Genomic DNA, 143,785 nt, shown 5'->3' with positions numbered 1-143,785 from the left:
TGTTCAGTCTTTCTTAAATGACCTCAGCGCCACTACTTTGGCTCGTGGCCCTCTCCACCACGCGGCTCTGCCCTCTCTGCCGCGGGGCTTCGGGAGCCTTTGCGCCCTGGCTCTCTGACCGACTGCAGTCCTTCCTTCAGCAGCGCAGTGGGAGCGCTGAGCCAGCAAGACGTCCCCTCAGCCCTGAATTGAGGCACACGCCTGTCAGCTCTCATCAGGCCGAGGATGTCCAGCTCAGCGAGGACAGACGGCTGAGCGCCGAGCACCCCCTAAACACAAGCCAGTCGTGTTGACTCTGTCTGGAAGGGCTGCAGGGAGACAGGGCCACAACACCCAGCACCTGCCATCAGGGGGGCTGTGGGTCTGTAGGCATGCCACGCCTCACAGTGTGAACACGCAAACACACACACACACACACACACACCACACACACACACACACACACACACACACGTCTTCCATTCATACACACAGTACACAAGCAAGTATTCATTTTTATTTATTTATTCATGCAAAAACCCTGAAACTAACTGTGTTTAATTCATACATCCCAATGCATCCAGCCAAACACACAAACACCCTTAAATTCATATTTACACTTACTCATACAGTATTACACAAAACACAACAGGGTAATATACTCAATGTATATCCCTTTTAAGGCCACTACTGACACAGCTTTTGGTCATTTTTGTCAAATGTCATGACCCAACAGCAGGCCCTCAGCACAAATACTGCATGCCCCAAGCTTAGGAAGATCAGAACACAGAGTGCTATCACACCAGACACACAAAAACACAGTCACATGGAAAAAGCATTTCAGCATGTATCCCTCTGCAAAGAAGGCAAAAGTCTCGCAAACTACAGCAAAAAAAGAGTGGAAGAAATATTAGAGCAGCTGTGCCCCACAGGTGTGTTATCAGAAGATATATTTGGCTAAAGACAGATGAGAGGGGGTAAAGCCTCTCTCCAGAGCTCACAAAGGAGCTCCTCGCAGCCCTGTACCCCCACCCTTGAAACACCTAACTGGCTGGGGGAGAACAGAACTGCCAGCGGGCTGCTTACTCACTCAGAGGAGAGGTGCACACGTCATCACAGGGCTACAAAGGGTTTGTTGGAAACAGACAACAGGGCTCTTATCGACTGAAACTCTGCTCTCTGTAGTCTGCAAAACACAAGCGCTCAGTATCAATGCATTCTGTGCACGGAGGAAAAGAGAAACTAGTGTGGGGAAACTTGCGATTCTGAGTGCCTTTCCTGCACTCGACCTCACAGCTCATGCTTTTGGCTTCTGTGGCTCCTATCTTCTGCTAATCCGGGGATAAAATGAGTTCATTATTCCGCTCCGCAAGCTCTGCCGGCTGGCACGAAAAGTGGACACTGTTTCCAGCTACTGTGGATCTTTATCAGGTCACTTCAAAACGCCAGCCAATCTCTCCCCGTGCAATAATGACCAGTATGAATATTAAAGCAGCAAGCCTTTAAATACCAAGAGCTGTAATTGCACACAAGACCTTTACTGAGAGCACTGATAGGAAGGTGATTAATGATAAAGTGTTCATTTATTCTTGCATCTCGTCGGGTGATCTCTCCCCTAAACTGCAGCTGTTATATTACAGCCACAGCAGAGGCTCTGGAAACACTCTGAAGGCCACAACTGGAACACCTCTTAGAGGAGCTACCAGCCGAAATGCTTTAGTGCTAAAACCAGTTATTCATTATCAGAGTGTGCTGTTTGTCCTTGCCAGAGCTGCGGTGAAGGCAGAGCCTGTGCTTCTACAACACAGCTGGTATTATAGTGCACATTAAGCAGTTTACCATCCACCGCTGCTACTTCCCTGACATTACTGAGCCAACCACACACAAGAGAGGGAAAACACAAACTACACACTCAATTGACTCAATTTCAAGTTCCAACCTAACAGACATGTTAAACAATGATGGCAAAGTAAAGGACAGCTATTATTTTTTCAAGTGAGCAGCCAGAGAGTCCCCTCAACATCTCAAACAGTGGCATCTAAATGAGGCAACTATGGAGGATGCTGAAGCAGCCCAGTTAATTCCATGCAAGTCTGCTTTCAGAGAAGGAGTTTGGCTTTGAAGAACCGTGGCAGCTATGAGCAGATCCAGATGCATGTGGAGTCCGCACTGGGACAGAACGGACTGGACTGGACTGGATACTTAAGAACACAAACAGGAAGTAAGACTCGTCCCTCTGCTTGTGGACACTGCCACGGGACAGACTGTGCTGGACAATTAAGAAAACAAGTAGGAAGTGACAGACGCCTATCTCCCTCAGCCTGCTGGGCGCATTGCTCTGATTAATCGGTTCTGAGCACGGTTCCTGCATCCATCAATTGGCCTGACTATTGACATGAGGAGTAAATGAAGCGTGGGGGCCCAGAAATCACTTGCTCTGCTGGTCTGCAGAGGCGCACGGCGTTCATTAATCCAGTCTGTCAGGCCGCCGCAAATACAGCCATTTAAAAAGTCAGAGGGACAGGGGCTGTCCCAATGCGTTCCTTACGCTTGGCACCAGAGATAACCGACTGATTAGAATTACAGGCTCGCCATAAAGACCACATGAGGCTTAGTGTCATAAAATAAGTATTTTATGGATGTTGTCAGGGTAAAGAGCAGATGGGATGCTACATTTTATTTAGACAGTAAAGTTTTATGTGCTCTTGAAGCAAATTAAAGGACAGTTCACAGCTCCTCCTGGGCAGGGTAACTGAGAGCACATCTGACCCTGACAAACACAGAATGCAGTTTCCCTGCAGGCCTGGTGTGCACGCGAGGCACTGCCTCCTTAGCTGTGACACTGAAACCCTGACCTGGGGAACGTCAGCGTCAGACCGAATCGTAAATGCCTCAGGATGTCCATGCTCAGCCCCTTTCCCTGCCAGAGAGGGAGGAGAGGAGCTCATCGTAAGCCTCCTGCCATTCATGATGGACTGCTGAAGAACTCTCCGCTGTATTGAGCAATTGATTCGGTGACATTTCAGGGCAGGAAAAAACAAATCAAGTATTGAGAGGAGCTTGCGGTGAGTAGAGCTGTATGAAAAAACAGATCAATACAGGATCCAGGATCCTCTGTGTGTGAGTGTATGTGTGTGTGTGTGTGAATGTGTGTGTGTGTGTGTCTGTCTGTCTGTCTCATACCCCAAAAGGGGCAGAAGAATGCAGGAAAGGAGGTTCCAAAGGCTCCTCCATACAGGCCCTCTGTGACTTGTGCCACACACTCTGGGTGTAATTACTGCTCCCACTCCCTGCTGGGGCTGTCAATGCTGCTACTCCTACAACATTTTGCCTCGACCAAGCACATGCGCACTGACACAAACACATGCAAGCACACTTGTGGAAACACACATACACGTCCAAGTTTGAAAGCACAAACATGCACGTAGACACACGAACGCACATGCAGCGTTGCACACACACTCACACACACACCACTACCCCTCTTCCCATGCAATGCACTCCCTGCTCACAAATTAATCATGCAGAGAAAAAATGGAAATGTTGAGCCTCAAGGATTCTGAACTGAATGCATCTTCTTAGCCTTTCTCTTCTTTTTAAGTAGGATCTCAATAAATCAGCACGATTACGCTTTGCAGCTGTGTATGAATAAGTCATGAACCTGCAGTGAGATGTCAAGGCGAACTTTGAACTCCTAAAACCAACAGCAACTTCCACCCGCAGGCTTCAGATGAATTATGAATGGGACACAGGCTGTCTTTTCGCCTTACACAGATTACTTATTTAAGCCCAATTAAATATGATACTGTGCTGATTTAGGAAAATATGAAGCTATTAGCGATGGCTGATTGTTCAGCACTAACAAGAGGCACGGTTATGTTCCCTTGCTCTATTAAAAGACGCTATACAGTGTTTCAGGTTTACAAATTCATCAGTATTTGAAAATCAATGACAGACCCCCCAAAGTCTTGATCCAGCAGAGCCATTTTCTACCAATAATCCTGGCCTGATTAGGGAGCAATCAATGTCTGCCGGAGTTTTCAATTAAGCCTGGATGTACTGCTCAAAAGGAGACACTGCTATTAATAGAGTTCCTTTCAGGTTGTTCTGCTCTAATGTAATATATCCGGCCTTCAAATGCGGCTTGACGTCACCTTCTTTTTCCAAACAATAACTCAGAGCAAACCAGTTACAGCCTTGCTTTTGCGTACACTGTTCTTCTTTCCCTAATCACAGAATCTCACAATTGGTGAAACAACAGTCTGACTCCACATAATGAATCATCAAACTGCTCCTAATTCTCAAGTACTTATTTTCAATCAGTTTAATAAGGCAATCTTGAGGCATGAATGCTTCCGTTTTGTCACAGAGGTTCCAAGGAGGTTTAATGTTCCACACAGTGGGAAGCACACGGGCAATGCACCATTAATAGGTGTGGGTAACAGCATTTTCAATTCACACGTCACGATGCACTCACCGGATTAAACAATGTCAGTCGCAGCTTTAAAAGGAAAGCAGGTGGTCAGAGACAAGGTGCAGAGGAGGACAGAGGGCTTCAAAAGGCCAGAAGTGCTTGTCGGTCATCTCAGCACATATCAAAGGAGCAAAAATAGGGAATAATTAAGGGGAGTGGGGACACAGTAGTGGCCACCGTTTGTGAAGCTGTCTTGTGAAGCCAACACCTTCTGTCTGTGTGCACAGGGAAGGTCTATCTTCTGCTAGCTCAATATGTTGATGCAATGCATTATGAGAGCAGGGTGATGAAAACCTCCTACCCCCTTCATACCCCCAGTGCATATCATGTACTTGTAAATGAAGAGACCACACCACCCTCACCCACTGCACACTTTCAGACTCCACACCACCCTCACACACCAAAAAAAAACACCCATATTCCACACCACGCTGTTTATGATTTTTTTAGCAGTCTATTTCCCTGACTGAGGAAACACCATGAATTATGAATGATAATCCACAGCCGTGCAGAGGTCTGGACCGTGAGAATGTAGAGCAGGGCAGTGTGTGATGGGAGAAGCACTCTGCCGCAGCCCAGAGCGACTGACCTGACTTCTTCCTGGGCGAGGCGGCCAGAGGGTGAGGGTGGGGATGCGGAGGGAACAGATTCACAGTTTGATGAGAGGATGTCAGCCAGCGCCAGGCCCTGAGTTTACATCTGGAAGCCACGCTGTCATCAGCCCCTGGAAGCAAGCTGTGAGATCTCACTGACAAGCGGCGGCCGGAGAGGGGCAGGGTGGGGGGCAACCAGGGCCAGCACATCACAGATGTGTCACAGAGGCTGTCACGCCCCCTTCAGATCACAGAGCAGATAAGCAGGAGGTACGCTGCCCCATGCATCTAGAGAACCGGGTTAAAGAACACAGGCACTTTCTCTCACACATGTTAATGCCTGCCCGCCACCACTGCTGTCGCTTATGAAATCAGGGTCTGGAATAATTTATCTTTTAAGCGCCACGTTGACACTAAGACTCACATGATAAATCTTTTTTTTTTACAGAATTTACTGTCAAAAATTTCATGTTGAAGCATTCCATAGCCCCAAGCCTCTTAAACTGCAATTACTTGCAGAGAATATACTTAGAGCGGGTATGTTAATTCAATTGGTACTGATAAGAAAAAGAATCTTAATTCAGATTTTTCAGTCCAGTTGTTTTACTGAGATGTATTTTGAAAAAAGGCAACACTAATATGTTTTGAAGTCAAGACACAAAATGTATGAGAAAATACAACAGAAATACAAGCTAAAGGCTGCTGACTTTTTTAATTGTTCCAGGAACACATTTTACAGTTGAAGCGTGCAACGCTCTGACAACATGCAATTTGTCAGTCGACTTGTACTGCATGCTGAGGGAAAAACATCCGCAGAACATTAAGATGGCCCTTCCCTGGTCCTCCAGCATGGCCCTGGCATCCCAATTAGCCAGCTGTGACCGGGAACGCTCCTCCTTGCTCAGAGAGGAACAAAGGGGCACATTAACCTCTGTCTCACAGCCTCCAGCCCAGCAATCTGCATTGCCAAGCATGACCTTGTTCGCCTCACCTCACTAAATGCAGAAGCGTGGCCAATAAGGTTTGTTGAATTACGGTGCAACACGTTTTCCTGAATTACCATTACAACACTAATGTAATCCGTGTATGTGTGTGTGTGTGCGTGTGTTCGTGTGTGCATGAGTGTGTGTGTGTGTGTGTGTGTCTGTCTGTCTGTGCTCCCTCTCAGAGCTAAAACTAATGGAGTGGATGTGGAGCAGTGGCCAGTTTGCCTCTGGCCCTGTGAAAATGCTCATTTGGAGTGAGGCACTGCTGGTGTGGGATTTTATCTCCATCAGAATGTGACAGAGCCCCGCCTCTGTTTTCACACCAGCTGACACCCAGGGCAGCAGGGGTCAACGCACACAAATGGGCAGCCATGATTACACCTGTCAATTGTACAGCTTCAATTTTCTCTCCATGCCCTCTCTGCGCTGTAACTATATAAATCTCATGTCACAAAGCGGGACAATTGCGTTGTTAGTTTCGATTCAAGGCAGATATTTTGTCAAGGGAACTGTTAAGTGTTTTCCTTCCTAGAAAAGGAACAATGCCCCTTTTTTGGTGTATAAACTGCATGCCTTAATGTTGAGATGAAGAACATTTTCTGTATAGTGTATTAATAGCTGCAGCTGGCCTGGATCTGCTGCCAAACAGCACTGCAGCTAACACCAAACTCAAGGGGAAGGAGAGACTGAGATGGTCTTACCACTGCAGTATGCCAGCTACCTCGCATCTCTGGATGGTCATGGAGTCAGCAGAGGTGCATGACAACTCTTACCAGGAAGTAATGATTTAAAACACAAAATCCTAAATATGGGCAAGGCACTTACAAAGCCATTCTATTTTAAATGTGGCATAAACTGATCAAGGTGATCAGGACCTGTAGTTTAAATATCCAACGGTATCAGCACATCAACAGTGAGGGGATGTCCTGTCTGGTACTCCACCAGCGGATACGAAAAGACAAGCATAGGCTCAAAAAACTCACTGCAAAAAGACCTTGTGAGATCTATCAAGTATGTAGAACTGAGACATTTACTGAAAAAAAGAGGAATTGCAATGGAGTAAGTGCAGTGAGCACGATGAAATCGAATCCAGTAGGTGCTCCATCACACGTTAGCAATAATGGGTCTACCACCCTTGCAGAAGGTTTGTTTAGGTAACATTTTCACTGCAGGAACACAAATTGACAAACTCGTGGAGAATTCAAAGCTAAAATTCCACAATATAATTTACAGGAGGTAACCAATGCTGCCCTCCTTCTGGAGAGTTTAAGCAGTGCTCTCCACCGCCTTTACCACAGGAGATTTTACACTAAAGTACAACAGCGCTCTCTTGTGCCAGTCCAAGGCTATTACAGCAAACCACCAAACAGTGACAACAGAATATAAGCAGGGAGAGAGGTGTTTGAGAACTGTTGATAAAATTTTTTTCACTTTAAATTTTAGCACGGTAGAATAAAATTTCTCCTTACATTCATTCACTTCTCCTTCACTCATACTGCATTATGATTTTTTGCAAACGTATTGATCCTGGTGGTTGGTGGCTATAGAATAGAGGTAAATAAAACAATTTCACCTGTTCCAGTTGCTTTTCAAATGACTCAATTACAAAACAGATTACAAAACTGTCCATCAACAAACTGCAATTATGTAACTTTGTTCCATAGCTACTAAACACTCACATCACACTGCTACTAAACACTCACTGCACATTAACACAAAGTTCACTCACGCACATACACATCAAGGCTTCCTTCCACCCACACATATATACATATATACACACACTCACATGCACGTCAACAAAAAGCAGATGCTGACAATGTATGATGTTGTCAGAGCAGAAATTTGTCAGGCACCACATGAGATCCCCTGGGATCACACCCCCCATACATATACACACACACACAAACACACACCTTTGAGATATAAAATGTGTTTATGGCTGGTGATCAGGCTTGTCATCCTCTCACAGCAGATTACACACAGTTCTTCACTCATTGTGTCACTGCCACTGTCCTCATCTCACTGAGGACTATTACTGCACTCCAGAACAAAGGGGATGATTCTGGATGGATACAGAAGAGCAGAGCAAAGACACACCATTGGCCCATTCAGCAGCACTGAAGGCCAGACCTCAGTGAGGCTCATGCAGTCCTAAACAGGGAGATGGGCAAGGTTACTCTAACAGCTGCTTGCTTAGAAGATAACCCGGTTCACAATCGTAAGCAATCAAACCCATATTTTGTTTAGTCAATGTGTCCAAGATAAATAGGTTTATTTAAGTGTCTGTGTGTGTGTTTATGTAAATGTGTGTGTATGTGAGTGTGTGCGCATGTGTATGCATATATATGTGTGTTTGCGTGTGTGTGTGTGTGTGGAAGGCAGAGAGAGAGAGAGAGCATCTGTGCGTGTGTGAGCAGCTGAAGAGGAAACATGCTGCGCCTAAGGCAACAATCCCCCTTGGAAATCTGGAAGGAGTTCATTTTCTAATAACTAAAAATAGAGCCTTATTAGCAATAAAAGTGCCAGGACACGTCTGACTGTAAAGCCGAGTCCCACAACACACTGGAGATGGCCCGGCACCCCGGGGCTCCTCCAGCCCCAAGCACCACACAGGCAGAGTTTCTGTAGGTAGTGGGGGCTGCTGGAGGAGAACGCAGTCATGCAGCAGCACGCAGCACAGAACTTTCAGTCCCGAGTCTGACCTCAGCATGCGCTGTGTAGCGAGCACGCCCTCTCAGTCCGTGCTGCTCCACAGATGTCTATCAGCAGGAAGTTAAAGTTTTGTTGACATACATAAAGTGCTTTCCTTATCATTTCAAATAACAGACACAAATGCCAAAATGATGTGCAAACACCAGCAGCTGAACACTGTAACTGAGGCATGTCCCATAGCCATCCTGATGTCTTGTTATTGTCAAGCAACGAAACTGGTAAATATCTCTTTAGTTAACCTGAACAATATCCATCTTACATTGAAATACAGGATGTAAAAAGTCATTATGAACTCTTTTGTTATTGTAGAGTAATGACTATTAATTAAGAATTGACCTAAACTGTTTCATGACTTCTCTGTCTTTGTCTCCTTAAAACCTGATCCTATCTGTATAGACCTTTTTGTGTTTGTTTGTTGTTTTCTTAAACCAAAGCCCCAGACATTGGGGAAAAACCTGTTCCCCAATGGGTCTCAGAGCAACCACAACATGACTTCATCTCCCATGGATACACTCTATGGACCACACCTTTCCAGGAAATGAGCTTCTAAGCACACTAAGCAAACTTCAGTTGCCTCTTACAACAGCGTTGATGGTCAGCCCATGTTGCACAAACCCATCTCTTTACTGCCACAAATGCTCTCAGGCAAGCCAATACACACACAAGTTATGACAGAGGTTTGTTGATGCCATGGCAGCAATCCGCTGAGAGCCTTGTGTGGTTGTTTTGATGCGGCCGTAATTAAACACAATTAGTGCATTTACAAATCAATCGGAATTAATAACTGCGCTCCACGCTTGCTCTGATTAAGACAAGTGCGGCTGTCCCTGCCCTTTGTAAGCAAACTGTCTGTGTACAGGAGCCACAGTAAAGGCAACATCTGCCCCAGCTACATCTGGACTGTGTGAGTGAGGCCAAAGTTCACTGAGATGGACAACACCAGAGGAGGGAACCATCACAAACAAACAGGCAAAGTAAGTAATAAGAATGCAGAGTGTAATAGGGATGCCACAGCACAGGGACATTCAGTTCTCTTACCCTAGGAACACCTCCATTTTGGCTCCATCAGTTTCAGATGTGTCCTGCTCCTCTGGTCCGGGAGTGGACCAGGACCTGCCCGGTCGCTGAGTGAGCCTCCTCTTCACCACACAACCATCCTTGTACCTGCTGAGAGACAGATGCACAGCACTGTACTGACTGTGGCCCCAGGAAAGCACCAACGGTGCAGGGAGGAAGCGTGTCTCATTACCACTCCACTCAGAGTGCAGTCCCATGATGCCCCTCCCACACACACACACACACACACACACACACACACACATACACACACACACGCAGTGAGGCCTTTAGTGTCCAGGGAGGAGCTGGGTTGCGGGTGTCTGTGGCTCTCAAGCTGTGAATCCTCATCACAAGGCAAGGTTCCAGCAAAGGTTACATAAACAAAGGGCTCTTCCGATTTCTATCTGCCAGGGAGGGTCAGAGCCGGGGGGGGGGCAGACCCTTCCCGCACCCCTTTGGTTTTTTGGGGACTAGGGTTTCAAAGGTTTTCTCACCGTGTGATTAATGTGCTCTCCGTCTCACCTAACCACTCTCACCTAACCACTGCTGGGTTTCAACGACCTGCCCCCCACCTTCCTCCCTGGCCTTGAGTCAACAGTGCTGGGCTCTTTTGTCTCTCTCACCTCTCCAAACAAGCATTTTATTCAAATTAGCCTGAATGTCAACAGCTGATCATTACTCAGCAGAGAACTGTATTAGCCCTGACAGCAGCTTCCACGTCTAGTGCCATCCACCTCTTCACTGTAGCACCAGGGGGATGCATGGAGCCTGTTTATACCAGTCCACCATGACCATGAAAGGGTTATTAGCTGCCCACTCCACCCCGCTGCAGTAAAATGATCTCTGTTTTTACTGCCAAGGCTAGAATCGATCCCCCTCTGTACTTCAAAATGAGAACAGGATGATTGAAAAAACTCTGTTTATCATCGACAAACAAGGAATACAATACACTGATGTGAAAGGTGATTAAATAAAAGAGCAAGGGGGGGTGACTCTGGGAGTATTACTTCACATTTTAATCAGGAGCTGTTGGCTTAATAACCTTTTTTCGGTGAACACAGAGCACTCATCTTAGCATGCTACAGGGGTTACATCTGTGGTGCTTGACTGTTGGCCGTGAGAACCTCTCATCAAAACAAATACCGATACCAAGTTAATGAAAGAAGGAACAGGAAGCAAAGGAGTTTTAACAAACAAGAGCGTGCGTTTACAATTTCTGTTTGGCATTTGTGCCACTGAGCGGTTAAGCTGTTCTCAATAACACAGGTAGCTAGAGAAAGAAATGAGAAGGACTGATGCAGGAACCAGAGGAACAATGCAGGAACAAAAGCAGACATAAAACCTTACAGAGATATGGGCACCTAGAGAAACAGGGAAAAACAGCCTACTGCACTGGGAAATTACATCAAGTCTCTCAGCACACAAACAAGCTTGTATGCTATCCGGAGCAGCATTATGGGAACAAATGTCTAGTAAAAGAAGCAGCTTTTTGCTTTTCCATGTTCTTTTGAATGTGCCCAGGAACAATATTGTACATTGAGTTAGCGTCATGGCGGCGTTTTCCAGGCCAAGGCCGGCCTTCTCACAGCCTGCAACAGCTCTGTACTAATGATGCATTCAACTGGTTCTCTCTAGCTGATGGTTTCTCACTACATTGGGGGGGGGTGTCTGTACTTGATGAAGCGCCGCAGCTCAAGGACAGTACAGCATGCTCTAAAAGACACTAGTTTGCTACATATCGGGAGCTTTTGTAACCCAGACAGCATGTTTTGCTTTTTTTCCCTCTGAATCCCACAGAGGAGAGCGCTAGAGAATTTTCTCTTACTGCAGACCGCTTACAGTCTTTTCGGGGCAACAGTTTTACCTTAAAACTACCATGTACAGACACTCACCTTTCATACACTTTTACCCAACTCCGCGACCTCTGAATGAGAACATTCTCCGGTATGGAAAACATTCCAGGAATAATCATGTTTGACTTTAAATGAAGAAAGGATCTCATCCTGAAATGACCTGACTTGAAACAAATTCACACCCACAGCAGATCTACGATCACGTGAATAATATTTAATACTGACCAGAAAACTCAAGCCCCTGTGTGTTAAAAATAGAACCCACTCATCAAAGCCTTCCATATAAAACCTGAGTCTGTGGTAATTCAGCCTTCTACATGTGATAATTAAAACATGCATCATCACTCATCACTTTCCAAACCATTTTACAAATCTGCACGAAATGTATTAGCCCATTTAACAACATTGGGTTAGATCATAACAACAGTAATCAAACATTTACTCTTGTACATGCCTTGGCCCTGTTGCCTGAACGACAGCCTAGCAGTCCTTTAAATATCTGAACCATCCTTGGGAAAATAGCATGATCAGCTCCAAATTTACCCAAGGTTGTTCTATCTGTCATTTGGCATCTGGAGCAAGACATAAGCCTGATATTTAAAAAACTGAGCATTGAGCATTAAGCAATAATGAAGTATACTTCAGGATATTATTCTGCATGGCTGGAGTGATTATTCTAACTTTACAAGTACTTTGATTACAAATTCAGCAATAATATTTCAACTGTTTCAACTGTCAAAACAATTCCTACATGGAACATTGTGAACCCAAAACTCATTTCTTAAAGAGCATAAACCGCCCTCAGCCATTCGGAATTTTAAATGAACAAATACATTTCAGATGATGTTTTCTGCAAAAGCTAGAGCTATTCTGCCACGGGAGCAATACCAATATATTAGAACACCCAAAATGAAAACGCCCTCATGTGCTCAGCGACCAAGGCATGTCTACACAGATTTTCCCCCCATCACATTAATGCTGCTAGATTTTTACAGAATATTGCACTATGCAGCAAATCTGGCTGCGCCCCATACCTATCATCACTCTAAGAGTCATGCCAATATTCGTGCCTCACCATAGAATCTCCCATCTTCTTCTTCAGTATAATGCTGGCAATACTACAATAAAAGGTAGATTTCAGCATTAATAAGCTGAGCTTTGACGAGGTGTGCACACACACACCGTTGCTAGTCAGTTGATTTAGATTCACTGTTAGCCCCGCTGGCTAGAGTTATGATTAGAAACGCAGAGTGCTCCATTAGAGCTGTATAAACCCAACCAAACACTGTTTGAAACTCCACTTCTCTCCAAGTTAATAGTGACTCACTGTGGCCAGCTAGATGATTCAACTTAATTGTTTCTTGGAGTTAGTGAAAGTGATATTAAGCAGTTGTTAACATCCACAGTTGGAGTACCCACGGGTGAATCTATGCCGCACACCTGAGAAACATTTCAGAAACAATTCTGCTCTTTATGCATTTCCCTAAATGACACCGTATTCTTTTTCAAGTGTTTGTAGGAGCAGAAAAGGGCCTGGGCTGCATCCCACTGCTTCCGTTTGCTCTCCATCCCACCATTCCCCTCCTGACTACTGCAGACCACATCACTATCATTACCAACCCTGCGGAACACATGACACAGAGTGTAAAAACTCATTACAGTTTGCTGCCACTTTATTTAATGTGGTAAAGTGCAGTGATCCTCCATATTACACCAATTTAAATGAGGCTCTAAAACTGAGTGTAATGTTTTTAATATGGCACACGGTGATCGTATTAAATCATATTTTTTAAAAAGCCTGTTTTCACATTTGTTTTATGTTTTTTTTTAAATGGTTATCTTCACCAATTGGCTGACACAGGATGCAGTCTTACACAATCCAAAGAAGAAGAGGTCTGAGAGCCATGCAAATGGTGTGTTGAATGCAAATGTAAATAGGAAAATCACACACACAATTGGCCATCGTTGGCTGAAAAGCAACTTCAGCAATAAAGGTCAAGTGAAAGCATGCTACTTCAGCAGTGTGGAGAAGCTTGCATCATATCTTGATTCTGATCAAAGTCTCATAACACATCACAAAAGTTACTTGTTGTATGCAAAACCTTATCCATTTTTGCAAATCTTAACCCTTTCTGGCACCTGCATAAACAGCGTACACAAAAAAGAACTAAAACTGAATTAAAAGTGAACAGTATTAAAACAGCTGGCTATGGCAGTGAATAGACACCACAAGGGGAAACGCAATATGGCACAAAAGCTATATGAAGAAGAGGGTCAGACACCTCTTAGCTCGTAGAGAGCGTGATGTCACCCTGTAGCAAGGAAAGAGAGGAGATACTGACATGCTCCAGGAATCTGGGTGAAGATAAATGTCCGGTCATCTGTAGGACATAAGGATAAAGCAGCAGAGGAATGTGACAGGGACAGTCAGGGAAGTGTGCAGGTGTGCAGGTAGGTACTCTACTTTACTGGCCATCCACCCAACTCTCTGCAAATAAACACCGGTAGAAAGATGATGACCACCCTCAAAACCAAATCAATGAAAAACCTTCAAAAATGAACAAGGACTTAAAAAAAACAACCTTTTAGACTTCTACTTGCTTTGATTGTTTTTTTGTAAGAGTCACATTTAAGAAACCAAGGTAAAAGTCTGGACCACTCAGTGCCATGTCGCCTCCCTCAGCTGACTGAGGCTGGTGAAGGATACATGAAGAGGCCTGAGAGCTATGCACGCCTCAGGTTTCCCTCCTGCCCTTAATCATATTAATGGGGCATCTCTGAAAAGCCAAAAAAAAAAAAAACTAAATTCCCTTAAGGGATCCCTGGGTGTGTTTCAGCGCCTGTCAGTTTGCAGACTCTGACACAGGGAGAGGGCCATGATGGCCCCTTCCTCCCTGGCTCTGCCTCATGTGGTCTCACCCCAGCCCTTATGACAGAGCTCGTGGCAGCAGCTCCAAAGCCACCGCACCGCTTGTCAGGGGGCTGATTGCACCGCTGAGGCTAACCCCTACACGGGGCGAGGGTAACAGCAGGTTGCAGTCCAAACACCCCCACCATGTGACGCAAGTGGCAACAGCTTCCCACGTAAATGTGCTTTTTTGGGCCCCTTTTTAACCAAACAGCGTTACGTGTTCACCGCGTGAACGGCCGTGAGCGCCACATAAGTGCAAACGATTGCTCAGGCGAGGACGAGAGGGGTGTACATCTACACGCCTGGCACAGAACCTCACGAACGCAGCCGAGTCGTGGCTCACGTCTCTCTGTGAGAGCGCAGCCACACGTGCAGCGATGTTGCCGGATTCAACACACGCGACTCCCTGAACACAAGTCCTCTATCATCTCTCACACCACCAGAATGAGGGAGGGATTTTGAAGCAGAGGCAGAACAGCTTCAGGGACTGTTTTCTGCCAACAGTTAATATATTTTCATCTCACTGACTGTGTTCAGACAGAGCTCTTATTTCAGTACTCACTCACTCACTCACACAGAGTTGCTTGCCATTAATTCTGTTCACACTTCTGTCTCTATACGTCAACCCCATGAGTGACAAAATCCTGCTCTGTTGAGAACAGCTTCTAAAGAACATCTGGCATGAAATAGCAATGCACAACAATTTATATAAGACAGTGCATCTACCAAATGCTCACTGAATAAGCGTGTTGCTGTTTGGAAAACATTGTTCAATCTTACATCTTAAATAGCCACCACAGAGTAGCTTATCTGTTGCAGTTGTGGAAATAGCTGCGTTTTCAGTGATAGCTACATTTCTATCTAGCAAACACATTTGTTGACTCTTGCAATACAACCTACTTCATCCTGTCATAAATACAATTCATTTGCAACATGTTAATTTCAAACGCTGACCACAGTACGTAGCTCACCACTGCTATCATTTAAGAAGTCAAAAACAGTAGACAGACTCCAACAACCTTTCTTCACTTCCAAAAGAGAGAAACAAGACACGTTTTGTTTTCAAGCAACACTTTCATCTGCATCGGCAGCTGTTTCTGATTGACCCATATCAGCAACTGCATCACATATTCCCCCAAAAATAGATGAACGCAAAGCACAGCTTAAAGAGCACTTACAAGACACTCCTGCGAGACAGCATGGTGTGGGCTCGCCCGCACAGGACGATACCCCCTCCCCCCCAGGTGAGACTGACGGCAAGGGCTCCCCCCCCAAACCAGGTGACACGCGGCACGGCCCGTCAGAGCCAGGTAGCCTCCCGCTGCAGAGCCGCGCTGGACAGGGCTGGTGCTACTCTCAAACTGGTCGCTGAGCTGACAGCAGAGCAGAGGGACTGATGAATTATTCAGGCATTTAAAGGAAGCTCACCCACGCACCAAAAAAAAAAAGGAACACAATGATCGAGCCTGACCAGCTGACGCGAGCCTGAACACAATAGAGCCCGGGAGTGCGCGGCAGGTGAGCCAAGGCCAGAGAGCCTCCTTTCTGACTGTACTTTAATGCCAGCCTACACAGCTTTCGCTCATTTCGGGCCGTCGGGGGCTCCAGCGCACGGCATGGTTGAGGTCATCATTTCCTGCAGATGTCCTTGTGCTCTGCTTTTCTGTCTGCCTTGCCTCGCAACAAAAAATTTGTTGCCATGTCAAATCCGCCGTCAGAAATGAGACGGAGCTTTGACAGTGAAGTCAGCAAACCTAAATGAATGCGAGTGTGACCCAAGTGAGAGCACAATCGTGTTCGATTCCTACGACATTTTCCACGCATTAACAGGGATGGTGTCTGAACTAGCTCCTTGTCCCGGATGACAGCCTTATCCGATGCACTACATAACAGAGAAGGTTTACCTGCCATTCTCTCTCCCTCTTCCTGACTGTCTGCTTTGTTACTTAGTTATACAGAGCTGGATCTTGGACTGACTGGCTGCCATTTGTTCTGCTTCAAGATCTCTCTGCTCAGTTACTTCAATATTGATTTATGACACATCGAACACTCTGGATGACTCACACCAAACTAAAAAATACATGTCAGACAACAGAGGTGATACACACTCAACAGGCATGGATCTCACAGTCATTATTAGGAGTTATTACTAGCGGTTAAAATGAGCTCCTGAGTGGCTTAGTCGGTGAAGGCACTCACTCTGATTGCAGAAGTCCCACAGCTGACCTAGGTACCAGCCTGAGTTGTGTCATTCCCAGACCACAACTGGGAGACCATAGCAGCGGAACACTACTGGTCTCATTCTGCCAGGGGTGGGTGGGTTTTGGCTGGGGTTATTTCATCACACCAATCTCAGCACCCTGCAACTAATCAGGCACCTATGAGCTGCTCAGGTGATGTCAGGGAGATGCACCTATCCTCCAGCCGCTATTCATCTTGGTGCACAGTGGATTTTGTGGTGCAAAAAAGTATAACAGGATTGCACTTGCTGCACCCCAGCATGCCCGTGCAAATGCAAAGAATGTTTCAGTGCAACAAGTACAAAGTCTAAGTGGTTAATCCAAAATTAGGAGACAACTGGCCCATTCCAAAAGGGTGAAGAAAGGGGAAAAGCACAATCTCTAGCCATCCTATTCCATCACCCATCATCTCGCTCTGCAAAAATGTGGTTGCATTCAAAGTCTGTATCTAGTTTCCTACTCTCAATACGCTGGATAAATGTTCAGCAGCTATGGTTAACATTTCTCGATCTTCATCTGAAAAATCTGGCGCAGAGAGGATTATATAAATTCCAGTCACCCGGCTTTTCTCAGTTTGTCATAAATGGCAATGGATCAGCTGTAGCACGAAGAGGCTGCCACATATTTAACGGTCCTCTAAATCACTGGGAGAGGATATAGGTATAAAGCAATGGCAAAAAGGGAGTAGAGACATCACTTTTAATGCAGTGTAATGTAGCAGCAGAATTTCAATGAATCAGCAAGCAAGGTACACATTGGTCCCGCTCAGACACGCTGTAGGTTAGTGAGGTTTTAGTGGTTTATTGTACATTTATTGTAGAGTGGATGATTCTGGGAATGACTATGACCACCAAGAATGAGACACTACTACATTAATACATAATGCACAGATATCCTTCCCTTCTCAAACAAGAGAGGAATGCATTGATGACTGAGCTTGTTTAGGTTCAGCTAACTGAAATAGATGCTTCTGGTATAGACAGAACTAGAACAGTCTGTTGCTCGAATCCATTTCCCTCAATAAATCTGCAAAATACAGATAGTACATCTTGTAATACCCATCTTTCATATTGGATAAATGTGTTCACAATCAGAATTGCCAGTAATGAGTCATAAATAAACTGTTTTAGATTACTTGTACCCTTGGTGATAAAGAATCTTCCTGGTGCATCAACAGTGCTACCTTCCCAGTGACTGTCAGCCAGCACGTGCCATTGGTGGGAAGTAAGGGAGCTGCAGGATTAAGAGCAGCCTCTGTGTGTGTCTGTCAGCCTGCCGTTCGCACAATCCCCCCACAGAGAGCCTGCGCACGCCCAGTAGGCTAAAGGCAAGGGAACGGAAAGGAGCGCTACAGTACAGCCGCACAGCTCCTGACCTCAGTGCAGTCACACACCTCCTCACCTCAGTGCAGCAAAACACATCCTCACAGCACCGTCACTATGCTCCCTCTGTGCATCGCTTACTATACCGACTTGTATAAATTCATCACTCTGTGATGTGGTCCAGATTCACATCTATTTCTGCTCTGCTATTCAACATACGCTACATTAATTTCATTCTCTTTCACTCAATCTACAATTCTTTAGCCATCACAGTGATCGACTAGATCTGAATGTCACTACCTCCCTGTTAACATCAAGCATGCAGGACAAGGAAACTCTAGAATGATCACCTTAGTGACCTGAATTACAATGCAGCAAGATAAGACAGTACTTATGAACAGGTCCACCATTATCATTTTCGCACAGGGAAGAGGGAGACATGAGCAGTGGAAGGAGACGCTTACGTTAACAACAGGTTATGTGGGCCACCAGGTGAGTCACCACACATACATAACTATTGTCACTAACTCGCATCTCTGAGCTAAAATGCTTTGCCTAACAATAACATACCTCATGATAAGCATACTGTCAAAACAGCTAAGAAAATTGGTTCAAACCCTCAGGAACAGCCTGGCTAGCCAAAACAAGCCTCCCTACCTGGACTGGGTTTCTCCATACTCCAACACAAACACGCCAGTCACTGTCCCCACTGTCACGGTGCTGGAAAAACCTCTCGCACAGTAGAGAGGCAGTGTGTACAGGACGTGCATCACCCACCTGGCCTCTTCCTCCTTCCTGCAGCCCATCTCTTAGGCCAGGACCGCTCCACTCTGTGTCTGGTGCCGAGACTGCCCCGGTGCTCCTCCTCACCTAATAGCCCTGTCGCCGCCTCGCTGGCAAGAGTAGAGCGAATGCCACTCCCCCCCACCCTGTCTACCACTCTACACTCCCATAAAAACAATAAAAGTTAATTTTTTTTTTCTTTCTGATGTAAAACTAGCAGCTCTGCCAAAATTATAGACAGGATAAGAAAAATGTGTGAGTGTGCGGGTGTATGTGAGAGAGAGAGAGAGAGAGAGAGAGAGGTGGCAGCAGCAGCTGGGTGAGAGCCATTCAGCACTAGCACTTTCAGACTCCAGTGCCATTCACTGATGATGACGGTCTGACGCAGGTGAATAAGCACATAAACACACAGCTTCAAAGCGCCTAAGCAACACAGACACCACAGCCTGGCCTCTCCCTTTCCTCTGTCTGACTCCCTCTGTTTCAACGTTGTGTGTTGTGTGAGCTGCAGCGGGGAAGTGGAAGCCCCACTTGGCAGTGCTGAACAGCGGAAATGAGCACAAGAGGGAAGAAACGGCACCAGCCACTCACAGTTTGCAGGGAAGTCCAACAAGGTCCAGGCCAAGCCCCACACTTCCTTTCCACAGGCACTCCTGCCAGCATTTAAATAGAGTCTCATAACCACCGTGGGCTTAGTGTGCTGTTTCTGACCCTGTTATCAGCTTCTCAGCTCTCGTTAAAGCCAGCCACCTGTGATTTAACAGGCAAGCCCAGCCATTCAAGGACATTGCACTGGTGGAGTAGATGTGAGGACAGTGATCACTTATCTTCACAAATACAAAGTATCCCACACTGAAATTTGCTCTGATCATGCCAAACAACTCCATACCATAAAATTAATTAATAAAGTACTCAAATATTAATAATTACAGTTTTTTTACATTATAGTTTTGACAGTTCTATTGCATTCTGTCTGATTGCAGACAGAATGACCTGCTTCTTTTTCTTTTGCTCCAATGGGTCCTGCACCTCCGGCCAAGCGAGAGTGCGCTGTTCCTCTCACATCACACATGGCAGTATGGATACAGTGTCCAGGGAGAAGAACACACAGCAGAAAGGCCCACAGACGTAACAGAAGGTCCCTGATGAGTCCTGTGCCGAGCACACTTTAACTCTGCCTGCCTGTAGACAAGCTAGCAGCAGCACCTCCTGTCACTCTGTGATGGTCCCTTCATCTACACTTCCGAGCGTGGTCACAATGTTAGTTCCAGAATATGGGTTCTAAGGTTATACTGTTTTGGTAATTTAACTTGAAAGACTTCAACTTAAAAGAGGGCAAATACTTTTTGGTCTGTTACCACTTCCTCCTTGTCCCACATATTGTTCACATTTGCCTTCAGCTTTGGCATTACTTAGTTAACAATTGAACTTCATTTTGCATTTAAATGCTCACAATTACCCATGAGTGGTGCTGTACACATACATCCTCACATGCACAAACATACAGTATGTATACATCTAGTGGCACGGAATGGGCAGCTGTCACTGAGAGGTGGTATTTTAAGACGGCTCCAACCCCTCCAAGCTTTCAGCACCATCCCTCCTCAAGCACACCTGACAGTGATTTCTTCTCATCACGTGCACATAAAAGAAGCCTGTAGATCTGTGTGGGATGGGGAGTGAAGGACAATGTGTTAAACTCTGGCTTTGTGTTAGTTTCCAACTGCCTGCTAGTGAGGAATCTTTTTTTGGTGGTCTGAGTGTCAGGCTACCTGTTTGACTCTTTACCTGTGTGAATAGCCATGACTTTTGCTTAGTTTTGATTATTATCTCACCTCTTCCTGATCTGGTGCTGTCATTCAGCAGCTCAGCTGTCCAATTTGGCAGATAGGGGAAGTTTCTGTCTAGTTCAATGGTGAGCTGGTGTTTGTCACTTTCCTTCTGTCTGTTGTAAATGCCTTTCTAATTTTCACTTCTAGAATTTTCAATACTAAAAGACCCACTCACACATCTGCTTTCGTTTAATTCTGTGCAAGCTCCCCAAAGTGAACCTGTTGTTGGATCACAATATATACACAATATATACGCTACACACACACTGTCACATATATGTCGTATATTATATATATATATGTTGCAAGACACATCTGCTTTCGTTTAATTCTGTGTAAGTTCCCCAAAGAAAATCTATTGTTGGATCACTACGAGTACCCTACACACACGCTACATTATTAATATATATACGTTTCACACATATTATTACTATGGCACCTGCTATTGATAATAAATAGTGCATTATATACAAAATGTAATACACTTTATGGCAATCCTGTATAGTAATATGTGTGGGAAACGTCAGTTTCCTCTTTTCTAACCAGTGTTCCCACGGCATTCCAAATTCATATCAACTGCTGCCATTCCCTTGTTTTCAAATTTTCACTTTGGCCTTCCTTTCACTAAGTACCTTCATCAAGTTTTCAATCAATCAATCAATTTTGCAAATGCCACCTTGTAGGAGTCCCAAGTTTTAAGTACTTTTTAAATCATAGTAAAATAAGAAACACATAGCCCCTGAGTCAAAACAACATTGTTATGCAAAATTAATTTTACATGTAGCAAAAACATGTCATATACTGCCTTTCATTCTTTACACTTTTCCCCTAGTACTAGACACAGATCAGTAAACTACACACTGCAATATTTGCTTTAAGTCTAGCGGCAACAATTTAAAAAATCTTACAATGTAGACCTGACCTGACTGAACCATCTTAATAGTTAGAACAACCACTATAGTGCTAACTGACAGATTCATTCATGCGTTCATTACTGATGTACGTCATTTCAGGGTCAACTGTCAGCTTGTCAACATTGCTTACCCACAGAAAGCACCCATATAAATCTTTTGTTTGTTTTCACCCAATTGTGTGTAGTGTTCTGTGGCTGCACTGCTGCTCACTGTTATGGAGGGCAGCTAAAAAAAGACTAGGCATGATGCCACCAAGCCCTGAGCTGAATGGCAATGAACTTCGCCAGGGTGAGGCAGTTCACATGAAGGAGCTACCTGTCCCAACTCTCTGTAGTATGGCCGGCCAAATTGCAGCATTTGCCTCACAACTTCAGGACATTCGCAGATGTAACCATCAGGAGCATTTTGTCTGTGAAGCCACTGGTTCCCTAAATAGACTGTTCACTGGTACTTGCCCTTGCCTGAGTGACTTTAATTTTATTCAGCCACTGACAGCGAGAGGGAATTAAATAAGCATGTGTCACCAGACACAGCAGATTTCCATGGAAAAAATACACTAAACGAAATGAATCACAGTATGAATGGCACCATGCATTTTAACAACCCACATAGCACGTTTACAGGTTTGGAGCTCAAAGTCATGTTTACCAGTTTAATTTTCTGAATTCTCACACTGACTCCAAGAACACACAGGCAAACATCAACAGAAATTGTTGCTGAAAATACAAGAACAACAAAGGGGTGTATCCTGTTTCTTTACACTGAGCACCCTTTACGACCGCACTGATGCGGGGTACTGATTACATCATGCAATTAAAAAAAGAAAAAAAAAAAAAACATGTCAGCTCTCGCTCGCTCACATGAGTCTGCCGCCCTCGACCCCACTTCCGGCCCCGCCCAGTGCATTTCCTATCTGCTCCTGGGACAATCCTGCTGGCTCCTCCAGCTCTTTCCTGCTCCCATTGTGGGGGCTCTCTCTGCACCAGATGTGCGAGGGAGAAAAAAAGAGGGAAAAAAATAAAATGAAGGGAAATTCAGTCCGACCTGCAAGCAGCCCTTTCCTGACCGGCAGTCAAAATCAACACAGACACACGCTCCCCCACACTGATAGGAGATAGGATTTAACCCTCCCCTGCCTGCTCCTCTTCTCATTATCGTAGTCCTTTGCTGCCCCACTGTCCTGTGCTGCTGTCCTCTCCGCATCCCTGACAGCAGCCCCCTCCCACCAAGCGTTTCTGTCCATCCAGTGTGCTGGTGCGCCCCCACCCTCCTCCTCACCATCACCACTGCCACTGACATCACCTCCTGCACTGGTATCGTCATCAGGCCCCAGACTTTGCATGTGCACACCAAGCACCCCGAGATTCATTTGAAAGGGGAAAGAAAAATGATGGGTTTTGGTGAGCAAAAGCAGCAGCCTTTGTTCTTTCACCTCTCTGTGCCAAACATGCTGCTGTCTCAGTGGGCAGCATGAAAGTTCAAGGCGGTCTCAGGGATAAACAGGCTTTTCTTAGCAGCCCCGCTGGACCTGGGGCTGGCCTGAGACCAGTGCTGGAGCCGGGCCCGGCACTGATGTACAGCTTCCTAATCACGTTGGGCAAATGCGCTATCCTCTTTACTTCGGTCATGTATCACATTGAATTGAACAGGGAGGCAATTATTAAGATGCACCTCTCAATCACTCTTCACACATCTCTGGGATCCCGGACACTGTGAAATCTGAAAAAAATGTGCTGAGAATATATATTTTTTTTTAATTTACTTTTATGATTTAATGAGAAACATTTCTGAACTTCATGAACTTGTATTCTTAAAAATTTTGCTTTAATTTCACACACAAGTGTCGCGCTTCTTAATGCTGTCAAAGTTCATCTTTAGCTGCATCTAATTTACATATGTTGGTTTACCACAGCCCATCTCTGACCTTATGACAGGCAGGCAAATGCTTTATCATCCTTAAAACTGAGATATTTAACTATAAACACATTACTGCCACTCTACAAAACAGGAGTCATAAATAAAGGAATAACTAAATAAATATGTACACAAGCTGCCGTTCTATCTGCGCTGTAAATACACACTAAGTGGCCCCAGTAGATGTGGCAGTGAATATACTCACTACTCCAGACGTGCTCGTTGACTGCTGCACAGCATTTGCATTGAGCGCAGAACAAAAGGCTTGATTCATAGCCTGGCGGAGGGGAGGAAGTGGAGCATCCTCCTTTTGGCTCAGCCTTTTAAAGCTTGCCAGAAGCCCTTTCAGACAGCACTGCCCGGCCCTGGCTGTCCCACACACAGGCAGACAAGTTTCCACATTTCACACGCTGAAGCTAACGTCCATATGATGGCTGTTTCACCCTTAAGGAAGAAGTGGTCCCTGACCACTGTATGATAAAGACAGCGAGGGATGACCCTTCCAGAACAGATTATAGAAAATGCAAAGAAATAGGACTAACTCTCCATGTTGTTACAGTGAGCTGGCCATTCCCAGGCATACTTAAAATTTGCATTTCCAAATGAGCCCTCATTTTTATCACACTGATGGTCGAGTATGCCTGATTTAATGGCTGGAATAACCTTTAGACCCTGTCTAATGACATTTCCTCATCAGTTACCCTGAAAAGTGAAAAGGCCTTATGATGCCTTTGGCACATGTTTCTGCAAATCTCAGTAAGAATGAAATCAATCTGATGACATTTATATGCTGAAGGTATCCTTACAATTAAGGCCATTTTATTATGACCACTGATGCAGACTGCTCATGAATTGATCACCCCATGTGTCCTTCCCATAACTCTTTAACTGAACAGCTATTGATCATTCACAGATCAACAGCAATATCCACGTCTTCAGAACGCTTCATGTCTACCTGTGCAAATGGAATTAACCTGAAACACATGAAAACTCTTTAAGAGGAGAATAACAAAGTCCACAAGAAAAACTGAATGAAAGTGGTTTCAATTTACTGCATACAGATGCAATCAGTGACAATTTTGTAAATCCTTTCAAAACATAAAGTGTCATTGACCATCATTATTATATTTCTAAGAGAAATACTATAATGTTAGTAATGCCTGAAGAATGCATTCTGTTGGGAATGTGTGAGAGTGGGGTGGCACAGCAAGGATTGTTTTCAGCAATAATTCTATTAGCAGGCCTTCGAAATACCTCTGGTAAATTAATTCTGCCAACTACCACACTCATTTACATGTACATTTTTGTCATCAACACCTACACAGTATTTCAAAAGCCAGTTTAGTGATGAGGCAAATCTGAAATCTGTCACACAAACAACACTATAAATAACAACATTATAAACATTTCTAATGCGGAATATTAATACACAGTGACAAGGACCACAAATGTTTCCAAGGAATAAATGGATCCAATATCCTTGGGACATTTATGTAAACACCAACTAACAGCTGTACTTTTTAAACCATTAAACACTGGTTTACACTAGGGACTGAGATGATTTGTATTGAGCATTATTTTATTTGGCTGGTCACTGTTATCTTTGGACAAATAGTCTCTGATACTGTCTGATTGCCAAGTAGAGCTTAATAACTGCTGAATTACAATTTAAAAATTTAACTCATCTGCCCATACATAGTAGGAAAAAAGATTGTTTACATATTACATCTCAAATACCTCCATCAAAATAGACCACTCAACTCTCAGCAAGCAGCTTCAGTGTATATTCTGCAGAGAGCTGTGGTGGACCAGTTTGGCATCAACAAACAATGAATATGGAATGATGTTCCTGAAATCTAGCGCTGGCTTCTTTGATACATTTACTAAATGACATCCTCTTAACAACTGCAGTGTTTATTCTGAACAGCAAGCCTCGTCTCCCTCAAACCCCTAGTCCCTAATTTAAATTTTTCATGTCATGAAATTTTTATTTATTAAAGTACTCTAATTTTTTTTTGGTCTGTCGAAGTCAGTGCAATGTTAGATTAAAGTTACACTGAAGGTATAGTCACTTTAAGTCAGGGTTCTTCAACTACTTTTTCATGTGTGCTAGATTGTAATTGCACAAGAGAGCTAAACTATATATAATTCATATAATAATTCATATATATTCTTAAAATATGCATGATTATTACTATTCATCATGTTCCAAATAAAGCATGATCATTACATTCAATTTGTTTCTAAATGTGTGGCAAACTAAGGTAAGTGCTTATTGAAGATATAAACAATAATGAAAAAAATCAATGTTTCAGATCCAGATCCCCAATGAGTAACTATTAGGAAACCAAATCAATAGGAATAACAGTGAATGTTAACAGCAGAAAAACAAGTTCTTATACACTAATGCCACCTGTGTGTGTGTATATATTACACACACACACACACACACACACACACACACACAGGCTTCTAAGTGATTAGCCTTGTTACAAGCTGTACATGTATACATCGAAATGGGGTTATGTAGAAGTTATGGTTGGGAGGGGTTAAAGCAAGGTTATCCAAATTGAATATATTCATCCAGGCCATAAAATCTGTAGTTTCTTTTTTTTTTTTTGCTTAATTTTCATGTCTTGCAGCAAATAGTAACAACAGCAATGCTATGTGCTGCAGTAAATCCAAATTAAAACGTGGAACCTGTAAACTGTGTGATTGTGTCTACTATATATTGTGAGTTTCACGAAACTGTAACAAAATTCAATTTAAAACCTACATACAGGATGGTCATAAAGTCCCATTCTATTCTATTCAATTTCACATGTCCAACAATGAACTCAACAAACTTTTAGGTCCTCTTGCATTACACCTGAAATCCTACATTTTTAAAAACTAAATATTAGACTGGGGCATAGCAGCCACTCTGGTTCTACACCATCTATCAGTGGTGCGGTACCTTTCAATATGTGTAGCTAGGTATTTTATTTCTGATTAAAATACTAGATCAAAGAATCCAAGTTAACCAATTTCAGCAGTTCGCTTACAAACACCCCTGTTTTGGGCCAAAATTGTAAATTGAACCTGAACGTTTCTAATGTTTTCCTTTTTTTCATCATTAACATTTCTGATATGATGTCCTTCTCGAAAACATTTGCCATGTAAGAAACACATCTGACAAAAACAGTGATTTCAAATAGAAATATCTCTTTTGTACAGAAACTGTTTTATTACTCCGTAACAAAAGAGCCTCACTAGCTAATAAAAATGCAGCTTTGTCATGACAACAGAAAGTTCCCTGGCAACTGGATAATACGAAACAACCGTTTACAAACACTATTCACACCATTAAACTTTTTATGCTTAAAATTACTTGACGAAAAATATGTTTCCTTCCATTAATAAAATAGCAGGGTAAGAATCTTACAGCTAACTCGGCTCTTTAATCTAGGAAGAGCAGAGATTCACCTCGCAACTTGTGGTGTTACAAGTCTTTGGTGACCGCGAGGACAAGATGTATTTTCTTTCATCATACCTTCACAAAGAAGTCGTCCCAGTTACTAGACAAACGGTCCGTGCTGGAATGCGCCTGTTGAGCACACGAGTTTCACTGGTCCATATGCAGTTTAACAGGAGACATTTTCACTCCCACTTCCCTGTTTTCTCTTTGCGAGCCTTAACCACCGAAATGCATAACGTGAACGACTTGAAAGTTTCATGTGAGAATCCATACAGTGCAACATTTCTCTCCGCCCAGTCTGCTCATTCATTATTCCAGCCCGCGTTTCAGCCGTGCAAGAGAATCCTTACCGCCCCGCCTCACTCGACTAACTCCGCCTAGAAAAGTAATTTGGTTTCCAATCGAAGGTCAAGCATTGTCAAGGCTCAGATAGGTTGTTGGTAGTTTTGTTATTCATTGACTAATAATACCTTGTATAAATATAATATGCATAAAAGTATATCGTGTATTCAGAACAAAAATAGGTAAATTTCCACCAGCAAAAACTGATGTAGGGTCCAACTGTTATTTGACCACAGATCACGGAATTGCATGAAAGGGATGCATTTAATGTTAACATTATAACATTATGTGATGCACTGTTGTATGAAACAATCAACTAAGCCTTGCCAATGCACAAATAAACATAATTATGTACAAATAAACAGCAATATCAAAACAGTAAGAAAGAGAAATCATTAAAGAGTATAGCCCTCAACCCCCCTTCTACCTCATAACCCTGCAAAACATAATCCTTTGAGCCCTCTTTTGGTTCAAACAAACTGACTGACACGGGCATTAAAGAGATTATCCTGGGGCCACAGATTTATGCTGTTTTATTACACAGATAATTGAATGGCGATTAGCCTCTGCACTTTGTTTTGGTGTGTTTATTTTCCCATGGTTCTGAATCATTTGTGCTTAACCCATGAAAACCTCCTGAGAGTTTTTACAAAGTCACTCATTTTATCAAGGGATTTACTTTACTTTCAAAATGAACACTTTGGCAAATGCAGTGGTACTTATGAAGAAAACCATATTCAGTTACAAGGGGCACTTTTGATAAAAACTGTGTGTCTCTAGGTGGAATCACTGCCACAATAAGGATGGTACATCACAATTTCAGAAAACCACACTGTGAGACAGGGGTCCAGATGGAATATGACCATATGTTGTGACAGAGGCTCAAAGGTACATCTGAGTACTCTTGATTCATTGCAGATCTCAATGTCCAATCATCAGTCATTTAGTTCTTTCACAGGGGTTGATGCTGGAAATTCCTTAGTACAGCATAATGTAGCATCTCAGCTGTATAGAAATAATACTTTAACATACTAAAAGAGAATGAAAATCACTCCAGAATATAGTGAACTGGGAAAAGGCAATATAGTTGATTTCTGTATGAGATATTTTACAAAGAAAAGTGTGAAAGCAAAACACTTTCAGAACTGTAATACGTAACAGCAAAACCTTGTCAAAATGATTTGGAGTTATTATCCAAGATGATTGTAATATGGTTCATTAAAATTCTACTCTTTAAATTGCTGATTGCCAAATGCTGACTTTAACTCATCTATGCTTATTTCATTACAATAATTTTTGTAAACCAATCTGTTCTTTTCTTATTTTATACTTTTATATTTTATATTGACTTGAATTACACCAAGTCAGCAGGGACCACATCTTTGCTTGGCTTGTTAGGCAATACATGTTATAAAGTTAAATATATGCATGGATATCACCACCAGGAGCTATATTCATGGCTTGCCAGATAAAAGACATAAAAAAGTGTTATTTCACAATGTAAATTTAGAAAATGATACTTGGGAAATTGTGAAAGATGTAAACATTATTGTAAGACAATTTCCAATTTATTGCTGAAATGAAAAGAAGGCTTAAAATAAATCACTTCTGAATGACTTGTTTAATGTTATGCTGTGTGGTTGTGTATTGATGGCATAGGGCATTATTATTATTATTGTTGTTGTTGTTGTTGTTTTGTTGTTGTTGTTGTTACACGTACCATCATATAAACTTATTTATAATACTAGAATTATGTATAACACTTACAAGAAGAGGCATTGAAACTCACTGCTAACAATAAAACTCATTGGTAAAAATAAGTGGTCTTATTTTTGGACTTTTTGGACACAATTACCTGATTCAAATACTCAGGTTTTTTGTATGTAAACTATGGTGCTGACATCATATTATTCATCTAATCAGTTACCTTAGTGAATGAGATGCAGCTTTTGCATTCTTTAAACTGGAGATGTCACCAATAGAATGCACCACTATGCCTTCTAGAATCACCTAGATCTTCATATACAATCAGATCTCAGAACTGTACTCATTCTGATGTTTGCCATTCAGTGTGTATACTGAGAACACTTTTAAAAATGTGGAATTACATGATGAATGTACCTCATTACAAATGTAAGTAACTTCATAACTTTAAAAAAGAATTTGTGATATTGAATATGCGATGAACCAGATTATTTGAGGATGAGTATTTTTCAAATAACTACATATATTTTGTTGAACTAAATATTAAATACATCATCAGTCTGGTGACTAATCCTCAAAATAACCAGACTGAATATGGACTTTTTCTGTAGACGCACAGCAATTCAATGAATACATTCATACAAAATAACTGTGGATTGATTGGCATTTATTTAATCGAACATTAAGGAATCTGGCCTGAAAATATGTGTCCATTATGTACTTGACATCACTTAGTATAGCACAATGATGGCTACAGACTCATTAATATGTAAATGTACCACATTAACAGATGTATTTCCAGAGGCCTGCATATTAGTGTAGTATACAGTAGAATATTATAATTTGAATGCCCTCCCTTACTTTGAAAAAACACTAAATCAACTGAGGCCATAATATCAAATTGGTGCACCACCAATAACATCATCATGGTGTTGAGACTGGTCATGCTCATCCTTACTGAGAATACATTCATTCAAGTGAGCTTTGCATCTTGGTCTCTCCTGCTGTAGATCACCAACTCCAACCACATTACACTGCTGCTCCAGTGGGGTGTCTGTACCATCCGATGCTTTTTCGATGGCCAGAGAGGAGAAACGTGGCCCAGGCTCCTGCCCCAGTGCAGCCTGCTTTGGGCCAGGAGGACAGCATTTGTCCTCTGATATTGGCCATGCTGGTTTCTGGGATCCCTGTGATGCCCACGCCGGAAATGAGGATGGACAGGATTCTGACAGAAGCCAAACGCTTCAAGGAGATGAACCCAAACATGGACGCACTGTGGGAGGAGCACCTTGGTGACACGGGAAGGCCTCGTTAAGAGGGGGAGGATCCTCAGGAGTGAGAGTCCTTTTCGTGCCAGTTTCTGATCCGAGACCCACGTGTGACAAAATAACTAGAAGAGCAGCAGACAGAATTAGGCAGTGATGTGGTGAACGCAACCAAAAATAGCACCATTTTCACTCATGAAAGTCAGTCTGTGTGCTCTGGTCTCCTACTTTCATTTATGTTGTGTGTATGTGAGTCTAATCTAGCAAACTATTGTAAATAATGAAGTTCTATTTTTAACCTATTCTATTCTACTGTCTTTTTTGAACGAAGAAACACGACTTCTTTCTGAATCAATGTAAACTTGAAATAATTATTTAAACTGATATATTAAAATAGATTTGATTGTCAATGATTTAATTATTTGGGTGTAACTTTTCAAGCGCGTCATTTCTTTTAAAACTTTATTTAAGTATTTACTTAAAAAGGGAATTCAGTAGAAAACCACGCTCCAACTACCTGAATCTAATATAGATTTTAAGTGGCGTATATAATGTGAGCAATACAGTATACTTTTCAGACGCTAGATGGCAGTGCGTTTGCATCTAGACTTCTGATCTTACGTTGTAAATACGGCAGCATTGTTTTTTGAGAAAGAATACTAGTAAACCACTACTACCACAATAGGAAGAGGAATTAATCAGTCATCTACTATCGTTTCGAGTTTTTTTTTTTTTTTTTCAACCAACAATAATTGGTTTGTAGTTCCGCCTAAAATACAACATGTGTTTGCTGCTGAAAAAAATCAGCTGGCAAAACGACATCAGCCTGACATCCTGAAGAGATGTCATCAAAATACAACCTGACAAACTATGGAAGTTCACAAATCAAACAGAATAGTTGTAAAAATTTGAAAATGAATATGAGAACTACTAATACTGTAAATAGTACACTGTCATCATTAAAATCGCTCCACACATCGTGCCTTACAGTTCTATCTGCAATCTACACTGTTTCTGAAACCTGCAAACAGATTTCAGAGACAGTGTCATTTTACTCTACACAATTCATGGAATTGATCAGATTCGAGTGAAATGTGGTCATACCTTTAATATGCAAGAGGACATTTTGCAGATAGCAACTTTGATGGTTAATTCAAACGCATAATTAACAAATCTTGGATCACAGCCAAACAACCAAGGGGTATTTGAAGAAAAATCACACCTAATCATAATCACCATGTCATTTAAGAAAGAGTATGATCTTTGCATTCCTACCATGGTAGGAATTTCTCTTTCTTGCCAGGAAATTCTCTCACGTTTTAGATATCCCAATTGAAGCTTGCTATTTGGTGCAGATATCAGCGGTACAAAAGCACTGATCTCCAATTCCAGGCGCAGTTTTTCTTTATTTTTTCTGTTTTATGAAAATACAAATGTGTCACATTGCGGGCCCACATACTCCACATCCCCTACCAACCAGTAAAGACGCCCCAGCAACACTATTCAAGAGCATTAGGGCGATCAGAACATCCGACCACGGGAGGGCGCTTAAAGTCGATTCTCAAGTTTGTTCTGTTTTCATGACTTGAGGCAACAGCCCTCTGTAATTGCAAACAGGGATGCAAGTCTAATTGTACACATTCGTTTCATAAGATTGGTTGCTTTGATTTCAGTTTGTGACTACATTTTCTTTGTAATGTTTTTACTGTTTGATATTACTGTTTTTCACATTGATGTTTATTTGTTTCTGTATATGTAGATGTGTTAATATCATATACTGTAAGTTGTAGCATTTGCTCACTGAACATTAATGCATTTGTCGTCACAAAATGTCACAAACGTGACCGAAATGCACTCTGGCAACAATTTCCATTGGCTATCCATAAAGTGGAGAACTGGAACCTTTAGAGACTTGTGTCCTCACATTATTTGATGCAGAGTGGACCCTTGGAATCTGGGCAGGAGTGGTGTAGTGGTTAGGCGTTAGCAGTAGGTTGTTAGCAGTAGCTGGCAGGTTTAAGTCCCAGATGGGGCACAGTTGTAATACCATTAATCAAGGTACCTGACCTTTTTTAAATAAAATGTTCAGCATTAGAACATGCTTATAGCCGTGCAACCTGCATTGGAAAAAAGTGACTGCTAAACGTATTGTTAATAACCTAGAAACTTTTGTTTTTCATGCATTTCAATGACAACTTCATCATTCACCACATTCACTGATGTTCAGATCAAAGCTGATGCTTACTGCTGCTCCAATTTGATTTCCCGCCTTGCTTAGCTTGGTGTCAGTAAAGGTAAAGGACAAGCTGAAGAAATTGGCCAATAAGCTGAAATTTCATCTAAAGGTTGCTATGGGATTGAATTTTTACAGGTAACCAAGGATGTCAGCGGAAATGTGGCCTTAAAGGAAAAGTATGAGAACATAATATCGTCCTCAGCTGCTCCGTGCTTTTTATCTCCCCAGACCACATCCACCACAAGGTTATTATTATCAGTATGAAATTTTTCTCTAACTTGCCCCAGGCAGGAGAGGCTAGGACAAGTTGATCACACACCTCTTTGCTGCCTTGATACCTGGAACTATAAGTTCAGCTCAGACCACCTCTTCTGTCTTGGCCCTTTAGAATACAATCATGTTTATATAGCCACAAAGATTCCGGTTGCAATGCCCCTGGGTAGTACAAACTTTCAGATGGAATTTAACCTGTTCTTTAACCCCTTCTCCCACATTGACCCCTGTAACTTTGATCATATTTCCTTGTGAATAAACATCTTACCCACAATACTCCTGTGATGAGTCTACACAACCTGGCCTGTGCTTATGACCATCTCCCAAATGCACTTTCTCTATTTTCAGATCTCTGGTCTCCTATGTTCTTTCACAAGGAGCTGTGAGTTGTGGATCTGATGACCCCTGACCCGGTGTCACCTGATCACACGCTGTTCTGTGGCCTGATTGCAGACTGCACTCACACCAGTCTCTGACATCTTTGGTTAGAATGCATTACACTTTCAGACTGCCTCAGTACATGATATGTGGGATGTTGTGGTTCTTCTTTGTGATGAGTTGCATTTTATGTCTCATTTTGCATTGTGCAACATACCCATAGGTAATATTTCTTTTGACAAATACTGAACAGATACAGAACTGACACTAATTCATTTGGTAAGGGTAATTTTCTGGTGTTGTCTCTTTGCTTGAACACTTTTTTTCCACAGCAGGGAGTAGAATCCCATGTGAGGTGTAAACACACTGTGCGATAGGGGCACCACAAATGGGTTAAATGAGGACACATGGATTTGTTTAGCATGCTGACGCTTTTCCTCTCTGGTTGTCTTGTTGCCTCTAACTAGCTGCATCTGGCTATGTTGCCTGGAATGTGCAAAGAAAGTGAAACATTGTCCTGTGTGTGATCATCAGTTTTTCAATGATTATGTAGTCAGCAAAACAAAACACTGTTGCCAGGTAAAGCAGCAAGCTGGGCAGCTTGATATATCCAGTTACATGTTACTTGGTATGTCCAGTGAGTTTTGCATGTAGGTTATTGAGGTATATTCACTCAAGCTCGGGTTCCTCAGATTAAGTTCACATCATACATTTATGTATATAACATTGCACACAGCCCTGGCTTGGTGTATCTTTCTCCTGTGAGGGTAGGGAAACCTCCATGGAAAACCATAGGTGTGTGTTCTAGGGGAACAGACGATCAATGCAAAGCGGTGGTTGAGGTGATTTACGCTCCCTTTACTGTAAAGGACTTTGAAGTTCACAAAAGGTGCTTTATGAATTCAATTCTTTATCATTTGTGATTATTATCACAAGTTTCATGGAGTCATACTGCTCTTGTATGAGCCTGACTCTATTTGAAACACAGAGACTTGAAGTGGTGTGTTTATAAGTTCTTGAAATAGTTCAGTTACCACCACTTATCATAAATTCAAAAATTTAAATGAAAGTCAGCCTGAACTATGGGATACAGCTGTGACAAAGCTCTGTCTATCAAAGGGGCCACACAGTGCTGTTTGAGCAAACCTGAGCACAATTTTTTTTTAATTAGTGGCTACAGCGCTGAAGAGGATTAAGGTTTGCTTTGATAATAGGAACAGATGTGAAGAAGAATTCATTTTTTTCAGCACAAGTGGAAGTCCAACATTTAAACATTCTCAAGAAAACATTTCAATGCAGGAAGATTGAAGTGAATCTGTCCACACTGATAGGCCATTAGTAAACACAAAAAGGATATACAGACCATTAGTAGACATGTTGAGGGTCTACATGAGGAGACAGTGGTGAGATAAAGACTATGAATAGATAGTGGCGAGATAAAGATCACGAGGAGGTACAGCGAGAAGATATGGGAATTCATTCAGTGTTAGCAATGGGAATGACTCCATCTGGGGTTCCTCAAACACACAGATGATTGAGCATCTTCAGAGAAAAGGCCAGATCCTTTTAGCTGAAGATTTATTCACCTGTCTACAGATCTCGCTGTTATATGAATTCTTGACTGATGTGACTGTGCCCAGATTTTGAGGTTGACAAATGGCTACTCGATGGAAAATGGCAAAAACAGGCACAGATAGACATTCCCGCGTGTTTCTGAAATGGGGGTGAAGAGAAGACTTGGGAGATGTATTATCATGTTCTGATTTTCCAGAGCCATCCATTAAAAATATTTTTCAATGGGCCTTGGTATGAGCGATCACAGAGACAGTGCACGGTGTGAAGGATTGCTTTGGCAGACACAGAGAATCCTCTCTGAAACCTTTTTCAGCTTCCGCAGTAAGAAGAAGACTGTCCATGTTCATCTGGATGGCCATATTCAAGACATGTTACATAGCATTTTGCTTTCTGTAATAGTCATCACAAAAGGGAAGGACATGGAAAAGAGGGAAGAAAGTGGAGCATTTACCCCAGACTACAAAGGCAGCCATCAGAGGCGAGCGAAAGTGACTTCAAAGGTTTAACAATTACATCAAGCGAATGATCACATTATTTCATCATGCCATTATACGCTACAGTGCCTAAAGCAATGAATGCTGCCATTATTTTTTAAAGATATTTTAAGTGTAAGTATCGTTTGACAAGAGGTTCAGGGCAACCTCAGGGACATGGCTATGTATGAAAAACATTATATTTACTTACGTATATTATACAGTATAAATCTTCCAACAGATCTTGTTATATGCAGTTACCGTCCTCCACCTCTGTTATGTACCTTAACATTTACTGAATTTACTCCGGCACCACAAATCAACAGCTGCAAATAATGACTAAAGTGACTTCTGCAGAACCAACCGGACTGAAATGAACAGGGCACAGTGTCTGTTAAAGAAACACTGTGAGGATTCATGTAAAAATAATGCAATAGAGCAGCCAGGAAGCGGAAAGAATAACATAAAGCAGCCTGAGGCAAGAGAGAACACCGAATGCAGAGTGGACTGAGGGCTGCATCCAAGTCATTTGCCGTAATGAAATACTATGGCATATTTTTAGCAGTGCTCACAGGTTATGTGTGAGTACATTTAGAATTGACTGAAGGACTGAAAGGTAGATCTTGTGACGGCGTAAACTGTTACAAATAACCGTAGATTGATGGCAATCAAAGTTAGTATATACTGTACAAATTTTGAAGTAAATTTTCTGTTTATGCTTCCCAGCATTACCGGTGTTTATATAGCTGTTTCATTATTTTATTCTTGGGCAGATGAGTTGGTTTTTTTTTTTGGTAGGTGAAACAGTGGGATTTATGAGTTCAGTTTTTAATGCTCTGAAGGATTGCTATTGAGAATAAGAAGAATATTAGCCTATAAAATATTAGCCTCCATGTGGTAACACATACATAAATATTTTCAGAAATGTGAACATGCTTTGCCTGCATGTAGTTTGAGACATAATTTTCATGTGAGAATCCTTCTATGATTATTGCATTTTTCCTTTCAGAACAGTGCACACAGAGGGAAAATACAAACATTACTTACTAATTATTTATTTATGTGTACAGGACAGTTGAGATCAATTTAATTAGCTGTAAAACAAAATAGGAAACAGAAACTGTGTGAACTGTGACAGAAAACTGAATGTGAGATATGACCCATTATTTCTGAGTCAGAGGGAGGCATTATCTAATTCTTAAAATGATCAAGCTTTTGTTATTACTGGATCACATTTCTTCATTTAACATATACCAAAAAACTACAAAGTCTTTTCCTTTTCTGTTGGTGGAGAGGGGGAGTGAAATTAGATGTAGTTATCCAAGTACATTCATTGAGTATAGCCATTTTTGCCTTTTCTGCCTCTGTGTTTTTCCTCAAGTCCAATACCTCAGTTTTCCCTAACTCAGATAAAATTAAGAGTAAAAAAACTGGTCTGTATCACACAGCAATATCTTTTCCTGAAGTTGGAAACACGTTCTCTCCTCTGTCTACACACATCCAGTACAATATGGTTGAACCACCTCTCCCACCCTCAGAGATGTGTTGTGATGGGACTGGGCTGGAACTCCAGAAATCCAGCCAATAGGATCTTACTACCTCTCAGTCCACCTGCAAAGCTTTAGAGTTCACCTTGAGATTGGGCGAGCAGGCAGCTACCCAAATGTCCACCTGCCCGAGCACACTGCATGGCAGGTGGTACAAGTGTATTTTTCCCCTTCAACAGATTTCAGTCCTATATATAGCAGGTACATTGTTAAAGGGGGCACCAAAGTGGCTTCATTTGTCTTTACGAACAATTGTCTGTCTTTAATTAATTGTGCCACTAATTGCTTCAAGGCCCGCTTTATTCTGGCAAATTGCCAAAATGAAGAATGACTATTGAGAGCTAAAATGGCATTTGTGTGTGAACTGAGAACTGAGAATAGCATCTCAACATAATAATAAAATATTCAATAACCCAAATAATGACAGAATTAGTGACTGCATCTGGTGTGATGTATATTCTCAGTATATACCATGCTCTTACTCCATGCCTGGCTGTTTAACTCAAATGTGGGTGTACTGAATAGCTACTAACATTACAGTAATATTAGTAGTTTGTGTTACAGCAGTGGATAATATAGACTATTTCCTTTGCTATAGTTACTAATCTGCCTCCAGTCATTCCTTATCTCATCAAATTATTTTGTATTCTAGAATTACTTGTGACCATGTAAGATTTCTGAGAAAAGACACTTGCGCATGTATTAGTTACTAATCCTGTATGGCTACAGAGCTCAAGGGTACAACTGGTAGAAGTAACTTGTGCCTGGTATAAATTACTTAGACATGTGCTAGCATGGATTTTTCACTCCCTTTATCTGCCCTACATCATTTATGAGTTGCAGACAGGCTTGTGAAACGCAGCACTTTCTTCATTCCGGAGATGGTGTTTGGGCAAATCGAGTATGTTAGCTTACTAGGTCCCTTTTCAAGCCATGTTCCTATAATGGCTTCCAACTGCGAGCACAGGAACCACGCAGTGATGATAACACAGTGCCATCTAGCGCAGATACTCTACCTGGCTCTCACACGCCAGTAGGTGACACTATTTTGTTAAAAAGCAAGAGAGGCAAACAAAGAGAATAATGCCCCTGTTTATTCGGCAGCTGCATGTGAATGAAGTATTTAGCGTTTCATTGATTCTGTGCAATCGTATTTAGTTGTGATGCAACTGTATTTATGCCAAGGCAGTCTGCTCCTAGTTAACAACAAAGGTCAGTCTAACGATTATGTTAGTTATCTAGCGTGTAAAAAAAAGTTAGAAAATGCATGCATGCACACAAGTTCAATAATCATGACAACCAAGGCTTACTCAAGACACCTTTGTCACGGGCTCCAATACGGTGGTTAATTATTACATAGCTTCCTTGTCACGTTTTCATTCATGCACCCATACCACAAACTACAAACAACCCTGGGTTTGGCTAGGCACTAGCTACTTGTAGTTTGACACACATATAAGTATTTTACTTATAATACAAAGCATTTCAATAAAGTCAACTAAACTTAATCAAATCAGAATAACGTTAAAACGCATGTTTCCCCAGAAAACTCGATTTAACTATCATTAGTAGCTAGCTCCACACTACTTCATCCTTCTGAGCTGTCAACCACCTCCGGATTTCCGTGTTTTTTTATCGCTAAGCATAACGGGAACTGTAGTTCTCAATTCGTATTCTCGAACGCATTGTACGCATTCCATGGATAACTAATACACCTGTAGTAATGAATATTTTGGTATTGCGTCGAAAGCGTACGTTTCTTTCCCTTGCTCCTCTTAGTGATTCCCCTTCCTGGCGTGTTTGAGGTAGGAGCACAGTTCACCGTATTCAAAAACCGAGCTCGATGGGTCTGAAGGGAAAATAGGTCAGATAAACCGGTCAAGTAAACCTCTCGGCCACGGAGATGATGAGGAGGAAGCTAGGCAGCCAGCTGGCTGGTCAACTTACGAAGTGAACTTGAAGTTGAGTATATTCAGAAGAATACACATTTGGAAAGAGGGAAAAGTTAAGCCCTTCGACAACCAAAGAAAAGAGCTCACAGTTTCTTCTCACTTCATCTTTATTACAATACCAGCCTGAATTCCGGTAAGGGTAGTTTTCGTGCTTGTTAAAAAAAAATCTATGGCTTTTGACAGTGATAGTCCATAATTTAAATCTGATGCAAGGTAGGCTTTATTTACACTCCACAGCAGCACGCAGAATGTTGCATACAGAGATTGGTTAGCAACCCTTCTAACAACGTGAACTAGATAGACCCTTCTAACTGTGGAAAAGAAGGGTGCACAAATTTGATGGAGAAGACTGGGGCGACCCAAAAATTACATTCGTCTGCCGATAGTTTTACGCATTTTACTTACATCCGATCCCTTACTACAGGTAAAAGATATCAAAACACAATGAAAATTATCATGCATTGCCATATCTGGTCAAACGTATAATTTTTCTTGCCTCCTTTTTAAATGTATTCTGTGCTTCCTCTTCATCCCTGCTCCCTGTCATCTCCTATATACCATCAAGGGAAGATTCACTTGTTCAGTTTCTAGAAATTTGCGTCTTGCCCTTCCCCGCTTCCTCTGAGGTAAAATTAACTCTACATTAACATCTGAACTCTGGACCCTAGACTCAGCGATGCGTTTGAAAGTGCAGTTTGAAGATTGCCAGTGTTTCATGCAGTCCCTGTATTCTGTTCTGTCGTCTCTATTGTGTCTTCCTCATTGTAATTCTTTTGTGCCTCTGTAATGACCCACTCTATATTTGCCATCAGAATAACGCTGCATTATTACCTAATCCAGACTGTGCTTGCTCGTGACTTGACCAATATTGGATGTTGTATTTTTATAGATTTTCATTATTATTTCGGTGACTTGTTGAGTTGTTTACTGGACATAGTGAGTTGCATCTGATAGAAGCATCCTTGTAGCTGAATAATGGCAATACTATTAATTACTACAAGTACTGTTTTGTGTTGTTGTTTCTGAAATATAAAAAAAAAATAGTTACAGCAAAACAAAGTGAAATTCAAAAATGGAATATTACCTCTCATATTACTGCATCATTAGCTCTCTATTATTGAGATTTAGACTTAACCTTTGTAACGTTTTTGGCTGCTGTATTCCCATTTGAAATATACCATACCGTATTTTATCATGAGTAACTATTTACTTTCATGGAGCCTCCTATATTGGATATTTTTATGACTCCATTTGCCATACACATTTAAGAAATAGACAGAGGCAGCAGTTTCATGGAATAAAAGAGTCTTGCCTAATTCTGGGTAATGTAGGGGTAAAATACACTTTATCCTATAATCCATAATCAAACATTTTTGATGGTTGGAAATCATCAGCTTTTATCATACACTTTTCAAGTTTCTGTTCAAGTTTGAAATTAGTCAACAGAATTTTTACACACTGTAGTGACCTTTCTGGTCAGGTCATAAACCATGTGTAGAAAATTGTCAGCATTCAAGCATTATCCACCTGTACACGCAACAGAACTGTCAACACAAACATCATCCTCATGTCCATGATCAAACATAGTGTCAAGTGTGTTCAATAGCTCACTTTAGAAGTGTTTCATTTTAAGGGCAAGATGCCACAGTATGGATACTGTCAGAAATACAGTTGCTGATTTGCCCATGGTGCATTTCACTGCAGAATTTGGGAGATGCATGCAATTTTTGTCTTTCCTTGGTGTAACATTTTAAAAATGATTGGAAAATAGGTTAATTCAGGTCACAGAATTTGAGCCTCTGAGTGCGCCAGAAGGGCTGCTGTCATTTTCCACCCTCCTCCAGACGCGCTCTGAATTCTTCATACACATCACTGAGCAGCAGGTTTGGTTGAAAGTTGGCAGAGTTTTCTACTTATCATGCAAGCCAGAAACCCACTGCAATTCAGAAGAAATTCATCTGGCATAATAAAGTGGGAGAAGTCAGAAAGGACAGGTGTGAGACAAAGTCAGTGAGATTACCACTACATTGGATCTGAGGTTACTATGTTATAAAATTGGTAGTAGAATATTGCTGGGCATGGTTACTCTTGAGTACAGTGGTGGCCTTCTGTTGGAACAGATGGAAAGTCTGTGTTGCTTGCTATATATTTCTGGCCACGACAAATCCATAGAAGGAGAACAAGAGCTGTGAAAGTGGTTGTGGTAGGATTAAACGGCCATTCAGCGAAAGCTTATGAAAACTGAGAGCTGCTTGGCTACAGCTGTTGTCTGTCAAGATTCCTGGCCCAGCTGTTGGTTTTTGAGGCACACCCTGTCTCTTGAGGGACAGGTGGCCCACTCTAACAGGTGCTCTGCGTAAGAGATGTCCCAGTGCTGTGCTGAGTGTGTACAGTATGTGTGTGTGTGTATGTGTGTGTCTGTGAGAGTGTGAGTGTGTGAGTGTGTGCTTGTGGACGTGTATGTGAGTGCATTCTGTTGAATTGCAGCGTGCCATCTCTCAGGGTAATGTGAGGCAGTGAAAAGCCCACTGGACTGCTCACCTGCTGATGTCAGTCTCAGCAGCGGAGGGGAGTAAAGGCCAGTGGACAAGTTTCTGCCCTCAACGTGTGCTTTTCTGCATTATGCATATCATTGTATGTACTTTTATTCTAGTGCAAAGGTCATTCATGAGATCAGACATATTCTTTCGTATGTGGAACCACTAGGAAAATCATTTAGTACATTGGAATCATCCTTCTTTGCAAGGGGTATTGACATATGCTCATTGTTCAACGCATGAAGTGAACTAGTATTTACTTGCAGCCCCAGAGCCCACAGTCTGTGGCAGCATGTCTTGACGAGTTCCCCTCCAAAAACATTTTTCTGCTTTGTAAGAACATATTGAGCTGCTCTTACAACGGTACAGTGATGAAGCAGACTGGCTGCATGGGAAAAGCTTTGGACCGTGGCTCTGACTCAGACCACAGATCCGTGCAGCTCTGACTCAGAGAGGAAGCAGTTGAAATGTTGAAAGAGCGAGGCTGTATGTATGTGGTCATTCAGCAAAAGGAAGGAGAGAAATCTGTGACAGAAAATCTAGTTGGAGAACAAGTGACTACTAGGTTTTCCAACAAATGGGTACATGATTTTGTGTACATACTGTGCACTGTGAAAGAAACCTCCAACAGTAATTTTTTTTTTATTGACGTTCCTAACCTCAAGAGTACAATCTGCAGTCCATTTGAAATCATTCATGAACTTAAATTAAGTGATGCACTTCTCCGGCTGTATGTCTTCAGCTCATTATCGTAATAATCACCTTGCTATGGCACCCTGAAGGATGCCTGAAATATCGTGACGGCCTGTGAATGCAGAACTGAGGGCAGTTGTTTCATACCTGTGTCGTCTCCGAGTGAAGAATGCTGGGAAGAACCATGGCTGTGCTGCCTCCCGTGCATGTGGCCTCAGGGATGACGTGCAGGCAGTTTTAATGTATTATTTGATTTCACTGCAAATTTACTCTTAAAAAAAAAAAAAAGCGGGGCAGAGCTGTGACCGCACTTGGATTGCCATGGAGCAGGTTAGGGAGGGACAGTGTTGGGGTGCTGGGCAGAGCATTGATATTGATTTGGGCATAATAATAACCTGTGACATGGCAGCCAAAGAGGTTCAGTGAGATCTTTTATCCCCCTTCATGTGGTTTTCCTTTTCTTGTGCATCTCCTCGGCCCAGACCTGGCCTGGGATTCCCTCATTTAGAGGCTGTCATTCATCATGTTCTCTATGGGATGTGCTGTCTGGCTTGTTCTGCCCTTGGACGACCAGTATTGACCTGTGGCTTCAGATAATCCACGTTGAATCCATGTTACATTGCGTTGAACCGTAATGTGTTAAGGTGATTGATGACACATCCAAGGTAGCTGTCAGCTGTCCGTCTCATCTGCTATATCATTAGAAAAAATGGAAGTGAGGAGTTACTCTGGAAAGATATGGCTCCTGTTTTCAGATGAATCATGCTCCACTGTTGCTGCAAACCTTTGTGTGTACTCTGATAGTGGCCTGTTGGAACATAAAAACTTTATGATTACATGCATTCAGGAACTTCTCATCACACAAGTGTATAGCTAAATTTGACAGCAGGTTAGAAAAACAAATCTTCAATCCCCGCTCATGATTTTACAGTGTTAAAATCAGGGTGGCTCTTTGTGCTGAGTTGCACAATCTTCCTTCTCACTCTGACTCCTCTCAGCACTCAGGAGATGAGAGCACGTGTTCAGAAAATGGTGACCTCACTCAACCTGCTTAAAGTGTCCTGGTAATGAATACCATCTGGACTACCTTTTGCTGTTGCCTTTGGAACATTTACCAATAATGTGATAACTGGCATACAATGTGTCACATTTTGTTTCAAAGGTGCTTCGTGTACATTTGCAGTGACTAATCCATTATATTGTATGATTTTGCAGGACTGCACTACGTTGTCAAGCCTGCTGGAGACCCCCCCCCCAATTATTTTCTGTGAAACGCATCCATTTGAGAAACAGAATAGCTTAGTATGCTCAGTGCGCAACTGTTGATGCTGCAGTGTGGTTTCAGATGCCTTCTGATTCAAGCCCTGGGTCTTTGCTGCTTATTAAAAAGGCAGACTGGAATTACTGGGTGAGGTGGCAACTAACATAAGGTGTTGCTATGTAATTCAGTTGGGCTAATTCATGTAATTCATGTCGATCTTGGAAGAATGTTTTGGAAAACTTTTAATGTTTCATGCTGGCTATTTAGAACCTGTTCACATGCTGACTGGTCAGTTGGTGGTAAAATACCCACACCCACCACCCCCGGGTAAAGTGCTTTTAGATCCTGAACAGCACTATATATAAACACAAGTTACCATAAGCCCTACCCTCCCCCAGTGACTGTACTATGCCAAGCACTGGCCTACATGCAAATCAGCGCAAAACAGGAATACAGGGTGTGTGAGAAGTCAAAGTCGCAAGCTTTTTCTAAAGGCCAGAGCTGTCTGAAAGGCACTGTTACACATTGTGTTTGCTCTCTGACTGAAACCATTTTCACATGTTTGTTTGCTCGCTGAGACTTGGTGCAGTTGACCCAGGCAAAGGTTGCTGTGTAAACAAAAGCTCAGACCCATTGTGCGTCTGAGTAGGGTTTCAGAGAGGGACCCGCTCTGCCTGAGGTCTCAGACTAAATGACTGTGCTGTTTGTTAACTTGCAGGTTTTTCATAACCAGCTCAAAATGTGCCCTTTTGGCTTGGCAGTTCTGCAGAGAAAGACAGTTGGTTTAAAAGGGCATGAGGACTCAAAGGTATTGGTCAAATCAAACTCTCTTGTCTGTTTTCAACTGAAGACCAGGAAGTCCTGGGGGCAGTGGATCGAAAAGTATTGAGCTGTTTTAGAGTCATGCCAGATTTTGGAACTGAGCTAATTTAAACAGTTGCACTTTGTTAATCATAATAACAAACCAACCTACCACAAGTCAGATGGTCATCCAAGGAATCCAGCTTGAAAATCTGTTTTGAAGTTTAGAAAAGTAGCTTGTAGTTAAGGGCTACCTAAGTTTGCTAGTTTCACTGGCTTGTGTTGTCTGCCACAGCTTGGTATGCATTGTGTATTGCTATATTTATAGTAAACTGTATGTTGCTATGTTGGCTGGTACATTGCATTTGTGTAATTGATTGTAGATCTAACTACAGCCAAGTAACCTGCTGTGCCAGACTGAAAGGTATGCATTAGCTAGCAAGGACTACAAAAATGTGGAAAGACACTAACCTGAAAGCCAGCTTTGGAGAATAAGGAATGTCTTGTCTGAAATTATGCTCATGGATTTAAAATTACACCTTTTGATATAAATTTGGGACATCATATTTTTTGGTTCTGATTAAAACTTTCAGATTTGTTTTTATACTTATGAAGTGGATACCTTGTATTAAATGATGGTATACGACTGACTAATTTTCATAATTTTAAATATCATAATTTTCTCAATAAATTCACTTCATGGCTTGTCATGGCTTCACATTAGCAGCACAGGTATTTCTGTTTCCTTTTATTGTCATAACCTGTTCATGATCTTTTATGGGCGTTGAATGTCTATCTTACTGTTGGTGTGTGCGTGGTTTTGTGCTTATGCGGTTGCCTGAAAGGGACTATTAACTGATCCAAATGCATTATTTCACCACTTTTGTTTCCAAACTGTCTGGTAATATGACTGATTTTCCCCGACCCGAGAAAGGTAGGAGAATTGCCCGGGTGTGCTGAAAGGTGACATGCGATTTCCTGTCAGTAAGAACACTCTACCTCAAGGCCTGCTGCTCAGTCAGGCCTCCCTCCCCCCTCCCTCTCTGCTGTTTCGCTTTTCTTCCCAGGGACAGTGTGGCAGTTTCAGAGTAGAGGAGAGGAGAGGGGAGGGGCCTCAGCATGTCTCCAAAATGTGAGGGGACAGTTGAGCTGTAATGGCTTCTGATGTTGTGAGACGGCCGTCTTGGTTAGAGACTGGCCTGGTTAACCATATAGGTCATCTTTCTGCAGTGTGGCAGCTGAGGTAGCCCAAATTTTCAATAATATCTGTCTGCAGAGTGAGGAAAATGTACATGACTGGCTGTCAACTGGCGTTCTTTTTGTGTCTTACAACGAGGGCTTCTGGTTGTTGAATTCAGTTTGTTTTCTATTTATTATAAAAATAATCTATGTTTACCTTCTGTTCACTACACCTTAAACTGAAGAAGACATTATCAGTATTATTATCTTATTGTAGCTTTGTAATCTAAAACCGCACATACTAATCACAGAAATCAACGTAATTTCAATGTTCCAAAAAATGTCATTTTATGCCCTCAAATAAAGGGAATAAGTCAAAAGTATTAAAAAGTTCAAATAGTTTTAATACAACTTATCCATAAAGCATAGCAAGTGTAACATCTGTTTGCAGTAAATGAACTTTCCTATCAATAGCTGATATAGTGTGCCTTTTGAAGTGAGCAAAAGCTATCTGTACTGCACCACAGCTTCTTCCTGTTTTCTAAATGGTTAGCTTTGTTGAATGGATGGATGCTTCATCTGTAAAAACTCTCAGCATATTTCTATAATAATAATAATAATGATAATAATCACATAGATAGAAGTCTACCTATAACGTAGATACACTCTTTGCTTAAACGTCTGTAAACAAGAAAAGAAATTGTCCTGTAATTGAAACTAATCTTGCAAACTAAGGAGTTACATTAACATACTTGGGTAGGGTAAGTAACTTGCAGTTTCTAAAAACTTTTAGAAGTACAAAACCATGAAAACCAACTGTGGTGTTCACTTTTTAATGGTATTGGCAACAGATGCTGTAGTGGGATTGTAATTGAATGATAGCTTCAACAAAGAAAAACTAGGACTGATTATCGTTAGTGAATAACTTATCGGGGGGGGGGGGATTACAGCACTTGCATTTTAATTAAGCCCATTACACTGCAGTTCTTGCTGGAGGAATTCAGTTTGAGAAATTCCCTCAAGGTCACAGAATAGACCAGCCAAAGGTGGAAAAGTCCTCCAGAAAAAAAAACAAAACATCCCTAATCGTTCATAGCAAACTAACTCAATCGGTGGAAGGATAATGGACAAAATTCAGTTGAATGACATCTGTGACTTTGACTTTTAAGGTCATTTTCAAGGTCACACATATAAAAAATGGCCATAATGTGTATCTTGAATATTTCCATGGATCTGAGAAACCCATTCACAAGTTAGGTATTCATAGAAACTTTTTTATTATACTGTAGATAGAACCAACCTTGCTAATTAATGTAGTGGAATTTTATATTACACAGAAGTGTGTGGGATAATTAAATACGAAAGTATATTAGTTTTTTATGACATATTGAGGCTACAGTTTGGCTATGTAGCACTAAACAGTACCCAGGCATACAGGTTAACTTCCACCAGCTCCAGCAGAGGCCCTCAGCACTTTGTCCCATAAGAGAGACTGGAATTCTGACTTTTGACTTTTGACTGCATTCTTTGGCAGTAGCAGAGTCAGTGCCAGAACTGTCATTCACAGAATGAGGAAGAAGGTTAGGGAAAACGGCAATTCCAATTTTGATTTTGGGGCTGGTTCTAACACTCACAAAGGTCACGTGCATTTAGGAATGTTGCATGATTGTACCTCTATCGAGGTCTATCCATACAAAACTGTGTCGTAATATAAAGCAATTATAGCATTACCGTGTAGATGTACCCAGCCTCTGCTATGTAGTTTGACCTGCTATATTACAATTGAGGGCATTGTATTTTAAAATGTTTGGTTTGTTTAGTGTCACACCACAACCATAATGGTGTTTGTTTTGGCAAGACAGATATGGCTTAACCAGAACCGGATTATCATTCTTTAGTTGTCATTCTACCGAAAACATACAGTAGTTGTCTAACATAAGCAAGGAGAATCCTTTACATGTCATGGTGATTGTCTTTCTCTGCTCAGTTTGGTGCTGCTGCCAAATCACCTTTGAAATAACAAAGACTAAGTCAATGAGTTTTCTGTTCTGTGTCATCAGAGGCACTCTGTCAACCTCAGGCAGTTTACACACGCACTGGTAATGGCTGCATTCCATTGTAATTTCATGGAGTATCCACCCAGATGTTCAATTTGGTGAGCTTGTTTCTTTCTTTATTAGTAGTGAAAACAGCACTTATACATGAATTTATTCAAGATTTTTGAAAGCATGCAATACAAAGGGAGGGGTATCTTCTGGAAGTTGTAGATGTTACCCTGCCTGCTTTTCCTTCTCTCTCTCCCTCTCCCTCTCTGACATGTCATCTCAATGACATGTGACCTAAATGTTCTGAATGTAAGGCACCCAGTAGATATGATGTTGGATTTGTAGTTATGCTGTTGTCAGAATAATAACATCAATGAAACTGCAAAGTTTATGGGGCTGTTGGTGTACGGGATCTGAATTTTATTTTTATATCATGTTCCATATATTGTGAGATGCTGCTTTGCTGCTGATAAAATTAGCCATATTTAACAGAAATAGCTTTGCTGCAAGTCTAGCACTTCTGGCAACCAAAACACCTTCTACTTCCCCCTTCAACTCTCTTACTCTTTCTGGATATCTTTGTAGGGATAAGTTACTGCTTCTTAAAGGGCTCTACATCTGCCATTTCTAGGAATTCAAAAACCTTATCCCTGTTTGTAATCTCTGTGAGGTAATACAACACTGTGGGCACTGTCATATCTCTAATTGGTGTCTCTCCTTTTAGCTTGGAGGGGGTTTGTAGTGAGGAGCCAGCTATTATGCATCAGGTGAGGACAGATCATTCTCCTGTTACACAACAGTGAGTCATTTTAAACATGGTTACCAGCGACTCTCATGGAGAGGGTTCACCTGCTGTTTTGCATGATGTATTGTGCGGTTGCGCTATAATTAACTCCTCTAATTCACTGACAGATTGTACCTTGTGCATGTTGACTGTTTAAAACCAGGATGGTGCACACATTGTGTTTCACTTAGGTGGAGTGTCATACGTACAGTATTATGTTCATTCTTCAATAAAAATTTCAACAGCCAAACAGCAAACTGAATTGCTCCAATGGTCACAGCCTGTGGACAATGTTTAGTTTTTAATTGGTCTCTCAGCCTAGTCAGAGTTCCCTAGAACACCTTAGGTACCTGTAATTCAACTGACCAGCTTGCAAACATACAGCCATAAATATTTTATGAACCACTCCAAGGGTTTCTTTTGGCGTTAAGGGTTGCCTCCATAATAACTTGTAAATCCCTTTAATACAAAGCGTCTTACACGATCTTGGTATTTCACTGATTAGAATCTTAATGTCGGTTCATTTAAAATCGAAAAATAATGAATCTTGTCTAATGCGCACTGGGAGGTAGATTGGGTACACTGGCGCACAGAAATTTACTGTATACATTGGTAGCACTCCACCTCCCGACGCCCAACAGTATGTTGGAAAGTAAATTTCATGAATGGCAGCGATTTCGTTTTAACGGTGCTCTGGTTCGAGAGTGTCCTTGTAGCTTCATCTGTATTGCCATTTTTATAATATCCGGCGCCAGTGTAAAAAAAAAAAAAAAAAAAAAGCAACACTATATGCGTGACTGCCCTCCCTCTTCCCAGTCCATTTGCGGGTCTAAAAATCTCGGTCAGCGCATGCGTCCTGCTGACTCGCAGCAATCCGCTGGAAGGAACAGATTGCATCTATGCCTGCCGCTCATAACTGTGAGGGAGAAATAAAGCCATGGAAAAAAAAGAATTGTAGTGCAATGAAAACACTGCGACGCACAGGCATACATAGCACCCGTCATGGAGCAGCGCAGTGGGGAGCCTGGTGTTTCTGGAGCGGCGAGAGGGCCGAAGTGAAGATGTCTTTTTATCTTAGCTAGCAAGCTAATGTTCAGCATCCTGAACGGTGGAACTGTGAGAGGAAAGTCCGAAGCTGGAGCAGGCAGAAGAAAGCAAATTGGATTAACATTTCGAATACGGACAAATAAGATGTTCATATAAGACTTTGTTGGTTTTTCACGTTACCTTTTCTACAGCCTATTTTTGCGCGTGTATTTGGCAGCTCATGAGTTTCGTGGAAGTGTTAAACGGCAAAACGGAGTGAATGGTTTGCTCAGAATCCTACTCAAAATGTAACGTCGTCCCGGGAGTATCCCTACTTGTACGTGATTGACTGCAAGTGAGCTTCTAAGGTGTAAACATAATTTGTACAACAACGATCATTTTAAGTATTGCCGAAAACCCAACAAAAACGGATATAAACTTATTTTAATGATAAAATTGGCATGGCAGAGAAAACGATATACATGGCTGATGCATTGTAAATATGACTGTCGAACCTCTGGACATTCCTGCTGTCCAGCTAAAAGTCATAGTGTTGTAAATTAATATAACGTACAGGAATGATTTCATGGTGGAGAATTATTATACATACAGTTAACGCTGCCGATTCGTTGCAGCAGCCAGTGTTACAGTTCTGAGTTTTGTGTCTTGCGATGTGCTGTAGAGAGTTGACACACATAGCTATAGCCTATAGCCTACACACGTAAACAGACTGCGATCGGCCTCGTGAACTAAATCAGACTGAAATAAGCCTTGCTCTTAAAGATGGAGAACCGGGAAAACACACCTGCTGGCTGCAGTCCTGGCAAGACGACAAACAGCATGTACTTTTGAAAAGAATTCGCAATTCCCGCATCTACAGCGACCCGGTCTTTATTTGTGTCCTGGGACGACGTGTCTATTTTTATCAGGGCTGTGCGTGCCCTCTTTGTCGCTCGGTGCTGAAACATCCCAACCTCAGTCCGTTACAGTTACGTTAAACAGCTGTATGTCAGTGTTTCATTTCGTTGTTTACTTATATTGTCGCTGTAATTGTTATTACAGGGAATGGTCCTCCGCTGTTTCCCCATCATACAAGCCATCCTCTCGATATGGACTTTTTCAGAAACATTGCTTCGGTCTAAAAACTGAATTTACTCCTACTAAGAAATTATTCGGTCATTTGAACGAGATTGTCAGCTAATCCTCTGCGGCAGCTGTACAATAGTGCTAAAAGGTGAAAGATGAGCTTCAAAGTGCTCGTGTCATACCGAAATTGTAGCCGCAATCTTTGGCTACACAAGGACATTGTTATTGCAAATAGAAAACGCATGGATCGATAACGTGTATCGAGAATGAAATTTGATGTAGTCTGGCAACAGATACAACTTTACGTTTTGAGAAGCGTTTTATTTCTCTTCATAGCCGCTCTGTAAAAGAAATGACCTGTTTTACTTTTTATTGAAACCTTTCTTACTATGGCTCAACAAGACGACCATTAATCAGAGCAGCTCGGGTTTTCTTGTATTTCAGATTAAATTGTGTAAGACCATAAACCGTACTTATTTTCATTTTTGTACATTTTTTCACATCATCTTTCCACGATTTCATTTTTCCATATTCGGCACTGATAGCCTACATTTGTAGCTTGTACCCTTGTCCATTCCTGCTTGCAGTAATCAGAGTTGAGTGCGTTTTGGGTCCGAGCAGCATGTTCAGCTGCATGGGGACTGTGGGTCACTGCTGGCATCTCCTGCTTTGCCAGAGCTGGTGAGATATGGTGAGGTGAAGGCCAGCTAAAGAGGACAGTGTACTTCCTTCTAGACTGAAGTTGTCAGGAGAAGGAGGAGAAATTACACTCTCACTGAAGGCTTGTTAAAGTCCCCTCAGCGCCTCACCGGATCACAAGCTCCATGTTGGTTGTGCATTTGCAGAGAGGTGCTCATACAACATCTGTTGCAGTGGGGACACACAGCATTCTTGAACCAGCCTGGACTTCCTGACGGTGTATGAAGGAGATGGTTCAGAATTACAAGCAAGTCCAGTGATACGTGCTGGGAGTTGTCCAGAACTTTTTACAGTGCAGTGCTAGCCACGGAACAAGCAAACAGAGAAGGTTTATTTTTAATTCCTGGCTATTGTGGACTGTAAAGAGACTGACCCTGTGGACTAGGATTTAACAATAATTAATCCTACCCAGGCCCTATTGCCACAAGTCTGTCAGTCTAAAGTCCGGCACAACCAGCCTTTATTCGCTGTGTAACCTCTTGGTCTCTACGTGCCTGTTCTTGTACAGTGGGGATCAGAGAAGCATTAGCTGTAAGGATTGGAGATGAGGAAGGCTGCACTTGTAACCTGTCACAGTGCAGATTTGACACCATAGTTGGCCTCGTGGTGGGGAGCACCCCAGATTCAGAGAGATGGTTTGGCCACTCCATGTCCTGGGTGAAATGGATTGCAGTTTATCTCTCGGGTCCTTCGGAAGGCACAGCCACCAAAGCGATTGGACTGCCCTCTGACCTCAACTAATTTGGAGTTCCGTTACTGGCTTGACTTGCTTTGAATTAGAGAGTGTGAGAAGAAAGGTGGAAGATTGACACGAGCTGTTTTAAACAACAAAAACTCTGCAACATGAGACTTCCTTTGCTCGGAGAGAAATCCATTCTGATCCTAATATCCATTTTATCCGTGCTTAGACAATAACAGTTTTGAACATTTTGTTTTTGATTTATTTGTGATTGGAATTTTTGGTGGTGGCGTTCTCCAGGCATAAAAGGGAATGCTTTTGCAGCATTGTCACAGAAGTCTGTCCCTTTGGAAATGCAGCCTTTGTGGAGTCAGTTCTACCCAAGCATTAGCATGACTGAGAATCCATGAAGAGGGTTGCCTCTCTCTCACCTGGGAGCTCGAACTCTCAAGACCTGTATGTGTGAGACTGTCATTAGACGCACATTATTGGTGGTGTGTCCAGAGAGACTGAGGCTAAACACAGGCTATACCCCCAGCCGACTCTGAAACCCCGTGACTGAGGGGCAATGGGGAGTTCAGCATCTTCTCTTACTGCAGAGACAGAGTCGGATCACGGGTTCCGCAGCACCCCCTACCCATCGTCGCCTCCTATGGGCTGGCTAAGGAACAGCCACAGCAGCCCAGTATGGGGGACAACTTTCATCTCCCGGCAGCAGCAGCCGCCTGTCCCACATCGCGAGCGCAGGTAAGACCTCCCCCACCGACCAACCCCCCCACCCCCACAAAGGAACAGGGATTTTAGACAGTTCAGCTCTTCCCAGCCTCAGCCCCACCCTCCCTGTCAGGCTAGTCTGTTGGATCCCATCAGAGTTTTGGTTCAGGCCTGTCTCCCACACTCAGTGAAGGGTACCTCTGTCTATGATGTAGGGATTTAAGATGACGAAACTGGCAGAGCTTTCATGACACCAGTGTGCAATCGCCTGTATGAACATTTGGAAGAGAGTAAACCAGATGAAACCTGCCACACCTTAAAGAACTGTCAGGTTAGAGCCAACTCACTATCCAGGACTTTCTCCGCTGATGGTGGAATGAACTTCCACACTTCATCCGTTCTGCTGAGTCCCTCTCTGTCTTCAAGAAACATTGGAAGACACAGCTCTTCTGCTCTCATCTGAGCACCTGAAACACAACCCCCCTAAAGGAACTTCTTATGACTCAGACTGTCTCCTACTAAACCATAAAATAAAATTTGATAAAATGTAATCTAATGGCTTAACGCAATTTTTAGCTTTGCCTGCTAGTTTGTACCTTGCCTGGCCAACCTTTGAAACTTGGTCATGCAGTGCTTCTAATATTGTTGACTCCATATGGTTTTTCGCTGGTGTTGTATTGTACCTCACTTGTATGTTGCTTTGGATAAAAAGTGTCTGCCAAATGAATAAATGTAATGTTAATGTAACTTGGAGCCACACAGTGCTGAGTTTTAGGAGAAGACAAAATACTGGAGTGTAGCACCAGGAATAATGTTTCATTTTCAACACTGTAGCTGTGAGCACTGGCCAGGGTGATTGATAGGCGAAGCTGTGCCACTCTCTCTCCTCTTTCGGGTGCACAGTGACTGTTCTGACTGTTTACTGAACTGAACTGCTGACCTTAATTTCTTTCCTCCATTACTTTCAGAAGGCATCTCAAAGTGCTCTAGTAGAAAAAGAACCCTGGAGAGGTTGATCAGAACTGTTTGTGAACTATGAAAATACTTTGTAGCTGCACCAAATGAAATGGGTCTGTGATTTGCTTATTTTTTCCTTTCAAAACACGAAGGAAAAGGTTTTTTGACCTTTGCTGTAAAGCATACGCTCACAGATGGGCTGCCAACGTACAGATGGCGGGCATGGAAGAGCAAACAGTCTGTAATTAATGGAGTTGTAGTCCATTGGCCCATCACAGATTTTATTTGAATCAATGCGTGGTTGGCTTACTTGCTAAAGCTTGTTCTTTTCCAAACCAAGCTAATTCAGCCCAATCCACATCTGAACATCACCTGCATTTATTTAAACTCATCTTTGTTATTTCCACTTTTGAGGATTTTGGCTGTGTTTAAGCCCCTGTTTGGATAACCTGGATAATTTGCCTCTTGTGGGTGGTCACCTGCAGGACTTAGGGACATGGCATTTTAAAAGCTCACCCTGACTTCATTTTCACTCAGCTGGTCACCATCAAACTGGGTGACTAAACACCAGTGCACAGTAATGCTCTAGAGAAGCAACAGTCTATTATGAGCTTGATAAGAGAAATGTTTTTTTTTATGGAAAAGCGGTAAGGACTTCTTCTGCCTCAGTAGCAACTGTGTACCTGATCCTGGTGAGCTGATGTATCAGAGGAAGTTTGATATTGCACTGACTGCTCACAGTATGCATCCAGATTTGTTTGTTCGCTGTTGATGATGCATACATCACAACTATTATTTTTTTCATTCACACTGCCAGGAACTTCTCTTTATTATTATAGGCTGCTCTTGTGAAGATTTTATTTTGATCGCTCTTCTGTTGTCAGTTTGCTGTTTTTGATAAAGGTTGTCCCAGTTCAGAGCAAACAGGTTTGATGTCCTGGCTTTCTCCATTGTTTGGAGGAGCGATTCGGATCTGACGCGGTTTGAAGTTATATTCAGGGCCGGCTGCTTCGACCTGCTCCTCAAGAAATACTTGCCTGTATCAGTGATAAACAGTGCACAAAATGCATAGTGTTGGCTATTTTTAAATCCCGGAATGTGTATGGTTGACTGACAGGCTGAACGCTGAGGTGTAACATCAGAGTGGAAGCACTGTTTGGTTCTCTTCTTTGTGCTGGCGCAGCAACATTTCAGAAAGGAGAGAGTCTGGTGGTGGGACACCAGCAGGAAAAATACTGTATAGCTCTAAAAGAAAGCACAAAAGCTGCAAATATGTTGCCAGTTTTGTATGGATCTTTTGTGTTGTAAACGGAACTCCTCGAGCGTTTCAGAAAGCCTCTTCCGCTGTATGCATCCCCATAGCAACAAGCCTCTGTCTCTGTCACCAATCAAACGCCGGTCTCAGTTAGCCAACACACACACATGCGCATGCACACACACGCGCGCGCACACACTCTGCCTTTCACAGGGCTGCTGTTGCAAACAGTATTAAGCGGCACATACTTCTGCATGAGTCTAATGAGATTGGGCAAGTCCAGCCAAGCCGATAGAGCATGAAATATAGAAACAACAGAGTGTTGTGAAACCTACTTCAATTTAATGGATTCATTTAAGCCAAGTTAATTCCTGAACAAAGTGTGAGCATTACACTGGTCTCTTTTTCAGCCCCTGTTCTTGGTTTCCATGGACCTGAAGCCAGAAAAACAGAACTGTATTTGTTTAATTTTCAGCTTCTGTTTTTTTTTTTTCCCCTTCCTCTCAACAGTGACTAATTAGCCTTGTGTTGTGCCTTTTTTGTTTCCCAGGGCAAACGTGATGTTTTCTAGCTCTATTTTGAGCACTTAGACAAGTCAGCGCTGCACTTCCCGGCACCACGAGTACCCAGCACCACTCTTAAGACGACGTGTCAGTGAGAAGCATTGAAATGAGTTCAAAAGAGCAACTGTGATGCTCAGAAGCTTTCTGTTCCGGGGAATTGAGATGGGGTGTTAGCTCGGACTTCTTCAGGCCTCTCTGATACTTAGTAGCTTGTGGTGTGTCAAACCGATACAGTGAGGTCTTCAAATGAAGCAGTCACAGAGGACTTGCTCCATTTGAAAAACACCTGCAAGAAAGTGGTAGATGCTGAGCACTCAGTCTGAGTGTAAGAGGCTGAAATAAACAGAATGAACTACTTGGGTTTTTGAATGACATTCACTTATCCCCCTGTTCCGTACAGAAAGACAGGAAACATGGTGGTGAGTTGTTTGCAAAATGTAGTTTTAGACTGTTGAACTCTGGACAGATATCTGCTCTTCCCCCTTCTTTCTTGTGCCTTGTGAGCACCCTCCAGAGTGTACAAAATGTCATTTCGTACCCAGGCCTGCCGTTTGGTATGATCTGGGATGGTGGTGGCATACGTAAGGTTCGTGTGGGCGATTTCAGTGAAGACCAAGTGCTGTAGTTCACGGAGCCAGCAGAGGACAAAGTGCTTCCGGTGTGTGTGCTTTAATGGACGCAGAGCCCAGCTGACCTTTACAAGGTGGTTACTTGTGTTGATGAACCAGCTGCTCCCTGCGCCTCAACTCCTCTTCCCCTTGGAGAGAGGAGCATCAGCTGTGACCCTGCACCCAGGGAACCTGACTCTACATGAGCCGGAGTCTCCCGTCAGCCTCCTCAAATGTCTGGGTTAAAACGAGGTACGTTACCTTCGTGTGGCCCTGTTCCGCTGGCTTTTCCCTGATCGGATTATAACTGGGTCCACTGGATTTAGCAAACAGACTTTGGTAGCCTTTGTGTCCGGCTTGCGCCGTTGTACACTTCTTTGACACACTGGTTGCAAACTGTGATTGGAACCCATTAGACTAACATTAGCTGCCTGTGTTGAAATGAAGTTGGTTATTCATGCAGGTTAAAGTCCTTCCTTTATATTCTGCATTCTGAAAACCCTGTTATATAAACATATCTACATGTTGTTAGAAAATGTTCATCAAACTAGATATGCTAGTGTGTTTTCTTGAAATTATTGTATAATTCTAATGCACTTCATGGCCTAATTTCCCAGTGCAATTTTAATGACACATTAAAATTCACAAAGGGTTGTTCCCTGTGAAAATAAAAACCCACTGAATGTGTTTTGTTGGACTTACCAAGTGTTTATATTTAAGCATTGTAAAGACCATTTTCTCAGTGTGCTTAGTACGTCTAATTAAACAACTGCCCCATGATTCATTTTCCAATGCACACTGACATTTTACAGAAAAATTCTGGATTATTTCAGGCTCCATTTGCGTGCACATGTCAAACCGTAACTGTGAGTGGCGTAAGTGGCTAATTTTCGAGAAAACAACCCTACTGTACGTGTCCTGTAAAGGATGGACCCTTTAACGATCCTGCACAGGCTCAGGTCCAATGGTTTTAATCTCTTTACTTTTTTCTCCCTTTATGGAATTGCCAGTTGCACACAAGGGTTGTGTCATGGCAACAACCTCTGCAGTTGTGTAGAAGAGCACTGAAGCGATACGAACGCAACAGTCCGGTACACTCGTGCACAGCCGATGGGTGTTTTTCACACTGCAGGTTCCACAGTGCACCAGAGTGAAGTGGGCTCCAGCTGGAAGATGGATGTTGCCTCACTAATGTCAATGGAGTAACCCGCAGGCTCCTGACGAATAGGGTCTGAGGGTGCTTGAGAGAAGTGAGACAAGTTAACCCCGGCTGCTGTATGCTGATGACGTGGCTGTTGACATCAGACAAGGACCATAAGACTTCTAGAGGCGTACCTCGTAGGCTGAGCCGCTTGGGAATGTTTGCTTTTACTCTTAAGAGAAAATTGGTATGTGTTTTTTGGGTAGGAGAGCAGGAAGTCTATGCTGCCCACTCAGGGCTGTGACTCCTCTCTACAGGCCACTGTGGAACCCCTGGTGCAGGGTGCCAGAGAGACTGATAAACCATTCAGTGTAGGAGGAGAAAATACTTCGCACCACAAAACAAGGGAACCGAATTTCAGGTATTTGTTTAATATGGATTATGTCATGACACCTGGTACAGTCATTAGCATATCGTGTCTTTCTGCTGGGTGAGGAGCAGCATCGTATACCGAGGGGTATTGCACTGCCATTTGCACACACCCACCAGCAGTTGCATTGAGTTTCATCCAGCAGACTTTTAATTTTATCTGAATCCTGTTCTGAGGGTGAATGTTGTTATGCTGGTTGCAGTTTTCAAGTGTATGCTTTGGTCTCTTTATCAATGTCAGGGCAAAAGAAGGAGTTCACCAAGGCCTCATTGTCGACATGAATTTATTGATTCATTGACCCCCTTTTGCCTTAGTTTGTACCTCTCTCACACAGTCGTTAATAACATCTTGGACCAATTAGCAACCCTGCTCTTTGTGTATGAATGCTGATGTCTGATTTTCTCTATCCTGTTTTTAGTATTGAAGGCAAGGCTGGCAACCTGCTCTTTGCAGATCTGCTTTTGTGTTTTGTCATGATTACATGAGTGCTGTAAGTAGGAAGACGGCGTGGCAAAGTGCAAGCTATTACTGCGGAATAGCACAAAGAGCTGATGCGACTACTCCGCTGTGTTGCAATTTAAAGTTTGCGGCAAAGATTTATTTTCACGTCCCTCAGGTATTATATCTGTGCTATCAATGAGGGCATTATTCAGCAGGTGGAAAATGTCAGGCAAGCAGGGAACGGTAAAGTGCAGTACAACAATGTGGCGCGTTCCACATAAAGTTGTTACATGCGAAGCTTATAAATGCATCTGGGATGCTGTTGATGGAAAGGGTGAATTGTAGATCACGTCAGTGTACAGTAAGTGCTCATGGTTAGTGAGACTGAGGAAGTAGGACTGTATGACTTTGCCCAGACTGGCCAAATTACCACAATATAAGGTGCCCTGAATTAGTTATTGAGGTTTCTGGATTGTACTTGAAATTGAAATTGTACAAAGAATCACACAGAGGCGCACGGCGATGCACAACAGATAAGGAGTTAAGTAGTAAGTAAATCATTGATTTTTATTTTTCACAATAGAACTTCGTGAAAAAAGGGATCCTTTTGTAAAATTCTGTCAACAATGATAAGATATGATCAGATAATTATGGAGAAGAACCTACACGGGCTCTCGGTACCTTTAGTCTCTGAGTAGATCCTTTGGTCCATATGAGGAATTCTGAGATCCATTTTGTATACTGTACTAGCTCGTCATATAACATAGTGTAAATTACGGCAGTACATTGTTTTTTGAATGATATAAATGTAAATTTGTTTGCCGCAGGAGTGGGCTATAATTCAGTGGGCTCTGCGTTGTTCTTGCCCTGCACGCACTACTGCACACAAATTGATTATGTCAATCAGAAAACCAATATAGGTTTTTTTTTTTGAATATCACGTTCCCCTGAAAGGGTCATTGAGCAATGCAAGGCTTCAAAGAATAAGAGTAAAGTCAAAAACCCAGATGAAAAAAAAAGAAACTAGGCCAGCTATAATCCTCTATCAGAGCTTTTGCACTTTTCCTGCTTTTTTCTTGTTAAAGGACGTGAACAGGTTCATACTTGGTGCCTTGGTAGGCTGAGTGTGGTGTGTGCTGAAGTGAAGAGAAATGGGCTTTGCCTCTGGCTCTCTCTCTACCCGGTGGTGCCCCTGCAAGCTCCTCTGATCCTCTCTCTGTCTGCCTCTCCTGCTCTCTGTTTATCTCTTGATCTCTTTTTTTCCTCTCCTCTCTCTTTCTCATTCTGTTTCTTCTCCTCTACCTCTCCATCTTTATCCTCTGTCTTTTTCTTATTTTCCTTTCCTCCCTCCCTCCCTGTCTTTTTTTCTTCTCCCTCTGCCTCTCTCTCTTCTATCCTCTCCCTGTCTGTTTCTGTCTCCCTGCCCTTCTCCTTCTCTCTCGTTCTCTGTCCCTTCTCTAACTCTTTATCCTGTCTTTTCATCTTCCTTCCCTCCCTCCCTGTCTCTCTTTCTGTTCTCCCTCCTTCTCTGTCATTTCTCTTCCCCTCCTCTCTCTCTCTCTGTCTCTCTCTCCCTCTCTCTCTCTCTCTCTCTGGGGAATGATCCACCACCACTTCCTTTCCCCACAGGAAGCAGGCAGCCACCAGCTGATCTGCAGTGTTATTGGGATAAGCTGTTAGAGGGATATGGAAGGGCTCATTAAAATGTCCTGCAGGAACTAGGGCTGTGCTTCTGAGCACCATAGGACATGCAGAGCCCCTCAGCCCCCCAGCCACCTCCATACCAGACCTTGACTATGATAGAGCCCAGCTCTTATGTACTGGTCCCTGAGCAAGTGCCTCTGGGTTGCAACCAAGCCTTGTTGCGCGATGATGTGGTTTCCGTTATGGCGTATGGATGCACTTCAGAGACCCCAAAGGTGCAGTCTGAAAAACATATGAGATTGTTTTTGTTGTCCACACCAGCTTTTATTCTCACCAGATGCTCAACCAGTGCCCATGTGAAACAGTGACATCATGCCCATCAGTGAGTGTGTGGGCCAGTGTAACTGTCTTGAGCATCTAATCAAGCGTTCATTGCTCCCATACTGGCAGTTATGAATGCATGATCAAGTAGACCTCCATGAAATGCATAGTTTTGAGGTTGCATGCATCATAAATGACAGCAAAGTATTAGCCAAAAACAAAGTGTGCAAGAGCTAAATATTACTCTGTTGGCCTTTCACAAAACTCATCTGGAGCTCTGTTCACGAAGAGCATGAAAGGATGAGTAAGTATGCATTTAAACCACAAAGCTAAACCTAAAGCTTTAAACCTAAAGCTCATGAAAGCTCACTGTGAAAATGTGTGTCTTATATGGCCGAGTATGGGTGTACCCAGTGGTGGGATGGTCTGTCAGCCTGGCCCCCCTTTTTTTTGCCTCTCCCAATTGAAAAAGCGGTCTGGCAATTGTGTTGTGGTGAAGACAGTGTTACTGGTTACTCCTGATTACGTTAACATCATTCAAAATACAGAACTAAATCTTTTTTTACCTGATTGGTTTAAAGGAGTCCATTTGATCTAGATTGAGGGAAGAAAACCTGGAGGTAAGCATTGATTGATTAAAACTATTCCTCCTTTACGCTTCTCAAACCAGTGCCACATAGATGCTTCTGAACATTGCATTCTTGTTCAGAGCAGTGTGAGCTTTGTTGAATAGGAAAATACAGTATGAAGAAACAATGTTTGAACTGAAGACGTTTTATAGGATGGTGCAAAGGTTAATCCTGGAAAGCAGTTTATTAGTTGTCAACTGTCTATAAATTTGTGTTCATATTGATAGGACTGATAGATATTGGTAGTGATAGTATTGATAGATTGATAGCCTTCACTGCAGTTGACTGCAAAAATCTAGGCCATTTCCTAGTATCAGTATTAGCTGTTTGTGTTAAACCTTTGATTGTTGTCAAGGGATACTATATTTACTTTGTCAGGCTATGGGTATGTTTCCTTCACTTAAGGCATTATATCTATTATGGTGTCTACTCACACACACCTTTATTTCACAAGTTTAAGCTTAAATGTGTTAAAATGTATACTCATCCAGGTATATGTACTCTGCACTTGACTTTAAGTAAGCAGCACTTGTTCATTGAGCAGCAGGCTGGTAGGGGAAGGTCAGCAATCGTCTGCTAATTGGCAATCGACCATTTGCAATCAGACGGTCTGCATGCACAAATGCACCGTGATGCAGGCAGGCAGAGCCCACACTACAGGATCTGCAGCACAACAAACAAACAAAAAAAACCAACACACTGTGTTCCACACACACACAGTCCCCTCCATTAGCCCCACTTCATCTGCTTCTGAGGCATGGCAAAACCTAGAATAAGTGAAGCGGACTTGATGATAATTGTCTAAAGGAGGAGAGTACATTATAATGTTGGGAGGCACATCTCAGTGACTTTGTGCAAGTAAATTGTGGTTCCAGAAAGTTGTTCTAGCCACACAGCCCATGGTCTTTTCCGCTGTTTAATTTTTTTTAATGATCTTTAAGCTGCCACGTTCCAACAGGCTCTTGAAATAGCTCGCAGTGTTGATTATGCCTTCTTCTTTATTTTGTGTTTGTTTTGCTCTGCAAGGCTGGAACATAATTGCACAGGGAGTGCGCTCGTTGTCCCTGCATTTATTCTGAAGCGTGAGGTAGGCTTGTGCTGCTGCTTAGCATTACCATATTATGTTATGAGGCGTTCCACATATTTCTGCCCCGTGAACAATGTTTCGTTCGATAAAATATTCATAGGGCTTAATTAATATACATTTTTAAAAACCATAGTTTGTTGTCCGGCATGTAAATTGCAAAATGAAGATGGAGGACTTTTTTTCGACTTCCTCCACATAATTGAAAGGCAGCTAGCTCACTGCCGTGCCACAGAGGGAGTGAGACGCAGGGGTAGCAGGGAGACGTGCGGCGGAAGACTGGAGGAAGAGTTTGCTTTTGGCTTGCCGCACATGCCCAGTAGCCCAGCGGTGAAAAGCGGAGATGAGAGATGCCTTTTCATCTCTCTCGTTTGGAGTGTCGGAGAGGGAACGCGGTGGGAATCGGACGCCGTCGTCTATCACACTCCTCAGTGATGCGATAACGCGTTAGCCCAATGACACGAGGCCAGTGAGGAAGGTAGCGCGGTCGGAGCTCGGGGTGCCAAGCTGTCAGACTGGATTCACGATGTCGAAATCTCGGACGATTTCTCACAAGACCGACCGCTCCAGCTGTGTCTCACGAGCAGATGTGCTGCTACCCTCAGAGGTGCTGCAGCGAAATGGGAAGCTTGGGTGTCGCTTCAGTGTGGAGGCCCGGCCTGTCCCCCTTCCTCCTGTCTCATTTATGGATTTGCCCACCTGTCATCACAGCTCCGTGCAGAGCATGTTAGAATGTACGTTTAGAGGACAAAGGTCACTCTGGCTGGTGCTGGAGCCCCCCGGTGAAGGACAGACAGCAGCCCTGTCCAACAGGCCTCTGCTCATTAGGAATGTTGGAATCGGTGTGTCCTGTACCACCCCCTCCTGTCAGTTCGCAGCCGGAGCTTCCTGCGCCTCCGCTGTGCGCCTTATGCAGGGCGGACGGGTCTCTCTTTTTATACATTCAAACTTGGGCAGCTGTCTCCCCTCCTGGCAGGTGGGCCCATCAAACATGACCCCATAAAAGATTCAGCAGGTCGGACTCAAAAGACAGGGCTTCCTTTCTGGCGGTCTCGCCTGCGCTGATTGGCTGCAGGGCTCATGAACTAACGGCAGATCCTGAGGGAGGACTTTAGGCACTGTCCAGCAAGCGAAAAAGCCTCTGGAAACCTCTGCTCGTCTCTCTCTCTCTCTCTCTGCGCGCTTTGTTTGGTTTGTCCTTGATTGCCTCCACGCCGCAGCCGAGGTGGATAATTGCAGAGCGCTCGCTTATTGACGCTCATTTGCATTTAATTTTCTGTGCACCGCCAGCGAATGTATTTGCAGGTGGAGACACGGGAATCACTTAAATTAGCCGGCTAATGGGAGAGTTGATTTACAAGTTTGACATTGGACTGAAAGAGGTGGGGAAAACATTGAACAAACAACCGTAGAGAGAGAGAGAGAGAGAGAGAGAGAGAGAGGGAGGATTCGCATTCCTGGCCACCTCACAGTGATGACATTGTCTGTGAAGTGAATCAGACACAAGCTTTGCTTTCAGCGTGGGCTCCAGCGCAGGAGGCCTCCCCGGCGGTGGCTTTAATGCTGCCTCACATTTTCCTGTGAATCAACGCTGAGCACGCAGACACGTCCCGGCTCCGTCTGCCTCGCTCCTCCTCAGCACTCCTCTTTACAGGCTCCGATGGTTTCCCATGTCCTCAAAGTGGCCAAATGATCTGTACAAATACAATGAGAAGTAATTGTGATAAAAGCAAGCAGCTGTATCAGTTCATCGCGCCAATTAATTGTCGTGCTTTTATCTTGGGGAGGGCTGAATATGTGGATTGATGCTCCTCCCAGGATAAGTACCGTGTTCTGGAAGTCATTGGAAACTACTGCAAATTAGTTCACTTTGAATCAGTAGTAATGGTTCTGCGAAACTGCTGTCCTTTCAGTGCTTGAGTATCACTCGGCTATTCAGTCAGACAAGCACAAACGGCAATTAAGCAAAGTAGGAGATGCACGGCTGAGAAAAAGGTTCGTAGTGTTCAAGTGCAGGTGTTTCAATGTTCCACAAGACACAGTATTGACTGATTTGAGCATTCATACAAAAGGACAATTGCTGTTTGTTCCGAAGACAGAAATCGCAGCTGTCATCTTCTTGATGACTCAGAAATGTATGTGCTGGTATAAATGAAGCGGTTGTCTGAGGATATGAGGATAGGGTGCACCACTGTCATTTTTGTAAGCATGGTCAGGTTTCTTCCTTTCCCTCTGTCTGTGCTGAGGGTAGCAATGTGGAATAGCTGAGTGAGGGCAGCAGCATGGTGAAGGAGCCAAATACTGTATGTGATCCAGTGGGCACCACGCAAGTCACCTAAGTGAACATCCAGCAAAATACATGCACGATACAGTATGTAAAAACAGTAATTACAATTACGTTATTTCAGTCATTACATTACATTATTGTGATTTATCAGATGCTATTATCCAGAGCGACATACACAATGCATTTAATAAAGTGGTATAAAAAATTGCACAAACCGGACACCACTGACCATATATGAACAAGCGGCAGGGCCAAATATAGCGCTGAGATCACAAGCGTGTGTGTCAAGTTCGATACAAAAGTGCAGTGCAGTATTTGCAACATAGCAAATACACCATTCCAGTACCATACAATTCTAACACAAAGCCTGAAGCAAACCTCTACATATATAATTGCACTAATCCCTGAAGTACACTTCCGTGTATATAAAATTGCGGAGAAGAGGTGCGAAAGAAAATCAGTGTCTACTGAGCAGGTAACTAATGCCATGATGAAGGCGTGCTGCTTGTTTCGAAATGCTGCCTGTTAGATTGTGCTTAGGTCTGATATTATAAAGTAGTCATTTGATACAAGTAGTGGGGGATGAAAATGTAGTGTAGTCACAATAGACCTTAGCTAGACAGGCGTTGGGGGGGCTTTGACTGAAAAAGTTTTTGTAAATCTGTCATGGGAATATGATGCCTCAATGAATGAAGGAAAGTCAAAGAACAAAATGAGTATGCAAATTCCCATAGTTTACAGCTCCCAGTTCGTTCCCTGGTATTTTATAGGACTACAGGGCTGAGTGTTGTTTTCTACTCATTATTCTCATGAAAGACCAGCAGCTTGGCTCCTGATCCTCCCTGCACGACAAACACTTTAGTTGTGTTTCGGTGCAGCAGCGTCGACCATTACCAGACGCTGACTGCCATGGTTATGTGCAGATTAGGCAATTTGGTGTTTCCACAGTTGCAATTCCACAACTACGAAGAATCGCTCCGCAAAAAGGCTGCCGATTGCCATGGAACTGTGCTGTCGGCACTCTGGGTTTGTCTCCCGCTGCCATGCAGTCTTCCCCACCTCAGGAAACTGAAGTGTTTTACATCTCACCTTCTTCCGCCTATTGTCCCTTTGCAGGTCTTTGCACCAGTCACAGACTCTCACTTCGGGATTGAGCGCATGGCATCAGACAGTGGTTCTGATGGGATTGCGCCCTCCCCTCGCCCAGCTTGCCTAGCTCTCTTCTGTTGCCTCCAGTGTGCCTGGTCCCTACAGCTAATTAGCTTGCTGTCTTTCTCTCCCTCTCTTCTCTCACTTCTTTCTCTCTCCCCCTCTCCCTCCCTCAGCCCGGTTGCCATGGCGATCTCTTTTACATTGAGATGTAGGTCACACAGGGAGTAAACTGTTCCAAACTAGTCCGGATGCCCGGCCCCAGACACAGGGAGGCGCGGAGACTCCTGGGTACAGCTGGAGCTTGCGGAACTCCAGCGGGGCTGGTGTGGGGAGAGAGGCGTCCCGCTGGTCTCATCTGTACACAGCAGAGGGCCACAGTGTTTGCCTGTTTACTGTCACACGTCAATAGAAATGAAGAAAGAAACGTTAGAGTCCTGTGACGGGCAGGGCAGACTCCAGGAAGGCACCGTATTGATTTTTGGGTGAAACTGCGAGCTGTCTGTAGGCACAGAGATGACAGTGTGCGCGTTAACATTTTTCTTCTTGAATTTGTCCAGGGAAGCTGTGGGTTTAAAATTATTCACAAAAATGCAGCAAGCATCTTTTAAAAAATGCAGAGTAATGTGTATAAGGTGAGAGAAATGATCAGACGCTGTGTTTTTTTTTTTTTTCCTTCCAAGCGCAGAAGGAGAAACGCTCATACGCACACACGGACACACTTGAGATTTTCACTGGCGTGTTGTCAAGGACAACTGACCAGGCTGAAAAGACGAGCCTCATGACTCGTTTTACGGCTGACCTTGGATGATGGGAAGAAATATTAGAAAGAGAGAGGGAGAGAGGCTGTGGTGCTGACGGGAGAGGGTGCCAGGTTGTGTCTGCGTGACTGAATCAATGTTGCATTAAATGTCCCTCCATTAGGACCGCAGTAATGGGGCCAGGTAGGAGCGTGGCGGGGAGCTGAAAGGTCACAGCTCCGTCGGGAGCACTCCGCCAGGCCCTCATCTGGAAGCGCCGGCCAAAAGTGAGCCCTGTCACGAACACTGCCACCGCACCAGAGTCTCCTGCACCTGTGCAGAGCCTAGCTCGGTTCTTTGGCTGTGGTCTTCCTGTCATGTTTTTTTTTTTTTAAAAAACCTGTCACGTGAATCGAAGGTCAAGTTATCTGGCCTTCAGTTTGAATGTACATGTTCCTTTAATGCATTGTTATGCCATTTACTCCCTTTCTCTGAAGGGGAGGGGGGGGGGGGGGGGGGGGGCTCGTTTCTCTGTTGCAGGTCAGTCGATGGAGATAATGCCGCAGCTATCTCAGAACAGAGTCTTGGAGTACTTGTTAAGGGATTTAGCAAACCTTTGAAACAATTGTAGTAGGCGTGGGCAAAAGGGGGGAAGAAAAAGGCCAGTACATAGGAGATGGTTGTATACACGGGAGGTAATTTGACATGAAAGTCAGCCAGTCATTTTGTTTCGTCGCTGACGGTGCTGACAGGGCGAGCCGCGAGAATGCCAAACTCCCCTCCCTGAGTTTTGCTCCAGAGCCGTGCACGTGTCTCCCGCCATTGCGCCACGCCGGCGCTCATCAGAGCATCATCCGCTGCCCGCGCCGCTGGCCTGATGAGAGCGGTGCCCGGGGCAGGACCGAGTGGCCCTCTTTCAGCGTTACCGAGGCGAGGTGAGCCGCACTGAAGCGGTGAGTCATACGAGCGCCGGAATGCTCTACCTGCCCGAAGATGGAAGAGGCTCTTCAGACTAATCCCTGCGATCCGCCTGCCGACTCATCCCGCCTCGCCGACAGACAGCTGAGGAGCACACGGGCAGCACTCTCCGCTCGTGTTTTCATGCTCTCGTTGCTGTGCTGCGTCCGCTTCCGTCTCCCCTGTCCTCCCCTTGGCCTCGTCCTAGCCTTTGTAACCTCAGGCACACAAGTGCCTGGCGGAAAGGCAGCACTCTTCCATCGTCAGCGGCAGTGTAGCATAGTGGTTAAGGAGCAGGACTCGTAACCGAAAGGTTGCCGGTTCGATCCCCGCTGGGACACTGCTGCTGTACCCCTGGGCAAGGTACTTAACCCACAATTGCCTCAGTAAATATCCAGCTGTATAAATGGATAACATTGTAAAGAACTGTAACCTATGTAAGTCGCTTTTTGATAAAAGCATCTGCCAAATGAAGAAATGTAAATGTAAATGTCAGTAAATTCCACGCTAAGTGCATTTGGGGTTGCTTGGTTTTCTCTGAGCCGCAGTGTTCCGCGAGACCCATACGACGCTGTTTGGTAGAGATGACAAATGCAATGTAAATAGAAATTTGTGTTGTGTGATTACAAAGCGGCGCCTCTCCGATCGCTGCACCAGCGCGCGGCTCGCACAGAATGTTTGTATTCCCACCAATGCCTGTCGGACTACACAAGCCATCCTCTCTCCGTTTGGTACGCTCCGCTCATCTAATTACCGCGAGTGGCCTTGCTGGCGCTAAAAGAGGTGCTACTTTGTTTCTGCCGGCCTGGGGCTGTTCTCGTGAAACCCTGGCCGCTGCGCACAGTTTGAACCGACTTGTTCATCTAAATGAAATGAGGGAACAGGAGGCCTGTGTTCTGCATTCCTCCCACAGACTCACAAGACAATAATCAATAACTTGAAAACAGTGGCTTGTTATATTAACTGTTATACGGCTTGTCTTAATTCTTTACTTTGACCTCTGATATGTGTCTTTTTTAAAACAGACTACAATATTGCATCTTGATGGGTGTTTTGGACTCTGCTTGTATCTGCATGTATTTGAAGTAGTGTATGTATTTTGTGCTCAAATACATACAATCTATGTTACAGTGAGCATTGATATTCATAGGTGGTTCTTGGGGGGTAGGGAGGAGGTGAATTAAATTTTTCATTGTGAGGACAATCTGACCAAGAGGGAAATTCACAAGATTCACGTGAGGCAGGAGCATAGAGAGAAAGCAGAAGTCCTCACCGCAGGCCGAGGAGCAGTGAGGAGACTTCAGATTGTAGGTGTATCTGAGCGCCCGGAATTAATTAACAATGAGGAGAGTGAGGAGACTGTGAATTGTACATTCGTCTGCAGGAATAGTTCTGTTTTTACTGGAGGAAAACAGATACCAGATGACGATGTTGGCTCTTATCTTGCCTGTTGAATGTTGCCTGAAGAGTGCAAAGCTATATTTTCAGTCTTTCTCATTATGGTTTCCCTGGTGCTCACTGTTTTTTTTTTTCTGAAGAATCTCCTTTTCCTAACATGCTGTTGGTGCCTGGACCAGGGGCCGTGCACAGGGAAATGTGGCTGCTCTCCTGGAGCCATCCACAGTTGACCTCGGTTGACTGTGTTTGATGTCCCTCAGTGGTTCGCGGGGCGACCCGAGGGGTACTCAGTTTAAGGTCGATCAGATGTAAGGAGCCCGGCCTCTCCACGGGCTCCTTTCTCCTGGCCTGGAGTGGCGGCGCCTCGATAACCCGAACGTCAGTTCTGACAGCCCTTAATCCTGCCTATCAGCCGCCGTCCTCCGCCTCTCCGCCGCGCTGCCGGTGCCGCCTCACTAAGCCAGGTAATGCTCTCCCCGCAGACCGGCTAATTGCCTCCTGAAATGTCTGACTTATCTGGGCGCTACACTTCCCCGCGCCTGAGCCGCTCGCGAGGCGTGTCGCCCCTGCTGGGGGGGAGACGCGAGGAGACGCGGGGTTGCTGCCATTTCATTAAGCCAGCGGTCGGTCACAGTCGCTGCTGGCGTCCGGCTGAGCGTTTCTGTTTTTTTTTTTTTCCCTCGGTACTTTGAGGACGAATCGCTTTTGCCACGTCTCACCGGAGGGAGACGTCTTTTCAACACAGGAAACGAATCGGCCTCCCGGCCTCTCGGTGCAGACCTCGTACCTCGTAATGTGCCGAGTCGTACCTCGTAATGTGCCGAGGGTGCGTGACGACTGGCTCAGGCTGCGGTCACCTCCTCTGACGGGAGGCGCCTGTCTGCCTCGCGAAATGAAACAAACAAGGAAAAAAAGTGAGAATGGCCGGTGAGAGAGGGGAGTTTGGGTGACATACCAGGGTAGACAGCTGTTCCATGCTTCCATCTGGCAACCACCCCAGCCCCCCTCCTTCCATAGAAATTCATTTTCTCTGATATATGGCCGTTCAAGTAGAGTGATTCCACTAAACCAGTAATGTCTCCAGGTAGTTGCTGAATCTGGCTCACGTCTCACATGCCGTAGTGGTTTACATTATGTAAAAGGCAGTTGGCTGTCGTTGACACTCGGCTAGCAGAGATCTTGTTGGAGTATTCACCGTACAATAAGATTCCTGCTGTTTAAAATTTAGCACAGGTTTCTCTGTGGCCCTGGAAGGCTAATTTAAAAGCAGAGTTTGTTGTGTGCAAGTTGATATAGGGCCTATGGGTTTTTTTGATTTCACACTGCAATGCACAGAAGAAATCTACCGACAGTTCAGAATATATATTCTGCTACCATATTCCATTCCACTGTGGCTCCATTCCCTAAATATGGATGTGATGTGTAGATATGGTTTGGTTCGACTGCTGCAGCCTTCAAGCTATAGGAAGGTGGAGAGTTCCTGAAATCAATGTGCAGAGAGTGCAGCGGGCGTTCACGCGCTTTCAATTAACATGTGATCGACGTTTCCCTGTCAGCCCACACGTCCAGGCAGCTAATGAGGTCCGTGTCTCCACTTGGTTGGGCTGCCGTTCTGGGATCAGTGAGGCCGGAGCGACGGGCAAGGGTGGCCTGCCGGTCCGCGGTGTGAGAGGACGCCCACAGGCACAGAGACCTCTGGTCACGTGGCCCTCGCTGCTGCAACACCCCGAAAATAAACCAAACCCAGGCTTCGCGCTTCAGGGAGTGTGAGAGTCAGCGTCCTCTCCTCTGGGGGACGTCGAGGGGAACGAGGAGCACATCAGCCTCCCTTCCACTAACACACGGCGCAAGGCGGCAGAAATATGCGACAGGTTTATCTGCCCGTTACACAAACCCTGAAGAAAGTTTGAAAGAATTACTATTCCGGGGATATTATCCTCACTGTGTTTTCCTAGAGCGCTGTACTGTGCAGGCAATATTTCCATCAGATTTAATGGCAGGGATCCCAAAAGCTCTTAACATTAAATTCCACCTACTTCATCACCCCCCCCCCCCCCCCTTCTCTATTTTACGTGGCCTTGGTGCTTCTGTCAGGATGGTAATAACGTTTGTTGTGCCTCGCTCTCCAGTAAACAGCTGAGCTGGCGGCGTGCACTAGCGCTAGCGCTGCGGAGCGGCCTGGAGTAAGCCCCGCTGATGAAGGGAGAGAGTCTCGAGATGCACATTTAAAACGAGCGAAAGATTACGCTGCCTCTGACAGCGCACTCCGCTCTGTGAGGGGAGCTTTGCAGCGCGATATCCTGAGCCCTCGCTCGGCCGGCTGAAATTGCACGCTCCAGTTCTGCGGTTTCTGACAGCGCTGAACTCCATTTGACACACTTGTGCGACAGGGGTAACTCAAAACTCGGTGGCAGCGCTGAAAGGAGATGAAAACGGTCACCCGTGTGTGAGGAATGCTGATGTTTGTGCGTGTAGCGCTGTCTGTTGAGAATGCATGTGGAGATCAGCTTACATGTGCAACTTGGAATTAATTGGAAGTTTCCCGGAAAAATATCCATATGTTTTGAAAATGAGACCCCAGGGAAAGTGTTTGGTCAGCCGCTCCGAGCGCACGCGAATTGGCAGCTTATGAGGCAGATGCACAAGTGCTGCTGTAGGTAAATCCCACCAAACCCTTTTTGTGGGAATTTGTTTATCTCATAGAGCAGTCCTCAGAGGTTTTTTTTGAGTGGCAGAGTGGATATGCTGTTGGCCATGCCGCGTTGAGCACCGTCAGGGATGGACTGCCCTTATCTAATGTGCTGCAGCTCTGGACGGGCACGCAGTGTCTCTCTGCCCTGGCTGTTGGTCAGTGAGGGGCCTAGAGGCGTTGGACCGTCCGCCACCTGTCCCCGTCCTCCCCCCTGCGATGTCCCCCGCTGCTCAGTGCCACGTCGATTTCCTGCATTATTGATGAGGAGCCACCATGCGGTGCAGGGCCCGGGAGCGCTGCAGGAAGCCTTGGGCAAAGAGCTGGCACCTGCCTGTAACCTTAACAGAACTGCTTTAACAGAGCCGGAGTCAAAAAACAAGCAGCCTGATAAGTGTTCTAATGGTGAACATTCAGTGGGATTGAAAAGGAGGTGAGGTTAATGGTTGTCTATCTCGTTCAAGGAAATGTGCTTTCCCAGAGCAACAGGAGACTGTGAGCACACTGCGTTCTCATTGAAAGCTTTGCAAGATCCTCCCGCTGTGGGTTTACCTTTTGCCTCATACACTTTCACCCAATTTCGGCAGTCACTCGTGCTGCTCTTCTGCTAGTTAAGTATGCAGAGTACAAAACAATGTAATTGTCACAGACAGAGCGAGCGTGGTCAAGTGGCAGCCATATTTTAAATATGCATATTAAGTCAATTCTCACAAAGTCACACTCACTTTGGTATACAGGAGCTAGACCAGGCTTCCTCTGTGGTGGTCAGGTTGATGACGTGTGCACTGCCTCCGGTGGAGACTAAGGGGAACTGCAGTCCCTAGAGAGCTGGGCCGGTTGCCAGCCTTGGGAAGGCAGTGTTAATGACTGTTAAACAAAGCCCAAATGTCTCACGGGGACATGAGGGAAGCAGCATGTGGCCCAGACAGGGGATCTCGCATGGCGCTGGCGAATGTGGAGGCCAGCCAGCCTGGCCCGGCGCTCTGGCACGTTCCTTCGCTGTGCCCCGTGTCTCCCATCACCCCGCCCCCTCTAAAGGTGCGGCTCTCTCCCTCAGCACCCCTGCCACCCCCCTGCCCTGCATGGGTGCTTCAGCCTGCTGCAGCAGGCCAAATTAGCAGGAGTCAGGGAGTCGGGCCGCAGAGGAGCGAAAGTGTTGCTCAGGGGGAAAAAAAACGAGTAGTTTGAAGTCCTTACAGTGAAATAGACCCCCCAGCTCTTGGCCCGAAGCCCAGGTCTGCGAGGTTGTTGAGCTGAAGTGGGCAGTTTCCAAGCAGCTTCTGTAATGAAAGGGCAGAGAGATGCGGAGGTTGCTGTGGATTTCCTGAATGTGTGTGTGAGCTGTGCCGAGGGCTGGGCCGACGGTACACTTTATCTCTTTCATTCACTTTGCAGTAACTGTGGACGAGCCCTGTCTGCGGTCTGTAGCTGACCAGCAGCGGGTCCACTGTGATTGCAGTCCACTGCTGCGTGGTGAAATCGAGATGAACTGCCGATAGCTTGGATAACACGGACTGAAATCAGTGGACTGCCGATAGCTTGGATAACATGGACTGAAATCAGGATCACCTTGCAGAAATCCGTGAGCCCGTTGTTATAATAAATCATTGTTGGATCATCCAGTCAGTTGTTTCAACAGGCCATACCTGATGTTCCTCCCTGTGTAAGGCAGATTTCCACCCTGGGAGGTTTGAAAACATGCGGATACAGAATGTTCTTTTGTTAAAATCACACTCCCTCAGAGCTTGAGGAGTAGCCTGGGCATGGCAGCGTATTAGCATCGGAATAGGATGCTTTCAGCAGCGCAGGGCTATTTCAGGAAGCCGCTGTGAATACATACATATTATCGGGTAGATATGTCAGGAGGAAGGGGGATAACATCAAATCCCCGGTCTCTGTTAGCGTTGCCGTTTCAACATTCGGCCCCCTCCAGCCCCCCGTTCCTAATGGATGCTGACACAAAGCGCCGTGACTTTGTCTCCTCGGCACCGCCTTGGGCTGGGGCTGGATGTGCAGTGCTGTACAGCGAATAGCAAGCAGCATCTGCACTTATCTGTTGTCACTCAAGCCCCGTGTCGCTCCAGAAAGAGAGTCCTCTATTTATTCCTCTCCCATTCTTCTCTCCTCGGGGTGACGTCTTCCTCCTCAGCTCAGAGTGGAGTGGAGCGCTGAATGCAGAAGGCTCCGATTCAGAGGGACGCGTTGGTCTCTCCTGTGTAAGAGCCTGAAAAGGCTTAATGGAGCTGAACTAAGTGCAATTAGCTGTCCAGAACTCGCCCGCTGCACAGATGTAGGCCTACAGCTCAGACCACTGCAGATACCAGCCTTTTTATTTTTATTGTTTTTTTCCCCCTGCACCACAAAGGGTCAAATCCAACTGAAAGGGAAGCCAGGGCCGTATTGATCGTCCACTCTCCAAAATGGGTGCTTGGAAAGAGTCCTGCAGTATCCCCCAGCCTTTTTAATCAAGTCTACCGTCAATAATGTAACTTAATAATCAATGCTGTGGGTCTTTGGAGATCCTTCCCCCCTCACCAAAGCCCTGGCTCCCCTTGCCCATAGAATGACGCTGATCTGGGCCAGTGATGCTCTTTCTCCAGCCAGCTAGGGGCCAGCTGGCAGCCTCCTTTCTGGCCTGCCACAAGGCCCCCGTTCTGGAACTTAACGGGCTGCGTCACTCTCTACCTTTTGGATCGCCTTGCCAGTGCCGGCCCTGACGGACTCGAGAATGCTAATCGCAGCAAATGGATACGTGCCAGGCATCCGGCTACCTCCAGATAGCTAATGCAGACAACAGATGCTGTTCTGCCAGGGCGACAATGCAGTAGTGCATTTAGCCAGCGCCGTGAAATGATGGAGAGTCTCTCAGTCTCAGTCTGTCACGGAGGGAGCTTTTAGCACCTCTCCTTTTTGTGTGTGTGTGTGTGTGTGTGCGTGTGAGAGAGAGAGAGAGATAGAGAGAGAGTGTGAGAACGCGCGCGAGCGTGTGTTTTTGCGCGTTTGCGCATGAATGACTTAAGCGGATGTGACATTTGCGTGTTGGCTTTAAACAGCTGCTCATGCGTTCCCAGCGGATCCTCAGTCAGTGCATCAGTCTGTCACCGTGGAGATGTCCGTCCTGACCTGACCCTCTGATTCGAATGTTTTAAGATTCCTTGAGCCAACCAATCAGAGTAGTCAGTTATCAGTGAGGAACATGGTTTTCATTGAGTTTGTTTATGATAAACGGGTTGCTGTCAGTTGCAATGCAAGTAGTGTCCCTTTAAATGAATGTAGCCACCATGCTGACATTACATATTTTTGCCTAAGCACAAGGAGAACATGAAAAGCAAGACCTGTGTACAGTACGTCACTGTTGTGCAGGTCATCTTACACAGCGACACTCAGTATTGATCATGCCTATAACGGAACTTGCGTAACTCAATTTCTGAAGCGAGTCGTGATGATGCAGAGTCTGGTGGGTTATGGATCTGTATCCTTCATTGCATTATTCGATGCTCATGTTCACGTTTGGAGTGGTGTGTCTGCTTGTCCTCACTGCAGAAAGTCTGTATAGATTCCTGTGTCCTCAGTGCCCTGAGGTGGGAGATTGATGCCAGTGCAGTGATGCTAATCTCCATCCCTGTCTCTCTTTCTCTCTCTTCCTGTCTCGCTCCGGCTCTCTCTCTCTCCCTCCCTCTCTGTCTCCTGCAGTCACTCTCACTCCCCGGGCTCCATGGCGGCGGCGGTGCGGGGCAGCGAGTGGTCGTGCGGCCGCTGCACCTTTCTGAACGCCGGCGCCGCCCCGCGCTGCTCCATCTGCGAGGCGCCGCGGCAGAAGCCCGACCTCAACCAGATCCTGCGGCTGAGCAGCACGGAGGAGCAGCGCTGGGCCTGCCCCCGCTGCACCCTCAACAACCCGCAGGGCTCGGGCGCCTGCTCCGTCTGCGGCTTCGGCCCCTCCCCCGGCACCCCCACCGCCAACGGCCTCCTCCCGCCATCGCCACCGCCGCCGCCGCCGCCCGAGCCCCCCATCCCCAGCGTCCCCTCGGCCACCTCCCTCGCCGTCCTCCTGGAGCCTCGCGGGCAGCAGCCGCCCAAAGAAGAGCTCCGGAGGTCGGAGAGCAACGGGGAGGCCTGCCCCCTGGACCAGCAGTCGGGCTGGGCCTGCCCGCGCTGCACCCTCCACAACACGCCCGTGGCGCTCTCCTGTTCCGCCTGCGGGGGCCCCCGCAAGCTCTCCCTCCCCAAAATCCCTCCCGAGGCCTTAGTGGTGCCTGAGGTGCGCACGCCTGTTGTGGGATTCCCAGTCCACCCCGCTGGGGCCGCCCCGCTCTTAATTGACTTGACCGAGGACTCGCCCCCTGCCCCCTCAGAACCCCAGGAACCCCCCCGTGCCCCCACGCAGCCCCCATCCTCCCCTTTCAGCCCCCTGTCATCCCTCCAGAACAACCCCGTGCCGCGCAGTCGCCGGGAGGTACCGCCCCCGGGCAGGCCCCCCAACCCAGCCCCCAGCCCGACGTCGCCGCCCACGGCGGGCGGGCCCGCCCCCTGCCCGCTGCGCCCACCCAAGCCCAAGCACTCGCAGCCGCAGCCCCAGGAACCCTTCCCGAACAAGCGTCTCAGCATCCTGGAGGAAGAGGACGGCCTCCACCCCGCCCCCGTCACTCCGCCCCCCTCCTGGAAGTGCCCCGGCTGCTCCCTGCCCACCCTGGGCGGCTCCTCCAAATGTGAGTCGTGCCGCTCGTCCCGGGGCGACCTCATCGACCTGGTGGGCGAGTCGGTGCGCTTCACCCCGGCCAGCCCCTCCAGCCCGGACTTCAGCACCTGGGCGTGCTCCAAGTGCACCCTGCGCAACCCCACCGGCGCCCCCAAGTGCAGCGCCTGCGGCTCCTCCAAGCTGCACGGCTTCCAGGACCAGCCACCCCGCTGCCCGCACTGCAGCGCCCCCGGGTGCTGCGCCTGCGCCGCCGCCGGCTTCTCCGTCAAGGGGAGCGCCCGCAAGCAGGCCCGGGTCTTCCTGTCCCCCTCCGCCCCGTCCCTGGGCGGCCCCGAGAGAGCGGGCCAGTGGGCGTGCCCGGCCTGCACCCTGCTGAACGACGTCAAGGCCAAGCACTGCGCCGCCTGCCACACGCCGCAGCAATACTTCACCCTGCGCAAGGGCGCCAAGCCGCTCAAGAGGCGCGAGAGCATGCACGTGGAGGCCCGCCGCCGCACCGACGAGGGCGAGGCAAAGGAGCTGTGGGAGAACATCGTCAGCTTCTGCAGGGAGGTGAGCTCCCGCCTCGCTCTGACGCACGGCAGTATATCCGCCCTGACAGCTCACGTTAAACCGGGAAATGGCGGTGGAATGATTCTCTCCCCGCTCCCCTGAAAGCTGTAAATCTGCCTGCAGGAGAGAAGGGGAGAGGGTCACATTGTGAAAGTGGGTCTCATTTCATTGTCTGTTTATGCATTTATTTATTCTCCTTTTCGTTTCGTTTTGGTTTTTTCTCTTTCCCCTCAAGGTTTCTTACCCTGATTTTTTTAGTTGTTTGGGGGGGGGGGTAGCTGAATCAGTCTGCTTTCTGTCATAATTGGTAAAACATTGCCTTATTATTTGGCTTCTCTCAGGGTTACATGTGAGCAGCAGTATCAAACGTACTGAATTGTTAATTATGAGGGCTTTTTTGGAGGAGGTAATTTGTGTAAAGCGTGTCCCTCTAAGGAGGCTGATGATTAAGCAGGAGAACCCGGAACACAGGAGATGCAGATGATTTTTTTTTTGCAAGCTGTGCATGGTGTAACGCTGAGGGTACTCTGCGTTTGCGCCCATGTGGCTCTGCTGCCCGGCCTTACGTCCCGGCCCCAGATCAGCTTTGGCCTCTCAGGAAGGGGAAGTCAGAGGACCGAGAGAGGAGGCGTCTAAAGGGCGTCTGCATCCCCTTCGGTCTGAATGAGCAGGGATTAGACTCACGTGGGCCGGAGCAAACCAACTGTGATGAATTTAGAGTGAGGTTTCTGCCAGATGAATATCCAGCGATAATTGACAAAGGGGAACCCGCTCGACAGCGGTCCTGAGGACGCGAAGCAGTGACGAAAACAAGCGGCCGTGCCAGGGCGGCGGTGTCACAGCGGCGGGTTTTTAATAGCGCCGTCAACCACCATTTCGCCAGTTTGTGCTCAGTGCCCAGATCTCACGGTAATTGGCTGTGCTGCCAAGAGACACCGGTGTTTTTCTCGCATGATATTAATGATGTGATTTCTGAAAGTGGCAGCGGGTGACTGTTTGTTCTCGTGATGCCCCGCTGATTGGCGTTGCTGTTTATCCTAAAATAAGCGCTAATCAGAGCGCGGCATTTGGCTCGGCCTCTCCGCGGCAGCAGCAGGTGACGCTCGGCCCCGGGGGGTGCTCCCTCCTCCGTGTGCGACCCTGCGGTGCCCCACTTCTCTCTCGCGTGCTGGCTAAGAGATGCAGACAAACTGGCGCTCCTGTGGGCCTATCGGTTTATCTGGATCGATTGCTCCCCCCTGCACATGCGGGGTGTGACAGCCATAACTGCTGTCAGTCTGTAGCCCCCCTGACACACACAGTCAGAGGTGGGGGGGGCAGAGACGGGGTGAGTTATCAACTCCTCACAGGCAGAACAAGCAGGAGAGGCTGGAGGTCACCGCACCTCAGCAAGCACAGGCGTCACCTGTCTCCGCTATCATTTACAGCATCAGATGTAAATGGGGTGAAGGATAAGGCTAAGGGCCTCAGACTGTCCCCAGCTCCGGCTCTCGCTCTGTCTCTGCCAGGTTCACACAGGAGCAGGAGTAATCACATAATAACTAGATCAGAGACCCCACTACTCCTGGTTTTACTGTTCAAGCTCCTCCGAGCTCCTTGGAGACTCCTCCAACCACACAGTCCCACTTTAGTATGATTTCACAAGCGACGTCTTCTTATGTGCAAGGCCATCTGATGTGTACTGGCCTAGTGAAGGCAATGCCAGCCATCAAAGAGTTTTTATTTTCAGATACTGCATTCACAGATTTAGATCACAGAAACACTCAGAAGCCCGTTCATTAAGGGACCGCCTTATGAAGACAGCATATTCTTTTATTTACTCTTCAAAGGGAATATATTTTTTGAGGCTTTTTGATGATTTTCTCATGTTGAAATAGTTGATGGAGCCTTTGACTCGATTTCCATAATGACGGTGGTCCCCTTCAAGAAACAATGGATTTTCATTAACCGGCATTAATGTGAATATGGGAGAATTAATTAAACCCTGTTACCGAAGAAAAAATCCAATTACTGTTTCATAATTACTGCCTAATAGGCGAGTAGAGCCGTAATGTCGAAAGATATTCCTCTGCTTTAAGCACTTGTGCTCCGTCATGGGTGTCTGTGGCACCTCTGCCGTGGTTCTGCGCCGATGGCATTTCCAGGCTGTTTTTTGGAGGCTCTTGGCCTGTCGTGCGGTGCTGACAGAATGCCCCCTTTGGGTTAGAGGGGAGGGGAAAGGGGGGGTGGGGTAAATCTCCTGATACGAACAGGAAAGTCCCCTAACGACGGAGCGGCACAGGCGGCGCGCAGAGCTAAGGAGAGGTGCGATTCGCGCCGTTACCGAGCAGCCGGTGTGAGTCAGCGTGCGGGTTTCTCCCTCTGCCAGCTGCGGATGTGGGAGACGAGGCGGGACATGTCAGGACGCTCTGAATGAGGTAGAGAAAGGAAGCCGCATGAGCGTTTTTAGCAGCTTCGTTTTTATTAGCTGTTTTTTGTTCTTTCTTTTTTATCTCGCGTAAACGCTGGATTTTACGCCACGCGTCCCCACGAGAGCTCGCTGGAGAGCGCCGGCGTTTGTCCTGCTGAAGGGTGGGGTGCCGTTCTGAGGAGCAGGAAGTAAACCGATGCTGCATCTCCTCTGCGAAGTAACGCGATCCGGCCTGTCATTTCAGGCGAGCTCCCCAGTGCCTCCCTCTCAAAGGTGATGGGAATGGTGCGTTTCACAGAGCTATGGTAACGGCAGCTGCCCAGCGTTTCAGTGCAGGAGTGGCTGCATCTCTCACGGAGACGGTAATCAAGAGAGGCACCGAATGCGATTTTATTTGGTGCATTCGGGCCTCCTGATTTGTTTTTGCGATTTTTGTCATTAATTGCAGTGTTCATTACTGCCAGCTGCCTCTTGGCTATTTTCCAAAGGTGGGGGGGGTGGGGGGGTTCAACCTGCCTGCGTTGCAGCCTTGATCACAGGCGTTTCCCTTCCTCGGAGGTGCTGTTCCCCTCCCGGCAGTCTCTCTCTGATGCCAGGGAGATTTCTTCTTTTTATAGCCTGCTGCCAATTACAGCCAGACGGCTCGTGCAGTGGGATTTCCTCTGACGCTCCCGCAAATCCACACTCTGGACTCTTTGAAGATCTTGTTTTTGTTGTTGTTGTTGTTGATTGGATTTTTCGGAATTTACTGTAAGCAGCATCTTGCAGAGTTTGTAGCGTGTTTTTTTTTGCCAAGCGTAGTAGACACAGAAAACACAGTGACTCACTCATAACAGTGCAAATCAAACGGCCAATCAGAAAGAGCTGTCACTGTTATTTTTATCCGATCTTAGCAAAATTACCTTTAATAGATTTTCTTGGGAGGGTAAGGAGGTGTAGCTCCTAATAACGTGGCAGGCTATTTCCTGTTTCGCAGTGGTTAAGGCCTTCGTAAGGCCTTCAGTGGGCCTTCATAAGGCCTTCCTAAGGCCAAGACATCTCCCAGAGACCCAGAGAACCAGTGTCCTGGACACTGTCAGTCCGGATCAGGTCTTGCTGCAGTATCTCCTGCTCCCTGCCGAACGGAGGCTCAGAGGACGGGCGGTGAGTTAGTCCCACTCCAGGGAGCAGCAGACACAGAGCTGGAGGTTTACGACCCGTCATTAACTCGACCACAAAGTTTACAGTGCATACAAGGGCAGGATTGGCTTTACAGCGCAGCTCCAGAAATGCACTCTAATTCCCCTGTTCATCTCCAGGGCCATTTGGTGGTTAGTATTCTGAATGTATTGCCCGGTGCGCCTGTTTTTCTTCCCGTTTTTTTTGTACATAAAGCGTCAGTCTGACTTAGCTGGAGAAACTCTTGCCTGACCGTAGCCTGCTGAAATAAGCATTATGGATATTGAAGGAGTTTTCTTTTTTTCTTGTGTGATAATCATTCAATAATTGAGCCCAGTCAAATCAGTTAATTTTTCCTTGCCCCTGTCAGAAGATCAATAGTGTGATTATGGCTGGCATGATTCACTTCTGCTCGCGAAGTGGCAGCTCCCAGTAGCTCACTGTGTCAGGTGGCCAGCTGTAGTACAGTCTTATTTATTAGCAATGCAGCCTAGGCTCTAGCTAGGTAAGGAAGCACTCTGATGCTGGCAGCCTCCCAGCATTAGGAATTATTTAATGCAGTCCGTCCCACCAGACCTGCATGACTGTCAACTCATAAAAATGGAAATGTGTGGTTCTGTTGGCTGCTGCATTTTCTATTTGTGTGCAAGGATATGCAGTGAGCCCTGTGTTTGGCCCCTCCTCTGTTAAATTTTGTGAGTACCGTTATCCCCTCAGTTGGGAGGTGTTAATATCAGTGCAGTGCTCTTCAGTTAGTTGAAGACCGTGGTTCTCACAGGTCCCCCGAACAAGAGTCCACCTGTGACACTTTTCACTTTTTACACCAACCGTTGTGGTCGCGTTGATTCCTGACCAGAATCGCGTAGCACAGGAAGCAGTTCTGTTGCCGTTGTGAGGCTGGAAATCCAAGCCAAGTGGCGTGGCAGAAACCTCACCATCCTGAGCGGAGGGTCACACCGAGGGGGGAAAGTCATGTGACAGCTTCAGGGATGCTGCAGAAGAGACAAGGTGCTCTGCAGAAATGGGAACGTGTTCTTTTTAAAGCCCGAGAGAAACGCGCACACGACGCGGAAGGCGTGTTGTCTTTCCCGAGATGAGCGGCGCCGGCTTTGCGAGTTCCCTCGTGTGGTGCAGGGAAGCATTATTGGCCCTCGATTAAGACGCTGAAACGAATCAGGCCGGGTTGCTTTGATCCAGGGGGGGCCCGCGAGGTCTGCGGTCTCACGCCGCGCGGATTGAGACGCAGATGTCCCGGAGTGAGCCGGGCGCGGGAAGGGAAGCGGGATCGTGCCGAGGAGCTGCTGGCTCCCGAAGAGATGAACGCGAGCTGGGGGGGGTGTGACCGCCGGGGACGATGACGAATCAATCCTCCCTGACCCTGACGCTCTGTGTTTGCATCGTGCGCGTATCCATCGGCGACACTAAACGGGCCGCTGGCTCCCTTCTGCCTCTGTGTCCTGAGTCGCTCCCGATCGGCGTGACGCAAGTTCACTTTCCATGTGTCTGCGCGCGTCCTCTGCCCGGCGAAAAAAGCCGCTCGCGGTACCCGGGGCTTGTCGGTCTGTTAAGTGCACAGTCAGTGACTGAGCGCCGCTGTTTGCTCTGCTGCCTGTCTGCACCTTTTGTCGCATGAATAATTGGTAGGAGCAGGTCCTGGGACATCGCCACATCCTGCAGCTCTCGCGCTGGCCTGAAGGCCTCTGAATTAATGATGCCACGGGCTCATCCGCGCTCCGAAAGCAGGGAGGGTTGCAAATTAGAGGACAGAACTCGTAACTCTTAGTCGGGGTGTTTCTGTCGGATCACAGCGGGTGGACACACAGCGCTTCCTCGCGTTCTTTACTGGTGTCTGTTCTGTGAAAGGAGCACCCTCCACACAGGCTCCTCTTATGTAAGCGTCCTTCTGTTAACCTCACGCAGGCCCCTGCAAGGGTGTCTGACCCCGCGGTGATTGACGTGTCTCCTCTCTCAGAACGCGGTGAACTTTGTGGACGACAGCTTCCCGCCCGGCCCTCGATCAGTGGGCTTCCCGGAGGGCGACAGCGTGCAGCAGCGCGTCAAGAAGTGGCTCCGGCCCCACGAGATCAACTGCAACAACTTCAAGGACCGCGGAGTCAAGTGGTCCGTCTTCCGCACCCCGCGGCCCTCCGACATCCTGCAAGGCCTGCTGGGAAACTGCTGGTGAGACGGCTAACGCAGTCGGATGATGTGTGTGCGTGTGTGCGTGTGTGTGTGTGTGCGTGCGTGCGTGTGCCTGCATGTCTGTGAGTGCCAGTTTCTCTGCACGAGTGCACGTGCTTGCGAGTGCACATGCACACGTGTTTCCTTGTTTGTTTGTCTGCGTGACGCACAGAGAGCGCGTTTGTCTTTATGATGGTGCATAAAGGCCAGTGCACATTGGGTCTGGAAGGTGATTTATCATCCGCCTCTGAAAAGTCATCTGCCAAGGTGATTGTACTCAAGGGTGTTAAAGCCGCAGAAAAAACAACTGTTCCTTCCCCCTAATACTGGGATAATGATTTAGTGGAGCGCATATGAATTCTGAGCCCTAAAGTGCAGCAGAGGGAATGGAGGAGGCCCCCACCTGAAGAGACGCGCTCCTCAATTTTGGAGGCTCTAATACATATTCGCGTATTTACAAAAAAAAAAAAAAAAAGGCCGCTTACGGTTTCATCCTCTATCGTCCTTGCATCCGGTATCAGTGTCCTTGCGCCTGCTTTATCGGGCATTCCTTTCTGTGTAGCTTTTCGAAAATAAGCTTCTCCAGAGACGTGATACTCTCAAAAACAGGAAAGGCGGGAAACCACGTGCGTCCCCTGCTACTTACCCCAGGTCAATGTCATTTTTAAACAAACGTCAAATCCCATCGAATCAAATCCGTTCAGGCGCTGACAGAGAGGCATCACTGTCGTAGGCCATTAAGCTCACTGAGCCTTGGGCAATGGGAAGTGCATGTGCCTGTTTTTTATTTATTTACTTATCCCTTTTAGTCTCTCTCGTGGGCACAGAAGTATATAGCGTGATTAGATCTAGGGTGCAATGGCCCTAATAGCCTATTCCTAAACCTGTTACCATGTACAGAAGCTGTAGGCCCAAACTGCGCTGCTCGGTGCCTGTGCTTTTCAGTGAGGCCCGTGCTGTCGTGGCCTTCCTTCTGCCAGGCATGACGGATTGCGCGGGGCTCAGTGATCCCTGTCAGAGGCTGCTGCCGCATGCGTTCTTTAGCTTAAGTGGTGAAACGAATGTGTGGCCCGTCAGAGGTGTTATACAGGGGCATGTGTGCGCCTCCCACTCCCCCCCCCCCTCCCGCTCCTCACTCTCCCCCTCCCCCCGCAGGTTCCTCAGCGCCCTGGCGGTGCTGGCGGAGCGCCCCGAGCTGGTGGAGAGGGTGATGATCACGCGCACCATCTGCCAGGAGGGGGCGTACCAGGTGCGGCTCTGCAAGGATGGCACCTGGATCACCGTGCTGGTGGACGACATGCTGCCCTGCGACGAGTACGGGTACCTGCTCTTCTCCCAGGTGAGCACTTCCCCCCCCAACCCCCCACCCTGCAGCCAAATCTTGCCTCACCCTGCTGTACGCGGGACGTGCTGCTATCACCCCTTGCCCAAGAGGGAAGCAGGGAATCGAACCAGCAACCTTTTGGTTACTAGTCCTGCTCCTTTCCCACTCTGCTACACTGCACCACAATATAAAGAATGTCATCATTGATGGCAGTTAACACAGTTGGGGAGGGTGCAGAAAGTGTGGGCTGCTAGGGAGAGTGATGGGTAAGTGAAGTGCCCCGTGGGTTCGAGGTGGAGTTTCGCGAGGCGGAGAGGGGAGCGCGTTCGGCCCTGTCCCGCGGCCGCGTGGCTCTCCTGGCTTAAGTGCTCTTCTCCTGTTTCCCAGGTTCAACAGGTTTTGAATTTTTCATGGGCTCTGACTGCTTCACACATTGCCGCTTCCCCGTGGAGCCGGCTGAAAACACCTCTCATCTCGCTGGGAGAGTGTTAACACTCGCAAACACAGCCGTTTTTCCACCGCAGGCTCCTCCCCACCCCCTGCTCTCCGCCACTCCCAGCGAGCCGAGGTCACGCCGGGAGACGCCGCCGGCGCTCTGGCTGCAGGGCGCCCGTGCATTCTGGCCCCGTTCGGCAAATTTCTCCCGCTCACGTCATCACAGCCAGCCTGAGCCCTTCATCCGTCTGTCTTTGTGCGATGGATCGTTGTTATTGAGAAAGAGCTCTGCCTGCTCCTGCTATTGACAGCGCTGTTTCCATCAGGGAGAAGGGCTCCTCTCAATAGTTAATGAGCAGGCGGCCGTATGGAGGAGGAGGCAGGGTCTTCCGAGTGTCGCAGCGCCCCGCGCGCTTGCTCCCGCGGGCGTGTGTGTTTGCTGAACCTGCCAGGAGGTGACCGTCCCCCTGCTGATGTGGATTAATGGATGGAGCATCTGCACACTGCAGCCAACAAGTGTTAAATAGTTTGCAGGCGAGCGGCTTTAAAAAATAAATCTGAAATGTGCGGGGAGGCTTAAATTTCTATCGACTGTGTTTATACTCCCATCGGGGTTATCAATAGCTTAATTGAGCAGGATGTTTGGAAAAAATCCTGTTTGTTCCAGTTTTTTGGGGAGGATTTAATGACTTTATGAAAAGCCGCAAGGCCCGTGGGGGCTGCAGCTGGAACTGAGTGGAGCTCATGACATTTCCTTTATATGAATTCTATCGATTTCTGCATTAGATTGTAGTGATTTACTTATAGCCAATATTACTGGTTGATTAGCGGCTCACTGGCTGCCTTATTGCCAGAGAGGTAATACTGGAGAGGACTGCAGTGTTTTAGAGGAGGGGCCGCAGTGTTAATGGGGTGTTTGAACCAGGGAAATGAGAGGGCACTGCTTGGGGCAAAAGAGGGGGAAACTCTGACTCCCTCTCAGCCAATCTGGCTGCCCCAGGACCATGCATACAGATGGGCCTGCTTTATCTCCCACTGCTCAATATGCTTTTAATTAAAATGACCATTTGCCCTGCCACAGGTTTCCAGAATAGCCTAAAGAAGGAAGCTCTGCAAATTGTAGTCGTTTTCACGTTGTAGTTGCTCGTACAGAAGAAGAGGTTATTTTCGTGTTACTTTCTCACATGTGTTGTGAGACTCTTGAATAGTCTGAAGTAGGTCTCATTTCCAAAGCTGCAGAATGTCCTCAGATCCTGTGGTAGGGCAGAGAGAGTATCAAGAGGGTTATTCTGTCATTTTCTTGGAATACACTTGTTCTGTACAGGCATTCATAAAATTTTCTTTGATGGTCTGAATTGCTTGTTAATGTATTTTTCTGGTGAGTATGGAGCAGTTGCCGTAATGGATCGGAGCGCTTTATGAACAGGTTGTGAACGAGCTGTGTCCTCCTCCGTGTGGCCGTAGGCGCAGAGGAAGCAGCTGTGGGTGGCCTTAATTGAGAAGGCGCTGGCCAAGCTGCACGGCTCCTACTTCGCCCTGCAGGCAGGCCGCGCCATCGAGGGCCTAGCCACGCTCACCGGCGCCCCCTGCGACTCGCTCATGCTGCAGGTCAGCTCCACCAACCCCCGCGAGGAGCCCATCGACACCGACCTCATCTGGGCCAAGATGCTCAGCTCCAAGGAGGCCGGGTGAGTAATATACTCTGAAAGGGAGGGAAGGGGGTGGGGGGGGCGGTGTAGAGCCTGTGGAAATCAGGGGAGAGGAGGGAGGGCGCCAAGGGAGGGAGGACGTGTGCAGAGAGAGAGGGAGAGAGGAAGTGCGCAGAGGGAGGGAGAGAGGGAGGAAGTGTGCAGAGAGAGGGAGGGAGGGAGGAAGTGTGCAGAGAGAGGGAGGGAGGGAGGAAGTGTGCAGAGAGAGGGAGGGAGGGAGGAAGTGTGCAGAGAGAGGGAGGGAGGGAGGAAGTGTGCAGAGAGAGGGACGGAGGAAGTGTGCAGAGAGAGGGAGGGAGGGAGGAAGTGTGCAGAGAGAGGGAGAGAGGGAGGAAGTGTGCAGAGAGAGGGAGAGAGGGAGGAAGTGTGCAGGGAGAGGGAGGGAGGGAGGACGTGTGCAGAGAGAGGGAGGGAGGGAGGAAGTGTGCAGAGAGAGGGAGGGAGGGAGGAAGTGTGCAGAGAGAGAGAGGGAGAGAGGAAGTGCGCAGAGGGAGGGAGGGAGGGAGGAAGTGTGCAGGGAGAGGGAGAGAGGGAGGAAGTGTGCAGAGAGAGGGAGAGAGGGAGGAAGTGTGCAGAGGGAGGGACGGAGGAAGGAAGTATGTAGAAAGAGGGAGGGTATGGAGAATGTGTAGAGAAAGGTAAGTAGGAAGGGTGTTGAAGGAAGGAGGGTGTAGGGGCTGTAGAAGAGAAAGGGAGAATATGGGTCACAGCATTTTTTTAAACTAGCGGACAAGATTGAGTGGTACTGAAGATAAGGTATCTGATGGAGTTGAGTGTGAGAGCAAAGATTATCTGAACATGGATGAGATATGATGCGATTCGGATCCTTTGTACATCAGTAAAAGGCTAGATTGAAGATTACAGGATTTTGGGGGACGCGTAACCTCAGCAGTGCACTTGCGGCTTTGCAGACTGCAAATGATGCGGATCAGAACGCTGCTTCGGATATAACCGCCACTCTCCATGCAGCGCTACACGGCCTAATTTGAGAGCTGTCTGAGAGGCAGAGATAGACAGAGCCTCCACCCATCTCCCCGCCCCCCCAGTTCCTCCTCGTCCTCCACTGAGAAAAACCTTTCGTCAACGGGGCCCGGCACTGATAACCTGTGAAGCCACACTGCCTCCATCCAGTTATCATAGGGAGGAGCGTCTGCCAGTCTCGGAGCCATCTTCATTTGTCTCTCTCATAGTGCCCCCAGAGCGCAGTCGCACAAGTAAAGGCAAACTGTCTGCCCTGGGGCTTGGAGAGCGGGAGCTGGGCTCCGTTCCCTGGCCGGCTGTGCGCATTGGAACTCGGCGAGGTGATCTGTACCACCCTTCACCACAACACACACGTGCGTGCGCGCGCACACACACACACACACACACACACACAGAGAGAGAGAGAGAGAGAGAGAGAGAGAGAGAGAGAGAGAGAGAGAGAGAGAGAGAGAGAGACCCCGCTCATTCATGGTAGCCCGCTCCATGGCACAGATCGGCTGCATGGCTCCACTCTGCTTACTTCAGCCTCGTTTGAAAAGCTTTTGAGTGCCTCGGCTTGCTCCACAGTGCTCCCTTCATCAGCTTGATTAAATTATTTGTCATCATTAATTGAATCTTTTTGCAGCGAATGCCTCGCTTATTCTCAAGGTTCTTTTCAGTGGGCCAAAAATGGCTGTTTCCGTGGTGGCGGGGAAGAGGCTGTTTTCAGTGGAACTGAGAGACGATGGTCCAGAGCAGCTTTAGAAGAACTTCTCATAGGTTAGCGTGCATTTTTATGGGGATGGTGTTACACCCCTCACTGCCGACTTGCCACTTTCAGCAGTCGACGGGAATGTTTGCGGCTGGCGAGAGGAAAAAAATGAAAATCGAGATCGTTGAAGCATGAAGTGTAGCCATTTGTATTTCAAAACATGTTTTCCCCTCTCATTAAAAAAAAAAAGAATTAGATGGTCGCCGCTCAGAGCCGGCTTGTCGTTCCGCAGCCGCGCTGGGCCGCGCGTGCGCATGCCCTCGTTATTTCTCCAGCCTGCCTGCCGCCGGGTCGCGTTTCTTCCTGTGTGTTCCAATCAGCCGGGGACCCTGGGGCGCACGCCGGCGCGAAACACACAAGCGCAGGAACAATGACAGGAGAGTGCGGGGGCGAGGAGTCGCGGCGGCGGCGGCGGCGTGGGCTCCGTATGCTGCCGGTCCGCTCCCTGCTGCTAATTCATCCTCAGAACCTCTGCACAAATGTGACACGATCCCCCCGCCCACTGTAGGGAGTTCCACAGTCTCCCACATCAACTTCGCGCCTTTGAGAAGTGTTTGTCAGCGGACGTCAATTGGATCGTCTGTCCCTGGCTTTTGATTGCCCTGCGTGAGGCTATCAGAAGTCTTGTCTTCAAACAATCAAACTGCTGTACATGAATTATGTTTGCTCATTCGGGATGTAGTTTGTGATTACAATCAAATATGACTGGAGATCAAAAAACATATGTCTCCCTGATTTCACCCCCAAAGCCTGAGGCAACTCTCTGCTGTTCTGAGTCTAATTTACAGCTAGTGCGTTAGAGCCGGTAGATAAATATGTCAGATTCATAGAAGTGTGCGTTTTGGTGGTTCTTGCAAGTTGTCTTTGTTTACATCGCAATAAGAGAGCTTCTTCTTTCCGCCTGTCTCTCTGTCTCTGTCTGCGGGTCAGATTCTTGATGGGAGCTTCCTGTGGAGGGGGCAACATGAAGGTGGATGACATGGCGTACGAGGCCCTGGGTCTGCGCCCCCGCCACGCCTACTCCATCCTGGATGTACGGGACGTGCAGGGCTACAGGTGAGGAGGGGGCATGACCGGGCTGAGCATTTTTGGTTGGACCGAACAATGAACTTAAATGCAAATCACATCTACCCCACTTCAGCTTGATGGTTTTATGGCATTGTTGTTCATGGATTTGGGTTTAGCTTTTCTTACCTTAGCTTACCTTAACTGCGCGGCTTGGATTTTGGGATATATTCTCACTTGGCGACACTGAGAAAAAATGTACACAAATATTCATTTACATGCTCTTGCCTAAAGCCCTCAACAGCTTTACACTCATTTTAATAATGCTGATTGTTCATCAAATCTGAAGCCACCAATTCAGGGGCCAGCACATGTATCTGCATTAAAATGTTAATATACAGCTCAAAGTAATAATCAATTGTACAGTTGTGTTTAGCTTAATGGGAATTCTGTGGCATTATGGGTTCTAAGATAAATACAAAAGGTTGGGGACATCATTCTCTATAAAATTATTGCTCTGTTGTAGATTTATTGAAGCAGCATTGCCTTGTGTTATGGCAAAAATGGAGGAAACTGCTAAAATATTGCTTGATGTAAACCTTGAATGTATTGAATGTTCAGGAGAGCACGGGTAAATAGTTTTTTGTTGTAGATTTGATGGGGAAACGTTCTCATTAATGCTGATCAAGTGATCATCCTTGGAATTGAGCTTACCTTGAGAAACGCATTGGGAAGCTGCGACAAGGCTGTGAAGCAATAGTGAAAAATGATCCATTTGGACATTGTGTTCCCCGGTTTTCAGCACAGCAGCAATTTGCGTGAAACCTCATTTTGATTTGTTAGCAGCCCATATGTGTTTTCTTTTCTTTTGTGGAATAGATTATTTGTGAATACTTTTCACAAGCAAATACTGTGTAATGAAATGTCAGGCCTGGGAGTGTGATGCAGCGGTACATTTATGAAATAACCCAGTGTAATGTAATAAAGAAGAACTGTGATTCTCTCAGTTACTTAATTATTGGGCCTCTCTTGAAAAGTAATTGTAAGTCCAAGTTTGTATATTTTTCTTCCTGTGATTGCCAGTAGGGCAGTGACTGGAATTTCAACCTTCCCAAACGTGTGCTCTGCATAGTTATTTTAGTGCATACTTCCTGGAAAATTGAGCAGTGTCTTTTTTTGAACTGAGCACCGGCCACAGTGTTCATCTCTGAATGCGTGTTTGAACTCTGAGCTAAAGGTGAAGGGCTACACGCCAGCTCTCAGGTGCTCACAGGGTGTCTCAGAGCGCAGGGTCATACTGATGAGTTTAATTGTGGAATATGAAAATGGGGAATTGGGTGTGTGATATAGATCGATGCTGGACGTTGTCTGGCCTATCCTGTCTCCCCCCCCCGTCCCACGCCAGACTGCTGCGGCTGCGGAACCCCTGGGGGCGCTTCTCCTGGAACGGCAGCTGGTCGGACGAGTGGCCCGACTGGCCCCAGCACCTGCGGCACGAGCTGATGGCCCACGGCAGCAGCGAGGGCGTCTTCTGGATGGAGTACGGGGACTTCATCAAGTGAGTGGCAGGCAGCAGGGCGGTGGGGAATAGGCCAGCTACAAGGTTGTGGGGTAGAGGCCAGCTACGAGGTGGTGGGGTAGAGGCCAGCTATGAGGTGGTGGGGTAGAGGCCAGCTACGAGGTGGTGGGGTAGAGGCCAGCTATGAGGTGGAGGGGTATAGGCCAGTTTTGGGGTTTATTCCAGCAACCATATTAGACCATTTTGGAAAATTTAAGGGTACAAAGTACATGAAAGCATGCAAAGATTAACCAGCTAGGTTGGATTTAGCGAGAGGAGCATTAGCATATTTATGTGGCACGTGGGAGCTTTGTTCTTCGAGCAGGAGTGCAGGTTCTGCTCAGAAAGCCTGCATGGTTGGTTATTTTCTACAGCAGTCTACCTCCTCTGAACTTTTTTGTATAATTATTAACCAAAAAACAGAGCTATGCCATTCCCCCCCTCACCCTTCAACAATAACCTTTGAGTATCAGATCACATTGCCCCCTAGTGGTTAATGTTTGCTTATGCAACTCGTTTCATTGGGTACGTGATTACCGCCCCCCCATGTAATGACAATTGGAGACAGTTGAAAGTAAATGTGAAGACTCACGCACTCACAGGAACAATTATTCCCCGGAGTGTCTTTTTGAAGTGGCGCTGATTATTAGCAAGGCAAATACAAATCTCCAGCCAGGCTGAGAACAGGACTGACAGGGGGAAAAACTTCAGCGCCAGGAAACTGTGAAACATGAAAAGGGCAAAGGCAGATAAATGGAATGGAACGGAACGGCGGCCCTTTGATCTGCGCAAACAAAGCCATTTATTTTCTTAGTCTATTTTGCAACATGAGATAAAAATCATCCTTACATTTGATGGCCTGGAAACAAATGTCAGACCGGGGGCCCGCAGGAGCGTATCGGCTGTGTCATCTCAAAGTCATGTGCAAATGCGGAGATCACAGGAACGCTTATGGAGCCGAGAGCAGCGGCAGGCGCGGTGCGGTGTCCGCGTTAGCGGCAGGCGCGGTGCGGTGTCCGCGTTAGCGGCAGGCGCGGTGCGGTGTCCGCGCAGCGCCGTGTGTTTTATTCTCTGGCAGAGGGCAGTAAATGTTGACACTGGTTTGTGTTTGCACTTGCACCCGTGTGTGTGTGTGTGTGTGTGTGTGACAGAGATAGTGCCGGGGGGGGGCAGGTTTGCTGGAGTGGAGGATCCAGCGGCCATGATTCATCAGAGCCATGATGACATCAATAACGGCCAAAGAAAGGGACCCGACTCGGTCCAGAACAAACTACCTCTCCCCATCCATCACGGCAACGCACAATATTAAACGCGGTGACTGGCTCATTTAGGCAGCTGATTTGCTGGTGCCGACTGCAGGACTTTGTAGAATATTAAGACAAAACACCGCAAGGGCATATTGACTTTGGTTGTCCTCAGAGCCACAGAGGCAGAAGCGGGGTGGGGGGGGCTTGACAGATGCTCTGTCCTCTCGGTGCTTTCAGAAGCGCGGCGGACGGTTGTCGAAGTTCTGAGCAATGGGTAGACTTTTAAAAGCAAATCTATCTCTTTTGTTTTCTGCCTGGCTTTTTCTGTTTTTTAGACAGAAGACATCTGTTCTCAAGCAGTGCTGCGGCGGGACGTTTGCTGCGACTGGCTCTGAGTTATGCTGATGAGCAGGAATGTTTGGCCTCATTAGATTCAAGATGTTAGTGTGCTGTTTAACTGCACGAGCCGGGCCCCCGGTGAATGGGAGTTTCGCTGGCGAAGCCGACCCGCTCCGTGCGGCTCTTCGCAGCTGTGGTTGCGTTACATCACAAATGAGGTCCCTAATTGGGCGTTGGTCATCTACCCGTGCCTCAGACTGGTGGTTCTGGTAAGCTCAGCAGTACCCAGAGGGCCCAGGCGCGGCTGTTGTTATTGATGTTGGTAATGAGCCAAGAAGAAGTTTGTTTTTTTGACAAAGTCATGCATTAAACAAATGCTTTGAAGTTGTTTTGACAGACAAGGGATTTGCTCATGGTAATGGCAAGTATTAACTTGAAGGTTTATGTATGTGCACGTGTGCATTTATGTGTTTGCATCTATGTGGAGCGCCTATGAGTGTGTGGGTGAGTATGTGAGTAAGCTTGTGGATGAGTGTCTTCCTTGTAAGGTGTGTGAGTGTGCGTGTAACCAGTATTACCAGCAGTTTGCCTGATTGTTAATGGTGAGTTGGTCAGTCCCCTGTGATGTTGCTGGTGGGCTCAGAGGTGCGTGCGTTGTACACCGCAGGTACTTTGATTCTGTGGACATCTGCAAGATCCACTCGGACTGGCAAGAGGTGCGTCTGCAGGGCTCCTTCCCGAGCCGGGCCAGCGGCCCCGTGACGGTGACGGCACTGACGGTGCTGGAGAGGACGGCGCTAGAGTTCGCCCTCTTCCAGGAGGGCAGCAGGTACAGGTTCGGCCCCCCCGCTCCGCCTCCCCCGCTGCAGTGCAGCCTGTACCCTCTGTGGCTGGGAAACCCATCTCTATGTGGCGTTTCTCTGTATCCCAGGCGCTCCGACACGGCTGATAGCCACCTTCTGGATCTGTGCATCATGGTGTTCCGGGCGTCCTTCGGCAGCGGGAACAAGCTGACGCTGGGCCGGCTGCTGTCCCACAGCAAGCGTGCCGTCAAGAAGTTTGTGGGCTGCGACGTGATGCTGGAGCCGGGGGAGTACGCCGTGGTGTGCTGCGCCTTCAACCACTGGCAGATGAACGTGTCTGGAGGACCCCTCACCCCTGGTAAGGCGCATACACACACACGCACTCACAAACACACACACACACACACACACACACACACACACTCAAACAGCATTCACTTTAAATAACATACTACCCATTTCCATAGATATTATGTCATATCCTATACTGTATGTCATGTTAATAATGAATAGTTAGAGTGGGTGGGTTTTGAGCAGATTCATTATGGATGTTACCATGTCAGTTTTAAAGAATTCCTTTAACTCTTCAAATGTAATGTAAGTAGTAAAATGTAAGCCTGGGGAGAGTCTTTGGATCAGAAGTACAGTTGTTGCAGTATGGATGAAGTCTTTACCATCTCCCCCTCCACTTGCAGTGTCCAGTCCCACCAGCAGTGGGCGCCCCAGCCAGGACTTCCCCGGGTACATCCTGGCAATCTACAGCTCCCGGCAGGTGATGGTGGAGCAGGTGGAGGCCACGGCAACCACCTTGGCTGACGCCATCATCCTGCTGACAGAGAACAAGGGCGAGCGACACGAGGTGAGGGCCTGGGAAAAGGGGTTATATTTACACGTTGAGAGACGACCACAGGCCTCCGGCTGACCTGATACTCTTCATCTCCCCCTGCAGGGCCGCGAGGGAATGACGTGTTACTACCTGACGCACGGGTGGGCGGGGCTCATCGTAGTGGTGGAGAACCGCCACCCCAAGTACTACCTCCACGTGTCGTGCGACTGCACGGACAGCTTCAACGTGGTGTCCACGCGGGGCAGCCTGAAGACCATCGACAGTGTCCCACCCTTGCACAGGTGCTGTACGCAGGGGTCAGGGGTCAGGGGGCATTTAGTTTATTTTGCAGTTTCAGAATTGCAAACGGTTACCTTCTCTTTCTGAAGTACAACAGTGGGTGTAGATTCAAGGTGGTGTGAAGTGGTAAATTTTAGCCTCTCCTCAAGAGCAGTCTCTGTACAGTACCAGTGAAAAGTTTGGATACACCTGCTCACAGAAGGGTTTTTCTATATTTTTCTATGTTATACATTTTGGAATAATAGTAAAGACATTTCGACAAGTCGAACAAATCAATCTTATATTTTAGATTCTTAAATTCTTATATTTTAGCCTAAAAATTTGAAAATAGATTTGTACATAGGTATCAACTTCACTATTGATATTTGTCTAACGAATATCAAGGATTTAAGCATGTCTTTAGATCAGAATGTCTTTGAATGCAGGTTTGCCGTTATCTTAATCAGATGTGTCCAAACTTTAGACTGGTACTGTATAATATACTTGAGGTACAGCTCTTAAAACTTTTACAGTTCCCCCTGAGCTATGATTTTTGTCTCACTTGGGTGGAGGGGCTATTTGTGTACCACGCCTTTTCTTGCCATTGAGGCTGCAGCAGTGCTCGTTGCTCCTGTAAGACCCCGGCTGACCCGGGCCTCGTGCTCTCTCCCCCCGCAGGCAGGTGCTGGTGGTGCTGTCCCAGCTGGAGGGCAATGCCGGCTTCTCCATCACCCACCGGCTGGCGCACCGCAAGGCAGCGCAGGCCTCGCTGGGGGACTGGACGCCCACCAAGGCCACCCACAGCCCCTCGCTCACGCCCGACACCGACGGGCTGCACCGGCCACGGCCTCTATGACGACGGCCTTCCCCCCGCGGGAGGAGGAGGAGGAGCGCGGACGCGCCCGCTCGGCCCTCCCCCCCGTGGTGCTGCGGGAGGGCCCTGTGCCTGAGAGACTACGTGGAGAAGAGGGGAGGAAACGGCGGCACTGCTGGAACTCCTCTTTAGGTTTTTAAATAAATTTGCCCTGCCAAATATTTTTGGTTCCTGTTGCACTTGTGCTGTTTCTGACCTGCTGAGAGCTGCGTTCTGGTCGGAGGCCTACGCCTCTGGGCAGAGGCAGGTTAAAAGATTGATGAAGCGGATTGGGCCTCTCGGGCCGGCACCCTGATGGAAACCGGGGGCTAGGGGTACGGTATCTGACCCTCCCGGCTGTGGGAGAGTCCCATCCCATCACAGCCTGCCATGCTGGAAGCAGAAGGAGCCCCCGCTGACCGTGCTGAACCTACTGAGCCAATCCTCCCCTAGTGCTGCAGCTGTGGCCCCGGACAGACACACCCACGCGGCCCTGCGAGAGGGAGGGGGCGGGACTCGCCACCAGCCTCTGCCAGCCTACTGCACCTCCGGAGCTGCATGTCGCCAGGCGGGAGTTTCCGCCTGCGGGGATGGGGGTCCACCATAGGTCTGTCCCTCACGGTACTTGGAGCCAAACCAGCGTGATCACGGACTTGTGACTGTCGTTGTGTTTTTTGGTCGGACATGTTGTCATTGTCGTTTTTTTACAACCACTTTTGCTGTTCATGTGTTTGCGTTTCTGTTGAAATCATGAGGTACTCCTCTCCCAGGGTCCTTTTCCTCAGGTTCACCAGCTTCCCTGCATTGCACATCCCTGCTGTAAGCCCCCCAACCCACTCGTATTTTGTCCCTTATATGTGCCAGTGACACGTGACCTGCACTGCAGACATAGTGGTGACCCTGCCGAATTTGTACGCACAAGTGTTTCTGGAGCCGATTGTGGGATTTTGCACTTGGTGTTGCGGTACACACAGTACAATGGTACGACACAGAGGTATGCCTCTCCGGCCTGCGTAGACGCTGTTCGCTGCTCCTCTGTTCGCTGAAGTTTTCCTGGTTTGTCTCCTCGCTTCTCTTTCTGCAGCGTAATCACCGAGTGACAGTTAATGTCCTGAGAAGCCACTCACCTGCTGCTTGCATCAGATGTCGCTGAGTGAGTCTGTGACAGCTGCTGTCGTCTCTGCTGCAGGGGCCCTTCCTGCCGAGCCGTTTCTCAATTGCTACGAGATGATTGCAAGTCAGGCTTTCGAATTTAGGCTGTCAGATAAGTGCAGAAAGCTAAATAGAAGGAGAGAAAAGATAAATTTTGAAAATCCTGACACGTCCGCCAGGAGCAGGTGAAATCTCCCAGCTCGAGTCTTTTCATTTTAATCTGCTCTTACAGTAAGAGGGCCTCATTTCTGAAGGTTCTTTTGAAGTGAATGTATTACCATGACACAAAAGCCCCTCCCCTCCCCTCCCCCAGCATTTTTCCTTCACAAACCAAGCCATGGAGTCGATTTGTGTGTTACGGTGTCTTCTGGCAGCTCCCGTAAATGAATCCCATGCCGGTGAGAGAACAATGAGAGTACTTGAAGTGTTGACAAGTCTTTGTCTTGTGTGTGTTTTTCGCTGCTCTTTTACTTTACCCCAAGGGCCGTAAGCAGTTGTTACTGCAAGGAATCGGATTCCATCAGTCAGCCCTCCTTCCCCCCTGAGACTCTGAGGGTACTCCTACCACCCCCCCCCCCCAGTCAGCAGGAGGAACAGGAAGGCAAGCCGCCGAGCCGTCAGCCTGGAAACCACCGCTCTTATCATGGTTATCGATGTCTCCAAGGCTCCCTCGCGCCATCGCACAGATCCTCAGACATGAAGGAACAGCAGGCGTTTTCACGAGGATCCGGCGCCGGGGGTTTGCTTGTTTCTGAGGTGTGAGGATTGCGCTGCCGTAGAGCTGTCACACAGGACCCTGAGGGGCACCTGATGGGCCCTGAGGGGCACCTGTTCGGCCCTGCACTCACTCCAGCCGCCATTGGCTTGCTGGACCTCATCACCCATCAGGATTCTGATCCTGGTCACGGTCTGCACTCCGATTCCAACAGTGACAGATGATGTGCCCGGCCTTTCTGAGCTTTAAGAGGGCACGAATGCACAGAGGAATCGAGGGGTTGTGCGATTACGCAGGCGAGAAAATGAGATTCAGGTTGAGACTGAATGAGACTGCAGGTTTTTGCAGTCAAAGGACATGGAGAGGGTGTGATGCCCGCTCACAGCGCAGCTCACGGGACGAGAGGCCGTGTTTTCACAGCTGTGCAGGGCGGCTCCCTCCCCCCTCCCCCTCACCCCCCTCAGCCCGCAGGTGCCTGCTGCCCACATGCAGCAAAGCAAGGGCAATAGAAGAGCCACCCTGCCTAGGCGTCTCAGCAGCCTTTTCATTCAAGCGCCAATGCGTTTCGCTCGGGGCAGACAACTGCAAACTGCAGTGGCCAGAGCTTTCTCGGCTCTGACGCAAATAGCACGTGCAATCCCTTGGAGACAGATTGATGTTTGGAATTGTCAGCACTCCCCAAGCAGTATGTAACGCTGTCTAGATTGGGTGAGAGCAGTGGAGCACTCTGGAGCCTGGTTTTCCGTTCAGTTGGTAATAAGAGGAATACACTGGCAGGAATTGGTAGGAGAACATAAGCTAATACTCTTTATCATGAATAATATGTGCTCATGCTGAGAGCACAATGTATCGGTAAGACAGTTGTTGGGAAGGTGATGGTTATGGTCATGAAGGCGGGGTGAATCTCTGTATCATGTTGCTAGTGGCGCTTTCACATGCTGGATTAGCGAATCTGAAAAGTGTGGAATTGTGGGTGTTCAGTCTCTTAGAAAACTAGACCCACTCCACATGCTCCGGTTAGGACAGCGGGCATTCATTCAGTTGGTACAAAAAACTCGAAAGCTGGATGTAAAGTGCAAAGTATGTGGGAGGCACAAAACCACGATTCCCTTTTTCAAGTCCTGTTCAATTTATTTTCATATAGACTTGACCTTGAGTGCAGGTCTGTTGGAAGGCAGTTGGCCACAAAAAATGATTCAATTGATTTTTTTTAAAAGTTGTTCCAAGCTGAAATTCCTGAGGCTCTACTTAAACTTGAATGAATGACCTTGGTCATTGTGCTGTTTCTGTCTCTGCTTTCAAGCAAATTATGGTTCAGTCCCTGTGGAATGTGCTGCTTTGTGACTCCCGTTGTCTGTTATTTATTTAAACTGTATAGTCTGAATACAAGAGAAGAGCACAAAAGTTTGCTGTTTTAAGCTTTTTGTAGGTTAAAGGCTGTATAAAGAGGTGATTCGGAGTGTGTGGGATGTCTGCGTTAGCAAAACTAATACGTTTGACTAGGAGGGAATCTGCACTGGGAGACCTGGGGAATCAAGTCTTGACAAGATAACAACACAGTCTGTGTTGAGCACTGTGATTGTACTTTTCTTTCTGAAACCTGTTGTCTTTATTTCCCTTCTTGTGTCACTTTTTTTTGTCCTTGTCTTGTGAATCATCTCTTAAGTAAAGAAGCCTGAGAACTGTCCCTGTGTCGGAAGGAGTGGTGCCCTCTGATGTTCAGGAGAGGGTCTGGCTGGAGGTGTGGTGACTGTGCCTCACTGTATGACCGCTGATATCAGCCTCCTTTCCTCTACTTGTAAATTGTACAGATACCCACGCTTAACCTTTGCCAAGCTGTGAATAGTTTTATCCTGTAAAAAAAAGAGAAAAAAAACCCAAGCATACAATGTAACAAAATAAAATGCAAAAATAGAACACTATTGGGCAGGAATGTGATATAAGGAATATTTTATCAATTTTAGAAGAAAAAATATGTATGAAATATGTATGTATGGTTAGTTTGCAATCTCAGGTTCTGATGGACCAAATAAAGTTTTGTTTTTTTTAATATATGCAAGCTTTGGTTTCTTTTAATGGGTGCATAACTAAATCCACTCCTTAAATTTGGACATGTTGTTACAGCTGTTGTCCACAAGAGGGTTCTTTTAACCACTGATCCTACTAGAGAGCAGTGCCATACTGACTGCATCAGGGATGGGGAGGGGGGAAACCCTGATGACCAGCAGTGAAAAGTTCATATGTCAAACCCCTCATTGCTTCACCCAAAATCTGTCCCACCCCAAGCTTCTGGAATCCTCAGGAGGGGTGGTGCCTGTGTATGTACAGCCCTCAAATGGGGATTGGAGCAGGATAGTCCTCAGCTGCATCTGGGGTATTGCAACACTGACCTGAGTAGCTGTCAATCACCCACTCATCTAATCCTGCCACACAGAGGGGTAGGGATATGCTCAGAACTGAGGCTCCTGGCCTGGGTCATTCCTATCAACGAAATCTGAAAGGTAGGAATCTTGCCTTTTCTAATAACTTCTCAAACAAGTGCCGTTATGTTACTTAAGTGCATATTTCTGTTGTGGCACTCTTTAACTAACTTTGTAATATGCAGAGAAAATGGACTACTTCATTCCATTATATGGGCAATTTGGCTCACAATTTTGTTGCTGCCTTGCTCTCTGCAGCAATTCCCAGTTAAGTAGACAGTAATTTTATACTAAAGGATCAGGGCTGTGTCTTGGGACTTCTCTGCTCAAGGCAGTCTACCCGGCTGAGGGCACTTACAAAGTGAACAGAACTGCTTTATATCTGTAAGAATCAGTAATGTTTCCTGCACAGTAGTAGTATCTGTTCAAAACATAAGTAATTTGGCAAAAAATTGTTTACATGACTGAATTTATGTTCTGTTAGAACTAGTCTGATACGACTTTTTACTTTATGGTTCATTCATAAGCTTTTAAAAAAATAATATATTTCAAGGGCTTGTGGGATTGGGAAGTACAGGTAGAGAATTGGAAAAAAATGTTTGGTGAAATCTTTATTGAAGTGTGCTTACTTTAAAATTTTCTTTTATGAAATTCAAAGGCATTGATTACCTTTTTTAGCTGTATACCTGACACATCTAGTTTTTTTGTGAGATTTCTTGGACAGTTCTCTACCAGGGAGGTATATCCATGCTCATGCTTGCATTTGGTTCTTTTCCATGACACAACTTGAGCTCACTAGCACATCTTGATTTCTCCTTCTTGTGGCTTGTGTACAAACCCTGAGGTCAGAAGATTTATTTGCTCAGGTTTATGTTTCCACATGGTTAAGTAATGTACCACACTGCGCAGTTTATGTGGTGGTCTTTAGGTTGAATTGATGCTGACTTATGTACTTCTGTATGTGATTTTGTGTTTGCAACTTTTTGAGTTTGAGGTACTTGAGCCTAGATCATTGACAGGGGTACAATACTCAGACATGTGGGAACTACTGTTTTTTGGCATATTTTTGATTCTATATTATCTTGACAGCCATTTTAGTCATGCATTAAAAAAACGTCCTGAATGAAACACACTTTAATACAAGTCTCAACAGGAGATTAACTTAGGTTGTTCAGCGGTTTACATCCAGGACAAGGATTTATGACCTTGCATGTTCAGGTCCTCTAGGGGTTTCCTAATGGAGAGTGTATTTCCATTTTAATTCCTGTTGAGTATCTGTTTCATCGAAGCAATGAGTCCTGGCAGGGGAATCTGGAGTGCTCCGTGTCAGTGTGTCTGCTGTCCCTCTGATTTGCTCACAACATTTCTCATTCTCTCTCTGTCTCTTGCTCTATCTATCTATCTATCTATATATCTATCTACCTATCTCTCTGTCTATCTATCTATCTATCTATCTATCTATCTATCTATCTATCTATCTGTCTGCATCCCTGGCTCTCTCTGTGTCTTACTCTCTCTATCTGTCTCTATCTCTATCCCTTGTTTTGTTGCTCTGTCTTTTTGTCTCACACACTTTGCTCCATGGTAGACAGAGGTGGGGGGGGGGGGGTGCCTGCCTGAATGCATTTCTTTTTCTATTCTCTGTCATTGGAAACTAGCAGTCTGAGCTCTTGTGCTTCATACTGTTGTTTCATCCTCTCCCATCCAAAAAGCTGCAATGTTCGCTATTATCTCTGTCGGTCAAGGAGAGGAAGCATCCCTCTGAGCTTAGAGCGTGCCATGCACATCTGACAGAGTCGCTGGAAAGAGACTGCATCAACATTCATCAATTCACTTTGTATAGGGAAAGAGGGCAGAAAACTTTCCAAAGGCAAGAAAGTTCTGTGGCGTATGTTTTAAGAAAAGGGGTTTGACATAATAGCTAACTACCGCATGTCAAGTGGCAAGCTATACAAAGTTTTCAAAAGAGAATGCTGCAGCTTTCAGAACCCTCAGAGTATTGACTCTCCCCTACAGTGTCAAAATCCAGCTGCTTCAAATGGCTGCCCCCTGCCCAGCACTCCCAGAGTCCTTCACCCCTGGGCCAGATGGTGTTTATACAGATCGTGTGGGTTTCTACTCCTTGGACTCCAATGTCCCTGGTCTGTCCAAGGTTATCCTCAACAAGCTTAAAATGAACGACTACTCCGACTACAGGTGGGCCAACTCCCTACTCCCGTAATGGGGGAGTCTCTCTTTTCTGTGTCCAGTATAGTTTTCAATGCTATAAGCTCCTCTAGAGTTCTCTGCCACTGTAAAAATAAGATGTCTTCTCCACCGGGCAATGCATGTATGTTTGTGGTAGACCATACAGTCACGCCAACACCTCACTCTCCCACCAGAGCTGCACTGGAGGGGAAGAGGAAGGGCATCGCCTTCCGCTCCCACAAGGAGATGTTCAAGAACATGGAGGACACCTTCAAGTTCTGCACAGGCTGCAGGAAGCTGCCCAACCACCTCTCAGAGGGCCAAACATTAAAGCGCTGCGTTAAGTAAGTCGTTGGGCAGGAGAGCACAAAGTGCTGTACGATGCCAGTCTTACTGGGTGAAAGTGGGGCAAAATCACAGCTGTAGTAGAAGAAGGTCTACAGTGCTTTTTGGCTTAGTATCTGAAAATGTTATACCCAATAGCATGTCAGCATTTTACTTCCAGAAGAGAAATCAGTTTTCTCTCTGACTTACGAGTTATATAACGGTAGATTTTAAACAATGATCAGTTTACTGTTGAAATTGCTCCTTTTGTTCTAGAATTCCAGCAGCCAACATGCCTAACTTTCCTGCTCATATTACTGGGACTTTGGAAGATTTCCCTTCAGGACATAACCTTTGGACAAAAAAATCACTTGCTGAAGGATAATGCACTATATAAAAATAGTGCATGACTGCATTTCATCCTCTAGATCCCTAAAAACGGAGGCTTAGTTTTAACACTTGTGCATCAAGCCTTTGATCCACGCGCATCCCTAATGTGTTTGGCATGCATTTTTAAATGAAAATGTGTGGCATGTTCATAAGAACAGCGGCTCAGATAAATGTGAACCACATGGCTTCTGTAACGTGATGAAAATGCTGTCATGTGCTGACAGGAGCCAGACTGAACGCCCAAGGGCAGCAGTGCTGTGCATGCCTTCACTCACCTGTGAGAGCATAACGCTGACATAGCTCTCATGCAATGGCAGAGGAATCCAAATTCAACCTCAAAAGAATTAAATAGACTGGCAAAGGCAATATTTGTTCAGTAAGAAAAAAAAAGATCTTTAGTCAGCTACAACATAAAACAAAGCTTATTTATGTTAAATGGTCTTATAATGAGAAAGGATGGACATTTTTGACATAGTATGATATTGGGAAATCCAAAAATTACATGAGGTAATTTCACAGAAGGCAATTTTTTTAAAAGTGTTTATTTGGCTTCAGGGGTTGAGATCTTTCCAGCTCAGATTACTCCCAAAACAGACAGCAGTTAAGCCTAGTCATTGGGTGAGAATGGCATCTCCATAGTCGCAGCATTCAGCCACATTAAATCTCTCAGCCCATCTTGGCAGGGGAGCAGAATTAAGGGGAGATTGTCTGCTGTTTGTCATCTCTGAAAGATGGTTGTATTTTTAGCTATATAATCTGTGTTGGAAATATATACCCAGTGGGAGCTCCCATCTGTTTTGGCTTGACATCTACAGTTTGTGCTCTATTGCCTGTTCAATATGAGTCAATTGCTTATTTTATCCAAATATTAATATAAATACCATATAGTGATTTTGTGTTTTAACTGATGAACGAGGTTGCTGACACGATTTCACATTAATCAACTGGGCAGTTATGATTGTTTTTACTTGAATATCAGGTATGGACCGAGATCCTGCTTAGTGCCCTGCATAGGGATGCCCTCCCATTCTAATGTAGCAGTGAAGGATAGCGTCTAAAAACTCTGCATTTAAAGTAAGTTCAGTCATGGTAGTTTCCACACAGGACTTGCTTATTCTTGCTGTTTCCACTAAAGCCAATTTAATTGGTCCCATTCTTCACTGTCGGAATATTTGTGAAGTTGAGACAAACCAGGCATGACTGGCCTCTGTGTCTGGCACTGAGGGGTACAGTTAGCTCTGAGGGGAGGTGGCAATGGCCCTTTGGTGGCATCGTGACCTCTTTCAGCCTCCTCTCCTCCTGTTTGTTCATCTTATCTAAGTAAACCCTCTCTGCCTCCCTCTCATACTCTCCCCTCCTTGTCCATCTTCCTCTGCTCCAGACCTCACAGCTGCCTCTGTCACTCCATACAAGGAGGCTACAGCAGGGCCCTAATCTGTGAGAGCGTGGACAGACTGGTGACACTTCACACCACAGCACTGTAAACTATCCCACTGAGGTGCTGTGCTGCTGGTATCCATTGCTAATATGCTGCCATGCAGCTGTTCATTAGCCCCCCTCCTTTAAAAGCGTTAAGCTAAATTTTTGTTTTTGTTATGTCAGACAAAACATTAATTTCCTAAAAGTTTTTATTTTTTTCTTAGAAGTTCACGGTGCTCTGAGCTGGGGTGGGGTGGGGGGGGGGGGGTGCTGTGGTCTCCCATATCAAGTGCCCCCCAGGTTCCACTGCTTGTCATGTCTTCCTCATGAGATCATGCAGTGTGACTCAGATGGTCTCACAGGAGCCAGAAATGCCAAAGGAAGGGCACATTTTACAACCCTGGGGGGATAAGCTGCAGTTCTGCCTCCAACACACTGCTAGACACTGTAGCCATGCAAAAGAATTCATGCCATGTTGTTATAAACCATAAAGACCTCCCACATACTTGCTATGGTTGTATATATTTATGATGTATGGGCCGATAAAGCAGCTATGCTATCTGTTGTCCTTGCTCATATAAATGGTCACAGAAAGTAAAGTGTAGTTTGACCCTGAGAAGCACTTTCTCGGCCACCACGTGGTCACATTTAATGAATAGCTGTGGTACCACATGCTTACCACTGAGTCTCAGGTCACTATTGTTTTTATTGACTTTCTCTCTCCCAGGTGTCTGAATGTGTATTACTGCAGTAAGGAGTGCCAGAAGGAGGACTGGCCACAGCATAAGAGGTTCTGTAAGAAGCTGCGCCTGGTGGCCATTGACAGACTTGTGGAGTGGCTGGTGTTTACAGGTGAGAGCCAGGAGAGGGAGGGAGAGAGCAATTGCCTAATAATAGACATATGGAGATAATAAAGGTCCCATCACTTTTGCATCAAAAAGGAGTACTTCCAGCTGGTGCAACCCACCGCTGGTCCTCAAGCTTATGCCATAAGATTATAAAAATACCAAGAGGAAAGGACCTCATAGTTCTGTAGATTCAAAAGTAATCTTTGCAATGTTTAAAGCGAGTTAATTTTGTGAATAGAGCAAAGTGATTTTGCTTCAAGCCAAAGCCAAGTTAACACATTTGTGGTAACGGTACTAGAACATCATACATGAGATCATTTTAAAGTCTCCCTCTCATTTTCCACACTTCTCCAATAGGAGACCTCCCCTTCCCCACAGAGCAGTGGTCTCGCCCTGCAGCTGAAGTGAAGGGCTGGGAAGACTGGCTCTCCATGCAGGGAGATCTAAGCCCACGTCTGGATACTATCTTGTCTGGGCGAAACATGGGAGACCTGTGGGCCAATGCTTGCAGGCCCCGCCCAGAAGATGCTGACCTTCGGGAGTCAGTATGGAGGGTAGCAAGCGAGTTTCTGTCCAGGCCCCTCACCCTGGGCCTGGGGCTGCGTATTTTTGGCTTGGACCCCTACTCCCGGCCCCTCACCATCCACCTGGCCGGAGCATCCCACAGTGAGACCATGGGGGCCCGACTCACAGACATGGACGAGCTGACCCGCATGTTCCCTGGCCACCAGGGCCTGGAGGTGGTGATGATTGGGCCAGAGGTGGTGGAGGGACCCATTTTGAGGCCCCCTCTGAGGGCCTTTGGGCCCCGTGGGAGAGTCTTCATCAGTGCCTACAAGGGCCTCTACCACCAATTTTGGGAGGAGCTTGTGGAGACAAAGGAAGCGGCCAGGCCTGACCTCGTTGTGGGATTCCATCCAGGTAGTAAATCTAAGCTTCCTTAGATATCGTATTCTATTAATGTGGTTCCTTGACTCCTTAGAATATGTTGTATATGAGTTTCCCACTTGTCCTTTGCTATTGACTCACATGACCGTTAAAATGTAGCAACGCAGACATGGTCATTTCAATAATATGTACAGAGTGAAAGAGGGTAGGCTTCAGTGATATCTGTTACCCAGCCAGGGACATTTTTTGTTTGTTGGCTGGTTTATTATTTTAGATTGGCACATGTTATGCACAGCTTTAGGGTCCACATGTCAGCACTTTAACCGAAGACTCAGTTTAACTGAGCACTCACACAAACTAAAGACCCGCTGATACTTGCTTCATATCCATAAGCTGCAGTCAGTAACTGTCTTTAAAAGGCAATGTGTTGGCTTTAAAAGCGTTTCTGTGCTCCCCCCTCATGACCCCACCAACCAACAAACCAACCCTCTCAGGTTGTAATTCACTGCAGCAGGAATCCGTGTGTGTGCCAGACTTTTATTGGCTATCTATGTGATTCATGGCAGCAGCTGGAGCCTCCTGGCGCTGAACCTTGAGCTCAGCATGCCTCGCTCCAGCTCCCCTTGGTCGGTGGATCCCAGTCTCCTGGGCACCCATTGTATTAGTGCATCTGTGCCCTCTGGCCCAGCACAACCTCCTCTCCACAGGCGCTAATGAAGGGTGGAAGCTGTTAAGAGGGTGAAAATATTGCATGTGTGTTATCACGTCAGTGGCGCGGTGAGCTGTGCCGTGGCAGCAGTTACAGTGGCCAGCCCTCACCTATTGGAAGCTCCTCTGTAAGGTTTAACACTTTCCCCTTTTTAGTTCATATATGATCTCTGTACTCGTCTGCTATGGAGTTGTGCCCTGCACCACTGATCGGGTTCTCTCCCTATCCACTCTGGTTGCCCTAGTCTTGAATTTGTCATCTGATTACTATAAGGCCATCGTTTCAAGCCAGAGATTGATCCAGAAATCACACATCATCAAATCAGGACCTGCTGTTTCAGCTGGCCATACACTCTCTAGTACATCGACCCCTTCTTTGGAAGGGCTTCCAACGTGGTTTTTATCATTGGATCTGCTACAGCTGGCGTCTGTATATGGGCACTCACACTGGCACTCCCTTTGCCAGTAACTTCTGCATTTTATCACACTTCCCGCCAGAGCTGTGGAGCACAGCCTTTCATCTGCTCAATTTCCATTGCTTTGGTTACCATTGTGTGCCAAGCTAAATATACAGGTGATACCTCATCCTCAGTGTGCCAAATGACCAACTCCAAGCCTGGCACCTGGCTTTATTTCAGCAGCATATTGGTGGGCACGGATTAGCCAAGGGAGACAGTTTGACTCTATGACCTGAGACTCAGTGATGTCTGGGACAGCAGATGGAAATGTATATAAAGCCTCACTTAACCCTGTGATTCTCGAGGGAAGGCACACACACGCGGCACACATTTTTTCTCTAACACCCTGGACCCATTAATTAACATCTATGAGGTCAGATTTGGCACTCCAACTCTTTTTCCCAGCCATTGAAAGTAGTCTTTCTGATATTAGCTTTGATTATGTCCTGTGCTGTAAAATCCTACCCTGTTTACTGAGTGCAAATTAACATTGATATGACCTGTCTATTTAAGTCCCTTGGTATATTTACCCATAATGAGACTTCTCATCATGCAATATCTGCACAATTGCACCTGAATGGCAATGATCATGAAACTTTTCAAAGTGAGTTAAAATTGGCTCCTGTAAGAGAAGTATTTCTGGTTGAGTCATTCACAGTCATTTGTAATTTGACTCTTGGTATTTCTCTATGAATTGCACAACTTCACTGTCCCTGACCCCAGGTCTGTGTTCTCTATACACCAAAGATGGATAAAGGGAGAATGCCCTCATGTGGATCCACTGTAGTACCCCATGGGTGATTCTCCGAATTGTTGCTTTTATTGCTAACAATGCTAAGGCCACTTTCAGGTGGCTTCAGAAAATGTAGGAAGCAGGGCTATCACAGCTAGCATCTTTCAGTTCCACAGAGAGAGACAGGGACAGGTGGGGGCTGGGGAGCAGGGTGTTTCACATGGCCTATAGTCCCAGGCCTTATCTGCAGTATGTTTGACTGGACCTTTGCAGTGGTGGAACTGCATAGGGAGACCTCCCTGAGCCCCACCACAGTATGAGCTTTTATTAGTGTTATATTGTGTTCGTTACTATTATTGCTATTGCTTCAAGATGTTGTAATTTCTATGGATTAAATGCGTCTTGTTTTTGGATAGTGCGGCCTTTGACCTCTCAAATCAAAACCCAAGACAGCTAAGCATGGTGACAGGTCAGCCTAAATTTTATGAACAACTAGAGATTATGGATTCCCATAAACATAAAAAATTCACCTTCCAAGTCAAAATCTTTCTTTACCAAAATGCCTTATTAAAATGAGCAGCAAGCAGTGTATGCCAAAGTAAAATATGACAGCTGTTATGACAATAATGTTATTTTAGTATTGTTATTATCTTATATTAATCTTGTGGCCATTTTGAGCCTGCACAGGTATCCTCAGGCAATCATAAACAACATTTGCTCCAGGAGAAACTTTCTTTACACCTAAATGTATTAACTGTATTTAATTGTAATTAATGATTCATTTTTTGTCAACATCACCCAAAATCTCCCCATTCTCTTTATGTCATCATTTATGTCATAATTACATCATCATCATCATGGCTTGATTTTAATTATCAGTCTAATTTATCATATAACCATCTTCTTTTTAAATAATTATCTTCATTCCTCACTCTCTTTGTCTTAACACCATCAGCATCAGTCTTCCACATCTCCTTTATTATCAAATCCATTGTCTTTCTGATATTTTTCTTTGTCATGATCCGTCACCTCACTACTGACTATCATTACCACTGTCTTCTTTGCCTACAAAGGCTTCATTGAAAAATTTTGTTTTCATTCAGATTTTTTAAAAAAACCTTGGTGCAACCCTTAATAATCACCTCTATTCCCTTCCTATTTGATCAATACAAATTTGTTTTCCAATCCAATATATTAATGGCATCTGATCATCTTCTATGCATGCTGAAAGCAAATGTCGATATAAATATTGTGCTATTGTACTTACACATTTATATGAACAATATTCAGGATTAAGTTCAGCTTTGAACTAATCATATGAGCATATTTAATTTTTCAAAAATCATTAAAATTGTGCTTATGATAGCCAGACCATAAGGAGTTTGATTGCATTTAATGGTTAGGACTGGTGTATTTATTGAAAAATTCTGTTCTGACTTTTGCTATGTGCTGTTTTGTGAGGAATTTTACTCATATCAGTAAAATGCACCTTCAGAAAATTTAATATGATTAAACACAATTGGTTTACAATTGGAAGGTACAATTAATACATATCTGTTCAAAAGCATCACAGTGTCCTTTGAAAGTTCTGGCTTGGAGTATTTCTGTTTTGGCCCCAGGGAATAGCCATCTTATCATGTGACTCATGCTGTGTTGCAGGGTTTCATGCCACCCAGGGTCTGGGAGAAGGCTGGCTCCCCACCCTGCTGCTCCTGCGAGATTACGACATCCCCTCATTCTTCACTATGTTCAAGTAAGTGGTTTCAACCAAGCAGTGGCTCATATAAAGTTTGAAAGACTGCATCTTTTTTTTTGATAAACTACAGATGATCCTTAGGGCAGCAGTGTAGCGTAGTGGTAAGGAGGAGGATTCATAACTGAAAGGTTGCTGGTTCGATTCCCCACTGGAGCACTGCTCCTGTACCCTTAACCAAGGTACTTAACCCAGAATTGCCTCAGTAAACGTCCAGCTGTATAAATGGATAACATGAAAAAATGTAACCTATGTAAGTTGCTCTGGATATGAGTGTTTACTAAATGACATTACTACAATGATCTTTAAAGAGGCAGATGTATGCTGTAGCCATCCCAGACTCTGCATGAAATCATTATGTCTCATGGTGTCTTAATGCTTCAAGAGTATTTTGAGGTCAGGAGTCATGTCTAGGTTTCAGCTTTTGCACCCTATACTACCTTTGTGACATGTACATGGATCCAGCACACACAGGGAATGTAAAGAATAAATGTGCTCAATTATAGTTTTATGTCTTGATACATTTCATTCATATAAACGCAATCATTGGGCATAACTTATGTTACCAGTTTTGACAAGCTGCAGTTTCAACCCCCTTTTCCCTAGAATTGTCAGGGAACCTTGTATCCTTTCGTATCACTGGTTTGCTCTTTGCAAACATTACTGATTGTTGACACATAATTATACCTCCACAAAAAATACTCAGATGTCCCATTTAATAGCACTAATATATGTGTGGGTCTGCGTCTGTGTGTGTCTGCGGTTGTCTGTGTGTGTGCACCTCCACAGTGAGCAGGAGCTGAACTACTCCCTGCAGATTCTTACAGAGCTGGAAATGCATATCAGAGGAACTGGACCTAACCCCTTTGCATCACTGAAACCAGAACAGGTCCAGTCCTGTCCAAACAAAACTCCAGTCTGCTGCAACTCCCACTACCTCTGCTTCAAGGGGCTACTGGAGCGGGTGGAGGAGCTGCAGGAAGAGTAAGAGTAGGGCTTAAAGCTCCCATTAAAGCTTTTATTGAAGATGTGGCCAAAGCAGTCATGGTACTTTCCTTTACTGGATTGAAAACATCTAACAATGTCTACAAAAAGTCTACATCTAGAACTATATAGATAAATTTCTGTCCAGATTATACTGAATTCACTGGTCAATATAGCTAATATCTAATTTATGATAATTAATCTGCAAAATGAATGTTCATGTCAGCTATCACATTCCTGCCACACCTTTTTTCACCAATTTACATTTTTAATGTACTTCCTGGGTACTACTCATATTTGTCAATGATGACATTTCAGAGGGACTGAAATAATGTTTCTGTGCTTTACATGGATGCTTGTGATTTCTTCATTTCCTATATGACTAAATTCTTCACCTACTAGCCAGAAAAATAGCTGTAAAAATCTGTTCTCACATATACATAAAAAGCACACCTAATGAGGCTTATCAAACATTTCATTGCAAGGTGATAGACCTTTAATATGGTTTTTGTTACCACTGAGTATTAATAACTCTGGCACTTATGATGATGTGTGAACAGAACAGAACAAAAATCGCAGCGCCACCTGAGGAGACTTTACCGAGTAAAACACATTGCATTTGTCAGTTTAGGTGTTGCAGCCATTTTATTCTGCTCTTTTTGCTTTGAAGTATACACGTAATGTCTCAGAATCCAGCATTACATTGTGTCCCAAGGTGATGGTGGATAATATGGATGGACTATCACATTTGGTGCCACTTTTAATAGCCTCATAGAGCTCCTTGTGCTTTAATTGTATATTGGTAATTAGTTTCAAGACTAACATAAAGGATATCTATGGCTTTAAACGTACATTAAAAAAATAATAATTTTACTGTATGACTTGCTAAATCCAAAAATGCACCCTCTCTCCATGTTGTTCAAGCAGCAGTCTGTCAAAGCTACCTAATACCCTCTGCTGGACAAGGTCTGTAACTGTTCTTGAATTCAAGAAATTGTATAGTCCTATGTAGTTTTACATTTTTGAACTAGCTAAAGATATCAAAAGTTTTAGGTACCATAAAAGTAAAATATTTTATTTTAGTCGTCTTACATTTTCACTGCTGCTATCAAAAAATGTGAATGGACTTAATGTTCTCCTTGCATTGATTTGGAGTTGGAACATTGGGGTTCAAGATAATGTGTCTATGAACATTTGATAAATGTTAAGGTTAGATATGCTGTGTAATTCGTATAACTGTACAAAAGCAAACAATAAATATTTTTCACACTATAATTCACGACTTTTGTCTTTATTTAATATGGTAGTTATGTGTAGACCTACACCTTGTCATGACATGTGGAGAAAGCATGTTCAGTGTGTGGCCATTATGTTTTTGACCAACCTCCTTAGATGGAAAAGCATGCCATGCATCCTTCGAAATTGTTTTTTTTTTTTTTACAACCACTCATTAAAGTACGTGAAAGTGCAACCTGACGCCTAAAGTTTACCTGTCCGAAAGAAAGCGTGCTGGCCGTTGTTAATCGTTCATATTATAGCATGTGCTGGTCTCATGGTCTTCCTTCGAACTTGAACTTTTATTGATGTGGTAACTTTGCTGCAGATGAGTCTAGAATGAATTAAAGTCGGATTTATGATCGGCATATTAACCGGAAGAAGTGACCTACGAGTTAGGAGTCTATGGGTGATCAAGCAGAGGCACGCTGTTGGTATCGATGGGTAGGATCGAGAGACAGAGAGGAGAGACAGTATTTGGCACGGGTCACGCAGTTATGGTTTACCACCTTGCTGAATGAATGAATGAATGAATCCGAGGTGTGACAGTGATGTAAACCAATGAGCCACTGGGTGTTGAGCGGAGCATGGGGGCATGTAATGGCATATTTGTGTTTTTCGCGAATGACTGAGCGTTAACTCAAAAATACTATAACACTTCAAATCTACCTAATAACATAACATAATTATAACTTGTGCATATTACAGTGTTAAATAGTAATTTCGTGAATTTCTTGGAGCAATCTGTTCTTTATGCTTTTTGCTAAAATCTGTGATTATCGAACAGGATCTGAAAAGTGAGCATTGAGCAAAACTCCTCTGCAATGTCCTGTTGGCCCTGACAACGGGTTCCAACCACATTACTAACTTTTTCAGTAACAGGCCTACTTAATTACGAAAAATGCAAGGACGAACCTCGTAAACAATTCCAGGGATAAATAAAGATGACAAACAGGACAAAACAGTGGTAGAACGTTCATAATGACCGAACGTGATGACAACGATTTAGTTTGTCATCAGTTTAATATTTAATATTATGAGTGACTCAAAGATTCTAAAGAAGCTTTTTAAACCTCACTTCACCCCCCGTACATATTCCTTCTCCAGCGAGAAGTTTCGAGCATTGTCTGGTAATGGAGTTTTGACAGGTGTTGGGGGCTGCATGTGTATAAATAGCGCTGAGAGCTCTCTCCAAGAGAGAACGCAGTATCTGAAGAGGTTGCTGTCAATCACTATCCGTCCGAGCTTGCTGCACCAGAAATCATCCACAAAAGACTGACTCTGACTCGCAACATTTCTAATGACTGATCAGGAAAGGTAGGGGAATTAAACCTTATAACACGCAATGACTTTATGTTAGACAGTTTGAGCCACATATATGCTTCCTTCGATTGGACCGTTTGTGCCCTGGGCTGCCTACCAGAATTCGTCGAGTCGACGACACGTGGGGTCTACAAATAACTCGGTGCATAACCGATGTAAACAGGAACCATTTGAAAGTGTTTTCGGAGTAAACTAGCTCGTGCAGTGTCCTTTAAAGTAATATAAACGCCTGTAAAAGGGTTACTTACTGTCCCGTTGAGTTGAAATCATTTATAGGACATTTTAAAGTGTCTGAAACATTCTTCTTCGTTTGTTTTAACGGTCACTGGAAATGTTTTTCGTTCTCTATGCCACTTTGAACATATTTAACGTAACACTTCGTTTTCGTTCTCTATGACACTTTATACATATTTAAAGTAATACTTCGTTTGTAATACCATTACAAGCTCCATGATAAGTTTAGGGTTAAAAATACAATTCCTATACTCTGTGCAGCCATTCTTTTTTAATCTGTCCTGCACACACTGCCCTAAATGGCAGGCAGAGGGAGTAGCTGCCAGCTCTGCTGTATCACTGTCAACTGACAAGTTTATATTCCCTTACATTCTCATAGCAAAATTATCCATAACTTGAGAGCCTTTGCAGTTTTGGTAGCCCCTACTTCTGCACTGCCATCGATATGGAAGAGATGCCTCATTATCCACGAGACTGACAGTTGGTCCATAATAAACCATACAGTCATGTCGCCTCCTCTCTCCCTTTCACCAGGGCCGAACCGGAGCGGAAGGCGAAGAGCCTCACCTTCCGCTCCCATAAGGAGATGTTCGAGAAGATGGAAGAGACGTTCAAGTTCTGCGCAGGCTGCAGGAAGCTGCCCAGCCACCTCTCAGAGGGCCAGACGTTAAAGCGCTGCGTTAAGTAAGTGAGGAGCGGAGTGAGAGAGGGAGAGGGTAGGAGGGGCTAGGTGGGTCACAGTTTGAGAGGCATGAGGGGAGCGAGGTCACAGAAGGAAGCAGACAAACTGGAACACCCTCAGTTTCATTCCAGCCTCTTTTCTTCACGATGACATGAAACCAGAACCGTGGAGATTTATTGGCTGGGTGGCTGCGTACCATCAAAATACTTCGCTGTGACTACATCTTGAACTGTGCATGCTACTAACCACAAGCGCATTGGTCAGAATGACGCATGCTGCATCACTCTGAGGTCTCAGCAGGTGGCGCTTTCAAATTCTGGCACAAAATTAGAGAAAACTAATAGTAATTCACAATTTAGTTAATATCTAGGACAATATATCATAAGAAATAAAAAATGATCATTGCTTCATCATAGCCACTACAACATGCTGTAAAAATTCCTGTGCAAACATTTTCGGTAGATTGCAACACTCAGACTCTCTCTGTCAGATTAAAAGGTGGTCAGGAACAGGTAGTGATTTCTTAATATTTTTAAGTTTAAGTCAAAATTTGTGAAAGGTTATACTCTGACAACTCTCATCACTTCTGTTCTGTACTCTATACTCTTTGTATAACTCTCATTTTGCCACTGAGAGTGTTTATTCTACATCTGTCTTTATTCCTTGTTTTGCTTGCACAGTCAGTTTAGGAGTCAAATCGAGTGCTCTATTTTGTGCAGCATTCACAGCATACAGTAGAGCATGCAAATTCCTCACCTCCATCACGATCGTTTGAAGACAGTGGTGAACTTATGCCCTTGATCTCTCCTTTCTCCTTGCTTTTCTGCTTCCGTGATGGACAGGACTCTGTGTTTTTGGAGTGGTGGCGATTTATAGATATGACATAGCACTGTTTTATTTTTCACCAGTTCAGCCCTGATACATTAATACCCCCTCCATCTCCTTTCAAATATACTTACTCAAATAGCTTATTTTTTTCTTATCTGAGGCTTTGGCAGACAAAGCATTTACATGCTACAAGATCAGATTTTGTGTTCTTAGACCTGAGCGCTGAGCTTCATGGAGGGCTCTAAGTAGGACCAAGGCAGGTGCTGTGGTCTCCCACATGGAGCTCCCCAGGTCTTCCCACTGCCTGTCATGTCCTCTTGATGAGATTGTTCACTGTGGCTTAAAGAGGCTGCCAAAGGAAGAGCACATTTTGCAGTCAAGGTACATCTGCTTGCACTATACACATGACAAACACTATGGCTGTGCACAGATTAGCATGTGATGGTGTACTCAGCTTTTTAAAGGTTACACAAATATCAAATACTTCAATTGTGTGTATGTACCACTATGTAATGGTAAAGTTATGAATAAGGGATCTCATAGCATGTAGGCTAGGACAAAATATGATGGAAGCATACAGGCTAACGTGCTTTCCTAACATACTCCCCACTTGGAACTTTGTATGTGATCACACTGTATTTGCAAATCTAGCTGTTGCTTCACATGACACTAATTCTGGAACTGATGCCTCTACAATGAGCTAAAAAACAGAAGTCTTTTGTCCACTGACGCATGCATAACTGCAGTCTCTCTCTTTCCCAGGTGTCTGAATGTGTATTACTGCAGTAAGGAGTGCCAGAAGGAGGACTGGCCACAGCATAAGAAGTTCTGCACACAGCTGCGGCTGGTGGGCATCGACAGACTGGTTGAGTGGCTGGTGTTTATAGGTGAGAGCCAGGAGAGGGAGTTCTCCAAGATCTGTGTGGTCTAATTTGCCGGGATCATCTGTGCTGTGTTAGGCAGACCTGGAGCACCAAGCCCTTCATCGCACAGAGTAATGAGACTGAATGGGAGGCACTGGTCCCCCGGCGCCTATCCATCAATCATAACTCCTCTGTTTCCTTAATCTGATTCCAACATGAGCTAACTCTTCAGAGTTAGTAAGAGTGGATTTTTTTCCCTCATGTTTATTGAAATGTGCCAGCCAAAGAAATTGTTAAGGACAATTGGTTTTATCTCAGGTACCTCTGACGTGTAATATAGAAAAGACCCTTTACTCCACTGACTCCATCCCAAAAGTCTGAAAAATGTTTTGGCTATGCGGATTCAGCCAACTTTGATCCTCATGAAAGTGATCTATACCACAATTCTGAAATGTCAATGGATGTGTGTTCCTCAAGGTTCATCAGTATGTGAGAAAGCATACATGAAACACATAACAAGTAAACAAACAAGGGTTCTGCTGCTCTGTGTCAAATGATTTCAAAGGCCTCTATTTCAAAAGGATGAGGTAGTTGTTTTTTGGACTAGGTGGTCCCTCAGTTCTTATCCTTGCTTGATTTACAGAATACCTCTTCCCAGGGTCCTTATTCGTACTGTATTTGAATATTCAATTTCAGTGTGTGTGTGTCTTTTAGGGATTTACATTCCAAAGGGTCTTCACCCTGATATAAATAATGGAATTAACCTGATTTCTGCAGAGTGGTCAATTGTTCTTCTCTTGTTTTCTCTAATCCTAATCCTTAAATATTGGCCTTTGGTCCTGTGGGAATATGTCATCAGATCGTTTGAAATGTAACAATTTGCTTTGAAGACATTTATAACAACTGTTTATATATAAGCATTTTTATATATAAAAACTATTTTAATAACCAAAACAAACTACTGGCACTAACTCACAGTTCCACCAATGTGCATGAAAGTAATAGGTTTATGTGAGAAAATAGATGGAACATACCAATAGTTTACTCACACACCTTAACGTCTCCATCTCTTTTTCCCCACCCCCCAATAGGAGACCTCCCCTTCCCCACAGAGCAGTGGTCTCGCCCTGCAGCTGAAGTGAAGGGCTGGGAAGACTGGCTCTCCATGCAGGGAGATCTAAGACCACGTCTGGATGCTATCTTGTCTGGGCAAAACATGGGAGACCTGTGGGCCAATGCTTGCAGGCCCCGCCCAGAAGATGCTGACCTTCGGGAGTCAGTATGGAGGGTAGCAAGCGAGTTTCTGTCCAGGCCCCTCACCCTGGGCCTGGGGCTGCGTATTTTTGGCTTGGACCCCTACTCCCGGCCCCTCACCATCCACCTGGCCGGAGCATCCCACAGTGAGACCATGGGGGCCCGACTCACAGACATGGACGAGCTGACCCGCATGTTCCCTGGCCACCAGGGCCTGGAGGTGGTGATGATTGGGCCAGAGGTGGTGGAGGGACCCATTTTGAGGCCCCCTCTGAGGGCCTTTGGGCCCCGTGGGAGAGTCTACATCAGTGCCTACAAGGGCCTCTACCACCAATTTTGGGAGGAGCTTGTGGAGACAAAGGAAGCGGCCAGGCCTGACCTCGTTGTGGGATTCCATCCAGGTAGTAATCTAAGCTTCTGTATTCCGTTAACACAGTTTCTTGAATCCTCAGAATGTGGCAGTGACTATTGTATCAGTTTGGTACTGTTGCTTCACAAGCTTTTCATAATATAGCAATATATCTTCCACAGTGGTGGCATTGTGATACACACAACATGGAAAAGGTATATTTCATTGCAGTTCACTGAGGAATATCTCTCTGAACCAATCTTATTTTCAGGTAAACTCCATGAGAGGCTTCTCTTAATTTATTGCTTTACAATTTTCACTGAGAAAACCGAAGGACACAGCAGGGCCTTTTGGAGTTTAAAAAGGTTTTGCAGTGTCTTTGCAAGCACCCACTGCAGCAGAAATATGTGTAAGCGCCAGACTTTTATTGGCTATCTGGGTGATTCATGAGAACAACTGGAGCCGTTTAGTGCTGGTCTGTGCACTCAGCGCTCTCACTGCCAGCTTCTGTTTGCCACCGAATCCTGGACCATGGACAGCATTAGGGAATAGCTTGTGTAAATAGCAAAGTGAGCCACATTCGTCAATAGTTTTGAACAAGTTTGCAGTAGCTGTGCATTTTCTGCATTTTCAGTAGCATGTAAAATACTAAATTATCTGTTTTTTTTCCATCAAAATGTTGCTTCTTTTTTTTTTTTTTTTTGCTAGCTTTGCTTTGTAGATAGGTGTATTTCCAAGCAAGATAACCAGCTCAACAAGTTCTCTCTCGTCATCTTGTGACTGCTAATCTTAATTCTTGTTTTATGGTCACACTAGCCAAATCTAAGAGCTGAAATAGGCAGGTTGAAAAAAGGGGCAAAATGTAAGACTAATAGAAGTAAAAAATAGCCATTATTTACAAAATATTGCATTATTCACAGTTGTACAGTTCACAATATATTTTAATAAGCAAATTGTCCTGGAACAGAATTGCACTATAAAAAAATCTTAGCACATTCACAGAGGTCACTGGTGAATTGGATTTGGATCATAGAATAGGCCACTAATACCAACTACAGTGAAGTATTAAACAGTGAGTTAAATTAATTTTTATCATCAAAGTTGAATAACCATTTCTGCCTTGTTCATGCTGGTTTAAGAGTAATAAATGATTTATGTTCATTTCTTATTTATGTAATATTTTTCTGATATGCAAATGGGGTAAAGTTTTGCAAGAGGAAGGGTCATTCCATTTGCTGACATCTCCCTGTATCCTGCTATTTTGAGGTAGATTTGGCCCCTTACTCATACACATGAACAGCAGCAGCCAAAAGGGTCATGCTTCCACCACTTTGAATGGCTACGTTCATCACAGCTGGCCTCATTCCCATGATCTGTTCAGTTTATTTTAGTCCCAGGAGAGGTGCTCAGTACTACCAGGTCCACTGTCTGGACACAGCACCAGTGACACAACATGTGACACAGCTCTGGTGGAGTCAAGGAGAGGGCCCCTGCCTTGTCTCACATATATTCATCCATTTAGTCTTGTTTGTACGATCACCTTGTGCTCTGCATGCTGCACCTTAAAAGTATTTCACACCCTTAGCTGTTGTCATCTTATCATTTCGAAAAAAAAAAAAAAACGATATAACTGTCATCGGCTTGAATAACTTCTGTAACAGTGGTTTTGAAATATTAAGTTTGAAATTACATATAGAACCTGTTATAATCAAAACCCTCCTCTCCAAAGAGGAAGAGCTTTAAAAATATTCAAGAGCTTTGATGTTCCTTTACACATTCATAGACTAGGTTTACATGCAAACCAGCATACCTGAATATTTAAGTATTCTGACTATGACATGAGTCTCACAAACAACTTATTTTGATACCCATAACTAGAATAAGCAAGTGTTCTGGTCAATAGAAATCTGAATAATACACATCTGATATTCCTCTGTAAAACAAAATATTGGGTCATCATGTAAAGACCTTATTTAGGGTATTCCTTGTATAGGCTTATGTCTGAGCATGTGCAATATGCAATTTGAAAATCTAATTACATAACTGTTGTCATAGTCAAAATACTTTAATATCCAATAAATAACATTGGAATATTAATACGCATGTAAAGACAGTCAGTGCTTGTAAAATTGATATTCCAGTCTTGGATTTGTTTTTGAAAAAAATGTGAAGTGCAAGCTTCCAGAGAAAAAGCCTTCTGTTCCATGGAAAACAGTTAGAGTTAAGCCTTTTTGTTCTCTAGATTTTCCAGCAGTACCTTTTTGCATATCAGTTACTGAGGGAGCTTAGGCTATACACTTCCTTTTTCTTTGAAAGAAATCTGTTTTGCATACTGTGACTGTTTGTTCACACAAGCAGATTGTTATTGAATATTTAACATTTTTTTATCTGTGGGCAAAAAGTTTCATTGTTCTTTAGAGGGACGTCCACAGTGAGTCCCAGAGGTGCACTCAGATAGAAAATTTGCCTGAGGAGGGTTCCCTCACTAAAAATAATAACAGCAATAAAAGGGCTCATGAAAAAAGGTGACCACACATGAAAACAATCATGAAGGCAAAAATCTCTGAAAAGTGAAACATGTCTGTGTAGACCCTTCAGCTGTTGGCTATTAGGTCATTTATTGTTATGTGAATTTTGGCATGTAATTTCACAATATGGATGAATTATCTAGATACTCTTTGCACAAAGTCAGTCTAGTGCCAGGCCCGTCCAGTACCCTGCCCCTATGCTACTGGAATTCATACTAGTTATTAAAGGTTTTCTTTATGTTTTTCCCTCGATATGCAACCCTATCCTCCACGCAGTTAATGGCTGTTTTCTGCACTACAAGTCACTCAGCACATTACACTGGAGTGGACACTCATTAGAGGCTAGGTGCTTCTCTACTGTCATCATCTCAGCAACCCGTAGTTGCTTGAGAAATCACACAGTGCCTGACAGCAGTGAGATGAGCAACCCCTGCTGACACACCCACCCTATCTCCCGCGGAACAGGCGTTCCACTGCCTTGAGCTTCCGTCATCATCAGCTGATGACACAGCTGGGATGGAGCCAGGGTTGTAAAACCTGGCGTGCACACAAAGCGACTGGCTTTGCCGTTGAGTTTTTTGGAAGCTTCACTATAGATTTTTTATTTTTTATTTAATGCAAATGTGCACTGTGAAGTTTTCAAGAGATAAAACATCACCTAACCAAGTTTAATCGATGTTGACGTCAATGATCCTGTCTTGCAGGGTTTGATGCCAGCCAGGGCCTGGATGAAGGCTGGCTCCCCACCCTGCTGCTCCTCCGAGACTATAATATCCCAACACTCTTCACCATGTTCAAGTAGGTCCTTTCATACCTTATTTTTTGTGCCATGGTTAGGCGCATTTTAGGTCACCAAGGGCAAATCTTAGAAAAATTATCTATTTGAAACATGACATTAAGTTACTTAGATTTAGATTTAAGTTTACTTAGATTACTTAGAAGACTATAGGTATTTAGAAATCAAACCCAGGGAATATGTTTAGTTGGATGTACCAAACACATAGAAAATAGTCTTTATGTATGTACTGTGTAGAAATCTTGTGTGATAACGTGTCTGTATGTATGTATGTGTATGTCTCCACAGTGAGCAGGAGCTGAACTACACCCTGCAGATTCTTACAGAGCTGGAAATGCATATCACAGGAACTGGACCTAACCCCTTTGCATCACTGAAACCAGAACAGGTCCAGTCCTGTCCAAACAAAACTCCAGTCTACTACAGCGCCCACTACCTCTGCTTCAAGGGGCTACTGGAGCAGGTGGAGGAGCTGGAGGAAGAGGAAGATTAAAGCTGTGGACAAAGCAGCCGTTTTACTTTCTTGTACCACACACCAATAACCAGCTGTGAAACACTGAGGCAGACTGCCCTAGTCTCCTGATAAGAGGAGAGACATATTTTCTCACCATTTGCACCAGCTGCCATTTTACTGTCCCCTTATGTCCCCCTGTATGTTTCTGTTGTGTATTAGTGCAGCTAATTCACAGTGCCAGAACCTGAGCATGTCCTTTCAGGTGAGCTACTACAGAGCTCTGTAGCTCACACTGACCAAATTGCTGAAAGGATGTTAACAGTAAATGTGCTTTTAAAATATTTGGCACTGCCAATTACAGCCAATGTCCTCATCTCAGCACAGGATTTTTTGAAAGTATTAAAGAGGTTTAATGCTCCATTTTTTGGAATGTCAGTATTACATTCTTCATTTCATTGATTTGTTTGGAAAAAGTGAAATGTGTCCACTTCCTGACCTTGAAAATTTAAAACCTTTTTAAACCTTCAGCCATTTTTGTACACACACTTTTTATTCTTGTCTGCACCGGCGAGTGGTACCTTTTTGCATGCCACTTATCTGTGAAGTTGAACCTGCACACACTCACTTTGTTTAAATGAACAACGGCCTCTTTTGCATTCAGTGATAAGCTCAGTGTCTCTGTGGAAGCATATTGTTAATGAATACTAACGTTTTATTCTTTTATCTGTGAGCAAGAAAAGAATTTTTGAGGAGTCCAAAATGATGCCTACTGATACAAGCTTGAAATCAAATTGACCTTTTTGCATACAGGTCCCTCACTGTAATAAATTAAATGCTGAAGGGGCTTATGAAAAAGATCTTTTTTTGGGGTATACGTTTATAAAAAGTGTGAATTGTTTGTACAGGGATAGACTTTAGTGTGTTTCTGGTACAATATCAAACATTTACCTTGGAACAGTTGTGTGTGGTTGCGCAAGAAAAAGTGTTACTATGTGATATGAGCACTGACTTTACTATACATAGTTAAGAATAAGAATACAGGATTCCAGAAGAAGTGGGTGGTATGCTAAAGATTGGCCTGAACAACAAATGATTTTTTTTTATGGAAATGGTTTGTTTTCAGGGTGTTAATATGAATACAAACTGTATTGAAACTTCCCCTATTGCCCAATTGGTTTCAGGGGTAAGAATGGAAAAATATTCAAACTTTTTTGCAGGTATAGCAAAAAAAAAATTGCAGTTATACCACAGAAGATAAAGGTTTTGTTTTTTTGCACACCTGGCTTGCAAATTTGAACAAATGGTCAAAAGAACGACTGTTTTTTTTTTTTAAATAAAGACAAGGTGAGGGGTAGTTTTTTAAGTCAACTAACTTTAATTTTTTTGTGCATAATGCTCATTTCAAAACAAATCACATTTCCCATCAATATTTACATTTACATTATTACACCTGTAAACACACAGGTGCCCTTCCTTCCTCCCAAGACGAAGCGACTGCTTGTGTTATACTCTGCCTCACTTATAAGTCGCTTTGAATAAAAGCGTTTGCCAAATGAATAAATGTAAATGTAAATGCAAGTGTGTTGCATGCATCTGTTTATTCTCCAGATTTCCAGATACAGATTCCAATTTACCATTTTCTTTATTGTATAAAACTCAGTGTATCAGTAAGAGATTGCTGAAGTGACAAAAAGAACACCACGAAATAAAAGGCACATTTTAAACATGAAGAAACGTGGACGAACAACAGACAGGCTAGCTAGGAGCTGTGAAATGACATCAGATATCATATGCGATTAACTATTGCCAGAATGCTATAAACCAGGTCCACTATGTAAAGAATGAGATTACCGATGGTCATGACGGTAACCACGACCAGGTCATCCAGTCGGCAGTAGCTGCAGTCAGGTGGATGGTAGCTTCGGTAGTGTTGGTAGGTGTACAGGGGCCACACAATAGCAGTAGACAGGTACAACAGCACCGCCAAGATATTGAACACTAATTCAACTATATCCAGCATGGAGCACAAAAGGGAGAGGAACTTGATCAGTCTGAAAAGTATGATGACCACAGTGACAAGGAAGCAGATGCCGTACACTATGATGCACCAGATCATAGCACCTGGCCTATAGCTTGGCCCCACACCTTGGAAATAGCTGGTGTAGGCAGCAAAGATGATGCAGGCCACGAATGCCTCACTGACCCTGACGAACCCTGGCAGAGTGGACAGGTAGCCTTCAGGACGGTTGCGTTTGGCCATCACAGCATCCACCATGTAGGTTCCCATGGCTGCCAGGGAGAAGATTGTGCAGAAGATGGCTGTAATGCATGACATGCAGGTGAAATGAACTAAGAAAATGAAGGAGGCTGAAGAAATCATGAGTGAGCACAGCATGGTCATGCCACAGGTGAAGTCTTTCCAATTGGGTAAGATTGCCATTAGCAGAAGGTACCAGCTCATGATCTCCATTACAAGGATGAACAAAGAGACCGAAAGGCAGAAAACCCAGGTGAACAAGCACCAAGCACCATACGATTGCCTGGGTGCAGATGACAGACAGGCTGCCAGTGTACAGAAAATAGCCTCCACCAAACGAAAAATGTTGTGCAGATCCTTAAATGGGCCAAAAGACATTTTGCCCTCCTCGTTTGGTTTCAGCTGCCACAGGAATGTGAAGAGCCCCAATTCAGAGAAGTGATGAAAACTTTCACTCCCCCCAGAGAAAGGGGAAATCTGGTACACAAGAGGTGTCTGCTCCGTCCAGTTGATCTGAAGACGGGTTCTCAGGCGTCGATGGGAGTGTCCTTCTTGTGACTTCGTATTCTCACTCTCTGTTTCCACTGCGTGTCAGGCTCTGCTTAAGGAGAGCAGAGCTTTATATAGCACATCAAATCAGCTGTTTGTGTAATGTTTTAGTTAACCATTAACCTCTATGTTACTGTTACTGTAGGCATTCTGTACTAATCTGTACTACTACTTCTGCACACATGAGAAGTTCATTTAAATATCAAGCAGTCACCATAATGCTCTGTACAATATTGTGGTGCCTTACATTTGTGCCATTTTCTTTCTGGAAAACTTACACTTTCTCAAACACTGACAGAAACATGGCATGTTGGAGGCTATGGGAAATGTAACATGGTGTAGCTCACAGACTGGACTTTTGGATGACATTTTAATGCATGGCTTTTAATGCATATACTTTCATTTTTAGTGTAAATAAAATGTTTCCCAAGAGTCAAACTGCAGACTTTCATTTGCATCATAAAAGGTAAATTGGCTTTTTAGAAGACAGGTTATGCTCTGTATCTGAGCATTCACTCCCAGCCAATGATACTGTATTTAGTTGTAATGCTTGGTAACCAGACTGGATTTGAGAGCAACAGTAAATGACATTATCAAGGAATCACTGTGCACTTTATCATAAAATATGGTATGATATACATCTTATGTTTAGTCATTTAGGAGATACTCTTTTCCAGAGCAATTTCCAAAAGTGCATACCAAATCATCAGTGTCACACATAATAGTAGGTGTCATTACACAACATACAGCAGTGTGTTGAGTGCAGCTTGTAAGTGCAAGAGGGGGCTTGAGGACATTGTGCTTTGCTTATCAAAACATATTTGAGGACATGCCGTAGTATTATGGATCAGAGAGCTGGCATAGTTGATTCAAGATGCAGTTTGAAAAGATGAGTTTTCGGTATGTGGCAGAAGAAGGCCAGTGAATCTGGCTGTCCTGATTGTTGTGGGGAGCTCGTTCCACCACTGGGTGGCCAAATTAGACAAGAGAGGTGATCAAGAACACAGACCATTTGAGGAAGGAATGCCATGGCTACCAGAGGTTGCCAAGCAGAGTGGTCTGGTGGGAGTGTAAGGTTTGATGTTAGATTGAAGGTAAGAACACGCTGTTCCTTTTGTTGCTCCGTTGGACCATACCATGGTCTATATTTTTTAAGAGAACAAGGTGGCCAAAATGGACTATATGGACTGTGGTTTTTAAATTTGCACAAACACACACAGTAAGTATCATGTCCCATTTTAATATATGTTGAAATATGTACAGTATGTATTGAAAAGACATCAAGTATTTGCAAGCATTTCATATAAGTTAATTTTTGAATATACATTGAAATACATTCTACAATAAACTATGCATTGAATCAGACAAAATCATGTAAACATATGTAAATCAATGTGGCACAATTAGCTGACATTTTTTGAATTTCACATTAACATAAATTAGTACATGTTAACATAGCACACGATAAAAATGATGATGGCCTACAACTACTGTAAATTAAAGCTGCTAGGTGAACAAATAGGATTTTAAAAAATGGACATACCCTATAAGTGGTAGTTTGTGTGTTGCATGAGATAGTGTTTCTTCTACAGTTAAAGAATTACAGTTAAATATTTTTAAAGGTTGTTTAATTAATCAAACAGACATTAAATGGGTACCTATATCTGTGCTTATTTCATGCAAATGACCAACATGCAAAAGCAAAGCCACGGGATATCTTCCACATCACAACTTTTATTTTTACTGCTGAGAGGACTCTCATACATCAGTGAAATGGTGCTGCCCTGTTTCTAAATTTTAATCCTTTCAGAAATGTTTTCCTGCGTTACTTTACCAAAAACACCATCATGTTTTGGGGAGATATGGATCTCAATCCAGGCTAAAATCATTTTTCAGATACATTCAAAAAGAAGAAAATATGATAGATTATTTAAACAATATTCTTGTAACTAAATGTCCAGCATGCATTCTCCAGAGGTTAAACCATTCTTGAAAATAATTATTATTAACTGAATATGAAATATACAAATTGATATATTTCATTCAGTGTTCATTTACTCCTTGTTGGTAGAATAAACAATTGTGAAATTGTGACCATTTCTATTTAATTAGTTTGTATTTATAACAAAACCCCTAACAAAGATCCATGTCCATGCAGCATGTAAAATGTGATTAATATGGAGTAATCTAATCTATGTAAGTGTAACAGAGTTAAAATTATAGTTTGTGATAAGAGTTTCGCCATATTTAAGCAGCCCTAGACATTAGTTTTCCTGGAGCCTCCTTTGGAGTTGTGGCGTACTGCAGGTCTGCGCATGCTTTTGTCCATTTTTTGCCGTACTCCAGCAGATGCGGTAGGCTGACTGCATGAGGTAGGGCTACTGTGCAAAGTGCTCCCGGCATTTCATTCTTTGCATAAAAGTGGTCATCATCTAAGTTGAAATTTGTAACGTATTATATGTACTAACCATTTAAGCATGCGTTGTGGTGAATTCCGTACGGTTTTATCGGCCGACGATAAGTTTAGAAATAAGTTTCATCAGACCACGTGTCCGCATGCTAATTAGCTGTCAAGTTCGCTAGCTAGCATCATTCCGTGCATGCCAAGCATTTCATTCCCCACGTTCTGCTCGCTAGCTAGCTCTGACAATGTTGCTGCATGGAAATGCGATCGTATTTTATTGTTTTGCTTGCGCAGATACTGCGGTATTACATACACCAGGGGATCTGAAGACATTAATGTGTTTGTTTTGTCTTCTACTCCAGGAATAAAAGAGCAAAAGTACATGGTTGTCCCTCAGTCCTTGACGGCCTGACCATCGTTACATAAGAAGACCCAATATACAAACGCTCTACAACCATTCACACTGAGGGCTGACACCATAAAAAACACGTATTTCTCACATAGAACAGTAAAATAGTATGCTATACAGTATGTTTTAAATATCCAGTTTCTTTCTTTAATGAAAATATCAGCAGTAACAGCAACTAATAACTACAAACATCAGATACATGCAAATCAAGGAGAGGAATATTTTAAGATAATATTCATGAGGATTGAACAATTTTGCATCAGTGTTTCTTTTTACAGTGATACTATGGTCTGTCTTTCAGATTAAACTACAAACTACATGTTTTTCTAGCCTCTGATTGCTCTGGGTTCTTTAATTAATTTTAACATTGAAAGTTCATACCATCCACGGGTACAGACAAGCTGAAAACATACATGGCACAGATTTCAAGAAAGCAGCAGAAAAAAATGACTGAAGGATTTTGCAACAAATTTCTAGTCAAACTCCTTAAAACCCACATATCTTAAGCTTTGTGAAAATGCAGTCCACTATGTAAAGAATGAGATTGACATACGTCATAAAGGTGACAACAAAGAGGATACTCCAGATGCAGAAGTTGGGAGGGCAGTCTGCAGGACGGGGATTACCTCGGAAGCTATAGATCGGCCAGATGATGGCTGCAGTGACATACAGCAGCACAAACACTAAAAGGAGGAAAAACATGTACTTGTTCAGGTCAAACGGTATACACTTTTTCAGCAGCTGAAGAACGTTTATTACAATGACGAGCAGAGTCACAGGGAATGGGATGATGTAGACCAAAATGCACCAGTATAGCCCTGGCTTTCCCACATATCCGGTGAGGGAGATGAAGATGATGCAGGTCACAAAGGCCTCCAGAACCTTGATGAAGCCCGGCAGGATGGATAGATAGCTGCCTTTTTTGCTCATTTTCCCTTTCACTGCCTCTATAGCATATGCGATGAGGATCAGCCAGGATATGACAGAAATCACCCATGACAAGTAGCAACGTGAGCAAGCGTAGAACACCGGGTAGATGACAGCAGTTGAAAAGACCATGAGGGTCATTGTCATGGCCATACCGACAGCAAAATCGTCCCAATCCATTATTCTAAAAAACGTCAGGAGAAGATCAATCTTGAACAGCTCGATGACAGTGATGATCAAAGTCATTAAAGTGCAGAAGACCCAGGTGAACATGCACCAGACCCAATAGGTGTGACTAGGATGGTAATTGAGATTAAGCAGACCAGCATCCAAAGCACTTAACACTATCTCAATCATGTGCAGTATTCCTCTGCTTGATATTAATGATGAAGGTGTGAATGCAATTTGATCCATTTTTTCCTTCTTCTTGTCCTAGTACAAGTCAATGAGCTCTGTTTCTCCTCTCTGTCCTCTCAGGTCAGGTGGTTACAGGTGTGTGCTACGAGTGACATATCTAAACTGATGCCAAAGCTATATGATAGAGAAGCCGTTAAGTTTTACATAATAATGGGTGGAGCTTCAACTTTATTGCACTTTTCACACATCTCTATTCAGAGACAGAGTTGTGTGCATTCTGCACATCAACAGTCTAACTTTCCCTGAAAACTCACAGTATATAGTGAGTGTCAAGAAAGCTCAAAACAACCAGATTCATGGCCTTTTTGTTTATGTGTTATTTTACAAACCTATGATTTAAATATCTCTCAAGCTGTCCAGCAAGCATATGGGTTCAGAAACCCTGCCAATACAATTATTCTCGTAATGTGTTGCACTTGTTTTGATTGGAAACATGTGCCCTCTGTTGACATTTTACAGTGGTAGGAAAACATTATCCTCAGTTGTGCCGATTAGCTTCCCTATTTTTACATGTAGTGTGTGGCTGTTGCTATTGAGGGCCAAGCAGCTAAGCTGCGTAGGAACCCACTGTGTTTCTACTGTTTCATATTATTCCTCTTCTTCTTCTGGCTAGGGTGACTATGGCAGCCCCTAGAACTGTGTGGTAAAAGGTTTTAAAATTTGGCACAGTGATTGGGGTCCCGTGATTCTTTTTGCTAAGTTTGATGACAACACCTCGAACATTCAAGCGCCACCAATGGGTCAAAGTTGGAGGTACGTTTATGCACGTTTAGGAACCATATGCCCAATTTTCAAAAGTGAGGTACTGTTGGATTCCTTGCATCAAGCCAAGTTGTACGCACCCCATGACGTCAATTTCCACCACATTGGGTTTTCCGCCATATTGGATTTCATGAAAAAGTTTTTCACAGACCACAAATTTTCTCCAATTTTCACCAAATTTGCTACAGGTGATGTTCAGACCAAACCAAAAAATTTATTATATGGATTTTTGATTTTCGAAACCGTTTGTCCGTTACAGCCAATCGAAATCGCCAGCAAAGCTGCCAAACATGAAGTGAGGGCATATCTCAGCAATGCTTTGATGTGTTCACAGCAAACTTGGTACGTGGACTCAGAACAACTTCCTGAGGTTGTGCTAAATTATTTTTTATCATTTGACCACTGGGGGGTAGAGTAATAAGCAAAAACATCTTTTTATGTTGTCAATGTGGATGTGTTTCCCTTCACAAAAGTGATTCTTGTGTCAGGTGATAGTTTGGGAGATGACATGACAAATTGTCAAGCCAACGTAATTGACACAACCGCCATTTTGTTTTTTTATGAAAAAATTAAGGACATTTTCACAGGGCACAAATTTTGTCCAAATTTCTGATGAAACTTGGCACACATCATCTTCAGACCAACCCTCAAAATGTTCTCTGATGCATTTTTTATTTTCAAAAATATTCATCCATTGAAGCCAAATCAAAGGCAAACAACCCAAACAGGACGTGAGCTCATATCTCAGTTACACCCAATCTTTGGTCAATTGACATAAAACTTGCTATCATTACTTACAGCCACACTTTTAACATGGTCAGATCAAGTTGCCATGGCAACTCTGCCCTGCTGGACTGCTTGGCCCCCTCATCGCTACTGACAGCTGTATTTGCTTTTGTTTCTTTATGTATGTCATTATGAAGCTGGCTTGAAAAAACACAACTTACTTTTCTTCTTGTTATTGTGGCTTGAAAAGTCCAACCTACTGTTCTTCTTATTAGGCCTATTTCTTCTTGTCATTATTCCATCCAATTTTCTGAACTTGCCTCCTCCTACAGCTACACATACAAATCTTGGCCAATAGCTTCAGCTAGTATGGGATTGAATCGCTCGTGCTTTCTGTGTCACTTGCTCTGGATTAGAGCGCCTATTGGATTTCAGCAATGTTATAGTGATGTCATAAAATGAAAATTAATATTTAATACTGTTTTTTTTTTGTCTTTGGGGGGAGTGGGTGCGGTGTGATATGGTAGTTGAGTCATGTCTTTAACATGATTAAAATGAAAATATTTCCTCTATTTTCTAACTCATAATTTTCCTTCTAATTTATATACAGTATGCCTAAAAATGGTTGTGATGGTTACCAATACCACGAGCCCTTTTTTTTCTTCTTGCGTAATACAAACAAACAATTTGTTGCATTTCTCGTGCCTGCAAGGAAGAGGTGGAGTTTCCCAAACTAGCTCACCACCAATATTTACTGAACCAGGTGATTTTCCCCAAAGTTACAGCAGAAATGAAAATTTCTCCTAATCACAAACACAACAAAAAAATGGAATTAGTAATAATTGAGACCTGGTGTTTGGTTTGTGATCAAAACTCTTTAAATCTACAGCTGTGTGTCCAATTTCTTCCATCTAAAATTTAGGTGTTGGATCTTAAGGTGAAACAGGTTGGTGAAAGGAGACCGGAAACTGACTGTGCATTGATTTAATAACAGTGCTAGTCTGGGATTGTTAAAGGAAAGACACATGTAGCAGCATTTACTAAATGGACATATTTACAGTTAAACCAAATTTGACATCCTTTGATAACATGTCAATTTCTGATACACACAACTAACCTCTGAAGTGTACAATTAACAGTCATTTACAAACCAAAGGCACCTTATTAGTGTGACTAGTTAAGGGGTGATTGTTTTAAATGATTTAAAAAAATGTTGAGCGTGGGATAAGCTTCATGAAGGTATCAGAGCACATTGGAGGACGTTTTCTCACCAATTATTAAAATAAGAGAAGTTAAAATCAATTAGACACTGCTGGATCTGATGCTAATGATCTCCGAGAATTACACAAAGTTAATTATTAAAAAGCTGAAAAGTTCCAAAGTAGAGATAACAGGAATGGAAAGGTTTGCAAGGGACATGAAGCAATATTTACCGTATGCTAGTATTAAAACACTTGCATCGTATGTCAGAGCTCACATCTACAGTACTTGTTACCCGAAGGAAGAACAAGATCCCAAACAGTCATCACTGCTGTCTTGTAGAAAACTGAACTGAAAATGAAGTTTATTTCCTTGGCAATTCTTGTGGTCCTCAGCATGTGTGTCCTCCACTGCACCACCGCACAGCGCTCCGAGGTGAGATCAGTCAGAGTTAGAAACTAGAAGCCAACACATGCTCTAGCATGGAGTTTTGTTTGACTTGTTAATTTTCATGTTAAAGGGAGAACAGAACTGAATTAATTACATACACTGCATTAGAAATGCAAAAGACAATAATGTGACACTACTGTCCCTGTCCTGAAGTGTTGTTACTCTATCTCACTGTCTTTGTCTGCGCTTTGACACTTGTTTCAATACAGAGCAGCAGGCAGGAAGAGGTTGGTGATGAAGAACTGCAGATGGATGACGTCATGATTTTCTCAGCTGAGAAGAGTCAGATGGTAATGAATCAGTTTCAGCGGTTGGCAATCACAGTTAAGACAGTGATCTACACGGGGTTTTTTTTTCTTTTAAACTTATTGTACCGAATTCCACATACCTCAAAGTAAAATGCTGCTATGCTGTCGACCATCAAGATTGCTTCACATAACATGACAGGTAACAGAAAGAACCTCTCATTTCTTCTCTCATTCAGGAACAGTCGAACTTCAGGGCAAAGCGGAGCGGCCGATCGTGCAGATTCTGCTGCAAGAATGGACACTGTGGAATCTGCTGCTCTTTCTGAGGTGGCTGTGGCTTCTGTAGTAGCCAGAAGAAAGCATATCTTAGGATCTGAGTATTTACGAGGGAAGCCAACGTGTACTCTGCTGCATCATAAAATAAAAGCTCCACGTCTTGCAAGTGAAATGTAAACATTGTTTCATCTGGTTTGATGCCCACAAGTACCTACTCATCAAACGATGGTAAATCTGTTCTGGTTGACAAGTGTTATTTTCATCAAAATCTCAAAACGCATCTCTCTTAACGTCAATGACTGACCGAGGAGTCAGGGCTAGAAAGACCCCTGAACTGGAGGGGCGTCTGATTTTTATCATCTCTTTGTTGATAAATGTACTCAGCAAGGTGAAATACAACATACATGGGCCATCAAATGTACTTTTGGTGCTTATTTGTCATTCACATATTGTCCAATAAACGCAAAAGCTTAAAACTGAAAAAGATGTGGTTCAATATTCCTTGCTCTGATGAAGGGCTGCACGAGTATGATAACTCAACCTACTGTGTACACGTAATATGTGAAACGGTTTAAAAATATCTACCGCTGAGGAAATGCTTTACCCTTTTAGATTGCCACAGACATTCAAACTTATACGCCAATCTTTTGAAGTGTGTGAAAACTGAAGGTCCAAGTCACTAACTACCCACAGCTGGACAGGGCTCATTACTGTGGATGTGTGCACATGGTAGCTTAACTGCAGAGCAGTCTCAGTGGGTAGATACAGGTGGATGATTCAAGGCCATCTCTCAACCACTGTAAAAATCACATTGTTATGTAATTTAACAAAGAAGTGCCACAGGAGCACATCAAAGGATGAGGGAAAACCCCAAAAGGTGCTCCTGAATATCAAGGGTCACAAAGTCACAAAAGGGGCCAGAAGATCGCTAGAAGAAGTACATTATTGTCAGTTAAATACACTGCTGTCATTTAAGTGGCAAAAGAGACCCCAAAAACGGGACACTCAACCAGGGAAAATACATGAAGTGCCGTCATTTGAATGGGCAAAGCACAGGAACTGACTCGTTTCGGCACTAGCCGAATCATGACGCATCTCCTTATGCAACCTTTGATCTCCTTTCTTTTATGGAAGTTCCCTCCGTTATATAAACAGTAGTGAACACACCTTGAGTCTAGGTCTTAACACTGACAGCCACTTGGAGAGGAGCATTCTTACAAATTAACCTCTGAGCAGGTATGGGTCTCGGTACGCACGTGGAGCTGTGGGGCTACTATAGTATGCAGCCTCTCAATCAGCAGGAGGCAAACACGGCTTCATCTAAGACGACTACACTGGGTGCATTTAGCTGACCATAACCTGATATTTCAAACAATAGGATTGTGTATTCCGCACTTTGAAACGGATCCTTCAGCACCCTCTGTCCTGACAAAAGAGACTCCTCTTTTATCAAACCTTCTCTGAAAAGCCTCTGAATATCTCTGTATTTCTGCGGGTCGTTTCATTCGCGTTCCCTCACTGGCTGTGGTACTGGCGTATTGAGATGAGTTTCTGTAGGGGCTTTGCGTTGGGGTCTGTACACTTTCCACGAGATCCTGAAAACCTGAAAAGCAGCCACATAACACATAATGTGTATCTGCAATAAACAAATGATTATTTATTTCTCACATGTGGCCATTCATCAGTGATCATTGCTCTCAGCTCAGCTGACTACACAGGTGGTAGACAATTTGAGCAAATGATTCTTGAAAGCAGATTTTCTTTTCATCCGTAATATAACAAGTATGAACCAATTTATAATGGCATATATTTGACAGCAATGACTCACAATGTATATAGCTACTTACTGTTGTTTTTTATTGCTTTTGTTTCTTTATGTATGTCCTTATGAAGCTGGATTGAAAAAACAACTTACTTTTCTTCTTGTTATTGTGGCTAACCTACTGTTCTTCTTATTAGGCCTATTTCTTCTTATCATTATTCCATCGAATTTTCGGAACTTGCCTCCTCCTACAGCTACACATACAAATCTTGGCCAATAGCTTCAGCTAGTATGGGATTGCATTGCTCGTGCTTTCTTTGTCAACACCCAAAACATCTTCAGATTTTCCTTTGTGCCAGATGTGTCCTTTTGCTGGATATCTTCCTTTGTGCTTGATGTCTGGACTTGCTCTGGATTAGAGTATCTGCTGGATTTCACCAATGTAAAAGTGATGTCATAGAATAAAAAATAATATTTAATACTGATTTTTTTTTTGTCTTTGGGGGGAGTGGGTGCGGTATGATTTGGTACTATAGTTGAGTCATGTCTTTAACATGATTAAAATGAAAATATTTCCTCTATTTTCTAACTCATAGTTTTCCTTCGAATTTATATACAGTATGCCTACAAATGGTTGTGATGGTTACCAATACCACTAGCCCTTTTTTTTTCTTCTTGCGTAATACAAACAAACAATTTGTTGCATTTCTCGTGCCTGCAAGGAAGAGGTGGAATTTCCCAAACTAGCTCACCACCAATATTTACTGAACCAGGTGATTTTCCCCAAAGTTACAACAGAAATGAAAATTTCTCCTATCCAGAGCAAAAAATGGAATTAGTAATAATTGAGACCTTGTGTTTGGTTTGTGATCAAAACTCTTTCAATCTACAGCTGTGTGTCCAATTTCTTCCATCTAAAATTTAGGTGTTGCATCTTAAGGTGAAACAGGTTGGTGAAAGGAGTCTGGAAACTGACTGTGCATTGATTTAATAACAGTGCTGGACTGGGATTGTTAAAGGAAAGACACATGTAGCAGCATTTCCTAGATGGACATATTTACGGTTAAACCAAATTTGACATCCTTTGATAACATGTCAATTTCTGATGCACACAACTAACCTCTGAAGTATACAATTAACAGTCATTTACAAACCAAAGGCACCTTATTAGTGTGACTAGCTATGGGGTGATTGTTTTAAATGATTTAAAAAAAATGCTGAGCATGAGATCAGCTTCATGAAGGTATCAGAGCACATTGGAGGACGTTTTTTCTCACCAATTATTAAAATAAGAGAAGTTAAAATCAATTAGACACCGCTGGATCTGATGCTAATGATCTCCGAGAATTACACAAAGTTAATTATTAAAAAGCTGAAAAGTTCCAAAGTAGAGATAACAGGAATAGAAAGGTTTGCAAGGGACATGAAGCAATATTTACCGTATGCTAGTATTAAAACACTTGCATCGTATGTCAGAGCTCACATCTACAGTACTTGTTACCCGAAGGAAGAACAAGATCCCAAACAGTCATCACTGCTGTCTTGTAGAAAACTGAACTGAAAATGAAGTTTGTTTCCTTGGCAATTCTTGTGGTCCTCAGCATGTGTGTCCTCCACTGCACCACCGCACAGCGCTCCGAGGTGAGATCAGTCAGAGTTAGAAACTAGAAGCCAACACATGCTCTAGCATGGAGTTTTGTTTGACTTGTTAATTTTCATGTTAAAGGGAGAACAGAACTGAATTAATTACATACACTGCATTAGAAATGCAAAAGACAATAATGTGACACTACTGTCCCTGTCCTGAAGTGTTGTTACTCTATCTCACTGTCTTTGTCTGCGCTTTGACACTTGTTTCAATACAGAGCAGCAGGCAGGAAGAGGTTGGTGATGAAGAACTGCAGATGGATGACGTCATGATTTTCTCAGCTGAGAAGAGTCAGATGGTAATGAATCAGTTTCAGCGGTTGGCAATCACAGTTAAGACAGTGATCTACACGGGGTTTTTTTTTCTTTTAAACTTATTGTACCGAATTCCACATACCTCAAAGTAAAATGCTGCTATGCTGTCGACCATCAAGATTGCTTCACATAACATGACAGGTAACAGAAAGAACCTCTCATTTCTTCTCTCATTCAGGAACAGTCGAACTTCAGGGCAAAGCGGAGCGGCCGATCGTGCAGATTCTGCTGCAAGAATGGACACTGTGGAATCTGCTGCTCTTTCTGAGGTGGCTGTGGCTTCTGTAGTAGCCAGAAGAAAGCATATCTTAGGATCTGAGTATTTACGAGGGAAGCCAACGTGTACTCTGCTGCATCATAAAATAAAAGCTCCACGTCTTGCAACTGAAATGTAAACATTGTTTCATCTGGTTTGATGCCCACAAGTACCTACTCATCAAACGATGGTAAATCTGTTCTGGTTGACAAGTGTTATTTTCATCAAAATCTCAAAACGCATCTCTCTTAACGTCAATGACTGACCGAGGAGTCAGGGCTAGAAAGACCCCTGAACTGGAGGGGCGTCTGATTTTTATCATCTCTTTGTTGATAAATGTACTCAGCAAGGTGAAATACAACATACATGGGCCATCAAATGTACTTTTGGTGCTTATTTGTCATTCACATATTGTCCAATAAACGCAAAAGCTTAAAACTGAAAAAGATGTGGTTCAATATTCCTTGCTCTGATGAAGGGCTGCACGAGTATGATAACTCAACCTACTGTGTACACGTAATATGTGAAACGGTTTAAAAATATCTACCGCTGAGGAAATGCTTTACCCTTTTAGATTGCCACAGACATTCAAACTTATACGCCAATCTTTTGAAGTGTGTGAAAACTGAAGGTCCAAGTCACTAACTACCCACAGCTGGACAGGGCTCATTACTGTGGATGTGTGCACATGGTAGCTTAACTGCAGAGCAGTCTCAGTGGGTAGATACAGGTGGATGATTCAAGGCCATCTCTCAACCACTGTAAAAATCACATTGTTATGTAATTTAACAAAGAAGTGCCACAGGAGCGCATGAAAGGATGAGGGAAAACCCCAAAAGGTGCTCCTGAATATCAAGGGTCATAAAGTCACAAAAGGGGCCAGAAGATCGCTAGAAGAAGTACGTTATTGTCAGTTAAATACACTGCTGTCATTTAAGTGGCAAAAGAGACCCCAAAAACGGGACACTCAACCAGGGAAAATACATGAAGTGCCGTCATTTGAATGGGCAAAGCACAGGAACTGACTCGTTTCGGCACTAGCCGAATCATGAGGCATCTCCTTATGCAACCTTTGATCTCCTTTCTTTTATGGAAGTTCCCTCCATTATATAAACAGTAGTGACCACACCTTGAGTCTAGGTCTTAACACTGACAGCCACTTGGCGAGGAGCATTCTTACAAATTAACCTCTGAGCAGGTATGGGTATCGGTACGCACATAGAGCTGTGGGGCTGCTATAGTATGCAGCCTCTCAATCAACCGGAGGCAAACATGGCTTCATCTAAGACGACTACACCGGGTGCATTTAGCTGACCATAACCTGATATTTCAAACAATAGGATTGTGTATTCCGCACTTTGAAACGGATCCTTCAGCACCCTCTGTCCTGACAAAAGAGACTCCTCTTTTATCAAACCTTCTCTGAAAAGCCTCTGAATATCTCTGTAGGTCGTTTCATTCGCATTACATTTACATTTATTCAGTTAGCAGACGCTTTTATCCAAAGCGACGTACATAGGTTACAGTTCTTTACAATGTTATTCATTTATACAGCTGGATATTTACTGAGGCAATTGTGGGTAAAGTACCTTGCCCAAGGGTACAGCAGCAGTGTACCAGCGGGGATCGAACCAGCAACCTTTCGGTTACGAGTCCTGCTCCTTAACCACTATGCTACACTGCCGCATTCCCTCACTTGCTGTGGTACTGGCGTATTGAGATGAGTTTCTGTAGGGGCTTTGCGTTGGGGTCTGTACACGTTCCACGAGATCCTGAAAACCTGAAAAGCAGCCACATAACACCTAATGTGTATCTGCAATAAACAAATGATTATTTATTTCTCACATGTGGCCAGTCATCAGTGATCATTGCTCTCAGCTCAGCTGACTAACCAGACAAGGGCAAATTTGAGCAAATGATTCTTGAAAGCAGATTTTCTTTTCATCCGTAATATAACAAGTATGCACCAACTCATAATGGCATATATTTGACAGCAATGACTCACAATGTATACAGCTTCTTACTGTTGTTTTTTATTGCTTTTCTTTCTTTATGTATGTCTCTATGAAGCTGGCTTGAAAAAACACAACTTACTTTTCTTCTTGTTATTGTGGCTTCCCTACTGTTCTTCTTATTAGGCCTATTTCTTCTTATCATTATTCCATCCAATTTTCTGAACTTGCCTCCTCCTACAGCTACACATACAAATCTTGGCCAATAGCTTCAGCTAGTATGGGATTGCATTGCTCGTGCTTTCTGTGTCAACACCCAAAACATCTTCAGATTTTCCTTTGTGCCAGATGTGTCCTTTTGCTGGATATCTTCCTTTGTGCTTGATGTCTGGGCTTGCTCTGGATTAGAGTATCTGCTGGATTTCACCAATGTAAAAGTGATGTCATAGAATAAAAAATAATATTTAATACTGATTTTTTTTTTCTTTGGGGGGACTGGATGCGGTATGATTTGGTACTATAGCTGAGCCATGTCTTTAACATGATTAAAATGAAAATATTTCCTCTATTTTCTAACTCATAAATTTCCTTCTAATTTATATACAGTATGCCTAGAAATGGTTGTGATGGTTACCAATACCACTAGCCTTTTTTTTTTCTTCTTGCTTAATACAAACAAACAATTTGTTGCATTTCTCGTGCCTGCAAGGAAGAGGTGGAATTTCCCAAACTAGCTCACCACCAATATTTACTGAACCAGGTGATTTTCCCCAAAGTTACAGCAGAAATGAAAATTTCTCCTAACCACAAACACAACAAAAAAATGGAATTAGTAATAATTGAGACCTTGTGTTTGGTTTGTGATCAAAACTCTTTCAATCTACAGCTGTGTGTCCAATTTCTTCCATCTAAAATTTAGGTGTTGCATCTTAAGGTGAAACAGGTTGGTGAAAGGAGACCGGAAACTGACTGTGCATTGATTTAATAACAGTGCTGGACTGGGATTGTTAAAGGAAAAACACATGTAGCAGCACTTTCTAAATGGACATATTTACAGTTAAACCAAATTTGACATCCTTTGATAACATGGCAATTTCTGATACACACAACTAACCTCTGAAGTGTACAATTAACAGTCATTTACAAACCAAAGGCACCTTATTAGTGTGACTAGCTATGGGGTGATTGTTTTAAATGATTAAAAAAAAAATGTTGAGCATGAGATCAGCTTCATGAAGGTATCAGAGCACATTGGAGGACGTTTTCTCACCAATTATTAAAATAAGAGAAGTTAAAATCAATTAGACACCGCTGGATCTGATGCTAATGATCTCCGAGAATTACACAAAGTTAATTATTAAAGAGCTGAAAAGTTCCAAAGTAGAGATAACAGGAATGGAAAGGTTTGCAAGGGACATGAAGCAATATTTACCGTATGCTAGTATTAAAACACTTGCATCGTATGTCAGAGCTCACATCTACAGTACTTGTTACCAGAAGGAAGAACAAGAACCCAAACAGTCATCACTGCTGTCTTGTAGAAAACTGAATTGAAAATGAAGTTTGTTTCCTTGGCGATTTTTGTGGTCTTCAGCATCTGTGTTCTCCACTGCACCACTGCACAGCGTTCCGAGGTGAGATCAGTCAGAGTTAGAAACTAGCCAGAAGAAAGCATATCTTAGGATCTGAGTATTTACGAGGGAAGCCAACGTGTACTCTGCTGCATCATAAAATAAAAGCTCCACGTCTTGCAAGTGAAATGTAAACATTGTTTCATCTGGTTTGATGCCCACAAGTACCTACTCATCAAACGATGGTAAATCTGTTCTGGTTGACAAGTGTTATTTTCATCAAAATCTCAAAACGCATCTCTCTTAACGTCAATGACTGACCGAGGAGTCAGGGCTAGAAAGACCCCTGAACTGGAGGGGCGTCTGATTTTTATCATCTCTTTGTTGATAAATGTACTCAGCAAGGTGAAATACAACATACATGGGCCATCAAATGTACTTTTGGTGCTTATTTGTCATTCACATATTGTCCAATAAACGCAAAAGCTTAAAACTGAAAAAGATGTGGTTCAATATTCCTTGCTCTGATGAAGGGCTGCACGAGTATGATAACTCAACCTACTGTGTACACGTAATATGTGAAACGGTTTAAAAATATCTACCGCTGAGGAAATGCTTTACCCTTTTAGATTGCCACAGACATTCAAACTTATACGCCAATCTTTTGAAGTGTGTGAAAACTGAAGGTCCAAGTCACTAACTACCCACAGCTGGACAGGGCTCATTACTGTGGATGTGTGCACATGGTAGCTTCACTGCAGAGCAGTCTCAGTGGGTAGATACAGGTGGATGATTCAAGGCCATCTCTCAACCACTGTAAAAATCACATTGTTATGTAATTTAACAAAGAAGTGCCACAGGAGCACATCAAAGGATAGGGGAAAACCCCAAAAGGTGCTCCTGAATATCAAGGGTCACAAAGTCACAAAAGGGGCCAGAAGATCGCTAGAAGAAGTACATTATTGTCAGTTAAATACACTGCTGTCATTTAAGTGGCAAAAGAGACCCCAAAAACGGGACACTCAACCAGGGAAAATACATGAAGTGCCGTCATTTGAATGGGCAAAGCACAGGAACTGACTCGTTTCGGCACTAGCCGAATCATGAGGCATCTCCTTATGCAACCTTTGATCTCCTTTCTTTTATGGAAGTTCCCTCCGTTATATAAACAGTAGTGAACACACCTTGAGTCTAGGTCTTAACACTGACAGCCACTTGGAGAGGAGCATTCTTACAAATTAACCTCTGAGCAGGTATGGGTCTCGGTACGCACGTGGAGCTGTGGGGCTACTATAGTATGCAGCCTCTCAATCAGCAGGAGGCAAACACGGCTTCATCTAAGACGACTACACTGGGTGCATTTAGCTGACCATAACCTGATATTTCAAACAATAGGATTGTGTATTCCGCACTTTGAAACGGATCCTTCAGCACCCTCTGTCCTGACAAAAGAGACTCCTCTTTTATCAAACCTTCTCTGAAAAGCCTCTGAATATCTCTGTATTTCTGCGGGTCATTTCATTCGCGTTCCCTCACTGGCTGTGGTACTGGCGTATTGAGATGAGTTTCTGTAGGGGCTTTGCGTTGGGGTCTGTACACTTTCCACGAGATCCTGAAAACCTGAAAAGCAGCCACATAACACATAATGTGTATCTGCAATAAACAAATGATTATTTATTTCTCACATGTGGCCATTCATCAGTGATCATTGCTCTCAGCTCAGCTGACTACACAGGCGGTAGACAATTTGAGCAAATGATTCTTGAAAGCAGATTTTCTTTTCATCAGTAATATAACAAGTATGAACCAATTTATAATGGCATATATTTGACAGCAATGACTCACAATGTATATAGCTACTTACTGTTGTTTTTTATTGCTTTTGTTTCTTTATGTATGTCTCTATGAAGCTGGCTTGAAAAAACACAACTTACTTTTCTTCTTGTTATTGTGGCTTGAAAAGTCCAACCTACTGTTCTTCTTATTAGGCCTATTTCTTCTTATCATTATTCCATCCAATTTTCTGAACTTGCCTCCTCCTACAGCTACACATACAAATCTTGGCCAATAGCTTCAGCTAGTATGGGATTGCATTGCTCGTGCTTTCTGTGTCAACACCCAAAACATCTTCAGATTTTCCTTTGTGCCAGATGTGTCCTTTTGCTGGATATCTTTCTTTGTGCTTGATGTCTGGGCTTGCTCTGGATTAGAGTATCTGCTGGATTTCACCATTGTAAAAGTGATGTCATAGAATAAAAAATAATATTTAATACTGATTTTTTTTTTTTGTCTTTGGGGGGAGTGGGTGCAGTGTGATATGGTAGTTGAGTCATGTCTTTAACATGATTAAAATGAAAATATTTCCTCTATTTTCTAACTCATAATTTTCCTTCTAATGTATATACAGTATGCCTACAAATGGTTGTGATGGTTACCAATACCACTAGCCCTTTTTTTTTCTTCTTGCGTAATACAAACAAAACAATTTGTTGCATTTCTCGTGCCTGCAAGGAAGAGGTGGAATTTCCCAAACTAGCTCACCACCAATATTTACTGAACCAGGTGATTTTCCCCAAAGTTACAACAGAAATGAAAATTTCTCCTATCCAGAGCAAAAAATGGAATTAGTAATAATTGAGACCTTGTGTTTGGTTTGTGATCAAAACTCTTTCAATCTACAGCTGTGTGTCCAATTTCTTCCATCTAAAATTTAGGTGTTGCATCTTAAGGTGAAACAGGTTGGTGAAAGGAGTCTGGAAACTGACTGTGCATTGATTTAATAACAGTGCTGGACTGGGATTGTTAAAGGAAAGACACATGTAGCAGCATTTCCTAGATAGACATATTTACGGTTAAACCAAATTTGACATCCTTTGATAACATGTCAATTTCTGATGCACACAACTAACCTCTGAAGTATACAATTAACAGTCATTTACAAACCAAAGGCACCTTATTAGTGTGACTAGCTATGGGGTGATTGTTTTAAATGATTTAAAAAAAAAATGTTGAGCATGAGATCAGCTTCATGAAGGTATCAGAGCACATTGGAGGACGTTTTTTCTCACCAATTATTAAAATAAGAGAAGTTAAAATCAATTAGACACCGCTGGATCTGATGCTAATGATCTCCGAGAATTACACAAAGTTAATTATTAAAAAGCTGAAAAGTTCCAAAGTAGAGATAACAGGAATAGAAAGGTTTGCAAGGGACATGAAGCAATATTTACCGTATGCTAGTATTAAAACACTTGCATCGTATGTCAGCGCTCACATCTACAGTACTTGTTACCAGAAGGAAGAACAAGAACCCAAACAGTCATCACTGCTGTCTTGTAGAAAACTGAATTGAAAATGAAGTTTGTTTCCTGGCGATTTTTGTGGTCCTCAGCATCTGTGTCCTCCACTGCACCACTGCACAGCGTTCCGAGGTGAGATCAGTCAGAGTTAGAAACTAGAAGCCAACACATGCTCTAGCATGGAGTTTTGTTTGACTTGTTAATTTTCATGTTAAAGGGAGAACAGAACTGAATTAATTACATACACTGCATTAGAAATGCAAAAGACAATAATGTGACACTACTGTCCCTGTCCTGAAGTGTTGTTACTCTATCTCACTGTCTTTGTCTGCGCTTTGACGCTTGTTTCAATACAGAGCAGCAGGCAGGAAGAGGTTGGTGATGAAGAACTGCAGATGGATGACGTCATGATTTTCTCAGCTGAGAAGAGTCAGATGGTAATGAATCAGTTTCAGCGGTTGGCAATCACAGTTAAGACAGTGATCTACACGGGGTTTTTTTTCTTTTAAACTTATTGTACCGAATTCCACATACCTCAAAGTAAAATGCTGCTATGCTGTCGACCATCAAGATTGCTTCACATAACATGACAGGTAACAGAAAGAATCTCTCATTTCTTCTCTCATTCAGGAACAGTCGAACTTCAGGGCAAAGCGGAGCGGCCGATCGTGCAGATTCTGCTGCAAGAATGGACACTGTGGAATCTGCTGCTCTTTCTGAGGTGGCTGTGGCTTCTGTAGTAGCCAGAAGAAAGCATATCTTAGGATCTGAGTATTTACGAGGGAAGCCAACGTGTACTCTGCTGCATCATAAAATAAAAGCTCCACGTCTTGCAAGTGAAATGTAAACATTGTTTCATCTGGTTTGATGCCCACAAGTACCTACTCATCAAACGATGGTAAATCTGTTCTGGTTGACAAGTGTTATTTTCATCAAAATCTCAAAACGCATCTCTCTTAACGTCAATGACTGACCGAGGAGTCAGGGCTAGGAAGACCCCTGAACTGGAGGGGCGTCTGATTTTTATCTTCTCTTTGTTGATAAATGTACTCAGCAAGGTGAAATACAACATACATGGGCCATCAAATGTACTTTTGGTGCTTATTTGTCATTCACATATTGTCAAATAAACGCAAAAGCTTAAACTGAAAAAGATGTGGTTCAATATTCCTTGCTCTGATGAGGGGCTGCACAAGTATTACTCAACCTACTGTGTACACGTAATATGTGAAACGGTTTTAAAAATATCTACCGCTGAGGAAATGCTTTACCCTTTTAGATTGCCACAGACATTCAAACTTATACGTCAATCTTTTGAAGTGTGTGAAAAACTGAAGGTCCAAGTCACTAACTACCCACAGCTGGACAGGGGCTCATTACTGTGGATGTGTGCACATGGTAGCTTAACTGCAGAGCAGTCTCAGTGGGGTAAATACAGGTGGATGATTCAAGGCCATCTCTCAACCACTGTAAAAATCACATTGTTATGTAATTTAACAAAGAAGTGCCACAGGAGTGCATCAAAGGATGAGGGAAAACCCCAAAAGGTGCTCCTGAATATCAAGGGTCACAAAGTCAAAAAAGAGGGACCAGAAGATCGCTAGAAGAAGTACATTATTGTCAATTTAAATACACTGCTGTCATTTAATTGGCAAAAGAGACCCAAAAAGGAAAAACCCTCAACCAGGGAAAATACATGAAGTACCGTCATTTTAATGGGCAAAGCACAGGAAGTGACTCGTTTCGGTTATAGCTGAATCATGAGGCATCTCCTTATGCAACCTTTGATCTCCTTTCTTTTATGGAAGTTCCCTCCGTTATATATATAAACAGTGGTCAATACACCTTGAGTCTAGGTCTTACCACTGACAGCCACTTGGAGAGGAGCATTCTTACAAATTAACCTCTGAGCAGGTATGGGTCTCGGTACGCACGTAGAGCTGTGGGGCTGCTATAGTATGCAGCCTCCTCAATCAACCGGAGGCAAAACATGGCTTCATCTAAGACCAACTACACCGGGTGCATTTAGCTGACCATAACCTGATATTTCAAACAATAGGATTGTGTATTCCGCACTTTGAAACGGATCCTTCAGCACCCTCTGTCCCTGACAAAAGAGACTCCTCTTTTATCAACCTTCTCTGAAAAGCCTCTGAATATCTCTGTATTTCTGCGGGTCGTTTCATTCGCATTGTCTCACTTGCTGTGGTACTGGCGTATTGAGATGAGTTTCTGTAGGGGTTTTGCGTTGGGGTCCTGTGCACTTTCCACGAGATCCTGAAAACCTGAAAGCAGCCACATAACACATAATGTGTATCTGCAATAAACAAATGATTATTTATTTCTCACATGTGGCCAGTCATCAGTGATCATTGCTCTCAGCTCAGCTGACTAACCTAGACAAGGGCAAATGTTGAGCAAATTGATTCTTGAAAGCAGATTTTATTTTCATCCGTAACAAAGTATGAACCAATTTATAATCGCATATATTTGATAGCAGTGACTCAGAATGTATATAGCTACTTACTGTTGTTTTTTATTGCTTTTGTTTCTTTATGTATGTCCTTATGAAGCTGGATTGAAAAAACACAACTTACTTTTCTTCTTGTTATTTTGGCTAACCTACTGTTCTTCTTATTAGGCCTATTTCTTCTTATCATTATTCCATCGAATTTTCGGAACTTGCCTCCTCCTACAGCTACACATACAAAATCTTGGCCAATAGCTTCGGCTAGTATGGGATTGCATTGCTCGTGCTTTCTGTGTCAACACCCAAAACATCTTCAGATTTTCCTTTGTGCCAGATGTGTCCTTTTGCTGGATATCTTCCTTTGTGCTTGATGTCTGGACTTGCTCTGGATTAGAACGTCTGCTGAATTTCACCAATGTAAAGTGATGTCATAGAATGACAAATAATATTTAATACTGATTTTTTTTTTTGTCTTTGGGGGGAGTGGGTGCAGTGTGATATGGTAGTTGAGTCATGTCTTTAACATGATTAAAATGAAAATATTTCCTCTATTTTCTAACTCATAATTTTCCTTCTAATGTATATACAGTATGCCTACAAATGGTTGTAATGGTTACCAATACCACTAGCCCTTTTTTT

General features: G+C 44.3%; 6 protein-coding genes and 2 long non-coding RNA genes across 10 annotated transcripts; 6 read left to right on the top strand and 2 right to left on the bottom strand.

The window, feature by feature from the left end:
• Positions 1 to 38,729: 38,729 nt before the first annotated feature.
• capn15 (calpain 15) lies at positions 38,730 to 97,427 on the top strand. 2 transcript variants are annotated; one of them, XM_036528709.1, is made up of 12 exons: positions 38,730 to 38,910; positions 74,268 to 75,825; positions 81,366 to 81,574; positions 82,730 to 82,913; positions 84,798 to 85,021; positions 87,705 to 87,830; positions 89,185 to 89,337; positions 91,591 to 91,752; positions 91,855 to 92,084; positions 92,422 to 92,585; positions 92,676 to 92,854; positions 93,510 to 97,427. In XM_036528709.1, the coding sequence occupies exons 2-12, from the start codon at positions 74,290 to 74,292 to the stop codon at positions 93,685 to 93,687; spliced, it is 3,345 nt and encodes a 1,114-aa protein (XP_036384602.1). In that variant the 5' UTR covers positions 38,730 to 38,910; positions 74,268 to 74,289; the 3' UTR covers positions 93,688 to 97,427. The 2 variants fall into 2 exon arrangements, with proteins under 2 accessions (XP_036384602.1, XP_036384594.1); XM_036528701.1 differs by lacking the exon at positions 38,730 to 38,910 and adding an exon at positions 51,777 to 52,314.
• A 499-nt stretch (positions 97,428 to 97,926) lies between these two features.
• LOC118787623 (putative protein MSS51 homolog, mitochondrial) lies at positions 97,927 to 108,762 on the top strand. Its single transcript, XM_036543154.1, has 7 exons — positions 97,927 to 98,052; positions 99,988 to 100,167; positions 100,353 to 100,502; positions 103,019 to 103,143; positions 103,497 to 104,060; positions 107,586 to 107,679; positions 108,469 to 108,762. Exons 2-7 carry the CDS (start codon positions 100,010 to 100,012, stop codon positions 108,665 to 108,667), a joined length of 1,290 nt encoding a protein of 429 aa, XP_036399047.1. The 5' UTR covers positions 97,927 to 98,052; positions 99,988 to 100,009; the 3' UTR covers positions 108,668 to 108,762.
• Positions 108,763 to 111,154: 2,392 nt separating this feature from the next.
• On the top strand, positions 111,155 to 120,285 carry mss51 (MSS51 mitochondrial translational activator). The gene is made up of 6 exons (XM_036545363.1): positions 111,155 to 111,255; positions 112,030 to 112,179; positions 113,768 to 113,892; positions 114,960 to 115,523; positions 118,704 to 118,797; positions 119,084 to 120,285. The coding sequence occupies exons 1-6, from the start codon at positions 111,239 to 111,241 to the stop codon at positions 119,286 to 119,288; spliced, it is 1,155 nt and encodes a 384-aa protein (XP_036401256.1). The 5' UTR covers positions 111,155 to 111,238; the 3' UTR covers positions 119,289 to 120,285.
• Positions 120,286 to 121,035: 750 nt separating this feature from the next.
• LOC118781796 (myeloid-associated differentiation marker-like protein 2) lies at positions 121,036 to 121,884 on the bottom strand. Its single transcript, XM_036534920.1, has one exon. The coding sequence runs from the start codon at positions 121,882 to 121,884 to the stop codon at positions 121,036 to 121,038; it is 849 nt and encodes a 282-aa protein (XP_036390813.1).
• Positions 121,885 to 125,354: 3,470 nt separating this feature from the next.
• LOC118773520 (myeloid-associated differentiation marker-like protein 2) lies at positions 125,355 to 126,209 on the bottom strand. The gene has a single exon (XM_036522501.1). It carries the CDS (start codon positions 126,207 to 126,209, stop codon positions 125,355 to 125,357), a length of 855 nt encoding a protein of 284 aa, XP_036378394.1.
• A 2,964-nt stretch (positions 126,210 to 129,173) lies between these two features.
• Positions 129,174 to 130,332, top strand: LOC118772886. The gene is made up of 3 exons (XR_005004715.1): positions 129,174 to 129,335; positions 129,560 to 129,640; positions 129,835 to 130,332. It is a non-coding gene; the product is annotated as an uncharacterized LOC118772886 (long non-coding RNA).
• A 2,783-nt stretch (positions 130,333 to 133,115) lies between these two features.
• Positions 133,116 to 134,274, top strand: LOC118772870 (hepcidin-1-like). Its single transcript, XM_036521517.1, has 3 exons — positions 133,116 to 133,277; positions 133,502 to 133,582; positions 133,777 to 134,274. The coding sequence occupies exons 1-3, from the start codon at positions 133,200 to 133,202 to the stop codon at positions 133,864 to 133,866; spliced, it is 249 nt and encodes an 82-aa protein (XP_036377410.1). The 5' UTR covers positions 133,116 to 133,199; the 3' UTR covers positions 133,867 to 134,274.
• A 3,136-nt stretch (positions 134,275 to 137,410) lies between these two features.
• On the top strand, positions 137,411 to 141,752 carry LOC118772878. 2 transcript variants are annotated; one of them, XR_005004714.1, is made up of 3 exons: positions 137,411 to 137,440; positions 141,033 to 141,113; positions 141,307 to 141,752. It is a non-coding gene; the product is annotated as an uncharacterized LOC118772878 (long non-coding RNA). The 2 variants fall into 2 exon arrangements; XR_005004713.1 differs by lacking the exon at positions 137,411 to 137,440 and adding an exon at positions 140,748 to 140,808.
• Positions 141,753 to 143,785: the final 2,033 nt, after the last annotated feature.

Source organism: Megalops cyprinoides, chromosome 1 (assembly GCF_013368585.1).
Source record: "Megalops cyprinoides isolate fMegCyp1 chromosome 1, fMegCyp1.pri, whole genome shotgun sequence".
Lineage (NCBI taxonomy): Eukaryota > Metazoa > Chordata > Actinopteri > Elopiformes > Megalopidae > Megalops > Megalops cyprinoides.
Note: the sequence above shows the minus strand (reverse complement) of the source record. Positions and strands in the feature narration are given on the sequence as shown.

What these genes read in the sequence shown, in the direction of transcription:
- capn15 (XM_036528701.1), top strand. Translation starts at nt 52,136, where the DNA reads ATGGGGAGTTCAGCATCTTCTCTTACTGCAGAGACAGAGTCGGATCAC. An exon ending in CGGGACGTGCAGGGCTACAG is followed by an intron (nt 87,831 to 89,184) that starts GTGAGGAGGGGG and finishes GTCCCACGCCAG; the next exon opens with ACTGCTGCGGCTGCGGAACC. An exon ending in ACAAGGGCGAGCGACACGAG is followed by an intron (nt 92,586 to 92,675) that starts GTGAGGGCCTGG and finishes CTCCCCCTGCAG; the next exon opens with GGCCGCGAGGGAATGACGTG.
- LOC118787623 (XM_036543154.1), top strand. Translation starts at nt 100,010, where the DNA reads ATGGCTGCCCCCTGCCCAGCACTCCCAGAGTCCTTCACCCCTGGGCCA. An exon ending in ACATTAAAGCGCTGCGTTAA is followed by an intron (nt 100,503 to 103,018) that starts GTAAGTCGTTGG and finishes TCTCTCTCCCAG; the next exon opens with GTGTCTGAATGTGTATTACT. An exon ending in GGAGTGGCTGGTGTTTACAG is followed by an intron (nt 103,144 to 103,496) that starts GTGAGAGCCAGG and finishes CTTCTCCAATAG; the next exon opens with GAGACCTCCCCTTCCCCACA.
- mss51 (XM_036545363.1), top strand. An exon ending in TGAGTGGCTGGTGTTTATAG is followed by an intron (nt 113,893 to 114,959) that starts GTGAGAGCCAGG and finishes ACCCCCCAATAG; the next exon opens with GAGACCTCCCCTTCCCCACA. An exon ending in CGTTGTGGGATTCCATCCAG is followed by an intron (nt 115,524 to 118,703) that starts GTAGTAATCTAA and finishes CCTGTCTTGCAG; the next exon opens with GGTTTGATGCCAGCCAGGGC.
- LOC118781796 (XM_036534920.1), bottom strand. Translation starts at nt 121,884, where the DNA reads ATGTCTTTTGGCCCATTTAAGGATCTGCACAACATTTTTCGTTTGGTG.
- LOC118773520 (XM_036522501.1), bottom strand. Translation starts at nt 126,209, where the DNA reads ATGGATCAAATTGCATTCACACCTTCATCATTAATATCAAGCAGAGGA.
- LOC118772870 (XM_036521517.1), top strand. Translation starts at nt 133,200, where the DNA reads ATGAAGTTTGTTTCCTTGGCAATTCTTGTGGTCCTCAGCATGTGTGTC. An exon ending in CCACCGCACAGCGCTCCGAG is followed by an intron (nt 133,278 to 133,501) that starts GTGAGATCAGTC and finishes GTTTCAATACAG; the next exon opens with AGCAGCAGGCAGGAAGAGGT. An exon ending in CAGCTGAGAAGAGTCAGATG is followed by an intron (nt 133,583 to 133,776) that starts GTAATGAATCAG and finishes TCTCTCATTCAG; the next exon opens with GAACAGTCGAACTTCAGGGC.